The 139846-nt window shown below is 44.4% G+C and overlaps 6 protein-coding genes, 1 long non-coding RNA gene and 2 other non-coding genes across 28 annotated transcripts in view; 7 read left to right on the forward strand and 2 right to left on the reverse strand.

Moving 5' to 3' along the window:
* Positions 1–10112, forward strand: part of LOC104663382 (butyrophilin subfamily 3 member A3) — a 12199-nt gene extending 2087 nt beyond the window's left edge. The window contains 14 exon segments of the mRNA XM_030928483.1: positions 1–702; positions 2111–2278; positions 2281–2391; positions 4659–4832; positions 4835–4858; positions 5151–5177; positions 6108–6134; positions 6554–6580; positions 8380–8514; positions 8517–8618; positions 8621–8725; positions 8728–9047; positions 9049–9081; positions 9083–10112. The exon segment at positions 1–702 is cut by the window's left edge and continues 2087 nt beyond it. Coding sequence (XP_030784343.1) covers positions 339–702; positions 2111–2278; positions 2281–2391; positions 4659–4832; positions 4835–4858; positions 5151–5177; positions 6108–6134; positions 6554–6580; positions 8380–8514; positions 8517–8618; positions 8621–8725; positions 8728–9047; positions 9049–9081; positions 9083–9115 — 1650 coding nt within the window. The 5' untranslated portion in view covers positions 1–338 and the 3' untranslated portion in view covers positions 9116–10112.
* A 4972-nt stretch (positions 10113–15084) lies between these two features.
* Positions 15085–27020, forward strand: BTN2A2 (butyrophilin subfamily 2 member A2). 6 transcript variants are annotated; one of them, XR_004056748.1, is made up of 10 exons: positions 15086–15480; positions 15950–16061; positions 17186–17533; positions 20167–20448; positions 22152–22358; positions 22830–22847; positions 22943–22969; positions 23555–23651; positions 24500–24564; positions 24825–24871. XR_004056748.1 is itself a non-coding variant. In XM_030928465.1 (9 exons), exons 2-9 carry the CDS (start codon positions 15980–15982, stop codon positions 24876–24878), a joined length of 1083 nt encoding a protein of 360 aa, XP_030784325.1. In that variant the 5' UTR covers positions 15085–15480; positions 15950–15979; the 3' UTR covers positions 24879–25021. The 6 variants fall into 6 exon arrangements, 5 of the variants coding, with proteins under 5 accessions (XP_030784325.1, XP_030784326.1, XP_030784327.1 ...); XM_030928465.1 differs by lacking the exon at positions 23555–23651 and having other exon boundaries at positions 15085–15480; positions 24825–25021; XM_030928466.1 differs by lacking the exon at positions 24825–24871 and having other exon boundaries at positions 24500–24626.
* A 7345-nt stretch (positions 27021–34365) lies between these two features.
* BTN3A1 (butyrophilin subfamily 3 member A1) lies at positions 34366–58370 on the forward strand. Of its 6 annotated transcripts, XR_004056747.1 has the most exons (13): positions 34366–34515; positions 38643–38703; positions 38776–38920; positions 39490–39837; positions 41251–41532; positions 43165–43365; positions 43528–43548; positions 43639–43665; positions 44683–44709; positions 45128–45154; positions 55342–55429; positions 58122–58181; positions 58292–58370. XR_004056747.1 is itself a non-coding variant. In XM_030928460.1 (12 exons), exons 3-12 carry the CDS (start codon positions 38836–38838, stop codon positions 49145–49147), a joined length of 1374 nt encoding a protein of 457 aa, XP_030784320.1. In that variant the 5' UTR covers positions 34366–34515; positions 38643–38703; positions 38776–38835; the 3' UTR covers positions 49148–49285. The 6 variants fall into 6 exon arrangements, 5 of the variants coding, with proteins under 5 accessions (XP_030784320.1, XP_030784321.1, XP_030784319.1 ...); XM_030928460.1 differs by lacking the exons at positions 55342–55429; positions 58122–58181; positions 58292–58370 and adding exons at positions 46724–46905; positions 48974–49285; XM_030928461.1 differs by lacking the exons at positions 55342–55429; positions 58122–58181; positions 58292–58370 and adding an exon at positions 48974–49829.
* Positions 52978–57413, reverse strand: LOC115896859. Its single transcript, XR_004056764.1, has 4 exons — positions 57340–57413; positions 56849–56986; positions 53801–53940; positions 52978–53009 (listed from the first exon to the last, which is right to left on the reverse strand). It is a non-coding gene; the product is annotated as an uncharacterized LOC115896859 (long non-coding RNA).
* On the forward strand, positions 58287–68422 carry BTN3A3 (butyrophilin subfamily 3 member A3). 6 transcript variants are annotated; one of them, XM_030928451.1, is made up of 10 exons: positions 58287–58398; positions 58657–59004; positions 60110–60193; positions 60412–60693; positions 62959–63159; positions 63337–63357; positions 63452–63478; positions 64377–64403; positions 64802–64828; positions 66684–68422. In XM_030928451.1, the coding sequence occupies exons 1-10, from the start codon at positions 58314–58316 to the stop codon at positions 67388–67390; spliced, it is 1809 nt and encodes a 602-aa protein (XP_030784311.1). In that variant the 5' UTR covers positions 58287–58313; the 3' UTR covers positions 67391–68422. The 6 variants fall into 6 exon arrangements, with proteins under 6 accessions (XP_030784311.1, XP_030784315.1, XP_030784312.1 ...); XM_030928455.1 differs by having other exon boundaries at positions 60568–60693; XM_030928452.1 differs by lacking the exon at positions 63337–63357.
* Positions 68423–72854: 4432 nt separating this feature from the next.
* On the forward strand, positions 72855–88622 carry BTN2A1 (butyrophilin subfamily 2 member A1). 4 transcript variants are annotated; one of them, XM_030928458.1, is made up of 8 exons: positions 72855–73145; positions 73609–73723; positions 74483–74830; positions 78241–78522; positions 80183–80404; positions 80949–80969; positions 81065–81091; positions 86831–88622. In XM_030928458.1, the coding sequence occupies exons 2-8, from the start codon at positions 73624–73626 to the stop codon at positions 86869–86871; spliced, it is 1041 nt and encodes a 346-aa protein (XP_030784318.1). In that variant the 5' UTR covers positions 72855–73145; positions 73609–73623; the 3' UTR covers positions 86872–88622. The 4 variants fall into 4 exon arrangements, with proteins under 4 accessions (XP_030784318.1, XP_010362776.1, XP_010362772.1 ...); XM_010364474.2 differs by lacking the exon at positions 86831–88622 and adding an exon at positions 82719–83080 and having other exon boundaries at positions 72859–73145; XM_010364464.2 differs by lacking the exon at positions 86831–88622 and adding an exon at positions 82938–84664 and having other exon boundaries at positions 72891–73145.
* Positions 88623–113793: 25171 nt separating this feature from the next.
* Positions 113794–124007, forward strand: BTN1A1 (butyrophilin subfamily 1 member A1). Of its 2 annotated transcripts, XM_010364456.2 has the most exons (8): positions 113794–113898; positions 114763–114897; positions 115124–115471; positions 118508–118789; positions 120254–120403; positions 121517–121537; positions 121627–121653; positions 122082–124007. In XM_010364456.2, exons 2-8 carry the CDS (start codon positions 114819–114821, stop codon positions 122753–122755), a joined length of 1581 nt encoding a protein of 526 aa, XP_010362758.1. In that variant the 5' UTR covers positions 113794–113898; positions 114763–114818; the 3' UTR covers positions 122756–124007. The 2 variants fall into 2 exon arrangements, with proteins under 2 accessions (XP_010362758.1, XP_030785387.1); XM_030929527.1 differs by lacking the exon at positions 120254–120403.
* Positions 124008–132877: 8870 nt separating this feature from the next.
* Positions 132878–132985, reverse strand: LOC115897079. Its single transcript, XR_004057026.1, has one exon. It is a non-coding gene; the product is annotated as a U6 spliceosomal RNA (small nuclear RNA).
* A 1708-nt stretch (positions 132986–134693) lies between these two features.
* Positions 134694–134776, forward strand: TRNAL-CAG. The gene has a single exon. It is a non-coding gene; the product is annotated as a tRNA-Leu (tRNA).
* Positions 134777–139846: the final 5070 nt, after the last annotated feature.

The following is a 139846-nucleotide window of genomic DNA, read 5'->3' on the forward strand; positions in this document are numbered from 1 at the left end:
CTCCTGATATGCAGCACGGATGAAAATGGCAAGTTCCCTGGCCTTTCTTCTGCTCAACTTTCATGTCTACCTCCTCTTGGTCCAGCTGCTCACTCCTTGCTCAGGTAGGGAATGATTCCATGATTGTTTCTGAAGCAGCCAAGTATATATTAATGTCCTCACAGAACTTTTGACTCCTTCCCAAACCTGAAAGTCCATCCCAACTGGAAGGATCACATGTCACTAAGAGACAAAGAGTGTTTCTGTTAGCATTGGGTTCCCCTCTAGGTTCTCTGTATCTCTTCTTCCCTGTCTGAGAAGCATACTTCCTCTCATGATCCCAACTCCAACACCCTCTGATGGAGCCTACTCCTTGTGACGACAGCTCAGTTTGCTGTGCTTGGACCCCATGGGCCCATCCTGGTGAAGACTCTGATCTGCACTGTCACCTGTTCCTGACAGTGAGTGCAGAGACCATGGAGCTGAGGTGGATAAGTTCCAGCCTAAGGAGGGTGATGAACATGTATGTAGATTGCAAGGAAGTGGAAGACAGGCAGAGTGCAGAGTATCGAGGTAGAACTTCGATTCTTCAGGATGGCATCACTGCAGGGAATGCTGCTCTCCGAATATACAATGTTACAGCCTCTGATAATGGAAAGTACTTGTGTTATTTCCAAGATGGTGACTTCTATGAAAAAGCCCTGGTGGAGCTGAAGGTTGCAGGTGAGCCTCCAGGTTTTGTTCTGAGAACATTTCTCTGTAGGATCTAGAGCAGATGCAGAGTTCCTCTTCCAAAAGCACTGCAGACACTCCTGGCTGCTCACTAGCAATTGTCTGCACTGCCTTCCAGCTTAGCTTCTCTGAGGCCCTTAAGAAAGACACAGGGTTTCCTTTAGGAAGAATCCCTGCTATACCTTACATGCTCAAGTAAACAACTCCCTCCCACTGGCGACCAGAGATATAAGGGAAGTGAAGGGTGAGGGATAGGAAGCATAAGAAACCATCTCTTCAGTGACTGGTACACAGTCATTTTGGTTTAGTTGTGTAACAGACAGCTTCTGTTGTGTCTCCAAGCGCACACTACCATGGACCCTGGAAGGTGAAAGAGTGATTGTATCTGCTGCCAATATTTTCCAGTCAGTGGCTCCCAGAGACATTTTTGTAGTAGAATGAGGCATGTTTCTTACTTGTTGCAGTGAGGAAGAACACACATCATGGGGAGCTGTGGCAGTATCTCAGTAAGAAGGTGTTAGAGCAGACTTAGTATACAATTTGGGCTTGTGTTAGGGGATTTCAGGGAGGGTTTATAGACTTAGCCCTCTGCTCTGGATGAGATACTGTCAGGAAGGTGTGGGGAGATGAATTCTGTGAGTGGAACCTTAATCAAGCTTATCCAGGAGGAAGGAGACTAGGGCGAGACTAAAACTGTAACTGATGAAGAGGCAGCAATTCCTAAATGCCGATGGGGGATGTTCGGTTATTGTTGTGGTTTGTACAATGTTCATGTTTTTCTCTGCACTCACACATGGTGTGGGGTGGTCTTGTTTTTCCCATGATCTCTCATAGTGACAAAGTACTATTTTCTGTGTTCTGTGAAATTGCTCATGTTCAACAGGAGGATACCAAGACCTGGTGTCAGGTTCCAAATGTCTGGGATGTCTTTTTTCTTTCTCAGTGCAATCCCTTGCCTCATGGCTTCTGGTTGGGTTTGGTTTAAGAGGAGCTATAGCAGACAACTGGTAGAAGGAAGAGAAATGGGAGAGGTCTGGTGCTTATTCCCTGGCTTCCTTCCTGCAAGTTACCCTCAGGCTGGCTGCATTGCCTTGCAGAAGATCATAGCTCAACTCAGGAATGTCTTCAATCCATAAATCTCTTCTTTTATGTCTCCAAAACAGCTCCCTCTCCTCCTCCCTCTGGTAATTGGGGTGGGTGGGAATAGCCCCACTGTTACTGACCCTCGGATACTGCACTAGCCCATTTAGTTTTCTCCTCATCATGACCACATTTGCGTAAATAGCTCCTGAATGAAATCTTCCTTGAATTATCAAATGTGAGTCTGCTATTGATTCCCATTGAGACCCTCCCTGATACAGGAGCTCTCAAGAATTTAGGCCAATTTATCCTTCCACAGCATTGGGTTCTGATATTCACATTGAAGTGAAGGGTTATGAGGATGGAGGAATCCATCTGGGGTGCAGGTCCACTGGCCGGTACCCACAACCCCCAATACAGTGGAGCAACACCAAGGGAGAGAACATCCCGGCTGTGGAAGCACCTATGGTTGCAGATGGAGTGGGTCTGTAGCAATAGCAGCATCCGTGATCATGAGAGGCAGCTCTGGGGAGGGTGTGTCCTGCATCATCAGAAATTTCCTCCTGGGCCTGGAAAAGACAGCCAGCATTTCCATCGAAGGTCAGTACCTGCTTGGCCTCAGCTTTACTGAGTTGAGCTGTGACAGGTGATGAAGGGTTATGTGTGAGTTTCTACTGTGTGAGTCTATGCGGTCAACATGGGTGTCTTCACCACACGTAAGCTTCAAAGCGGGGACCTGGAGGTTCCTCCCTGCTCCAGGGAAGCTTTCCCCACTCTACAAAGCTGTTCATGCCACAAACATTCACTGAACATTTCCTGTCCGACAGAAAGTGTGACAGGCAACGTGAATTGGAGAAAAACGGTAAGAGAAGCTCCTTATGTAAAGTCAAATGACAAAATGGGAAAACATATATATATTTACAAACTCATAGAAAAAGAGCTAATCTCCTTGAAACAGAAGATTTTGAAAACTGAGTAAAAAATTTTAACAAAGATCATGAATTGTTAATTCACAGGAAAGGAAATAACCCACAAAAGGTTGCTCATTCTCACTCATTAGGGAAACATATAGGAAATCATTTTTCACTTATGATATTGGCAAAAATCAAAACCACACTGCCTTGCTTGATAGCACATGGCTATGGCAGGAATGTAGGAAGGCAGTGACTCTCAGTCATTTGCTCATGTCACTTGGATTTTTGGTGTGCGTTAGCACAACCTCTATTAGGGCATCTATCCAAACTACATATTTGTTTATCAAAAATTCCAGTTCTGGGAGTTTATCTGATAGATTAGCTTGCATTTGTATGAGATGATCCATATAAAATGTTTCTAGAGTGTTCATTTGTTTTGTTTTTGAGAGGGAGTCTCACTCACTCTGTTGCCTAGGCTGGAGTACAGTGGTGCAGTCTCAGCTCACTGCAACCTCCTTCTCCTGGGTTCAAGAGATCCTCCTGCCTCAGCCTCCCCAGTAACTGGGATTACAAGCATGCACCACCACACCTGGCTGATTTCATATTTTTACTAGAGATGTGGTTTCACCATGTTGGCCAGACTAGTTTCAAACTCCAGACCCCAATTCATCTGCCTGTCTCAGCCTCCCAACGTGCTGGGATTACAAGTGTGAGTCACCATGCCCAGCCTGTAAAAAGTTTCTTATAGCATTGATTATGATTGTACAAGGTTAGAAGCTACACAGAAGCTCACCGATGATGAACTTCCATAAAGGAAATACTGCCCAGTTGTGAAAGAAAAAAGAGATAATTCTTTCTATACTAATATGGAAAGATCTCCAAAACACAATTTATCCAGAAACAGCAAGATGCAGTGATGTGTATAGAATGTCATTTTTAGTTTAAACAAGAGGAAAAATAAGAATATATTTTAATTAACTTTTTTTAGTTCTCGGTTGTGTTATTTAATTTACATTTTTAAAATTTAACAAGCAATCTTGTAACACTCACTGTACATCAGGCACTTTATTTATTTATTTAGTGACAGAGTCTCACTCTGTCAACCAGGCTGGAGTGCAGTGGCACAATCTTGGCTCACTGCAAGCTCCACTTCCCAGGTTGAAACAATTCTCCAGCCTCAGCCTGCCAAGTAGCTGGGATTACAGGCACACGCCACTACACTCAGCTAATTTTCGTACTTTTAGTAAACATGGGTTTTCACCATGTTGGCCAGGCTGGTCTCGAACTCCTGACCTCAAGTGATCTACTCACCTTGGCCTCCCAAAGTGCTGGGATTACAGGCATGAGCCACTGCACCCAGTCCATCAGTCACTTTATAAGTATCAATTTAATTCTTCTAACCTCAGGAGATGGGTATTATCATTACCCTCATTTTATAGATTAGGCCACTACAAACAGAGAGGTTATGTATGTAGTCCAACATCACATTGCTGGTAACAAGGGCGAGCCAGCATTTAAACCCAGGCCCTCTGACTCCACAGTTTATGTCCCTAAGCATCATATTAAGTGGACTAAGGAGAAGTTAATAGAGGGAGGGAGGGAGTACTGGGTAGATGGGAGAGTTGCATGACTTCATGTATTTGTAGTTTTTGAACCATGTAAATGTGTTACCTATTGAAAAAATATTTAGAAAAAAAGGAGTGTGATTCTGCTCAAGTTAATTTCCATATGAGAGGCAGACATCTCAAGATAAGTAATAGTAGTAGCTTGTAGTGAGGGTTTACCAAAGTCTTCTCTATAGTCCTCTGAGACTTTAGGGAGAGAATCCTTATTTAACCTCATGAGATAGATTCACTGCCCCTGACCTGGGCTAAACAGCTAAAGCTTGGGGTGCTGCAAGCTGGGGAGGCTGAGTGCACCAGTACCCACGACCCACAGTTCTCCCCTTCACAGACCCCTTCTTCAGGATCGCCAAGCCCTGGATCACAGCCCTGGCAGGGACCCTGCCTATCTCGCTGCTGCTTCTCACAGGAGCCAGTTACTTCTTGCAGCAAGAGCGGAAGGAAAAAACTGCTCTGTCCAGGGAGACAGAAAGAGAGCGAGAGATGAAAGAAATGGGATATGCCACAAAAAGCAGGAAATAAGCCTAAGAGGTATCCAAAGCGAACAGAGAATCTAAGCCCCAGGCTTGCATGCCCAGCCTGAAAATTCCACCCCCATCCCCACCCTGACACTGCATCATGTTTAAGGTTTATTTTCCCGAAACCCCCCTCACCCATAACTGGTCCTTTTTTTTTTTTTTTTTTTTTCTTTTTTTGTTTGTTTTCCAGAGAAGCTCCAGGAAGAACTCAGTAATTTCCCATTCCCCAGGAGACCCAAGCATGTCTTCCTATCCCCGCTTTGAGGGCCTTGATAACTCTTCCTTCTCTGTTCATTCCATTTTAGAGAGGAGTAAAATCCAGCACATGGCTCGTGAGTGGCTCTGACATTTTCTCTGAATTTGAATCTATGACTCTCTCTCCTTGGATATTTTCCAGCCCACAAGTCTTTGTCCAGGTTTGAAAAGTGGTCCTGGATGTCTTTACTCAGGAAAAGAAAACAACTGTGGCTCTTTGGAGAAACCACCCAGAAGGAGTCTCTCTCTCTCTCTCTCTCTTCTATCTCTCTCTCTCTGAAAAAAAAAAAAAAAAAAAAAAAAAAAGTCTTCAATCTCTTTGTACAGGGGGGCTACAGACTTTTATGCCCTAAAAAGCCCTGAGGAATATCCAGGGGTGCACTTCAAAAGGAAGAGGGAAGAGAAGGATGAGGTGCATTTTCTATGGCAGGAAACTTACTTGCTGTTTTCCATAATCTAGAGGATGTTGAAAGGAAAACAAGAATGGAAGATTTAAGAGATAAGAAAATTAGAAAAGAGAGAGGGAGAAAAGTGTGTCTAATAACGTGGAATAACTACAGTGGCTCAGTTGGTACAGATTTATTATAACTGCTTTCAAAAATTAGTCCCTGAAGTTGTTCATTAAATTTCCCAAATTCTTCTTAGAGCAAGGTAGTAGGAAATGATACAGATTGAGAAGGATGGATCTTGTACTCCTAGACATACACATATAGACATGGTGACACCTATGCCCAGGCACAGGAGTATAGACAGATTCAAAATCGATTGGCAGGACTCCATTGGGAAGGAACTCTCACAGTGACTACCTTGCCACTAGCATTCAACCAGTGTTCCCAGACTGGATATTACGAAGAAGAGGTGAAGAGAGAATTGAGCATGCAGAGTGAGACCGTAGGGAAGGGTGAAATAGTCAAAAAGAAATACTAAATGGATGCAAAAGGAAGCAGAAAGGGCCAACACAGAAAAGACAGAGTTCAGGTGACATCTCTACCTTTCTGTTATTGTAGGAGGAGAGATGTCTTCAGCCTATCATGGTGAGTGAGCCTGATGCTCTCTGAGTTTGCTGGGTTACAGGCCATGAATATTTCAACCTTTTCTCTGCTGTGACCCATTAACGTTCTCAGTTGGATTAATCAGATCTAACCCGAAGACTCTATTTTGTGTGTTGAGGGGGTGACTTCTGCTTTTCTGGAGCCTCTGAGAGACTGCTGACCCCGCACATGCCCAGGCAAAGCCTGGCCATGCAGCCTGCACCCCTCATGACACAGGGAGCCAAGCCTGACATTGTTTAGAAGGTGCCACCTCTTATCCATCAGAGCTGTAGAGGAGGGAAGCTGAACCCTGGAAGAGACTCTGAAGAAAAAGCAGAGAAAACGTGTAGTGAAAGGAGAATGGAGTGTGGAAAAGAACAAAAATACTGACCTTTTTCTTATCTGTGTCTCCCTCCTTTCAGAATGGAAAATGGCCCTTTTCAAGCCTGGTGAGTAAATCACTGTATGTTCCCTGGACCAAACAACCTGAGGGACCATATACCTTTTTCCTCCTCCAACTCTTGTGATTTGGGGGAGAAAAGTTGCCTTGACTTCCTTCATGGATAGGAAGACTCATAAAGGGTGGAGCTGAGGGGAAGGAGACACACACTGAGTGATACTGCAGGGAGAGTAAGGATGGAAATGCCAAGGAGAGGAGGCGATGCCTGCCCAAAGAACTTTGTCCTTCCCAGGCTTCCCATGTCTCCTACTGACTGTGTCTCCTCAAAGGTTTTAATGCTTCTGAGTTTTGGATTCCACATTTTTAAATGATGTTTGCAAACTGTGTTTTGTGGAAGTTGATGTGAAGACTGAAGCAATAATAAATATGCATTGGTCAAAAACCTAGTAAGAAAGAGATGATGAGTTCAAATAGCGTGGTTGAAGAAGGTTTGCGGAAAGGAGGGTTAAGGGAAAGCAACGAGGAAAAGTTCAGTGCCCCCATGGTTCCCAACAGTGGGGAGCGGTATCCACCCCTAGCCTGCGAGGGCTAGGAAAGGGAGGCAGTTACTGGAACCCAGAGAAAGAGGTAGCTCAAAGACAGGGCTTCCTGAGAAGAATCATCAGGCCTTGTTAGAACAGCACCAGCTGCTGCTGGCAGGGAGGAAGCAGGAAAATAAACAGTGTGTGTCTCCTTTCTTTCTCCTTCCAATCTCCTATCAGGGCCTCCCTTTGGCCAAACCCAATGGCAAACCAAAGGACAAGGGAGCCCAGTGGCACTGTTCTTAAAGGACAGATTCCTGGGGCCCAGAAGAGGGTGGAGAAAGCTGAAAGGTGGAGAGTGAATCTGGGGCATATAAGTCCCCACATATAGCCCGGCACAGAGACAGCCTTGCAGCTATTAGAACATCAGGAGCTTCCTTCATGCCCTGCTGTGGGCTGAGTAAATAACATGATTGCCTTATACAGCGCTAGAGATTCGTATGTTTATCCCCATTTTTCAGGTGAAGAAATGCTTCAGATGAGGCTCCACCTTGTTAAATAAATTGGATGTGTGGAAAAATAGACTGCAGAAAAGGGGAACACATTTAACTCATGAGTGGTCGAGTGAAGATTGAAAATCAACCTCTGAGGGCCGGGCGTGGTAGCTCAAGCCTATAATCCCAGCACTTTGCAAGGTCAGGAGATCGAGACCATCCTGGCTAACATGGTGAAACCCCATCTGTACTAAAAATACAAAAAAATAAAAAGCCGGGCATGGTGGTGGGCACCTGTAGTACCAGCTACTTGGGAGGCTGAGGCAGGAGAATGGCGTGAACCCAGGAGGCGGAGCTTGCAGTGAGCTGAGATTGCACCACTGCACTCCAACTTGGGCAACAGAGCAAGACTCTGTCTCAAAAAAAAAAAAAAGAAAGAAAAGAAAATTAACCTTTGAGTATAAAGCATCAGTGGGCAGAATCAATGTGGGGAGGGAAACAACAAAAATGTAGAAAAAGGATCCTTGTTGCTTCTTGAGGCCACATCAGGGTATTAGGTTAGCCAGATACTGACCTTACTTTCATTTCCCCTCTGGTTACAAGACCCCTGGGGCTTTCACCAATGACACTGATGAGAGAATCACATTCAGGGCAGACTAGGGACGCCAGGTTCTGGAAGGACCTCCTCAGCATGGCCCAGGCCTTGCATGCTCAGGCTCTGAAATCCAGGAAAAATGACTGACCCCATGGACACCTCCTCAAACTCTCTGCAGTGTATTTGATTCTGTATCCAGACATGGCAAACGCCAGACACCTCCTCAAACTCTCTGCAGTGTATGTGATTCTGTATCCAGACATGGCAAACGCCATCGTTCTTGTTTCTGAGGACCAGAGGAGTGTGCAGCCTGCTGAGGAGCCCCATGACCTACCAGACGACCCTGAGAGATTTGAATGGCGTTACTGTGTGCTTGGTGTGAAAACTTCACATCAGGGAGTCATTACTGGGAGGTGGAAGTGGGGGACAGAAAAGAGTGGCATATTGGGGTGTGTAGTAAGAACATGGAGAGGAAAAAGTTTGGGTCAAAATGACACCAGAGAATGGATACTGGACCATGGGGCTGACTGACGAGAATAAATATCAGGCTCTCACTGAGCCCAGAACCAACCTGAAACTTCCTGAGCCCCTAGGAAAGTGGGGATCTTCCTGGATTATGAGACTGGAGAGATCTCATTCTACAATGCCACGGATGGATCTCATATCTACACCTTTCCGCACACCTCTTTCTCTGAGCCTCTGTATCCTGTATTCAGAATTTTGACCTTGGAGCCCACTGCCCTGACCATTTGCCCAACATCAAAAGAAGCAGAGAGTTCCCCCGATCCTGACCTAGTGCCTGATCATTCCCTAGAAACATCAGTGACTCCGGGCTTAGCTAATGAAAGTGGGGAGCGTCAGGCTGATGTAACATCTCTGCTTCTCCCTGCCCAGCCTGGAGCTGAGGGTCTCCCCCTCCACAACAACCAATCAGAACCATAAAGCTACAGGCACACCCTCAAGCACTTTACTGATATTCATTCGATTATTCCATAGGACCGTTGTTTGAGTTTGGTGCCACCTTATTGTCCCCTTTATACAAATAAGGAGACTGGGGTGTAGAAAAGTGTATTGACTTTACAAAGTAGACATGACTAGTGAACGACAGAGCTGGGATCTGAACAACAATAGCTAACATTAATGGAGAACTTAAAATGTTCTGAATGCTGTGTTATGGGCTTTGGTGAGTGTCAGTCCTTTAATCCTCACAACACCCCGTTGGGTAGTCTCATTTTGCAACTATGAAAGCTGAGACAGGGCAACATTAAGTAACTTACATAACTCATATGGTAATTTATGCAGTTGGGAGATGGTCAGCCTCAGTCCCTGGCTAATTGCCCATTCTTTTCCAGCCTGATTTTTCCCCCATGGGAAGAACCCCCATGTAGCCCTGAGGTCCCCTTCCCAAGGCAGCTCCAGGATAGAGATCACTGTGGGTGGTTGTGGAATTGACACCCCTATTGACTCCTTCCCAGCTGATTGTCAGAGCTTTAGGCCCAGCACTCCTTGGAATGGCTCTGCAGAGTGTCTTTGTTGAGAGAATAACATCATAGTTCCCACATGGCCTGTGACTTGGAAAGAGACTAGAGGCCACACTCAATGGGGCACAGATGTGTGCCCACCCAACAAATGTGATAAGTGATCATGCAGCCAGAGCAAGGCTTCCTACAGTCAAGATTTCTAGGCAGAGCAAATACCCTAAATATCCTCTGTGATAAAGGTAATTTGGATGAAGGAAGCTAGAAGAATTACAGGGATGATTTTAATCCCACTATGGACTCAGTCTCCTGGAAAAGGATCTGTTCACTCCTGATCATTGGTGGATGTTAAACCCATATTTCTTTCAACTGATGCCTACTAGGGAAAACTGCTCCTCATTATTATCACTATCACTGCTCACCACTCTATCCCCTCTACTTGGCAAGTGCTTGTTAAGCTCTAGTTGTTCAATAAATGTGTTAATAATGCTGACTCCTCAACTTGGCTTTTTCTAGACTGTGGTGTCTACTCAGTACAGTAGAGTATTCTGCTCACCCACTGTACTCACCACAGTCTCAGTTTACCTCACTGCAGCATTTTCACAAAACCCTTATCGGATGCATCCTCTATTGCTGCCATCTGAATTACTAGAAATTCATAGACCTAAAGCAACACAAATGTATTATCTCACTGTTCTGTAGGTGAGAAGTCCCACAGGGATCTCTCCAGGCTAGAATCAAGGTGTCTACAGGTTGGATTCCTTTCTGGAGTCTCTAAGGAAGAATCTGTTTCCTTGCTTATTCAGATTGTTGGCAGAATCAGTTCCTTTCATTTATAGGACTGAGGTACCTGTTGTTTCCTGGTTTATAGCTAAGGGCTGTACCCACTTCTAGAGGCTGCCACACTCTGCCCCCTAGCTCCCTTCCTCCATCTTCAAAGTAGCAACACCACATTGAGGCTTGTCTCCTGGTTCTTTTTCTCCATTATATTGCTCTGATTCTTTTAACTTCTCCTTTTTTTCCTTCATTTTATTTATTTATTTATTTTTGATAGGGATTCATTCTGTCACTCAGGATGAAGTGCAGTGGCGTGATCTCGGCTCACCACAAACTGTCCCCTGGGCTCAAGCAATCCACCTACCTCAGCTTCCCGAGTAACTGGGACCACAGCCCACATCACCATGCCTGGGTATTTTTTTTGTAGAGACAGGGTCTTGCCATGTTGCCTTGGCTAGTCTCAAACTCCTGAGCTCAAGCAATCTGTCCACCTCGGTCTCCCAAAGTGCTGGGATTATAGGCGTGAGCCACCGTGCTCAGTATGCCTTTTACTTTTAAAGACTCCTGTGATTTGACTGAGTCCACCCAGATAGTTTAGAATAATCTCTCTATTTTAAGGTCCATAATTTGAATTCTGTGTAAGATCCATTTTGCCATGTTATACATGCTATTTGTAAGTTTCTTAGTGGATATAGCTCAAAGGGGAGGGTGGGGGAGCACTATTCAGCTCACCACAATGATTTGGGAAGTGATCCCAGGAAACAAAAGCAGAAATAAATTGAGAAATGAGAGAAAGCCAATTACATGAGAAATGGGATAAAGGGTTCACTCATGAGTCAGTTACCATGTGGATAACTTGGCTCAATCCCTTTTAGGACTCTCTAAGAAACCACATGAAATGTGTGATACAGCTCAGAATCTTCCTAAGGACTATGGGACCTGGGACTTTATCTCCACTTCCCATCCTCCTTTGCTTGAATTGGTTGAAGGTTGGCCTGGGAGTGTTAATTCTAATGCACTTTAAGATTGAGCTATGTAACTGCAGAAAAGCAGCTATCACGGGTGTGGTAATGCTCACAGGCAAAGGAGAAGGGAGATACTCACTGGAGGTGGGAAGTTTGTCATCCTTCCAGGAAACTGTGCCTCAGCTATCGGCAAGCTGTGATAGGCCAAGAGAATATGGGACGGGGCATCAACAGCGCCTGTTCTAAGGGCTCTGCCTCTGAGAATATAGTGAATGCCTTTCAAGGTCTCTCTGCCCTCCCTGCACCACATTTTTTTAGCATTAGTGACCTCTTGTCTTCCAATACATGTCCATATCACATGGCCCTGCAGCTTCACCACATGGACTGGGTCTGGGATGGACACCTGACCCAAGCTAGGCCAGAGGACCAAGTAACATGTGGCCAGTTACTCCTGTAGCAGATGGGCATGGGAACTGTGGGAAGAAATGTTCCATTCATGGTGTGGACTAAAGGATGGTGGATTGCAGAGAAGACCAAAGTAGATGAGTAGAGAGAAGGCTCCAAATGGAGAGTTTAGGCAATTTTATCATGTTTGTTTCTTCTAGAAGCCCAATATCATTTCTTCTCTTTGAAAAAATTTGTTCTGTTGAGACAAGGTAAATGTACTAGCTAGTATTGCGACAGTTGTAAAATTTGGAAGCTTCATAAGCATTATAATATGCTCATTGATTCTGTGAGTCAGGAAACTAGAATTTGAACAGGACAATGTAGAAATGGATTTTCTGTGCCAAGATGCCTGCAGATCCCCTTGGAATACTCCATAGCTGGAGATGACACACCCATATTACTTTCAAAGATTGGAGTTTATTGCAAACCAACAGTGAATCAGTGCTCACTCTGGGTCCTGGTTCTTCCAGGATTGGCTGGTCCACCATGTCCATAAAGAATCTTTCTGAAGTGACCCTTTCTGTCTCTTTTTCCCTCCCAGGACAGAGCATGATTGAGTTAGGTCATTACTATCTAACCTGGCACACCCCAGTAGAACCTGCTTTCTTCCTAAGCTACCCCATGGCTAACTGATCCTCTTCCTTCTCAGAACACATGTGTTTCCCTCCTGCTCAGATCAACTTTGGCAGAGGTTGAGGCCTGGCTTAGCTGGAGGCTTCTGGCACAAGCTACTTCAAAGCCCTGGGCCTTATTTCTTCAGATAAAAATATGAAGCCTGGTCTCATCCTGGCTGGCCATGCTCTTAGACCCTTGCATCCTTCTCTTCTGTCCTTTCCCAACAGCTGCCCAGTCCCAGTTGGAATGTTCTAATACTGATGTATTTACCCTCATGAGTCACTCAACCCAGAATCCAATTTTAATTATAATCCAGAAACATCAGGTAATGAGTGAGGCTGCATGAGAATGAGATAGTTCAAGTGTCAGTTCAATAGAAAAAACAGTTCTTAGGGCTTTCTTTATCTTATTCTCATCAAATAGCTTTCTCTGCGGAAGGGACCTACTGATTCCTCCTTCCTGGTCCTTGAACTTCTGACCTAGAGTGGATTAATCGTGCTGCCATCTCTCTCTCGCACTCTGGTGCCAAATGATTCCAGGAACTGGGCCATGCTGTGGTGGAAATGACCTTACCCAGAGCATGTCACTCATGCATTGAACAACAGCTGAGAGCACAGCTTAGAGCTGGGCCCTGTAAGGAGAGAGGAATCACATCCTGCAGAAGTCTGTCCTGAGGAGCAGGTACTCCAGTCACAGCAAAACACAGTTGATACCTGTATAACAATAATACAAGACAGGACATGGGAACAGAAAAAGATTTGGGTGTCAGAAGAGGCTGAGAACGTTTCAGGCAGGAACATCCAGAGTTGTTTTTGGAGGAAGTAGGCATGAAGGCTGGGCAGGATTTCAAGGCATAGAGATGAAGCAAACAATTCAAGTGAAAGGCATGGCATGGGAAAGGGAGCGCTGGCCACAGAGAGTGAATGTTGTGATGCAAGGCCACTGTGGAGCCATTGCTGGTGTATTAGCTACTAAGTTTAGAATTGAATCAGAAGGGAATTGGAGGCCTCTGGACTACGCATTTATTTATGTATATTGTATTATTTATTTATTTAGAGGCAGAGTCTCACTTCGTCACCCAGGTTGGAGTGCAGTGCATCATCTCGATTCATTCTAACCTCTGCCTCCCAGGTTCAAGTCATTCTCCTGCCTCAGCCTCTGAGTAGCTGGGATTACAGGCATGTCCCACCACACCCAGCTAATTTTTTTTTTTTTTTTTTGGTAGACATGGGGTTTCATCATGTTGGCTATGCTGGTCTTGAACTCCTGACTTCAAGTGATCTGCCTGCCTCCCTCTCCCAAAGTGCTGGGATTATAGGTGTGAGCCACTGCACCAGTTCCAGACTAGGTATTTAGACATTTGAGGGGTTATTGACAAATGGGCCACGGGAAGATATCTATACAATGACAAGATTGGATTCTGTGGGGGAGGGATTATGTTCGTGGGGAGGAGGGTATGTGTGCTGGTGTGTGTGTGTGGTCCCTGGACCTAACCCCAGCACCTACTGGCAGAAAGTTAAGACCAACTAGAAAGTCTTTGCCCACTTCCATCTTCTGCCCTCACCAGAATGCCACCTCCCAGTGGGAAAGGGTTTTTAATCCTCACTCAATAGTCTCAGCACCTCTTTTTTTTTTTTTTTTTTTTTTTTTTTTTTTTTGAGACAGAGTCTCACTCTGTCGCCCGGGCTGGAGAGCAGTGACCGGATCTCAGCCGGGTTCACGCCATTCTCCTGCCTCAGCCTCCCGAGTAGCTGGGATTACAGGTGCCCGCCACCTCGCCCGGCTAGTTTTTTGTATTTTTTAGTAGAGACGGGATTTCACCATGTTAGCCAGGATGGTCTCGATCTCCTGACCTCCTGATCCGCCCGTCTCGGCCTCCCAAAGTGCTGGGATTACAGGCTTCAGCCACTGCGCCCGGCCTCTCAGCACCTCTTATCCAATATCTTTGGAATGAGCAACCAGACCTTCATAACAGCCACTGCAACTGCTGTCTCCTTTCCTTTGCTACCTCTCCCACTCCAGTCATGCCTGCTTCCCCTCCCGCGCACCAGACCCAACCTCCAAAGCCAGCAACTTGAACAAGAGTCCTCTGGCTTTGGAAAGAGGGCAGCTTATGTTTTCCTCCTCATGTTTCCTCCCCAACAAAATCACCCTCTACATAGGGAGCCCTCTCCTTGTGGATACCAGCAAAGCCACTGACACCTTGGGGAATCTCAAGGCTTTGTAAAAGAATGAAAGGAGAGAGAGAGAGAGAGAGAGAGAGAGAGGGAAGGAAGGAAAGAAAGAGAAAGAAAGAAAGAAAAAGAAAGAAGAAAGGAAGGAAGGAAAAGGAAGAAAGGAAGAGAAGAGAGAGAAAGGAAGAGAAGAGAGAAAGGAAGAGAGAGGAAAGAAGGAAGGAAGGAAGAAAAAAGAAAGAAAGAAGAAAACGAGAGAAAGAGACAGAATAAAGCGCAAGGGAGACATGAAAGAAAGACAAAGAAGGGAGGAAGGAAGGACGGAAGGAAGGAAGGAAGGAAGGAAGGAAGGAAGGAAGGAAGGAAGGAAGGAAGAGAGAGAGAGAGAGAGAGAGAGAGAGGAGAGAGAGAGAAAGAAAGAAAGAAAGAAAGAAAGAAAGAAAGAAAGAAGAAAGAAAGAAAGAAAAAGAAAGAAAGAAAAGTCTTGCTTCCAAACAAAGAAAAAGGAAACAGAAATACCTAATAACCCCAAGAGGTTATTTGCTGCTTGAGATTTTGGGGGGCTTTTTGTGTGTATTCTACCTAGTAACTGCTGAGAAATAAGGCTCGAGACACCATTGGCTAGTTCTGCCGCACTCGGCCAATCCTGGGCTCTAAACTGTTCAGTGGCAATCTTGGAACTTTTTGGACACCCAGGCAACAGGTCCCAGATCCCGGGTCCCGCAACTCCAAACATCGCGATTAATGGGAGGTGAACAAAACTTTTGTCTTCTCTTTGGGATGCTTTGTTGTCTGATGGTGACTGTGCCCATGGGTGAGTTGTATCGGAAAATCGTCATGTGAGGATCACAGGGGAAAAGAAAACAGAGGTTAATTCTAGAAGGTAGGAAAGGGAGGGGAAGCGCTACAGCTCCGGGGTGGGGGCGGTAGGTGCGGGGAGCGGGATCTGCCCTGGACAGGAGAGGGGGTCCTGGGAGAGAGGAAGCCCACTGGTGGGGAGGCGCTGCCTCTCCTGGCTTTACCTCGAGTGTCCCGACCTGGGTCTCGGGGACGGGGAAGTGGAGGGAGGAGGGTGTGAAAGAATCTAGGGACAACTAAAGAAACCGGACTCTGGCCAGAGAAGTGAGCTGAGGAAGGTGGAAAACGGCCCCCTTGATCTTTGCATTGATGGTTTACTTCATGGAATGTTTAAGGAGTCCCTCTCTTGGGAGATACCTGAGCCCTGAGATATGCAAGCGACTCCCAGAAGCTGGGGCACCGATGAGACTTACTTGAGTGACAGGAGAGGCTGGACTCGATCAGCACCGAGGTACCAAAACTCCTAGGCTGATTTTCCTCCTCTGTAACCCTAGGCCTGTGGTCCCTCCCTGCCCTGGGTGCTCATGGAACCAGCTGCTGCCCTGCACTTCTCCCTGCCAGCCTCCCTCCTCCTCCTCCTTCTCAGCCTGTGTGCACTGGTCTCAGGTAGGGATGTGTGCCACTTACTGCTGTCATCTCTCAGAAAGGAACATCAACCCTGTAGTCTGCAAAGGGAAAGAAGGAAGGACTGTGGGGTTGCTGACTTATCCTTTCATTCTGATCATGTTCACTGAATTTATACCAGCACTGTCCAAAAGAAATACAGTGAGACACAAAGGTCAAGTGCATATACAAGTGCAAATTTTCAAAAATTTTTTTAACTTTTTATTTATTTGTTTATTTATTTAAGAGACAGTGTATTGCTCTGTCGCCAGGCTGGAATGAAGCAGATGGCAAATGAGATCATAACTCACTGTAACCTGGAACTCCTGGGCTCAAGGGATCCTCCCAATCTCAGCCTCCCAAGTAGCAGAGAGTACAAGCAAGGGCCACCACACTCAACTTCAAGTTTTATTTTTTGTAAAGACAGGGTCTCACTATTTGCCCAGGCAGGTCTCAAACTCCTAGCTGTTAAGGATCCTCCCATTTTGGCCTCCCAAATACCTGCAATTACAGGCACAAGACCCTGTGCCTAGTCTACTTTTTATTTTAAAAGGTAAAAACATGCTTGAAATACATTTTAATAATATATTTTGTTTCATATAATCAAATATCAATATTTAAATGCTTTGTTAATAGAAACTATTGCCAATGAGATATTTGACATTTTGAAATTTTAAATCTTTATAATCTGTATGTGTTTTACACTTAAGAGTTCATTTCAATTGGAACTTAAACATCTAGTGGATAGTTAACACTAATTGTTAACACTAAGTGTTAACTAACTGTTAACACTGCCCTAATGGACAGTTCAAGTTTACGCTACACTCAGGCACAGTGCTAGATTGCAGAATGGAGGAAAATCTCAGTGGCACAGGGTGCCCAGGGCGGGCTCCCCAATATTTCCTTCATGAAGCAGGAGCAGCCTCAATAGTTACTGCTCCCAGGGGTGGATGCTGCCGACCGGCCACAGCTACTGGTCCCCAGAAGGGTTCTCAGCCCAAGAACCCCTGTGGCCTTGGAATATCTGCTTCCTTTTGTCCCTGGAATTTTTTTTTTTTTTTTTTTTTTTTTGCCTTAAAGATGTGATAACTGGTGTCCTTGTCTGATTCTGCCCCTTTGTTGAACAGCCCAGTTTACTGTCGTGGGGCCAGCTAGTCCCATCCTGGCCATGGTGGGAGAAAACACTACGTTACGCTGCCATCTGTCACCCGAGAAAAATGCTGAGGACATGGAGGTGCGGTGGTTCCGGTCTCAGTTCTCCGCCGCAGTGTTTGTGTATAAAGGTGGAAGAGAGAGAACAGAGGAGCAGATGGAGGAGTACCGAGGAAGAACCACCTTTGTGAGCAAAGACATGAGCAGGGGCAACATGGCCCTGGTCATACACAACGTCACAGCCCAGGAGAACGGCATCTACCACTGTTACTTCCAAGAAGGCAGATCCTACGATGAGGCCATCCTGCGCCTCGTGGTGGCAGGTGCATCTCTTCATTTTGCTTTGTTACTTTGGCACAGTGTACCTTTTGGGGAAAGTATGTCTCCTAACTTCTGGCCCATTGCAGACCAACGGATTTCTATCTGGAGTCCCCTTTCACAGAGAGTCGCTTTTCCTGCACAAAGGCCACATGAGTGGGTTTGCTCTGCTAAGCTATGGGTTTCACTTCTTTTTTTTTTTCAAGACAGAGTCTTGCTATGTTGCCCAGGCTGGAGTACAGTAGTGCGATCTCAGCTCACTGCAACCTCCACCTCCTGGGTTCAAGCGATTCTCCTGCCTCAGCCTCCTGAGTAGCTGAGATTACAGGCATGCGCTACCATGCCCGGCTAATTTTTGCATTTTTTTAGTAGAGATGGGGTTTCACCATGCTGGCCAGGCTGGTCTCAAACTCCTGACCTTGTGATCCACCTGCCTCGGTCTCCCAAAGTGCTAGGATTACTGGCGTGCGCCACCACGCCCGGCCTGGGCTTCACTTCTTCAGAAGCACACTCATTCCTCAGCTGAGGCCATGAGCGGGGGAAAATAGTTAATCTCGGAAAAGAAAGTCTTATGCCTGCCTTGGCATTGAACTGTGCACTTCTGAGAGTGAAAGGAGACACTGTCAAAAATTGTCCTGGGGCAATCAGAATCAATAAGAACTGCCCAGAGAACTACGACATATGAAATCTTATTTTTCCATAAATATTAGTCTTGACATTTTCTTCTTTCCTGAAATACTGATTGCAGAGAGAGTGACTTACATTAAATAGGTGATTTTATTAAAGTGCAACTAAATACAGAAGCAAAATTATGTGTAATTCCTGCTAACTCCACAGAGAAAGACTAAGAATTTAGCTGGGAAAAAAACTGGCAAGGCTTCAGCATAGAAATGCACTTAAACTGGGATTTCTGGGAGTTTGTTAAAGTGACACTGAGTGATTACTTCAGTCTTGGGGTTAGTGTATTTTGCTTTAAAAGGTATATTTCAGGACTGAAAAAGACTTTAAGGTGCAGTATAATTCATGGTGGCGTTTCAGTCCATCAGACCTGTGGAGGCAAGGACTAGGAAATTGGATTCTTCCCAGAAGGCCCCAAATCATAACAGGTAGGAGACCCCATCTTTGCTACTCGCAAAGGCAACCTTACATCTGATTAAAACAGAACATTGTGGAAGGAGGGCTTCTTGACCCATTGTCATGACTGTGTTCACAGCAGCACTGCAGTGTTGCCCAGTAATGAATGGTTTCTATGTGGCAGGGACCCACTGCTCTTTCTCTGTAAAACCAACCCTGTCCTGACCTTCCCCAGTCTGAATTGGGTTGCTGTAGGACTTTTTGTTTGCTTGCTTATTGTATTCTGCTTGTTGGATTGGTTGGTGGCTGATCTTTCCCTTAAATCTATTGTGTCATGTTACCCATATTGAAACCATGGAATGTTTTGTAGGAGTTTGTTTTCCAATTTGCTGAGGTATTTTAATTTCTTTTCTAATTCAAGATTTCTGTGTGAGCCTTCAAATGCACAACTAGTTTTTTTCTCCTGACAAAAATTAAACAGAGCAGAAAGCACTAGGCTTAAGTGATTGCTTTAATTTTCTTTCTTTAATATAATTTGTTGGGAGACTTTACAAAGGAATTATTCAGGAGAAGTTTGGATGGTCACACACGGCTGAAGGATCTCCCAGGACCATGCTTTTGCAGCTCTCTCACTCCGGGTATTCTCTTTCATTGAAGATTCTAGTAAAGATAGAATATATTTAGGATGAGCCTGAATTATTAGGATTTTTGGTGATGATCTCTGACATTAAGGAGGCAATATGGTTATCTTAAGATCCCAGGGGCATCCAGATATTTCTAATACATTGATGTTCTCAAAGAACTATAGGAAAATTCTCTATTGGGTGGAACCTCTGGGAGGTAAACAACTGTGAATTAGAATAAGAGTTGGCTTTGCCAGCTGGCTCAGTCCATTCTCCTAAAAACCATCACCACCTATGGAGGTAGATAGCCATGATGATGTGAGGCCCTGAACTAGACAGAAGTGTCTGTGACTTTGGTTCAAAAAGTTTCTTAAGATTTAGCCAAGGCTGAGCATGATGGCTCATGCCTGTAATCCCAGCACTTCGAGAGGTCAAGTCAGGTGAATTGCCTTAGCTCAAGAGTTTGAGACCAGCCTGGGCAACATGGCAAAACTCCATCTCTACAAAAAAAAAAAAAAAAAAAGAAAAAGAAAGGATTCTGCCAACCTGGTAGGTTTCTGTCATCAGTGTATTATTTTAGAGCTTCAGGAAATTGAGGTCTGCAGAGAAGTCATCCCAGGACAGAAAGTGAAATTCTCAACCTGCCTGTTGAGAATTTGGACACACCCTCCTGGGAGTGAGAAAATTAGTCTGCCAGAATAAATCGCACAGCAAGCATTTATAGCAGACAGATAGATGCTTGGTGCTGTGATGGGGCCTTCAGGTGGAGCATAAAGAAAAGTGTGCAATGTGATCCTTTCTCTTAGAGATCTCACAATTTATTTTGCATATTGGTTTCCTGATGTTCTCCAAAACCAAGGGTCTTTCTAGCATCCATCCTTCAAGGTGCAGTAGGGGCTAAGACACCACTGCCTTTTGACTGAGCCCTTTTCCCTCTCCAGGCCTTGGCTCTAAGCCCCTCATTGAAATCAAGGCCCAAGAGGATGGGAGCATTTGGCTGGAGTGCATATCTAGAGGGTGGTACCCAGAGCCCCTCACAGTGTGGAGGGACCCCTACAGTGAGATTGTGCCCACCCTAAAGGAGGTTTCCATCACTGATGCAGACGGCCTCTTCATGGTCACCTCAGCTGTGATCATCAGAGACAAGTCTGTGAGGAATGTATCCTGCTCTGTCAACAACACCCTGCTCGGCCAGGAGAAGGAAACTGTCATTTTTATTCCAGGTTAGTTCTCTGCCCTCTGAGACCTATCAAGTGTATGCAGGATCCTCAGCACACAGAAAGAGCCCAGAGAGGGGATGGGGGCAGTAGTGTGGGTGGAATGGTCCTGGGTTCTGAGGAGCTGGAGGTTGCAGCTGAGTTGAGGCCTCTCCCCTTCTCACAAAGGGAGATTCAAAGAATCCCAAAACACAAGAGTAGGAACCTCTTCTCTGAGGGTAAACCTGGTCTTTTTTCTCTTGATTAGGTCTTTATGCTGCAACAATTGTAAAATGTTAAGGACAACCATCAAACACGGAGAGTAGTGGGGATGGGTGACTGTCTACACTTGGCATTCCTGTATGCTGCCGTCCCTTCCTGTCTATGGGACTTCCCAAAGGACAGAGCTTGGGAAATTCCCCATCAACAGACATTCATAAATGTATTCAACAAATGTTCAACAAGCATTTCTTATGTTTAAGACTGTACTGGAAACCAAGGGTCAATAATTGAACAAAATATATCAAAATTTCTATCCTCAAGGAGGTCATATTCTAGAGAGAGACAGCAGCCGGGCACGATGGCTCATGTCTGCAATCCCAGCACTTTGGGAGGCCAAGGCGGGTGGATCACAAGTTCAGGAGTTCAAGACCAGCCTGGCCAAGATGGTGAAACACCATCTCTACCAAAACTACAAAAATTAGCCGAGTGCAGTAGCAGGCGCCTGTAATCCCCGCTGCTTGGGAGGATGAGCAGGAGAATCGCTTGAACCTGGGTGGCAGAGCTTGAGCCGAGATCGCGCCACTGCACTCCAGCCTGGGCGACAGAGTGAGACTCTGTCTTAAAAAAGAAAAAGCTAAAAAGCGGGGGAGAGAGAGAGCAAGATATGAAATAATTGAAACAACTGATTAAATAAATAATTATCTATATATTCTATCACATGGTGATGATCATGTAGGAAAAATTAAGCAAAGAGAAAATAGAGAGTTCCAGGAGTGTGAGGCATCATAATTATTAACAAGGTGGTCAGGGAAGACTTCACTGTAAAGATGGAAATTGAACAATCAAGGCAAGGAACCATCAGATGCTTAAGGACTGAGCAACCAAGGTACAGGAAGAGCATATGCAAAGGGCATGAGGAAAGAGCGTGTCTGGCAGTTTCTAGGACTCCCAGGAGGTGATGCTGGTGTGGCTGAAATGGACTGAGTTCAGAAGTTGGGAGAGATGAATTCACAGAGGTGATGCAACTACGTTATATATGGCAGCACAGGCCACAAACAGGCCTTGGCTTTTAGAGTGAGTAACATGGGAAGCGTTGGAAGGTTTTGAGCAAATAATTAACATGATCTCACTTGGGCTGCTCTGCTGAGAACAGATTACAGAATAGGGCAGAACAAGAAGGAGGACACTCTAGTATTCCAGGCATGAGTGATGGTGGCTTGAGGCAGGGTGGTGGCTGTGCTGACTCAGCATGGCTGGTTAGCTTTATGCACCCTGGTCCTTTCCATGGTGACTCCAGATGTTTCTGCTTTGCCCCCTTCTCGGCCCGGCTCTGGCAGTCACTGAGGTGTTAGCCAGTGTTAAGCCAGCATCGCTTTCTCCATCTGAGGTTTCTGAGGGAGAAGCCAACAGAGCAGGTGGCTGAGGAGCTCATCAGATGTGCCCTTAGGGGCACTCTCATCTGGATGTTCTATTTCGAACTAAGTGGACTTTTCTGGCTGCCTTTTCAGAATCCTTTATGCCCAGCACATCTCCGTGGATGGTGGCCCTGGCTGTCATCCTGACCACATCTCCCTGGATGGTGTCCCTGGCTGTCATCCTGGCTCTTTTCATCATCTTCATGGCTGTGAGCATCTGTTGCATCAAGAAACTTCAAAGGGAAAAAAAGATTCTGTCAGGGGAAAAGGAAGTTGAACAAGAGGAAAAAGAAATTGCACGTAAGGAATTTGGAAAGAAAGTATGGAAAAATAGAAAGAAATTTTAAAAAAGTTAAATAAGTAGGAGGACAATTGACTGTCATAGAAAGGCCACAGCTCTCACAGGTACCAGTCTTGGGGAAGAGAGAGGAAATGCACAGCAGCAGCAACAAGGGCTTGGAACTCTCATGTCATAAGAAGTAATCATTCAGAGCTTTCTTTCTTCCATGCTGCACACATTGCATTCATTCACCTGGCTATATGCAGCACTACATGGCTGAACAAAAGTTCAGACAAAAATCTAACAATGTACTGATACTCCCCAGCCATCTGATCATACATCATTGCTGATTTCTGACTGTTCCCTAGGCATAAGGGAAGGGTGATGTTAGTGTTCATAGAAAGGACGGTTCCTACTTTGTTTAATACAAGCTCAATTTCTCTTCGTTCTTCTGTTGAAGACATGATTTTGTTTCTGTATTTTGTTTTCAGAGCAACTTCAAGAATTGCGTAAGTTTAGCCTTTCCTGAACTACTCCATGTACAATTTGTGTTCTGCTTATTTAGCAGCATCTTGTGACATTCGCCTCTGTCTGTCCCTTGCAGGATGGAGAAGAACATTCTTACATGCTGGTGAGTACCCCTGATGTTCCATCAGATCTCAGCTTTCTCCCCACCAGCTAGCTAACGGGACTCATTAGACAAGATGAGCAAGTGACCCAGGGCGAGGTGGGGACAATAGGGAAGTGGGGTCAATTCATCAACAGTGTCCCAGCAATGATGCATCGTGGCTCTTCTGTCAGGGAATCCCAGCAGCTCTTAATGAACCCTGCAGTTTACGTCCCAGGACCCTTTCTCTTTTGGAATAACTTAATGCACGATTACCAAAGGTTTCCCATGCATAGTAGCCTCCCCAAGAGTTACATTTCGGAAGTTATTGCTCTTTGATTCTGGATCAATTTGAAAGAAGATAATGCTGTCTTAGCAATTTATATCCTGGGGATGGTATAGACTGTGCACAGTTGAAGACCCATGTGAGGAAGAGACCATAAGGCTCTCCAATAAGCCTGATGCAATGGTGTGCAAATAGGCGGTCAGAAATACCTTTCTGCTTCTAAGAGAGCACTGACATTCTGCATGTAGTCTGCCAGGGGAGGGGATTTAGGTGAGTGGGAGGGTGAGTGGGAGAGCACAGAGAAACCAATCGCCCACTTTCAGTGAGTTCTTCTCATCTTGTGATTCGGCACCTCTGTCTGTCAGCACCAAAGAATCCAAGCTTTACCAGATACCAGGGCCCATGGACCTTTCCTCTTTGGTGAGTTTCAAAATTGCCACTGTCATTTTGGGACACAATCACAACTTGTCACAATCAGACATATCAACTTGTGGAAAGGAGAAAATCATTGTAATGCAGTAGAAAGGTAGACTGAATAAGTAAGAATACATGCAGATGGTAGAGGTTTGCAGAATGCTCAGCTCCTGCATTTCCTGTATGGGAGAAGTCATCCTGGTAGACGTCAGACGCATGTTGTTAAAGCAAAACTGGATTGAAGTATTTCTTCCCTAACTTTGCCCACACGCCCCTTATGCACCAGGTTTTCTTTTGTACACATTTATTCTCTTTATCCTTTGAAGGGTGCCCTTGTCAGTCACTTAAATCAGTTGTCGCCTATCAAAACAACCTGAAGGAGGTCCTTCACCACCTAGGACAGTGTGTAATGAGAGACCCACTTAACTGATCATTGAGAGGAGTGTGGGGGAACAACAGGAGATAAAGTTTCTGTGATGGTTTAAGCAAAGTTGGAAAGTTTCTAACTAAAGAAAGTCCCAGAGATCACATGTCCTGAATAGAAAAGGGATCAGAGCTTAGAATGCTGAGAAAAACTGGGAACCACTAATTTTGATTCATTTCCTAAACTCTCTGGAATTCATAGAGCCACAATTCTTCTCAACCTGGGGGTGCTGCTTCTGTCTCTGGAGAGATAGAAGTGCAGCTTCAATATTTCTCAGGGTATGAGCTGCCTGGGATCAGGGGACCTTCATGGAAACAGCCACTACATGGGGAACCCCCTGCAGCTTTCTGAAACCTCTCTGGGGACCAGGAACCACACAATCCCCAGGGTTCCTGAGACCCCAGGCCTAAACCTGAGACTTCCTCTGCAGCTGATGTGGTCCTGGATCCAGACACCGCTCATCCCGAGCTCTTCCTGTCAGAGGACCGGAGAAGTGTGAGACGGGGCCCCTACAGGCAGAGAGTGCCTGACAATGCAGAGAGATTCGACAGTCAGCCTTGTGTCCTGGGATGGGAGAGCTTCGCCTCAGGGAAACATTACTGGGAGGTGGAGGTGGAAAACGTGATGGTGTGGACTGTGGGGGTCTGTAGAGACAGTGTTGAGAGGAAAGGGGAGGTCCTGCTGATTCCTCAGAATGGCTTCTGGACCCTGGAGATGTTTGGAAACCAATACTGGGCCCTGTCCTCCCCTGATAGGATTCTCCCTTTGAAGGAGTCCCTTTGCCGGGTGGCCATCTTCCTGGACTATGAAGCTGGAGATGTCTCCTTCTACAACATGAGGGACAGATCACACATCTACACGTGTCCCCGTTCAGCATTTTCCATGCCTGTGAGGCCCTTCTTCAGGATAGGGTCTGATGACAGTCCCATCTTCATCTGCCCTGCCCTCACAGGAGCAAATGGGGTCACAGTGCCTGAAGAGGGCCTGACACTTCACAGAGTGGGGATGCAGCAGAGCCTATAGAATGAATTCCCTGGACTCACAGCCATGCAGATAAGCCCTGGCCGTCTCAGCAGCCACTGCACAATGTTGTTGGTGGAAGACACGCCCTCCTGCCCTCTGGTCACATAACAGAACATCTTCCAGCTGCCTTTTTCACACCCACTGCAGCCCTCAGCCCCAGCTTTCTCCTCCTCACTAGGCTGTGGCTTTAGCAGTTCCTTTGCTTGTAATTATGGGATGAGATCCAGGCATAGGGAACTAGTTGTTTCTTAGCTCCCAGCCAAGAAGAAACTGTGAGAAGCTGTTGGGCAGCGAATCTGCTGCTGAACATCAGGATGACCACATTGAACCCAATATGCCAGTTGGCACCAGATGCTGTGGACTTGGAATGAGGCCAACAGGATTCACCAGGATGAGAGAGGAGAGAGGAATCCACAGGACCACCAGGGGGTAGAGGGAACCAGATATGCAGGTCAGAGATAGAGGAAGTGGAACCAGAGAGCTGGGAGGCACCAAAGTTGTAAGGATGGCTAAGTCCCACCATAACAGCTAAAGGGTCCTGGGAGATGATGGCTCATTTCCACCCAACCCCAGGATTTCCACAGCATACACCCACAGGCCTGGACCTGGGACAAAGATGAATGAAGAACATGGACTCATGTGGATGTGGTTTGGGTCACGTGTCCCTGCAATAAACAAGGACTAAGTACTTAGTCCCTGAGTGTGGTTGAGGTTTGAGGTCCTGGTCGAGCAGGGAAGTACTGGACCTGGTCTAGATCAGCATTCAGATTCAATGGGGACACTAGTGGCTTCAAACTTCCTGATCTAATTATGTCTTTAGACACTTAGAAATTATTGAGGACCTTAGAGAGCTTTTGTTTATTTGGGTTAATATTTGTTAATATTTATGGCATTTGACATTGAAACAAAAATTTAAAATGTTATCTTTTAATTCATATTAAAATAGCATGAATAAATCAATTATAATTAATATAAACAGGATGTTTTGTGAAAAAGCAATCTATTGTGTCCAAATAAAAGAACAAGAAGTGTGACACTGGCTCACTTTTTCCAAATCTAATGTCTGGCTTAATAGAAGATGTTTGTATTCTCATATCTGCCTTTGTATTAAACCTATTGGTATATAATAGGTCATATTGGCTCAAAAAAACTTTACTGCACCCTACTGAAATAATGAGATGAAAAACGATCAATGTTTCATTATTATTATTGTGAAAATAGTACTAACATTGGGGACTCCTTAAGAGTACGTCAGAGTTCTCCCTAGGAATCCCAAGACCACATTTGGAAACTAGAAGAGTGGATCCTGGAAGTTAATCCATGTGCTGGTTAATTTTAGATGTCACCTTGACTAGATTAAGGAATACCTAAACAACTGGTACAACATTATTTCTGGGTGTGTCTGTGAGTGTGTTTCCAGAAGAGACTGGCATGTGAGTCAGTAGGAAATTCTCCCCTCCAATTGGCTGGGGGCCCAATAAAACCAAAAGGCAGAGGAAAGGCAAATTCTTCTCTCCTCTGGAGCTGAGACATTCTTCTTCTTCTGCCCTTGGACATCAGAACTCCTGGCTCTCTGGCCTTTGAACTTTGGGACTTGTACCAGGAGTCCCTGGGTTCTCAGGCCTTTGGCTTTGGACTGAGAGTTACACAATCATCTTCCCTGGCTGTGAGACTTTCTGACTTAAAGTGAGCCGTGCTACCAGCATCCCAGGGTCTCCAGCCTATAGACGGGCTGTTGTGTGATTTCTTAGCCTCTGTATTCACATGAGCCAATTTCCTTAATAAATGCCTGCTCATAAATCTGTATCTATATCTATATCTGTATGTGTATCTATATCTATATCTGTATGTGTATCTATATCTATATCTATATCGTATTGGTTTTGTCTCTCTAGAGAACCCTGACTAATACAATCAGGCATCTAAAATTGTGGCTTGAATGGTAGTATTTTAGGTTTTAGACAATTCAGTAATCCAGTTGGACTGAAAATTTTTAAATAATCAAAAATTTTATTACTGTAGTTACAAATAGACACAATATTGAAAGAATCAGGAGTGATTTTTTTCAATACCTATTTGTAAAGATGGAAAGCAAGATTGTTTATGTTTATGTGTATGTCTTAGTCTATGTGGGCAGCTATAACAAAAATACCACCAAGACTGAATAGTTTGTAAACAACAGAAATTTATTTCCTACAATTCTGCAGGCTGGGAAATCTAAATCAACACCCCAGCATATTGGTGTGTGGTGAGGGCCCATAGACTTGTTCACATGGCGAAGGATAAAGATGGATCTCTAGGGTCTCTTTTGGAGGGGCACTAATGACATTCATTAGGGCTCCCTCAACCTCAGAGAGAAAATAGAAGGAGGAGATTCCAAATTTCCTGTTGCTGCCCTGACCTGCTCCTGCCCCTCCTCATCTATTTTCTCTGATTTAAGAAGCAGGTATCCTTTCCCCTGTGTCAGGCTAATTCTCCATCCACACCCTGGACCCTCACTCTCCAGTTTCCCTTAGGACTTCTGTGTTTAGTTCATTCATTCATTCAACAAAAATCAATGAGTACTAACTACATACCAATCAGTGTTCCTGGTACTGGGGGCAGAGAAGTGCACAAAGCATAAAGTCCCATTCCTTATGGTTGTAGAAGACAGACAGAAAACAAAATAAGTAGTAACATATATGGTATGTTGGATGATGATAACTGATCAGGAGATAAATAAATTGGGGAAGGAATATAGGAAATCACAACTTCTAAAAGGGTGGTAATGAGCAATAGGAGTGAGGCACGGAATACCTCGGAGAAAAACATTCTGAGTTGAGAGAACAGCAGTGCCAGGGCACAGAGTCAGAAGCACTGTGGTTTGTGTGAAGAACAGTAATGAGGCTGGGGTGGCAGAGCACACAGGGTAACCAGGAGAATAGGAGGTAACAAGGCCGGAAGGGGTTGAGGGCCAGATCACGTATGGCTTTGAAAGTCATCATGCTGACCTGGGCTTTACCTCTGAGAGGGGAGCCACAGGAAGGTTGAGCAGAAAAAGGACTGGACTTACTTATGTTTTAAGAAGTTACTTCACATGCTAGACTGATATGGGCTGTGGATAGGGCTGGTGGATGGAGGCCTGAAGACCCAGCTGGGAGCTACTGCAGTGATCCAGGGGAAAATGCAGATGACTTGTACCAGGGAGGAGCCATGAAAATGTTACGATGCTGGATTTATTTTCAAGACAGAGTAAAAAGGCTTTGCTGATAAACTTATGGGTGGGGTGTGAAAAAGGAGGCCATCAAGGGTGACCACAGGTTTTGGTCCAAAGAAACTGCACAGATGGAGTTGCCACTTACTGAGATGAGGAAATTGAAGGAGAAGCAGGTTTTGGAGGCCAGGGGAGGAGCCAGCATAGAATCCAAAGGTCAGTTTTGGATATGTTCAGGTGGAGGAGCTTACTAGAGACTCCTGTGGAGATGTAGAGTAGGCCAGTCAATAATAAATATGTAGTCCAGGCAGCAGGTCAGGGCTGTAAACACAAGTTATTCTCTTTATCTTCTTTATCTTCATGTTTGCTGCCACTGCCTGTTTCACTTTAATGCATTAGTGATCTATTGCTGCATAACAAATTACCACAAACTTAGTGGTTTAAAACAGCACACATTTATCATTTTAGTTTCTATGGGTCAGAAGTCCACGCAGAACTTAGTGAGTTTCTCTGCTCAGAACTTCACAGAGCAAAAGTCAAGGTGTTGGCCAGGCCGTAGCCTCATCTAGAGCCTCGACTGTGGGAGAGTCCTCTTTTCAGATCACTCAGGTTGTTAACAGAGTTCATTTCTTTACAGTTGTAGGACTGAAAGCCCCAACTCCCTGCAGGCTGAAGCTGGAGGCTGCTCTCAGCTCCTACAGGCCTCCTCAGCTCCCTGCTGTGTAGATTTCCCATGATGACTACTTTCCTCTTCATAGCCAGCTAGGAAGATAGAGCCTCTAGAGTGGGTCAGCTAGCAAGACAGAGTCTTACACTACATAATGTAGTCATCGAAGGGACATCCCATCAGTTTTGCCATATTTTATTGGTTAGCAGCAAGCCACAGGTTCAGCTCAAACTCAGGGAAAGTACAGGCTGCAAACTGCAAAGAAAGTAATCATAAGGGGTCCACTCCAGACTCTGTCGGCTACACCATATAAGAAGCTCAAGGTTCTCCCTGCCCTGCTTCCCCTTTCCCTGGGCAATACAACCGTGCTAGCCTCTCTCTAGGTCTCTACTTCCATACAAGCAAAGTCTCAGAAAGAGAACACATACATGGCCATCAGACACTGTCTGCCATGATGATGGCCACTGCTGTACCACACCAAAAACACTGTTTTTGTGTGTTGTCCGGGCTGGAGTGCAGCAGCCTGATCTTGGTTCACTGCAACTTCTGCCTCCTAGGTTCAAGCAATTCCCCTGACTCAGCCTCCTGAGTAGCTGGGATTACAGGCCTGTGCTACCATGCCCAGCTAATTTTTGTGCTTTTAGTAGAGCAGGGTTTTGCCATGTTGGCCTGGCTGGTCTCGAACTCCTGACCTTAGGTGACCTGCCCGCCTCAGTCTCCTAAAGTGCTACATTACAGGAGAGATCCACTACTCTCGGCCCATAAGCATTGTTTCTATCAGTTTCTAATGGTTTCCCAACCATTAAATCCGTTATACATTTCTATTTTCCCCTGCCACCCCTGTGCTTTCCTTTTTAGAGAGACAGGATCTTGCTCCATCACCCAGGCTAGAGTTCAGTGGTGTGATCATAGCTGAGTGCTGCCTTGATCTCCTGGGCTCAAGCGATCCTCCTGCCTTAGCCTCCCACAGTGCTGGGATTATAGTTGTGAGACACTGCGCCTTGCTTGTCATTGTACACTTCTGCCCTTTCTTTATGGACAACCCTGAGTTCTTCATAGACCTGCCTGAGTAGGTGTTCCTGCCTATGTGGTATCTGCCTCATCAATCCCCAGGGCTCTCTTCTTGGTCTTTCCCTACTCCTAGGGAGATCCTTCTCAGAGTTCTTGCTCCACTTGCTCCAGAACTGCTGAAATTCCTTAGGCTTTGGTCCTAGCTTCTCTTTTCACACCACATATGCTCTTGCAAGGTCTAATTCGTTTTCAAAGCTCTACCCCATAACCAGACCCCACCGGTACTTGCATTTCTGTCTCCAGCCCCACACATTCCCTGAACTCAGTGCCCACTAGCATCTCACAATGAGTGTGTCCAAAACTAAATTCCCATCAGCCCTGCCTACCCATTATTATCTGAATGAGCGACACCACCTAAGAGTCATTTTAGGCTTCTCTTGCTCTCTTTTACCCACCTCATCTGACTGATAGCCAAGTCCTGCTATTTGTACTTCCTTTCAGTAGTCCAGCTCAGTGGTTTGAGCACAGACTCTGGAGTGAGACAGCCTGAACTCAAAGCCCAGCTTAGAAAGAAATTACTCATGTGACCTTGGGGAGTTATTTAACCTCTCTGGACCTCAGATTTTATATCTATTAAATGTGGTTTCTACCTCTTAGGGTTGTTGTGAGTCTTATTAATACGTGTAAATCTCTAAGCACAATACCAGCATCGTAGCAGATTCTATGTAAGTATTTCCTAGTATTAATGTTAGTAATCAATAAAGTCTCCTATCCCCCATCTCCAAGCAGTCATCATTTCTTGCCTAGAGTGTCACAGTAGCTTCCTTCCTGGTCTCTCTATCTCCTAACATCTGGCCCACCAATGAGGACAGGATATATTGTGCAACCCCAGCAGGCATCATCCCATAGAATACAATGTAAATGGCACCCCCTACCTCCCATTTTCCCCGCACCTACCTCACTTATATTTCAAACGTACACATTTTCTCATGTCAAACTTTTTGGAGATTTTCCCTTCATCTTCACACTAAAAGTCCAACTCCACAGCAGACATCTGTTGATGTTATCTCCAGGGGAAGTGGATTTAGGAGTCATCAGTGCAGGGATCAGAATTGAACCTTTCAGAAAGGAAGGCAATGAAATTCATCGAGGGTTACTACTTGCAGGGCCTGTGCTAACTGTTCCTTAAATAACTTATGGAACAGATCTCATTTCCACCCTACAGACAAATGAACAGAGACCTTGAGTAATTAGTTAACTGGCTTTGGATTCCAGGGCTAATGAGTTGTGAATGAGAACAGATAAAGATAGAAAACAAAACAAAACAAAACCTAGCGACAGTACATAGTAAGGCAGTGTGCCTTGGACGTGCTGACAGGTATCTAGATACAGCATAAAGAAAATGTGTATTCATGAGAGTTCTTAATGGCAACAAGAGGTGGCATAATAACCATGAGAAATGGACGTTTGTTGATGAGACTAACTAAATAAAGGAGACAGATTTCTTGGCATTTTGCCACACCTATTGCATGCAGGACACTGCACTAGGTCTTGTAAAAGACAAAGAGAAGATAGCATCAAGGGCCTAGGTCTTGAAGGAGAGCTGAGTACAATTTTACTAAGCATACATTCTTGTGACTTATTGTTTTTGATACACTGTTGTTACCAAACTGTATGCATTATCTCATTCCATCCTCACAACAGCAACCCTAAAAGTCAGGTACTGTTACTGTCCTTATTTTACAGATAGGGAAACTGGGGCACAGAGAAGTTAGGTAACTGGCTCAAGGTCATGCAGGCCACCTGGCTTGAGAATTAGTGCTCTTATCCACTCCATTATGTAACCTCTACTCACTAATTTTGAACTTCAGTGCCTGAGACCTACTAGATGATAGATTCTCAGTAAAACTTTGTTGAGTCACTGAATTCATTTCTGCCCCATTTCACATCCATTTGTTTCCCAAGACTTCTTTCCCAGAGTTCTGTGTGAAGAACTATATGAGAAATGGAGCAAGGAGCCTGATACTTTGGAAATTACAAACTTGAGAGATATGAATTATTGGGCCCAGAAACTCCTAATCTGAAGTTTAGCACCTCAGCTGCTTCTTTGTGTCAAAGTGATTTGGATCCTTCAGGCAAGGGTGGGTGATCGTTCTCACTGACATAATTTCAAGCAACACAGCTTCTGATAGACTATGAATTTAAAAATAAGTAAATGAGGTGCAGTAGCTCACACCTGAAAACCCAGCACTTTGGGAGGCAGAGGCAGGCAGATCACCCGAGGTCAGGAGTTCGAGACCAGCCTGGCCAATATGGCAAAACCCCGTCTACTAAAAATACAAAAATTAGCTGAGTATGGTGGCAGGTGCCTGTGATCCCAGCTACTCAGGAGGCTGAGGTAGGAGAATCGCTTGAAACTGTGAGGCAGACATTACAGTGAGCCAACAGCATGCCACTGCATGCTAGCCTGGGAAACACAGCAAGACTCTATCTCAAAAAAAAAAAAAAAAAGAAGCAAATGAACAAATAAATAAGGATAATGGATGGATAGGGAATTAATAGTGATATGGAATATTATAATAAAGTAAGAACGTTTAGTAAAATATTAGCTCTATCAATATAATTTATATGGTAGGTAATTGGTATTCACTGAAAATTCTTTCACCTTTGCTATATGTTTTAGAAGTTTTATGATAAACCGTTGAGGAGGAAAAAGGGAGAGGAAAAAAATTTGTACTTCTGCTCCTGATAACAGAGACCAGAAATACCACTGGCCTAAACAAAACAAGAGTTTCCTTGTTTTTTTTGCTTTTTGTTTTCATGTAAAATGAATTCAGGTGGTGGCAGTCCAGGGCTGATCTGGCACCTCAGAGATGTCATTCATGCCCCAGACTGCTTCTGACTTCATTCTCTGCTGTCTCTACATGTGGCTTCCAACTTCAAGGTTGCCTCATGGTCCCAGGAGGGCTGCTGCACCTCCAGGATCAAAAGTCTACATTGTAGGCAAGAGGAAGAGGAAGTATGGAGAGTGTACCCTCACACTCCCAGCTATTTTGGTCCAACCTTTGAAGGCTTTCTGGGAGAAGCACAAGACCACAACTGTCACCTACAAACCACTGGTTCCAACTTAGTCCCTTGGCCTCTGCTATCTATGAGATGAAACAGCACGTTGCTGTACCTAAGAAAATTAGGTCTTATCACCAAGAAGAAACAGGAAATGCATGATCCAGAAGCGACCAGCCTTCTCAACCAGATGCCACACAGTCTAAATTCAAACTGTTGCAATATAATTAAATTCCACTAGCTGCAGTCACATCTTAGCCTTAGGAACTTTGATCATTGACTTGCAATCCCAGAAAGTGTGTTTTGAGGTCCTAGACCACAAGAAGAACCAATTTGCTTCACAGACATCTTACAGAGACAGCATTCACAGTTTGTCTAGAGTCCGGCCTCAGAGAATATGTACTCCACTGGCAGCATGAGAAACAAATACACAGGAAAATACAATGTAGCACAAACCAGGAGCTGAGGGTGAATGGAGATGCTCAGAAACACCTGCACTAAAAATTTGCTGAAAAAGATAAAACATGTCAAGCAGCACTGCCTCTGGAAACCAGAAAAATTATATTATTTATTAACAGATCCTATGCCTGGATGCTGGAAGTACTTAAAAATGTGCACTGTTGGCCGAGTGCGGTGGCTCAAGCCTGTAATCCTAGCCCTTTGGGATCTGAGGCAGGAGGATCACTTGAGCTCAGGAGTTCAAGACCAGCCTGGCCAACATGGCAAAACCCCATCTCTACTAAAAATACAAAAAGTAACTGGGCATGGTGGCGAGCACCTGTAATCCCAGTTATTAGGGAGCTGAGGCAGGAGAATTGCTTGAACCCAGGAGGCAGAGGTTGCAGTGAGCCGGGATCCTGCCACTGCACTCCAACCTGGGTGACAGAGTGATAGTCCCTTTCAAAAAAAAAAAAAAAAAGTGCATTGTGTCTCGTTTTCTTTCCATTTATATGTTTATTTGACTCTAGTAAAATCTCCTTTTCCTGCATGTACCCATATTCATGCAAGCAAATGTTAGCAAACTGCCCCAATAGCATTTTAATTAGTGCACATCTTTCTCTCTTCGCCACATTAAAATCTTTTCCCATTTTGTTCTGCTAATATTTCTATTATGAAAAAAGACATAAGATAAGTAAATATATAGAAATACTTATATACATGTACACGCAAGAATGAAAGAGAGAAACATAAACACTAAGGGAGATAGGGCTGGAATTTTTCTTCAATGTGTACAATTCAATATACTTTCAGTTTTAATTTCAACCTTCCTCAGTAGTTTCTGCCCAGCAACTGATGAGAAACATCACCTCTAAGCCAATCAAAAAACTAATTCTTCCAAAAAGCGATGATTAGTCGTCACAATGACCAGACAGCCTCTGCTTTCCTTTTGTTTTCTTCCAAATGGAGATTCAACCATAATAGAAAGAATGGAGAACTATTAACCGCCTTTCTTCTGTGGGTTGTGATTTTCAGAGGGGAATGCTGAGAGGTAAGCGGGGAAAGTTGATTAGAGCCTGGGCTACAATGCCTGGGAGGACACGGGCTGAATCGCCGAGAGTGGGCATGCAGGGAGAGTACTTGCCCAAAGAAAGGGGTATGTGGCTGAGGGGGTGTGCACACACACATGTGGACACATGGAAAGGGGAGAAGTAGTGTAAAGAATAAAAACCTGCAGAGGTTGGGGTTTCGTGAAGAAATAGTCTAATTGCATGTTCTTAAGAACGTATTGTGGTCAGAAAAGGGCAAACAATCTTTAAAACCTGTTCTGGCCAACTCAAGGCATCTATTCTAAGAGATTCTAAAAAGAGATGTCCCTTATAGATTCATATGTAAATTTGTTCATCACAGAAATATTAAAAATATAGAAAAATCTGAACCAGCATACATATACAACAGGCAGGGGATAAACAGACAATGCATGGTTCAATCATAAAAGAGATTTCCATGCAGCCTTTAGGAATCGTGTTTTTAATGAAGGGCAATTATTGATAATTTTAACAATGTTAGATCCATACATTACACCTTGTTTTGTATCTTTTAGAAACAGTATGTGTTTTGTGTTTTTCCTTTTACTCATCATTTTCCCAAAACCTAAAGAATGCTATCCAATCCAATGGATACAATCTATTTCATTGTATGAATATGCATTTTGTTTGTTTTGAGATGGAGTCTTGCTCTGTGACCCAGGCTGGAGTGCAGTGGCGCATTCTCAGCTCATTGCAGCCTGTTCCCCAGGTTCCAGCGATTCTCCTGCCACAGTCTCCTGGGTAGCTGAGGGGGTGCGCACGCACACATGTGGGCACACGGAAAGGGGAGAAGTAGTACAAAGAATAAAGACCTGCAGAGTTTGGGATTTGGTCAAGAAATATTCTAATTGCATGTTCTTAAGAATGTGTTGTGGTCACAAAAAGGCAAAAAATCTTTAAAATCTGTTCTGGCCAACTCAAGGCATCTATTCTAAGAATTTCTAAAAAGAGATGTCCCTTTTAGATTCATATGTAAATTTGTTCATTTCAGAAATATTAAAAATATAGAAAAGTCTGAACCAGCATACATATACAACAAGTGGGGGATAGACAAAAAATGCATGTTTCAGTCATAAAAGAGATTTCCAAAAAGCCTTTAGGAGTTGTGTTTGTAATGAAGGGCAATTATTTATAATTTTAACCATGTTAGAGCCACACATTATACCTTGTTTTGTATCTTTTAGGAACAGTATGTGTTTTTCCTTTTATTCATCATTTCCCCAAAAGCTATGGATACAATCTATTTCATTGTATGAATATACAATTTTTTTTTTTTTGAGATAGAGTCTTGCTCTGTTGCCCAGGCTGGAGTGCAGTGGTGCATTCTTAGTTCACTGTAGCCTGTTTCCCAGGTTCCAGCGATTCTCCTGTCTCAGCCTCCTGGGTAGCTGGGATTACAGGTGCATGCCACCATGCCCAGCTACTTTTTGTATTTTTAGTAGAGACAGAATTTTGCCATGTTGTCTAGGCTGGTCTCAAACTCCTGACCTCAGGTGATCTGCCTGCATCAGCCTCCCAAAGTGCTGGGATTACAGGCGTGAGCCACCACACCCGGCCTTTACAATTATTTTTTAACATTTCCCTAGTTTGGGGTATTTCTCTTTTCTGCATTTGGCTATTGTAGATTTTACTGTATTGAACAGCCTAAAACATACATTTTTGTCTTAGTTCCTGATTTTTTTTCTTCAATACTAATTCCTAAAAGTGGAACTTTTGGGTCAAAGCATGCAACTTTTTCGTTTTCTTTAATAGCCATTCCTTAGTAAAGCATATAACTTTTTTTAAGGCCCTTGATATATACATGGTCAAAATACTTCCAGAAATACTTACGTTTTCACTACCAAAGTATATGACTACTACTATAGATATTTTATTGATTGATTGATTTGTAGAGATGGGGTTTCATTGTGTTGACCAGGCTGTTCTTGAATTCCTGGGCTCCAGGGTTCCTCCCACCTCGACCTCCCAAATTGCAAGGATTACAGGCATGCACCACTGCTTAAACTTGTATTCCTTTATGCTTTTTTTCATTTGCAATATTGACTATAATCAGGAAAAAAAATTAATATCCTTTAAGAAGAAGAAAAATGGGCCGGGCGCAGTGGCTCAAACCTGTAATCCCAGCACTTTGGGAGGCCGAGATGGGCGGATCACGAGGTCAGGAGATCAAGACCATCCTGGCTAACACTGTGAAACCTCGTCTCTACTAAGAAAGACAAAAAAAAAAAAAACTAGCCGGGCGAGCTGGCGGGCACCTGTAGTCCCAGCTACTCGGGAGGCTGAGGCAGGAGAATGGCGTAAACCCGGGAGGCGGAGCTTGCAGTGAGCTGAGATCCGGCCACTGCACTCCAGTCTGGGCAACAGAGAGAGACTCTGTCTCAAAGCAGAAGCAGGAGGAGGAGGAGGAGGAGGAGGAGGAGGAGGAGGAGGAGGAGAGGAGAAGGAGAAGGAGAGGAAGAGGAAGAGGAAGAGGAAGAGGAAGAGGAAGAGGAAGAGGAAGAAGAAGAAGAAGAAGAAGAAGAAGAAGAAGAAGAAGAAGAAGAAGAAGAAGAAGAAGAAGGGGGAGGCGGAGGAGGAGGAGAAGGAGAAGGAGGAGGGGGGAGGAGGAGGAGGAGGAGGAGGGAGACGAAGAAGAAGAAGAAAAATGTATATCTCACTCTAAGGACAGCAGAGAATGTGTTAACTCAGAGTAAATGATAGTAAAAATGATACCTCCTCTATAGCAACATAAAGAGCGGTTTCCAGAAGCAAAAGATGTGGTGAAATGCAATGTTTACTCTGAGTGGTTGCAAGATCCAGGCAGGGGTGGAGCATGGCCAGCTGCTCAGATCTGTTTCCTTGTTTCCTTTACATCCCTGCCCACCTCCCTCTGCAGATCTTGTTCACAGAGGCCACTCCCTGCAGGCCTCATGCTCCTTTGTTTTGGAAGAAACTGTTGAGGAGTTAGTACTTACTGAGCAGCTAATATATAGTGTTCCTGTCACTATCGTAACTCATAATAATTATCATTAAGTAATACATGAAAAGTTTTACATTTAAAGCATTCCAATATTTTAAAAGTAAAGGGAGCAAAAGGCCAAGAGTCCTTTCACTCACTAGCCTCTGATCTTCAGATTAGCATGCATCTTTTGAGAGTTTTTCAGGCATTTGCATAAACAGTTATGCAGAAATGTATAGCTTTGCTTTTGTTTTTCAATTGAATCTTTAGTATAGTTCTGCAACATGCTTTTTGATCACTTAGGGTGTCTCCATTATCTAAGTTCATGACAATAAATCAACTCTTTTTACCTACTGCATTGAATTCCTTCTGAGGGATGAGCCATCATTCCTCTAAGCAGTCTCCTGTTGGGTGGCTGGTTCAGTTGGTTATCACTTTTATACTTTAAAAATAGTGCTGCAGTGTCATTCTTACAGAGGCTTCTCTCTGTACCCAAGCAAGTACTTTGCTGGACTAGACATCAGGAAGTGGAATTACTGGGCCAATTGTGCACATTCTAAGTTTCACACTTCATGATATTGTATGAGTAAATAAAGTTCCAATGGATTTGTCCCATGTCTAGACCAAATAGCTTGTGAATCTTAGAGCCTTTACTTATTGCTTATCCTCTTTGTGTTCCTAACCCTTATATTGTGGGCCTGGCCCCTTGTGGGTGCTCAGTAAATATTTGTTGAATGACTTTATGAAGAGAAGAAAGAAAAGATAAGTAAGGCCTGGTCTTATTTGCAGCTGTCTGATCACTAGCCTTGGATTAAATGTGGTGGGTTCAGCCCCTGACAGACTTCAGGTCCCTCACCAGGCAGTCTTCCTGAATCCAACCAGGAGTCCACTGGTCCATGACTTGACCATGGTGATGGCCAAGAGTTGGGGCTTTGAGGAGTCCACAGTGTTGGACACCCACAGTGGTGGACCCTGGTAGAACCAGGGAGTCCAGCGAAGGGAGTCCTGCATGAATCAGAGGGGATTGTGGTGGGTTGGACTTAGCAGGGGAAGTTTGGGGAAGTCATAGGATTCTGAATATTGTCAAACAGTAGAGTGAGGATTTTCTGATCGAATAACTGATGTGCATTTCACATAGACATGTTTTTGCAGGTGGTTTTCAGTGCTGGTACTCAAACGTAAAGACACTAAAGGACAGAAATCTTTGGCAGAGGTAAGATCTTCTTCGGTCACCATGCTTGAGTTAACTGTAGGGAAGTGGAGGTTTCCATCTGGAATTCTATAGCTTCTTCCAGGTCATAGAGTCTACCCCCCACCTTCTGGTGTCTCCTGATATGCAGCATGAATGAAAATGGGAAATTTCCTGGCCTTCCTACTTCTCAACTTTCATGTCTGCGTCCTTTTGCTTCAGCTGCTCATGCCTCACTCAGGTAGGGAATGATTCCACGCTTGTTTCTGAAGCAGACAATTACCTGATTATGTCCTCATAGGACTTTTGACTCCTTCCCATACCTGAAGTCCATCCTGACCTGAGGGTTCATGTGTCACTAAGAGACAAATGGTGCTTCTGTTAAGATTGGTTTCCCCCTCTAGATTCTTTTTTTTTTTTTTTTTTTTTTTGAGATAGAGTCTCACTCTGTCGCCCTGTCTGGAGTGCAGTGGCGCGATCTCAGCTCACTGCAAGCTCCGCCTCTCGGGTTCGCGCCATTCTCCTGCCTCAGCCTTCTGAGTAGCAGGGACTGCAGGCGTCAGCCAACGCGCCCGGCTAATTCTTTTTTTTATTTTTTAGTGGAGGTGGGGTTTCACCATGGTCTCGATCTCCTGACCTCATGATCAGCCCGCCTCGGCCTCCCAAAGTGCTGGGATTATAGGCATGAGCCACTGCGCCCAGCCTCCCCCTAGATTCTTGGTATCTTGCCTTCCCTGTCTGAGAAGCACCCTTCCTCTCCTCACCCCAACTCCAACACCCTCTGACAGATTCTCCCCCTTGTGCCAACAGCTCAGTTTGCTGTGGTTGGACCGCCTGGGCCCATCCTGGCCATGGTAGGTGAAGATGCTGATCTGCCCTGTCACCTGTTCCCAACCATGAGTGCAGAGACCATGGAGCTGAGGTGGGTGAGTTCCAACCTAAGGCAGGTGGTGAACGTGTATGCAGATGGAAAGGAAGTGGAAGACAGGCAGAGTGCAGCGTATCGAGGGAGAACTTCGATTCTACGGGATGACATCACTGCAGGGAAGGCTGCTCTCCGAATACACAACATCACAGCCTCTGACAGTGGAAAGTATTTGTGTTATTTCCAAGATGGTGACTTCTATGAAAAAGCCCTGGTGGAGCTGAAGGTTGCAGGTGAGCCTCCAGGTTTTGTTCTGAGAACATTTCTCTGTAGGATCTAGAGCAGATGCAGAGTCCCTCTTGCAAAAGCACTGCAGACACTCCTGGCTGCTCCCTAGCAATTGCCTGCACTGCCTTCCAACTTAGCTTCTCTGAGCCCTTTAAGAAAGACACAGGTTTTCCTTTAGGAAGAATTCCTGCTGAGCCCTACATGCTCAAGTAATGAAATCCCTTCTGCTGGTCACCAGAGAAATAAGCGAAGTGAGGGGGGAGGGATAGGAAGCATAAGACATCATCTCTTCAGTGAGAGGTACACAGTCATTCGTGTTTAGTTGTGTACCAGGTGGCTTCTGTGGCCCCACTAGGTACATGCTATTGTGGGCCCTAGAAGACTGGGCTTTCGGGACTGTGTCTGCTGCCAATGTTCTCGAGCCAATGACCCTAGAATACACCTGTAGTCATGGGAGCTGTGTTTCTTACTTGTTGCATTGAGGAAGAACACACATCATGGGGAGCTGTGGCGGAGTCTCAGTGAGAAGCTGTTAGAGCCGACTTAGTATGTAATTTGGGCTTGTGTTAGGGGATTTGGGAGGAGGGTTTATAGACTTCAGCCTCTGCTCTGGATGAGATGTTGTGAGGAAGGTGTGCACAGGTTGATTCTATGAGTGAGAACCTTAATCAATCTTATGTAGGAAGAAGGAGACTAGGGTGAGACTGAAGCTGTAATTGATGAAGGGCGGCAATCTCTGATTGTCGATGGGGGATGTTTGGTCATTGCTGTGGTTTGCACAGTGTTCATGTTTTTCTCTATGCTCACACAGGATGTGGGGTGGTCTTGTTTTTCCCATGATCCATCACAGTCACAAAGTGCCATCATCTGATGCTGGTGTTCTGTGAAATCCCTTTTGTTCAACAGGAGGACACTGAATCCTGTTGTTGCTTCCAGATGAGGGGGCTGCTGTTTTCTTTCTCAGTGCAATCTTTTTCCCTGTGGCTTCTGTTTAAGGGTTTGGTCAGTAGGGATCTGTAGCAGATGCAGAAGGGAGGGAGAGAAAATAGAGGTCTGGGTGCTTATTCCCTGGCTTCCTTCCTGCAAGGTACCCTCGGCCTGACTGCATTGCCTTGCTGAAGGTCACTGTCCCTCTCAAGAAAGTCCTCAATGCATAAATATCTTCTTTTATGTCTTCAAAACAGCTCCCTCTCCTCCTCTCTCTGGTAACTGGAGTGGGTGGGAATAGCCCCACTGTCACTGACCCTGGGATACTGCACTCATTCATGTAGCTTTCTCCTCACCAGGACCACACTTTTGTAAGCAGCTCTGAAATGAAATTCTTCTTGAATTATGGAATGTGAGCGTGCCTGATTCCTTTTGAGACCCTCTTTGATACAGGAGCTCTCAAGAATTTAGGCTGATTCATCCTTCCACAGCACTGGGTTCTGATCTTCACATTGACGTGAAGGGTTATGAGGATGGAGGGATCCATCTGGAGTGCAGGTCCACTGGCTGGTACCCCCAACCCCAAATACAGTGGAGCAACGACAAGGGAAAGAACATCCCGGCTGTGGAAGCACCTGTGTTTGCAGATGGAGTGGGCCTATATGCAGTAGCAGCAGCTGTGATCTTGAGAGGCAGCTCTGGGGAGGGTGTTTCTTGTACCATCAGAAGTTCCCTACTCGGCCTGGAAAAGACCGCCAGCATTTCCATCGCAGGTCAGTACCTGCTTGCCTCAGATTTTCTGAACTGAGCTGTGGCAGTTGAATGAAGGGGGAGGTGTTAGTGTCTGCAGTCAATCTGGGTCTCTGCACTGAATATAAGGCCCAAAACACGGACTTGGAGACTCCTTCTTGCACCAGGGGAGCTTCTCTCCTCCATAAAGCTGTTCATGACACAAACATTTACTGAACATTTTCTGTCTGCCAGAAAATATGACAGGCAATGGGAATTGGGGAATAATTGTTAAGATAAGCTGCTTATGTAAAGTCAAATGACAGAAAGGGAAAACATGTATGTATGTGTGTGTGTGTATATATATATGTGTGTGTGTGTGTGTGTGTATATATTTACAAACCCATATCATAGAGAAAGAGCTAATCTCCTTGAGATAGAAGATTTTAAAAACTGAGTAAAACATTTTAACAAAGGTCATACATTGTTTAATTCACAGAAAAGGAAATAACCCACAAACGAGTGCTCATTCTCATTCATTAGAGAAACATACTGAATCATTTTTCACTTATGGTATTGGCAAAAATCAAAACAAACATCTGTTGGTTGATAACACATGGTTATGGCAGGAATGTAGGAAGACTGTGACTCCTAGGCATATGCAGGGATGACTTGTATATTTGGTGTGCATTAGCACAACCTCTATTGGGGACTATATAACAATATCCAAACTACATCTTTAGTGATCCAAAATTCTGCTTCTGGGAATTGATTTGGTAGATAAGCTTGCATTTGTGTGAGATGATCCAGGTAAAAAGTTATTTTTTATAGCACTGATTATGACTGCACAAGGTTGGAAACTATGCAGATGTTCACTGCTGGGGAACTTTCATGCAATGGATACCACTCAAGTGTGAAAGAAAAAAGAGAGAATTCTCTCTATACTCTATACTGAACGGAAAAACCTCCAAGATTAACTTTGCACAGAAAGAGCAAAATGCAGAGTGGTGTGTACGGAATGCTATCTTTAGTGCAAATGAGAGGAAAAACAAGCATATATTTTTATTTACATTTTTAAGTTAACAAGCAGTGTCCTAACATCCACTAGGTGTCAGGCACTTTATAAGTTTTAATTTAATCCTTCTCACTTCAGGAGAAGGGCAGTAGGAACAGAGAGGTTAAGTAATTAGTCTGAAGTCACACTGCAAGTCACCTAAAGGAGCCAGCATTGACACCCAAGGCCTCCAGCTCCAAAGTTCCTGTTCTTAAGCATCATATTAAGTAGACTAATTTGAAGTCAAAAAAGGGAGGGTGGGAGGGAGGACTGGGTGGATGGGAGACTTGTGTGACTTTTTATACATGTATTTTTGAACCATGTGCATGTGTTACCTATTAAAAAGTTGAAATAGAAAAAAAAGTGTATGATATTCTCTAGTCACTCACTTTCCACATGAGAGGCAGACATCTCAAGAGAAGGAATAGTAGCAGCCTCTAGTGGGGGTTTATCAAAGTCTTACCCACTGTCCTCTGAGATTTTAGGATGAGAAAGATTATTTAACCTTGTGAGATAAATTTCATGCCCTGTGACCTGGGGTGAGCAGCTAACACCTGGGGTGCTGCAGTCTGGGGAGGCTGAGTGCACCGGCCCCCATGGCCCACAGCCCTTCCCTTCACAGGCCCCTTCTTCAGGAGTGCCCAGAGCTGGATCGCTGCCCTGGCAGGGACCCTGCCTGTCTTGCTGCTGCTTCTTGGGGGAGCCGGTTACTTCCTGTGGCGACAGCAGGAGGAAAAAAAGACTCTGTTCAGAAAGAAAAAGAGAGAGCAAGAGTTGAGAGAACTGGCATGGAGCACAGTGAAGCAAGAAAAAAGCACAAGAGGTAGCTGACCCGGGAGTTTACCTGAGCCCCTGGCTTACAGGCCAAAGCCCAAAGACCTCATACCCATCCCCACCCCAGAGCTGGGTTGTTTTTAAGGTTTATTTTTTAGAGAACTCCCTCACCTGTAATAGTTCATTTTTTTTTTTTCTGCTTATTTTCCAGAGAAGCTCCTGGAGGAACTCAGTAAGTTCCCATTCCCCCAGAGACCCAGGCATGTCTTCCTGACCCTGCTTTATGAGCCTTGATGCATCTTCCCTCTTCCTTCCATTGCAGGGTGGAGAAGTATGCAGTACACGGTTTGTAAGTGACTGACATTTTCTCTGAATTTGAATCTTTAATTGTCTGTGCTTGAATAATTTCCACTCTTAACCTTTTCCCCAAGGTTAGGAAGTGGTCTTAGATCTCTTTGACTAAGGAAAGAAAATAAATGTGCCAATTCCTAGTCATTGCGAAAAAAAAAAAAAAAAAAAAAAAGGAAAGAAAGGAAAAAAGAAAAAGAGTGTGACTCATTGGAATAACACCCAGGAGGAGTGTTTCTTTTTCGCTCTCTTTCTCTCTCTCAACTGCTCTCTAAGAAAAGATGCCTTCAATTTATCTCTACCAGGGGCCACAGACTATATAGCCCTGAAAAGCACTGAGGAATATCCAGGGGCACACTTGTAAAGGAAGGGGCAAGAGGTGGATGAAGTGCATTCTCTATGGTAGGAACTTCCCTCGTCATTTTACATAATCTATAGCTCCAGAGAAGACAAAGAAGAACAAAAGATAACAAAGAACAAGAAAATCAGAAAAGAGAGAGGGAGAAAAGTGTGTCTAATAAACAAGAGTGGCTTGAACAGTTTCTCAGTTGGTACCAATTTATTCTAACTGGCTTCAAAAACTAGTTCCTGAAATTGCTCATTAAATTTCCCAAATTCTTTTCAGGGTAAGGTAGGAAATTATAGATTTAAATAGAAGCATCTTGCACACACACACATACACACACATATATATATATGCATATAGACATGGTGACACCTATGCCCAGGTACAGCAGTATAGATAGATACATTCCAAATATATCAGCTGAACACCATCAGGAAGGAACTCTCACAGTGTCTGCCATGTTACTAGCATTCGACTGATGTTCCTGGATTTGGTATTAAGAACGACATGGTAGAAAGAATTGAACCTGCAGAGGAGGAAGATACAGGTGGTTTAAAAAAAAAAAGAAAGAAAAAAGAAAAGAAAAAGATTAGATTAATGTAAAGTCAAGGGAATAGGGCCAAATCAAACATGGCAAGTTAAGGTGACATCTCTACCTTTCTTTCATTGTAGTGGGAGAGAGACCTTCAGCCTATAATGGTGAGTGAGCCTGATGCTCTCTGAGTTGCTGGGACAGGTGCCATGAACATTTCAACCTTTTCTCTGCTGTGACCCACTGATGTTCTCATTTGCATGAATCAGATTTAACCAAAAGACTCAATTTCTCTATGGTGGGGGGTTGATTTCTGCTTTTCTGGAGAATCTGAGAGACTCCTGACCCTACATACCCCCTTGCAAAGCTTGGCCATGCAGCCTGTACCCTTCATGACAGAGGGAACAGAGCCCACCATTTTTTAGAAGGTGCCACCTCTGATCCATCAGAGTTGTAGAGAAGGGAGGCTGGACCCTGGAAGAGATTCACAAGAAAAGGAGAGAAAACATGTAGTGAGGAGAGAATGCAGTGGGGAAAAGTACAAGAATATTGAGCTTTTCCTTATCTGTGTCTCCTTCCTTTCAGAATGGAAAAAGGCCCTCTTCAAACCTGGTGAGTAAATCACTGTATGTTCCCTGGACCAACAACCTGAGGGACTATTTTCCTTTTCCTTTTTACTTCTCCCACTGTTGTGATTTGGGGAAGAAAAGCTCCCATGACTAGGAGAATTTGGGGTAGGCAACAATAAATTCCAATCTAAAAAGTGGGCCCATCTCCAAGACCCTTCCCGCTGAGAGCCCAGGGAACCAGGGTGATTAGATCTCTTGGGCTTCCTCAGACCTTCTTGGGAAGGAAGACACAGAAAGAGTGGAGCTGAGAGGAAGGAGACACACACTGAGTGATACTGCAGGGAGAGTGAGGATGGAAATGCCAAGGAGAGTAGGCGATGGCTGCCCAAAGAACTTTGTCCTTCCCAGGCTTCTCATGCCACCTACTGCCAGTGCTTCCTCAAAAAATGTAATGCTTCTGAGCTTTGGCCTCCATATTTTTAGGTGATGATTTCAGTCTATGTTTGTGGGGGTTGAGGTGAAGACTGAAGGAATAATAAATATCCACTGGTCAAAAACCTAGTAAGAAGGAGATGATGAATTCAAACTAGGTGGCTGAAGAAGGTTTGCGGAAAGGAGGGTTAAGGGAAAGCAACAAGGAAAAGTGCAGTGCCCCCATGGTTCCCAACAGTGGGGAACTGTCTCCACCCCTAGCCTGGGAGGGATAGGGAGGGGAGGCAGTTACTGGAACCCAGAGAAGGAGGTAGCTCAAAGAGAGGGCTTCCTGAGAAGAGTCATCAGGCCTTGTTAGAGCCACACCAGCTGCTGCAGGCAGAGAGGAAGCAGGAAAATAAACGGTGTGTCTCTCCTTTCTTTCTTCTTCCAATCTTCTATCAAGGCCTCATTGGCCAAACCCATCAGCAAACCAAAGGACAAGGGAGCCCAGTGGCACTGTCCTTAGAGGACAGATTCCTGGGGCCCAAAAGAGTGTGGAGAAAGTTAAAGGGTGGAGAGTGAATCTAGGTCATATAAGGCCCCACATAGAGCCCAGCACAGAGACTGCCTTGCAGCTATTAGAACATCAGGAACTTCCTTCATGCCCTGCTGTGGGCTGAATAAATAACATGATTCCCCTATACTATGCTAGAGATTCGTATTTTTATCCCCATTTTTCAGGTGAGGGAATGCTTTAGACGAGGCTCCACCTTGTTAAATAAATTGGATGTATGGGAAAATAGACTGCAGAAAAGGGGAACTCATTTAGCTCATGAGTGGTCAAATGAAGGTTGAAAATTAACCTCTGACCATAAAGCGTTAGCGGGCAGAGTCAATGTGGGGAGGGAAACAAGAAAAACGTAGAAAGAGGATCCTTGCTACTTCCTGAGGCCGCATCAGGGTGTTGGGTTAGGCAGATGCTGAGGCAACTCTCATTTCACCCTCCTCTTCCCCTCTGGACACAAGATACCTGGGGCTTTCTCCCCCGGCATCAGTGACAGAGTCACATTCAGGGAAGGCTAGGGACGCCAGGCTCTGGACGTAGGCCTCCTCAGCATAGCCCAGGTCTTGTATGCTGAGGCTCTGAAATCCAGGAAAAATGGTTAACACCATGGACACTTCCTCAAACTCTCTACAGCGGATGTGATTCTGGATCCCAAAACAGCAAACCCCATCCTCCTTGTTTCTGAGGACCAGAGAAGTGTGCAGCGTGCCAAGGAGCCCCAGGATCTGCCAGACAACCCTGAGAGATTTGATTGGCATTATTGTGTTCTCGGCTGTGAGAGCTTCATGTCAGGAAGACATTACTGGGAGGTGGAGGTAGGGGACAGGAAAGAGTGGCATATAGGGGTGTGTAGTAAGAATGTGCAGAGAAAAGGCTGGGTCAAAATGACACCTGAGAATGGATTCTGGACTATGGGGCTGACTGATGGGAAAAAGTATCGGACTCTAACTGAGCCCAGAGCCAACCTGAAACTTCCTGAATCCCCTAGGAAAGTGGGGGTCTTCCTGGACTATGAGACTGGAGATATCTCATTCTACAATGCTGTGAATGGATCCCATATTCATACTTTCCTGGACATCTCCTTCTCTGAGCCTCTATATCCTGTTTTCAGAATTTTGACCTTGGAGTCCACTGCCCTGACCATTTGTCCAGCGCCTAAAGAAGAAGAGAGCTCCTCCAATTCTGACTGAGTAGTGATCATTAGGTGTCTCCCTAGAGACACCAGTGACCCTGGGCTTAGCTAAGGAAAGTGGGGAGCCTCAGGCTGAAGTAACTTGTCTCTGCTTCTCCCTGCCCAGCTTAGAGCTGAGGGCCTCCCTCTCCACAGCAACCAATCACAACCATAAGCTACAGGCATGCACTGAGCACTTTACTGATACTCATTTAATTATTCATATGCCAGTTGTTTGAGTTAAGTACCACCTTACTGTCCTCTTAGACAGATAAGGAAACTGGGGTGCAGAAAAGTGAATTAACTTTACAAGGTAGACATGACTACTTAATAACAGAGCCGGGATCTAAACAGCAGTAACTAACATTAATGGAGATCTTAAAATGTTCTGAGTGCTGTGTTATGAGCTTTGGTGGATGTCACTCCTTTAATCCTCACAACACCCTATCAGGTAGTCTCATTTTGCAAGTATGGAAGCTGAGGCAGGGCAACATTAGGTAACTTACATAACTCATACAGTAATTTGTGCAGTTGGGAGATGGTCAGCTTCAGTCCCTGGCCATTTGCCCATTCTTTTCCACCCTGATTCTTCCCTGATAGGAAGAACCCACCTATAGCCCTGAGGTTCTTTTCCCAGGACGGCTCCAGGGTAAGGATCATTGTAGGTGGTTATGGAGTTGACACCCCTGTTGACTCCTTCCTGATTATCAGGGCCTTAGACCCAGCACTCCTTGGATTAGCTCTGTAGAGTGTCTTGGTTGAGAGAATAACTTCACCTTACCCACATGACACGTGATTTGGAAAGAGACTAGAGGTCACACTTGATAAATCATGGGGAACAGATGTGTGCCCACCCAACAAATGTGATAAGTGATCGCGCAGCCAGAGCCAGCCTTCCTACAGTCAAGGTTTCCAGGCAGAGAAAATACCTTAAAGCTTCTCTGTGGAAATTTGGATGAAGGGAGCTAGAAGAACTACAGGGATTTTTTTTTTTTTTTTTTTTTAAGACGGAGTCTCACTCTGTTGCCAGGCTGGAGTGCAGTGATGCGATCTCGGCTCCCTGCAACCTCCACCTCCCAGGTTCAAACAATTCTCCTGCCTCAGCCTCCTGAGTAGCTGGGACTACAGGTGCACGCCACCACACCCAACTAATTTTCATACTTTTAGTAGAGATGAGGTTCACTATGTTGGCCAGGATGGTCTCGATCTCTTGACATCATGATCTGCCTGCCTCCCAAAGTGCTGGGATTACAGGCTTGAGCCACAGGGTGCCTGGCCTACAGGGATATTTTTAATCCTCTTATGGACTGTGTCTCCAGGAAAGGGATCTATCCACCTCTGCTCACTGGTGGATGTTAAACCAATATTCCTTTCAACTGCAGCCTGCTAGGGAAAAACTACTTCTCATTTTCATTATTATTATTGCTCACCACTGCATCCCCTCTACCTGGCATGTGCTTGTCGAGTTCTAGTTGTTCAATAAATTTGTTAATAAGGCTTACTCTTCAACTTGGCTTTTTCTAGACTCTAATAAGTCTACTCAGCACAGCAGAATAGTCCACATACCCACTATACTCCCCACAGTTTCAGTTTACCTCATTGCAGTGTTTTCACAAAACCTTTATTGTATGTGTTTTCTACTGCTGCTATGATGAATTAGCACAAATTCTTAGACTTAAAGCAACACAAATTTTTGGTTCTCGGTTCTATAGGTCGAAAGTCCAACAGGGATCTCCCCAGCCAAAATCAATGTGTCTGCATGCTGGATTCTTTTGTGGAGACTCTGGAGAACAATATGTTTTCTTGTTTATTCAAATTGCTGGCAGAATTCAATTCTTTGCAAATTACAAGACAGAGGTCCCAGTTACTTACTGATTTACAGCTGAAGGCTCCTCCCATCTCTAGAGGCTGCTGTTTTTCAGCTCGTAGCTCCCTTCTTCAATCTTCAAAGCAGCAATTATGCATTGAGGACTTGTCAATCTTTGAAGTTTTTCTGATTCTTTTTCCATTGCATCTCTCTGATTCTTCTGCCTTCTACTTTTGAGAACTCCTGTGATTCGATTAAGTCCACCCAGATAATTTAGAATAATCACTAAATTTTAAAGTCCATAACCTTAATTCTCTAAGGTCCATTTTGTCATGTTATATATCATCGTCACATGTTTCACAGTAAACATCACTAGGTGTGTATGGAGGGAGGAGCACTATTGAAGCTACCACTTATTTGGGAAATCATCCCAGGAAACACAAGGGAAGAAATAGTGAATCACAGAAGGGGAAAAGCCAGTTGTGTGAGGAATGGCATAAAGAGTTCATTAATGAGTTACCATATAGACAACTCGGCTTATCCCACCCAGGAACTGTAAGAAACTATACGAAATTGTGGAATATACATCAGAATCTTCCTAAAGCCTGGGGACCCTTGTACATTTATCAACACCTCCCATCCTCTTTTGCTTAAATTGGTTGAAAGTTGCCCCTGGGAATGTTAGTTCTGCTGTACTTCAAGGTTGGGTGGTGCATCTGTAAAAGAAAAAAAAAAAAAAAAACAACAAATACCACTGGTTTTAGAGAAAGCGGAGGAGGACAGACACAAATAACTGAGGTCAGACGTTGTTATCCTTGAAGGAAGCTGTGTTCCTCCACTATTGGCAAATTGTAATAGGCCAACAGAATATGGGATGGGGCATCAACAGCATCTGTTCTAAGGGCTCCACCTCTGAGAATATAGTGAATGCCTTTCACAGTCCCTCTGCCCTCCTTGCACCACATTCATTTAGCATTAGTGACCTCTTGTCTTCCAATACATGTCCGTATAGCATGGCCCTGCAGCCTCACCACATGGACCGGGTCTGGGATGGACACCCAACCCAGGCTAGGCCAGGGGACCTTCAAGTGACATGTGACTAGCTGCACCTGTAGCAGGTGTGCATGGGAGTTGTGAGAAGAACTCTTCTACTCACATTATGGTCCAAAAGAGGAAAAGAAGGTGAACTGCGGAAACAGAAGACCAAAGCGCATGTGCAGAGAGGGAGCTTCAAGATGGGAGGAGTTTGGGCAAATTTCTCATCTTTTTTTCCCTTGGGGTCCCAGTATCATTCTAGTATGTTCTGGGCAATTTGTTCTCTTGAGACAAGGTAAATTTATTGACTAATATTGTTGAAGTATATAAAAATTAGCAACTTGCACAACCATTGCACTATGCTCATTGATTCTGTGAGTCAGGGATCTGGAATTTGAAAGTGGCAAGGTAGGAATGGTTATTCTCTTCACCAAGATGTCTGGGCCTCCCCTGGTTGGAATCCATAGCTGGAGGTAACTCAAAGGAAGAGACTTGCCCACATTGCCATCAAAAATTGAAATTCATTTGCAAATCAAGAAGGGATCAGTGTTCAGTCTGGGTCCTGGTTCTACCACGACTGCCATGTACACCAGATCCACAGAGAACCTTGCTGAAGCGACCCTTCCTCTGTGCTTATCCCTCCATGACATGGTATGATTGTGTTAGGTTGTCACTATCTAATGTGACCCACTTTAGTACAACCTGGTGTATTAGTCTGTTTTCACGCTACTATGAATGACTGCCTGAGACTGAGTAATTTATAAAGAAAAGAGATTTAATTGACTCACAGTTCTGCCTGGCTGGGGAGGCCTTAGAAAACTTATAATAATGGTGAAAGGGGAAGCAAACATGTCCTTCTTCACATGATGGCAGGAAGGGTGAGTGCTGAGCAAAAGAGGGAAAAGCCCCTTATAAAATCATCAGATATTGTGAGAACTCACTATCAAAAGAAGAGCAAGGAGGTAACCACCCCCAAGATTCCCACCCCGTGACACCTCCCTCTAGGTCCCTCCCATGACATGTGGGAATTATGGGAACTACAATTCAAGATGAGATTTGGGTGGGGATACAGCCAAACTATATCATTCCGCCTCGGTCTCTCCCATGTCTTATATCCTCATATTTCAAGACACAATCATGCCTTTCCAACAGTCCCCCAAAATCTTAATTCATTCTAGCATTAACCCAAAGTCCAAGTCCAAAGTCTCATCTGAGGCAAGGTAAGTCCCTTTCCCATATGAACCTGAAAATTCAAAAGCAAGTTAGTTACTTCCTAGATACAATGGGGGTACAGGCATTGGGTAAATACACCCATTTCAAATGGGAGAAACTGGCCAAAACAAAAGGGCTACAGGTTCTATACAAGTTCAAAATCCAATAGGACAGTCATTAAACTTTAAAGGACCAAGATAATCCCTTTTGACTCCATGTCTCACATCCAGGTCACACCAATGCAAGATAGGCTCCCATGGCCTTGGGCAACTCCACCCCTGTGGCTTTGCAGGATATAGCCCCCTTCCTGGCTGCTTTCACAGGCTGGCATTGAGTGCTGCTTTTCCAGGTGCAAAGTACAAGCTGTCAGTGAATCACCATCCTGGAGTCTGGAGGATGATGGCCCTCTTCTCATACCTCCACTAGGCAGTGCCCCAGTGAGGCCTCTGTGTAGGGGTTCCACCCCCACATTTCTGTTCCAAACTGCCCTCACAGAGGTTCTCCATGAGTGTTCTGCCCCTGCAGCAAAATTCTGCCAAGACAGCCAGGAGTTTCCATACATCCTCTGTAATCCAAGCAGAGGTGCTCAAACCTCAATTCTTTACTTCTGTGCACCTGCAGCCCCAACACTACGTGCAAGTCACCAAGGCTTGTGGCTTGCATCCTCAGAAGCAATAGTCTGAGCTGCATGTTGGCCTCTCTTAGCCACAGCCAGAGCTGAATCCGCTGGAAGGCAGGGCACAAAATCCGTAGGCTGCATACAGCACAGGGGGGCCTGGGACCAACCTAGGAAACCATTTTTTTCTCCCAGGCCTCTGGATCTGTGATGGAAGGGTCTAGCAGGAAAACCTCTGACATTCTCTGGGGGCATTTTCCCCACAGTCTTGGTGATTAATATTTGGTTCCTTATTATGCAAATTTCTGCAGCCAGCTTGCCTTTCTCCTCAGAAAATGGATTTTTCTTTGTTATCTAATCATCCAGCCGCAAATTTTTCAAATTTTATGCTCTGCTTCCTCCACCACTGTGAAGCCATTGTTAGTGTATTACTTGCAAAGTTTTGAACTGAAATGAAAGGGAATTGGAGGCTTCCAGGCTAAGCATTTAGATATTTGAGAGGAATATTAACAATATTTGCCACTTAAAAATTTCTTCCGTCAAATACTCTAAATCATCACTCTGAAGTTCAAAGCTTCACAGGTCTCTAGGGCAGGGACAAAATGTCACCAGTCTTTTTGCATAGCAAGGGTGACCTTTACTCCAGTTCCCAACAAGTTCTCATCTCTATCTGAGACTACCTCAGCCTAGACTTCATTGTCCATATCACTATCAACATGTTGGTTAAAGCCGTTCAACAAGTCTCCAGGAAGTTCCAAACTTTCTCACATTTTCCTATCTTCCTCTGAACCCTCCAAACTGTTCCAACCTCTGCCTGTTGCCTAGTTCCAAATTTGCTTCCAACTTTTTCGGTTATCCTTATAGATTTTCGGGTATCCTTATAGCAGCACCCCACTCTACTGGTACCAATATATCATATTAGTCCATTCTCATGCTATTGTGAAGGACTGGGTAATTTGTAAAGGAAAGAGATGTAATTGACTCACAGTACCATGGCTGGTGAGGCCTCAGGAAACTTACAATCATGGCAGAAGTGGGAGCAAACACGTCCTTCTTCGTGTGATGGCAGGAAGAAGTGCTGAATAAAAGAGGGAAAAGTCCCTTATAAAACCATCAGATATCTTAAGATCTCACTATTATGAGAATAGCATAGAGGTAACTGCCCCCATGATTCAATTACCTCCCACCAGGTCCCTTCTACAACACGTGGGGATTATCGGAACTACAATTCAAGATGAGATTTGGCTGGTGACACAGCCAAATCATATCAGCTGGTTTCTTGCTAAGCTATCTGATGAGCAATCAACCCTCTTCTTGCCTAGAACACACACGTTTCCCTTTGGCTCAGATCAACTTTGGCAGAGGGTGAAACCTGGCTCTGCTGGATACTTTTGGCACAAGCTGTGTCAGAAGACCTGGACATTATTTCTTCAGATAAAAAATCTGAAGCCAGATCTTATCCTGACCGGCCAAGTTCTTGTATCCTTACAGCCACCTCTTCTGTTTGTTCCAAAGAACTGCCCAGGCTTGGCTGGAATGATCCAATACTTACTATGATTTTATCCTCATTAGCCACTCAACCTAGAATCTAATTTTAATTATACTCCGGAAGCACCAAGTGATAGATGAGGCTGCTGTTTCAGAAAAAGACAGTTTAAGGGTTAGTCCAAAAGAAAAAGCAGTTCTCAGGATTTGCTTTAGCTTATTCTCATCAAAGAGCTTTCTCTATAGAAGAATCCTACTGGGTCCTCCTTCCTGGTCCTTGAACTTCTAACCTAGAGTGGCTTAATCCTGCTGCCATCTCTCTCTCACACTCTGGTGCCAAATGATTCCAGGAACTGGGCCATACTGTGGTGGGAATGACTTTACCTTGAGCATGTCACTGATGCATTGAATATCAGCTGAGTGCAGAGCTAAGGCTGAGTCCTATAAGGAGAGAAGAATCACATCCTGCAGAAATCTGTCCAGAGAAGCAGGTATTGTAGCCACAGCAAAGGCACAGTGGATACCTGAATAACAATAATATAAGATAGGACATGGGAACAGCAAAAGATTTGGGTGTCACAAGAGGCTGAGAACACTTTAAGCAGAAACATTCAGAGTCGTCCTTGGAGGAAGTAGGCGCGAAGGCTGGGGAGAATTTTAAGGGGCAGAGATGAAGCAAACAATTCAAGTGAAACGCATGGCATGGGAAAGGGAGCGCTGGCCACAGGGAGTGCAATGTTGTGATGCAAGGCCACTGTGTAGGCATTATTGGCGTATTAACTGCAAAGTTTGAATTGAATCAGAAGGGAATTGGAGGCCTCCAGACTAAGCATTCTCTGGGAGAAGCACAAGCCCACAACTTTCACCTACAAACTATTGATTCCAACTTAGTCCCTTGCTTTCTGGTATCTATGAGACAGCAGAGCCTATTGTAGTACCCAAGAAAATTAGGCCTTATCACCAAGAAGAAAGGGGGACTGCATGATGCAGAGGCAACCAGCCATCTCAACCATATACTGCACAGCCTAAATTCAAACTGTTACAATATAATCAAATTTCACCAACCCCAGTCACATCTTAATCTTAGGAGTTTTGATCACTGACTTGCAAATCCCAAAAGTGTGTTTTGAGGTCCTAGGCCACAGGAAGAACCAGCTTGTCCCACAGACCTCTTACAGAGATAGTATTCACAGTCTAGAGTCCAGCTTCAGATAATATGTACTCCACTGGCAGCACGAGAAATAAATACACAGGAAAATACAATATAGCACAAACCAGCAGCTGAGGGTGAATGAAGATGCTCAGAAACACCCTCACTAAAAATTTGCTGAAAAAGGTAAAACATGACAAGGAGCACTGCCTCTGGAAACCAGAAAAATTATATTATTTGATAACAGATCCTAAGCCTGGATGCTGGAGGTGCTTAAAAATGTGCACTGTGTCTGGCTTTCTTTCCATGTATACATTTATTTGACTCTATAGTAAAATCTTCTCCTCCTTCATGTCCCATATTCATGCAAGCAAATGTTAACAAACTGCCACAGTAGCATTTTAATTAGTGCACATCTTTCTGTCTTCACCACATTATAATCTTTTCTCATTTTGTTCTGCTGATATTTCTACTATGATAAAAGACTTAAGTAAATACGTAGAAATACTTATATACATGTACATGCAAGAATGATTCAAATAGATAAACACAGAAACAGAAATACTAAGGGAGGTAGGGCTGGAATTTTTCTTCAACGTGTACGATTCAGTGTACTTTCAGTTTTCATTTCAACCTTCCTCAGTGGTTTCTGCCCAGCAACTGATGAGAAACACCACCTCTGAGCCAATCAAAAAAACTAATTCTTCCAAAGAGAGATTGTTATTATTCCTCAGGATGACCAGACAGCTTCTGCTTTCTTTTTCCTTTCTTCCAGATGGAGATTCAACCATAATAGAAAGAATGGAGAACTATTAACCGCCTTTCTTCAGTGGGCTGTGATTTTCAGAGGGGAATACTAAGAAGTAAGTGGGGGATATTGATTAGAGCCTGGGTTACAATGCCTGGGAGGACAGGGGCTGAATCATTGAGAGTGGTGAGTGGGCATGCAGGAAGAGTACTCACCCTGAGAAAGGGTGAAGTGCCTGTGTGTGTGTGTGTGTGTGCGTGCGCACGCACATGGGCAACCACGCACACATGTGGGCACATGGGGAAGAGGCAAGTAGTGCAAAGAATAAAGACCTGCAGATGTTGGGATTTGGTGGAAGGAAAGGGAGACAACATAAATGAAGAAATATTCCAACTGCATGTTCTTAAGAGCGTATTGTGGTCAGAAGAGAGCAAAAAATCTTTAAAATCTGTTTTGGCCAACTCAAGCTGTCTATTCTAAGAGATTCTAGAAAGAGATGTGCCTTATAGATTCATATGTAAATGTGTTCATTACAGAAATATTTAAAATATAGAAAAAATCTGAACCAGCATACACATACAACAGGCGGGGGATAGACAAACAATACATGGTTCAATCATAAAAAAGATTCCCATGCAGCCTTTAGGAATCATGTTTTTAATGAAGGGCAATTATTTATCATTTTAACATCATTAGATCCATACATTAAACCCTGTTTTGTATGATTTAGGTACAGTATCTGTTTTTTCTACCATTAAACATTTCCTCATAACCCAATATATGTGTTTCAATGGACACAATCTATTTCATTGTATGAATATATAATTATTTTTTAAAACTTTCTTAATTTTGGCTATTTCAATTATCTACATCTGGCTACTGTAGATTTTATTATATTTAACAGCCTCAGACATAAATTTTTGTCTTAATTTCTGACTTTTTTTTTCCTTCAACAATAATTCCTGTAAGTGGAACTTTTGGGTAAAGCATACAACTTCTTTTTTTTTAATAGCGTTTCCTTGGTAGAGCATGTAACTTTTTAAAGAAGCTTGCTGTATATATGACCAAAATGCTTCAAGAAGTATTTATGCTTCTACTACCAAAGTATATGATTACAACTACAGATTTTTAATTTTATTGATTAATTTGTAGAAATGGGGGTCTCATTATGTTACCCAGGCTGGTCTTAAACTCCTGGGCTCAAGGAATCCTCCCACCTTGACCATCCAAATTGCAAAGATTACAGGCATGAGCCACTACTTAAACTTTTATTCCTTTATGCTTTTCTTCATTTGCAATATTGACCATAATCAGGAAGAAAAATATAAACATCCTTTAAAAAGAATGAAAACATATGTCTCACTTTAAGCAGAGCGGAGAAATTGTTAACTTTGAAACCAACGATAATAAAAATGATACCTCTTCTGCAGCAACATAAAGAGCAGTTTTGAGGAACAGAAGATATGAAACGCAATGTTTAGTTTGGGTGGGTGCAAGATGCAGGTAGGGGTGGAGGATGGCCAGCTGCACAGACCTCTGTTCCAGTGCTTCCTCTTCATCCCTCCCCACGTCTGTCTGCAGACCTTGTTTTCAGAGGCCATTCCCAGACTCAGGTGGCCACAGCAGCGGGTGTTATGGCTGCAGACCTCATGCTCTTTTGCTTTGGAAGAAGCTGTTGAGAAGTTAGTATTTACTGAGCAGCTAATATGTTCCAGTCACTGTTATCACTCATAATAATTACTGTTAAGTAATACACGAAAAATTTTAAATTTAAAGCATTTCAACATTTTAAAAGTAAAGGGAGCAAAAGGCCAAAGTGATCTTTCGCTCACTTAACCTCCGATCTTCAGTTTAGCATGCATCTTTTTAGACTTTTGCAGGCGTTTACATCTATAAATATGCAGAAATGTATAGCTTAGCTTTTGTTTTTCAATCGAATCATTAGTATAGTTCTGCAATGTGCTTTTTGACCGCTTAGTGTATCACCATTACCTAGGTTCATGACAATAAATCAACTCTTTTTACCTGCTACATTGAATTCCCTCTGAGGGATGAGCTGTCATTCCTCTAAGCAGTCTCCTGTTGAGTGGATGGTTCAATTAGTTACCACTTTTATGCTTTAAAAATAGTTCTGCAACGTCATTCTCACAGAGGCTTCTCTCTGCACCCATGCAAGTACTTTGCTGGACTAGACATCAGAAAGTGGAATTGCTGGACCAATTGTGCACTTTCTAAATTTCATACTTCATTATTCATTGTATGAATAAATAAAGTTCCAGTGGTTTTGTCCCATGAACAAGATCACGCAGCTTGTGAATCTTAGAGCCTTTACCTATTGCTTACCTTCTTTATGTCCTTAACACTAATATAGTAGGCCTCACCCATTGTGGGTGCTCAGTAAATATTTGTTGAATGACTTTATGAAGAGAAGAAAGAAAAGATGAGTAAGTCCTGGTCTTAATTTGCAGCTCTCTGATCACTAGCCTTGGATTAAATGTGGTGGGTTCAACCCCGACTGATTCCAGAGCCCCCACCAGGAGTCCACTGGGCCATGACTTGACCATGGTGATGGCCAAGAGTTGGGGCTTTGAGGAGTCCACAGTGGCGGACACCCACAGTGGTGAATCCCAGTGGAACCAGGGAGCCCAGTAAAGAGGGTCCTGCATGAAACAGAGCAGGATGGCGGAGGGTTGGAAATGGTAGGGGAAGTTTGGGGAAGTGATAGGATTCTGAATATTTTCAAGCAGTACAGTCAAGGATTTCTTGATTGAATAACATGTGCCTTATACATAGACATGGTTTTACAGGTAATTTTCCATGTTGGAACTCAAAGGTAAAGACACTGAGGACAGACCTTTTTGGCAGAGGTAAGATCTTCGTTGGTCACCATACTTGAGTTGCCCCTGGGGAAGTGGACGTTTCCATGTGGAATCCTAAAGCTTCTTCTGGGCCATTGTGTCTGCCCCTCACCTTCTAGTGTCTCCTGATATGCAGCACGGATGAAAATGGCAAGTTCCCTGGCCTTTCTTCTGCTCAACTTTCGTGTTTGCCTCCTCTTGGTCCAGCTGCTAACTCCTTGCTCAGGTAGGGAATGACTCAATGCCTGTTTCTGAAGCAGACAATTACCTGTGAATGTCCTCGTAGAACTTTTTACTCCTTCCCATACCTGAAGTCCATTCCAACCTGAAGGATCACCTGTCACAAAGAGACAAAGGGTGTTTCTGTTAGGATTGGTTTCCTCTCAAGGTTCTCTGCATCTCGCCTTCCCTGTCTGAGAAGCACCCTTCCTCTCATGACCCCAACTCCAACACCCTCTGGCAGAACCTCCCTCTGTGCCAACAGCTCAGTTTGCTGTGCTTGGACCCCATGGGCCCATCCTGGCCATGGTAGGTGAAGACGTTGATCTGCCCTGTCACCTGTTCCCGACCATGAGTGCAGAGACCATGGAGCTGAGGTGGGTGAGTTCCAACCTAAGGCAGGTGGTGAACGTGTATGCAGATGGAAAGGAAGTGGAAGACAGGCAGAGTGCAGCGTATCGAGGGAGAACTTCGATTCTACGGGATGACATCACTGCAGGGAAGGCTGCTCTCCGAATACACAACATCACAGCCTCTGACAGTGGAAAGTACTTGTGTTATTTCCAAGATGGTGACTTCTATGAAAAAGCCCTGGTGGAGCTGAAGGTTGCAGGTGAGCCTCCAGGTTTGGTTCTGAGAACATTTCTCTGTAGGATCTTGAGCAGATGCAGAATCCCTCTTCCAAAAGCACTGCAGACACTCCTGGCTGCTCACTAGCAATTGCCTGCACTGCCTTCCAACTTAGCTTCTCTGAGGCCCTTAAGAAAGACACACTCCTTCTTTAGAAAAAATTCCTGCTATACCATACATGCTCGAGTAAACAACTCCCTCCCCCTGGAGAACAGAGATATAAGGGAAATGAAGGACGAAGGATAGGAAGCATTAGAAATCATCTCTTCAGTGGCTGGTACACAGTCATTTTGGTTTAGTTGTGTAACAGACGGCTTCTGTTGTGTCTCCAAGTGCACACTACCATGGGCCCTGGGAGGTGGAATAGTGATTGTATCTGCTGCCAGTGTTTTCCAATCAGTGACTCCCAGAAACGTTTTTGTAGTAGAATGAGGCATGTTTCTTACTTGTTGCAGTGAGGAAGAACACACATCATGGGGAGCTGTGGCAGTATCTCAGTAAGAAGGTGTTAGAGCAGACTAAGTATACAATTTGGGCTTGTGTTAGGGGATTTGGGGGATGGTTTATAGACTTAGCACTCTGCTCTGGATGACATACTGTCGGAAAGGTGTCGGGGGACGAATTCTAAGAGTGGGAGCCTTAATCAAGCTTATCCAGGAGGAAGGAGACTAGGGTGAAACTAAAGCTGTAATTGATGAAGAGGCAGCAATTCCTCATTGCCGATGGGGGATGTTTGGTCATTGTTGTGGTACAATGTTCATGTTTTTCTCTGCACTCACACATGATGTGGGGTGGTCTTGTATTTCCCATGATCTGTCACAGTGATAAAGTACTATTGTTTGTGTTCTGTGAAATTGTTCATGTTCAGCAGGAGGATACCAAGACCTGGTGTCAGGTTCCAAATGTCTGGGATGCCTTTTTTCTTTCTCAGTGCAATCCCTTGCCTCATGGCTTCCGGTTGGGTTTGGTTTAAGGGGAGCTATAGAAGACAATGGTAGGAAGAAGAGAAAAGGGAAAGGTCTGGGTGCTTATTCCCTGGCTTCCTGACTGCAAGATACCCTCAGGATGACTGCATTGCCTTGCTGAAGGTCACAGGTCAACTCAGGAATGTCCTCAATGCATCAATCTCTTCTTCTATGTCTCCAGAACAGATCCCTCTCCTCCTCCCTCTGGTAATTGGGGGGGGGGGGGGGGAATAGCCCCACCTTACTGACCCTGGGATACTGCACTAGCCCATTTAGTTTTCTTCTCATCATGACCACACTTGTGTAAATAACTTCTGAATGAAATCTTTCTAGAATTATCAAATGTGAGTCTGCCATTGATTCCTATTGAGACCCCCCCCGATACAGGAGTTCTCAAGAATTTAGGTCAATTTAACCTTCCACAGCATTGGGTTCTGATCTTCACATTGAAGTGAAGGGTTATGAGGATGGAGGGATCCATCTGGAGTGCAGGTCCACTGGCTGGTACCCACAACCCCAAATACAGTGGAGCAACACCAAGGGAGAGGACATCCCGGCTGTGAAAGCACCTGTGGTTGCAGATGGAGTGGGCCTATATGCAATAGCAGCATCCGTGATCATGAGAGGCAGCTCTGGGAAGGGCATATCCTGCATCATCAGAAATTCCCTCCTCGGCCTGGAAAAGACAGCCAGCATTTCCATCACAGGTCAGTACCCTGCTTGGCCTCAGCTTTACTGAGCTGAGCTGTGGCAGTTGATGAAGGGGAATGTGTGAGTCTCTACTGTGTGAGTCTCTGCGGTCAACCTGGGTCTCTGCACTGCATGTAAGGCTCAAAGCAGGGACCTAGAGGCTACTCACTGCTCCAGGGGAGCTTCCCCACTCCACAGAGCTGTTCATGCCACAAACATTTACTGATCACTTCCTGTCTGACAGAAACAGAAAGTGTGACAGGCAGTGGGAATTGGGGAGAAACGTTAAGATAAGCTCCTTATGTAAAGTCAAATGACAAAATGGGAAAACATATATATATTTACAAACTTATAGAGAAAGAGCTAATCTTTTTGAAACAGAAGATTTTGAAAACTGAGTAAAAAATGTTAACAAAGGTCCAGAATTGTTAATTCACAGGAAAGGAAATAACCCACAAAAGGTTGCTCATTCTCACTCATTAGGGAAACATATAGGAAATCATTTTTCACTTATGATATTGGCAAAAGTCAAAACCACACTGCCTTGCTTGATAACACATGACTATAGCAGGAATGTAGGAAGGCAGTGATTCTCAGTCATTTGGTCGTGTCACTTGTATTTTTGGTGTGCATTAGCACAAGCTCTATTGGGGGATCTATCCAAACTATATATTTATTGATCCAAAATTCCAGTTCTGAGATACGCTTGCATTTGTATGAGATGATCCATGTAAAAGGTTTCTGGGGTTTTTTTGTTTGTTTGTTGATTGCTTGTTTGTTTGTTTTTTTGTTTGTTTTTGGAGAGGGAGTCTCACTCTTCTGCCCAGGCTGGAGTGCAATGGTGCAGTCTCAGCTTACTGCAACCTCCTCCTCTTCAGTTCAAGAGATCCTCCTATCTCAGCCTCCCCAGTAGCTGGGATTACAAGCACGCACCACCACAACTGGCCAATTTTTATATTTTTGCTAGAGGTGTGGTTTCACCATGTTGGCCAAGGTGTTTTCAAACTCCCGACCCCAATTGATCTGCCTGTCTCAGCCTCCCAAGGTGCTGGGATTATAAGTGCGAGTCACCAGCCTAGCCTGTAAGAAGTTTCTTGATTATGATTGTATAACGTTAGAAGCTATACAGATCCTAACTGATGGTGAACTTCCATACAAGGGAATACTGCCCCGTTGTGAAAGAAAAGAGATAATTTTCTCTATACTAATGTGGAAAGATCTCCAAGACACACTTTACACAGAAGAGTGAGATGCAGTGATGTATATAGAATGTTATTTTTAGTTTAAACAAGAGGGAAAATAGGAACATATTTTAATGGACTTTTCTAGTTCTTGATTGTGTTATTTAATTTACATTTTTATAATTTAATAAGTGATTTTGTAACTCTCACTGTACATCAGGCATTTTATTTACTTATTTAGGGATAGAGTCTCACTCTGCCACCTAGGCTGGAATGCTGTGGACAATCTTGACTCATCACAAGTTCCACTTCCCAGGCTGAAGCAATTCTACAGCCTCAGCCTCCCTAGTAGTTGGGATTATAGAGACATGCCACTACATCCAGCTAATTTTTGTAATTTTAGTAAACATGGGTTTTCACCACGTTGGCCAAGCTGGTCTCGAACTCCTGACCTCAAGTGGTCTGCCTGCCTTGGCCTCACAAAGTGCTGGGATTACAGGCATGAGCCACTGTGCCAAGCCCTTTATAAGTATTAATTTAATTCTTCTAACCTCAGGAGATGGGTATTATCATTACCCTCATTTTATAGAATAGGCCACTACAAACAGAGAGGTTATATAAGTAGTGCAACATCACACTGCTAGTCACATAGGGGAGCCAGCATTTAAACCCATGCCCTCTGACTCCACAGTTTATGTCCCTAAGCATAATATTAAGTGGACCAAGGAGAAGTTAATAGATGGAGGGAGGGAGTACTAGGTAGATGGGAGAGTTGCATGACTCTATGTGTACGTCATTTTTGAACCATGTAAATGTGTTACTGGTTGAAAAAATATTTAGAAAAAAAGGAGTATGACTCTGCCCAAGTTAATTTCCATATGAGAGGCATACATCTCAAGATAGTAACAGTAGTAGCTTGTAGTGAGGGTTTACCAAAGTGTTCTCTACAGTCCTCTGAGACTTTAGGGAGAGGGCACTTATTTAACCTAATGAGATAGATTCCATGACCCCAACCTGGGCTGAGCAGCTAAAGCTTGGGGCGCTAAGGTTGGGGAGGTTGAGTGCACCAGCGCCCATGACTCACAGCTCTCCCCTTCACAGACCCCTTCTTCAGGAACGCCCAGCCCTGGATCGCAGCCCTGGCAGGGACCCTGCCTATCTCGCTGCTGCTTCTCGCAGGAGCCAGTTACTTCTTGTGGAGACAACAGAAGGAAAAAATTGCTCTGTCCAGGGAGACAGAAAGAGAGCGAGAGATGAAAGAAATGGCATATGCTGCAACAAAGCAGGAAATAAGCCTAAGAGGTATCCAAAGCGAACAGAGAATCTAAGCCCCAGGCTTGCATGCCCAGCCTGAAGATCTCACCCCCATACCCGTCCTGGCACTGCATCATGTTTAAGGTTTATTTTCCCAAAATTCCCCTCACCCATAACTGTTCTTTTTTCTTCCTCTCTCTCTCTCTTTTTTTGCTTATTTTCCAGAGAAGCTCCAGGAGGAACTCAGTAAGTTCCCATTCCCCCAGAGACCCAGGCATGTCTTCTTATCCCCACTTTGAGTGCCTTGATAACTCTTCCTTCCCTGTTCATTCCATTGCAGAGTGGAGAAAAATCCAGCACATGGCTCGTGAGTGACTCTGACATTTTCTCTGAATTTGAATCTATGACTCTCTTCTGCTTGGAAATTTTCCAGCCCATAAGTCTTTGCCCAGGGTTGAAAACTGGTTAGATCCCCTTACTCAGGAAAAGAAAATAAGTGTAGCTCTTTGGAGAAACCACCCAGAAGGAGTCTCTCTCTTCTCTCTCTCTCTCTAAGAAAAGAAAAAGAGGGCTTCAATCTCTTTGTACTAGGGGCCACAGACATTTATGCCCTAAAAAGCACTGAGGAATATCCAGGGGTGCACTTCAAAAGGAAGAGGGAAGAGAAGGATGAGGTGCATTTTCTATGGCAGGAACCTTACATATTGTTTTCCATAATCTAGAGGAGGTTGAAAGGAAAACAAGAAAGGAAGATTTAAGAGATAAGAAAATCAGAAAAGAGAACGAGAGTAAAGTGTGTCTAATAAAGAGGAGTAGCTACAGTGGCTTAGTTCATACAGATTTATCATAACTGCTTTCAAAACTAGTCCCTGAAATTGTGCATTAAATTTCCCAAATTCTTTTTAGAGCAAGGTAGGAAATGATACAGATTGAGAAGGATGGATCTTGTACTCCTAGACATTCACATATAGACATGGTGACACCTATGCCCAGGCACAGGAGTATAGACAGATTCAAAATAGATTAGGTGGGCTCCATTGGGAAGGAACTCTTATAATGACTGCCTTGCCACTAGTATTCAACCAGTGTTCCCAGACTGGATATTAAGAAGAAGAGGTGAAGAGAGAATTCAGCATGCAGAGTGAGACCATAGGGAAGGGTGGAATGATCAAAAAGAAAGACTAGATGGACGCGAAAGGAAGGGGAAGGGGCCAACAGAGCAAAGGCAGTGTTCATGTGATATCTCTGTCTTTCTTTCATTGTAGGGGGAGAGAAGTCTTTGGCCTATCATGGTGAGTGAGCCTGATGCTCTCTGGGTTTGCCGGGTCATATACCATGAACATTTCAACTTTTTCTCTGCTGTGACTCATTGACGTTCTCAGTTGGATTAACCAGTTCTAACCCATAGACTCAATCTTGCATGGTAGGGGGTTGACTTCTGCTTTTCTGGAGCCTCTGAGAGACTCCTGACCCTGCACATGCCCAGGCAAAGCATAGCCGTGCAGCCTGCACCCCTCATGACATTGTTTAGAAGGTGCCACCTCTGATCCATCAGACCTGTACAGGAGGGAGGCTGAACCCTGGAAGAGACTCTGAAGAAAAGGAGAGAAAACGTGTAGTGAAAGGAGAATGGAGTGGAGAAAAAACAAAACTACTGACCTTTTTCTTATCTGTGTCTCCTTCCTTTCAGAATGGAAAATGGCCCTCTTCAAGCCTGGTGAGTAAATCACTGTATGTTCCCTGGACCAACAACCTGAGGGACCGTATTCCTTTGTCCTCCTCCAACTCTTGTGATTTGGGGAAGAAAACTTCCCTTGACTAAGAGAGTTTGGGATAGACAGCATTAAATCCCAATCTGAAAAGTGGGCCCATCTCCAAGACCCTTCCTGCTGAGAGCCCAGGGAACCAGAGAGAATTGCTCTCTTGGGCTTCCTCAGACCTTCCTGGGAAGGAAGACACATAAAGGGTGGAGCTGAGGGGAAGGAGACACACACTGAGTAATACTGCAGGGAGAGTGAGGGTGGAAATGCCAAGGAGAGGAGGCGATACCTGCCCAAAGAACTTTGCCCTTCCTAGGCTTCTCATGCCACCTACCGGATGTGTCGCCTCAAAGGATTTAATGCTTCTGAGCTTTGGCCTCCACATTTTTAAACGAAAATTGCAATCTGTGTTTTGTTGGGGTTGAGGTGAAGACTGAAGGAATAATAAATATCCATTGGTTAAAAACCTAGTTAGAAAGAGATGACGAGTTCACACTGCGTGGTTGAAGAAGGTTTGCAGAAAGGAGGGTTAAGGGAAAGCAACAAGGAAAAGTGCAGTGCCCCCATGGTTCCCAACGGTGGGGAGTTGTCTCCACTCCTAGGGAGGGGAGGCAGTTACTGGAACCCAGAGAAAAGTAGCACAAAGAGAGGGCTTCCTGAGAAGAGTCATCAGGCCTTGTTAGAGCAGCATCAGCTGCTGCTGGCAGGGAGGAAGCAGGAAAATAAACGGTGTGTCTCTCCTTTCTTTCTCCTTCCAATCTTCTATCAGGGCCCCATTGGCCAAACTCAACAGCAAACCAGAGGACAAGGGAGCCCAGTGGCACTGTCCTTAGAGTACAGATTCCTGGGGCCCAGAGGAGGGTGGAGAAAGCTAAAGGTTGGAGAGTGAATCTGGAGCCCCCCACAGAGCCCCCAGCACAGAGACTGCCTTGCAGCTATTAGAACATCAGGAGCTTCCATCATACCCTGCTGTGAGCTGAATAAATGATTCCTCTATACTACGCTAGAGATTCTTTTTTTTTTTCCTGCCTGCAGATACCTGTTTTTTTTTTTTTTTGAGACGGAGTCTCGCTCTGTCGCCCGGGCTGGAGTACAATGGCCGGATCTCAGCTCACTGCAAGCTCCGCCTCCCGGGTTTTACGCCATTCTCCTGCCTCAGCCTCCGAGTAGCTGGGACTACAGGCGCCCGCCACCTCGTCCGGCTAGTTTTTTGTATTTTTTAGTAGAGACGGGGTTTCACCGTGTTAACCAGGATGGTCTCGATCTCCTGACCTTGTGATCCGCCCGTCTCGGCCTCCCAAAGTGCTGGGATTACAGGCTTGAGCCACCGCGCCCGGCCGAGATTCATATTTTTATCCCCATTTTTCAGGTGAGGAAATGCTTCAGATGAGGCTCCACCTTATTAAATAAATTGGATGTACGGAAAAATAGACTTCAGAAAAGGGGAACTCATTTAGTTCATGAGTGGTCGAGTGAAGATTGAAAATTAACCTCTGATTATAAAGCATTAGGGGGCAGAGTCAATGTGGGGAGGGAAACAAGAAAAACGTAGAAAGAGGATCCTTGTTGCTTCCTGGGGCAGCATCAGGGTACTGGATTAGGCAGATACTGACCTTACTTTCATTTCCCCTCTGGACACAAGACCCCTTGAGCTTTCTCCCACGACACTGATGAGACATTCAAATTCAGGGCAGGCTAGGGATGCCAGGTTCTGTAAGGATCTCCTCAGCATGGTCCAGGCCTTGCATGCTGAGGCTCTGAAATCCAGGAAAAATGGCTGACCCCATGGACACCTCCTCAAACTCTCTGCAGCGGATGTGATTCTGGATCCAGACACGGCAAATGCCATCCTCCTTGTTTCTGAGGACCAGAGGAGTGTGCAGCGTGCCGAAGAGCCACGGGATCTTCCAGACAACCCTGAGAGATTTGAATGGCGTTACTGTGTGCTTGGCCGTGAAAACTTCACATCAGGGAGACATTTCTGGGAAGTGGAAGTGGGGGACAGAAGAGAGTGGCATATTGGGGTGTGTAGTAAAAACGTGGAGAGGAAAAAAGGTTGGGTCAAAATGACACCAGAGAATGGATACTGGACCATGGGGCTGACTGATGGGAATAAGTATCGGGCTCTCACTGATCCCAGAACCAACCTGAAACTTCCTGAGCCCCCTAGGAAAGTGGGGATCTTCCTGGATTATGAGACTGGAGAGATCTCATTCTACAATGCCACGGATGGATCTCATATCTACACCTTTCCGCACACCTCTTTCTCTGAGCCTCTGTATCCTGTATTCAGAATTTTGACCTTGGAGCCCACTGCCCTGACCATTTGCCCAACACCAAAACAAGTAGAGAGTTCCCCCGATCCTGACCTAGTGCCTGATCATTCCCTGGAAACACCAGTAGCCCAGGGTTTAGCTAATGAAAGCGGGGAGCCTCAGGCTGAAGCAACATCTCCGCTTCTCCCTGCCCACCCTGGAGTTGACGGCCTCCCCCTCCACAACAACCAATCAGAACCATAAAGCTACAGGCACGCACTGAAGCACTTTACTGATATTCATTCAATTATTCCATATGACAGTTGTTTGAGTTTGGTACCACCTATTGTCCCTTTATACAAATAAGGAAACTGGGGTGCAGAAAGTTGAATTAACTTTACAAAGTAGACATGACTAGTGAACAACAGAGCTGGGATTTAAACAGCAATAGCTAACATTAACAGATAATTTAAACTGTTCTGAGTGCTGTGTTGTACACTTTGGTGGATGTCACTCCTTTGAACGTCACAACACCCCATCGGGTAGTCTCATTTTGCAAGTATGAAAGCTGAGGCAGGGCAACCTTAAGTAACTTACATAACTCATATGGTAATTTGTGTAGTTAGGAGATGTTCAGCCTCAGTCCCTGGCTAATTGCCCATTCTTTTCCAGCCTGATTTTTTTCCATGGGAAGAGCCCACGTGTAGCCCTGAGGTTTCCTTCCCAGAACAGCTCCAGGGTAGAGATAATTGTAAGTGGTTGTAGAGTTGACACCCCTATTGACTCCTTCCCAGCTGATTATCAGAGCCTTAGACACAACACTCCTTAGATTAGCTCTGCAGAGTGTCTTGGTTGAGAGAATAACCTCCTAGTACCCACATGACATGTGACTTGGAAAGAGACTACAGGCCACACTTGATAAATCAAGTGGAAGAGATGTGTGCCCACCCAACAAATGTGATAAGTGATCACGCAGCCAGAGCCAGCCTTCCTACAGTCAAGATTTCCAGACAGAACAAATACTCTAAAGATTCTCTGTGATATAGGAAATTTGGATCAAGGAAGCTAGAAGAATTACAGGGATGTTTTTAATCCTGCTATGGACTCAGTCTTCTGGAAATAGGTCTGTCCACCCCTGATCATTGGTGGATGTTAAACCCATATTCCTTTCAACTGATGCCTGCTAGGGAAAACTGCTCCTCATTGTCATCACTGTTAATGCTCAGCACTGTATCCCCTCTACTTGGCAAGTGGTTGTCAAGTTCTAGTTGTTTAATAAAGTGTTAATAATGCTTACTCCTCAACTTGGCTTTTTCTAGACTGTAGTGTCTACTCAGCACAGTAAAGTAAAGTAGTCTGCACACTCACTGTACTCACCACAGTCTCAGTTTACCTCACTGCAGCATTTTCACAAAACCCTTATTGGATGTATTTTCTTTGTTCTACTCCCAGTCTGGAGTACAGTGGCACAATCTCAGCTCACTGCAACCTCTGCCTCCCAGGTTCAAGTGATTCTCCTGCCTCAGTCTCCCAAGTAGCTGGGACTACAGGTGCGTGCAACCCACACCCAGCTAATTTTCTGTATTTTTAGTACAGACAGGAGTTCCCCATGTTGTCCAGGATGGTCTCGATCTCCTGACCTCGTGATCCACCCACCTCAGCCTCCCAAAGTGCTAGGATTACAGGCATGAGCCACCGCGCCTGGCCTCAGAAATTCATAAACTTAAAGCAAAACAAATGTATTATCTCACTGTTCTGTAGGTGAGAAGTCCCACAGGGATCTCACCAGGCTAGAATCAAGGTGTCTGCAGGCTGGATTCCTTTCTGCAGTCTCTAAGGAAGAATCTGTTTCCTTGCTTATTCAGACTGTTGTCCGAATCAGATCCTTTCATTTATAGGACTGAGGTCCCAGTTGTTTCCTGGTTTTTACCCATTTCTAGGGCTGCCACATTCTGGCTCCTAGCTCCCTTCCTCCATCTTCAAAGCAGCAACAGTGCATTGAGGCTCATCTCCTAGGTCTTTTTCTCCATTATATCTCTCTGATTCTTTTTACCTCCACCTTCTTTTTTTACTTCATTTTTTTTTTTCTTCTTTGACAAGGACTCGCTCTGTCACCCAGACTGAAGTGCAGTGGCGTGATCTCGGCTCACCACATACTTTGTCCCCTGGGCTCAAGCAATTCACCCACCTTAGCTTCCCAAGTAGCTGGGACCACAGGCCCACATCACTGTGCCTGGGTGTTTTTGTGTAGAGACAGGGTCTCGCCGTGTTGCCCAGGCTGGTCTCAAATTCCTGAGCTCAAGCAATCTACCCACCTTGGTCTCCCAAAGTGCTGGGATTATAGGCATGAGCCACTGTGCTTAGTCTGCCTTTTACTTTTAAAGACTCCTATGATTAAACTGAGATCACCCAGACAATTTAGAATAATCTATTTTAAGGTCCATAACCTTAATTCTGTGTAAAATTCATTTTACCGTGTTATACATTCTTTTCATAACTTTTGTAGTGGATATAGCTCCAAGGGTGGGTGGGGGGAGCACTATTCAGCTCATCACACTGATTTGGGAAGTGATCCCAGGAAACACAAGTGCAGAAATAAATTGAGAAATGAAAGAAAGCCACTTACATGAGAAATGGGATAAACGGTTCACTCATGAGTCAGTTACCATGTGGATAACTTGGCTCAATCCCTTTTAGGACTCTGTAAGAAACCATATGAAATGTGTGATACAGCTCAGAATCTTCCTAAGGACTACAGGGCCTGAGACTTTATCTCCACTTCCCATCCTCCTTTGCTTGAATTGGTTGAAGGTTGGCCTGGGAGTGTTAATTCTAATGCACTTTAAGATTGAGCCATGTAACTGCAGAAAAGCGACTATCACGGGTGTGATAAAGCTCACAGGCAAAGGAGAAGGGAGATACTCACTGGAGGTGGGGAGGTTGTCATCCTTGCAGAAAACTGTGCCTCAGCTATTGGCAAACTGTGATAGGCCAAGAGAATATGGGATGGGACATCAACAGCGCCTGTTCTAAGGGCTCTGCCTCTGAGAATATAGTGAATGCCTTTCAAGGTCCCTCTGCCCTCCCTGTACCACATTTAGCATTAGTGACCTCTTCTCTTCCAATACATGTCCATATCACATGGCCCTGCAGCCTCACCACATGGACTGGGTCTGGGATGAACACATGACCCAGGCTAGGCCAGAGGACCAAGTGACATATGACCAGTTACACCTGTAACAGATGTGCATGGGAGCTGTGGGAAGAACTGTTCCATTCATGGTGTGGACTAAATGATGGTGGATTGCAGAGAGAACACCAAAGCCGATGAGCAGAGAGAAGGCTACAAGATGGAAAGCATTTAGGCAAATTTCTTGTGTTTGGTTCTTTTAGAAGCTCAGTATCATTTCTTCTCTTTGAAAAAAATTGTTCTTTTGAGGCAAGGTAAATGTGCTCATTAATATTGCTATAGTCCTGATATTCAGAAGCTTACGCAACTATTATAATATGTTCAGTGATTCTGTGGGTCAGGAATCTAGAATTTGAACAGGGCAGAGTAGGAATGGATTTTTTGTGTGCCAAGATGTCTAGGCCTCCCCTGGGAGTACTCCATAGCTGGAGATGACACACCCATATTACCTTCAAAGATGGTAGTTTATTGCAAAGCAAAAGGGAATCAGTGCTCACCCTGTGTCCTGGTTCTTCCAGGGTTGGCAGGTCCATAAAGAACCTTGCTGAAGTAACCCTTCCTGTCTCTATCCCTCCCACTACAGAGCATTATTAGGTTAGGTTGTTACTATCTAACTGGGCACACCCCACTAGAACTTGATTTCTTTCTGAGCTACCACATCTTCAACTGATCCTCTTTCCTCTCAGAACACACGTTTCCCTCTGGCTCAGATCAACTTTGGCAGAGGCTGAGGCCTGGCTTAGCTGGATGCTTCTGGCAAAAGGGCTGCTTCAAAGCCCTGGGCCTTATTTCTTCAGGTAAAAAAATATAAAGTCAGATCTCATCCTGGCTGACCATGCTCTTAGACCCCTGCATCATTCTCTTCTGCCTCTTCTCAACAGCTGCCCAGTCCTGTTTGGAATGTTCTAATACTGATGTATTTACCCTCATGAGCCACTCAACCCAGAATCTTATTTGAATGATAATCCAGAAACATCAGGTGATGTGTGAGACTACTGTATGAGAAAGAGAAAATTTAAGGGTCAGTTCAATGGAAAAAACAGTTCTCCAAGCTTTCTTTAGCTTATTCTCATCAAAGAGCTTTCTCTGCAGAAGGAACCTACTGGTTCCTCCTTCCCAGTCCTAGAAATCCTGACCTAGAGTGGCTTAATCCTACTAGCACCTCTCTCGCGCACTCTGGTGCCAAATGACTCCAGGAACTGGGCCATAATGTGGTGGGAATGACCTTACACTGAGCATGTCACACATGCATTGAACAACAGCTGAAAGCAGAGCTTAGAGCTTAGAGCTGGGCCCTGTAAGATGAGAGGAATCACATCCTGCAGAAGTCTGTCCTGAGAAGCAGGTACTTCCGTCACAGCAAAGACATAGTGCATACCTGAGTAACAATAATACAAGACAGGACATGGGAACAGCAAAAGATTTAGGTGTCAGAAGAGGCTGAGAACACTTCAGACAGGAACATTCAGAGTTATTTTTGGAGAAAGTAGTCACGAAGCCTGGGCAGGATTTCAAGGGGCAGAGATGGAGCAAACAATTCAAGTGAAAGGCATGGCGTGGGAAAAGGAGTGCTGGCCACAGGGAGGGCAATGTTGTGATGTAAGGCCACTGTGGAGCCATTGCTAGCGTATTAACTGCACAGTTTTGAATTGAATCAGAAGGGAATTGGAGGCCTCCAGACTAAGCATTTAGACACTTGAGGGGAATACTGACAACTGGGCCTCGGGAAGATTATTCTGGAAGATATCTTTACAATTACAAATTGGAGCCTTTGGGAGAGGGATGATGTTGACGGGAGGATGGTATGTGTGCTGGTGTGTGTGTTTGTGTGTGGCTCTTGGACCCAACCTGACCACTTACTATCTAGAAGGTGAAGGACAACTAGAAAGTTTTGCTCAATTCCATCTTCTGCCGCCACCAGAATGCCACTTCCCTGAAGGAAAGGGTTTTTGATCCTCACTCAGGATTCTCAGCACCTCTTATCCAATAGCTTTGGAACGAATGACAAGGCCTTCATAACAGCCACTGCAACCGCTGTCTCCTTTCCTTTGCTACCCCTCCCCCTCCAGCCATGCCTGCTTCCCCCAAGCCCTCCCCTGCTCCAGGCCCAGCCTCCAAAGCCAGCGACTTGAACAAGAGTCCTCTGGCTTTGGAAAGAGGGTGGCTTATGTTTTCCTCCTCATGTTTCCTCCCCAGCAAAATTGCCCTCTGCATAGAGAGGCCTCCCCTCGCGGACACCAGCAAAGCCACCGACCTCGGTGACAAACCCAAGGGAATCTCCCCAAGGAATCTTGAGGGGGGGGGGGAGAGAGAGAGAGAGAGAGAGAGAGAGAGAGAGAGAGAGAGAGAGAGAGAGAGAGAGAGAGAGAGAGAGAGAGAGAGAGAGAGAGAGAGAGAGAGAGAGAGAGAGAGAGAGAGAGAGAGTGTGTGTCTTGCTTTCGAACAAAGAAAAAGGAAATAAAAAGGCCCGATAATCTCGAAAGGTTATTTGCTGCTTGAAATTTTTGATTCCGTGTATTCTACCTAGTAACTGCTGAGAAATAAGGCTCAACAGCATTGGCTGGTTCACTCACACCCGGCCAATCCTGGACTCTAAACTCTTTAGGGAAATCTTGAGGCTGTGGAAGCCCAGTGGTCCAGATCTCGGTTCCTGCATCTCCAGACATGGCGACCTAGGGGAAGGGGAAGAACAATTTTTTCTCCTCTTTTGGGACGGTTTGTGTCAGGTAGTGCCTGTGCCCCTGGGCAGCTTGGAGAGAAGAGGGGCGACTGGAAAATCGTCATTTGAGAACCAGAGGAGAAAAGAAAACGCAACGTTAATTCTAGAAGGTATGAAAGGGAAGGAAGGCGCTACAGCTCCGGGGTGGGCACAGTAGGTGTGGGAAGTGGAATCTGCTGTGGACACGAGACGGGATTCTGGGAGAGGGGAAGGCCACCGGTGGGGGGTCGCGGCCTCGCCTGGCTTTACCTCAGGCTGCCCGGCCTGGGTCTCGGGGAGGGGGAAGTGAAGGGAGGAGGGTGTGATAGAATCCAGCGACAACTGAAGAAACCGGGCTCTGGCCAGAGAAGTGAGCCGAGAAGGGCGAAAAAGGGCCCATTTGTCTTTGCATTGATGGCTTACTTCATGGAATGTTTAAGGAATCCCTCTCTCGGGAGATACCTGAGCCTTCGGATGCAGGAGACTCCATGAAGTTGGGGCACTGATGAGACCTACTTGAGTAACGGGAGAGGTTGGGCCCGACCAGCACTGAGGTGCCAAGACTCCTAGGCTGATTCTGCTCTGTAACCCTAGGCCTCCCGTCCCTGCATGCCCTGGGTGCTCATGGAACCAGCTGCTGCCCTGCACTTCTCCCTGCCAGCCTCCCTCATCCTCCTCCTCCTTCTCCGACTGTGTGCACTGGTCTCAGGTAGCGATGTGTCCCACTTGCTGCTGTCACCTATCAGAAAGGAACATCAACCCTGTAGTCTGCAAAGGGAAAGAAAGAAAGGATTGTGGAGTTGCTGGCTTATCCTTTCATTCTGATCATGTTCACTGAATTTATACCAGCACTGTCCAAAAGAAATACAGCGAGGCACAAAGGCCAAGTGCATGTACAGTTGAAAATTTTCAAAAAAGAATTAAATTTTACTTTTTATTTTAAAAAGTAAAAAGAAACATGAAATAAATCTGTATACTATGTTGTGTTTCGTCCCAAATAATCAAATATGAATATTTAAATACTTAATACACCATATTACCAATAAGATAGTCAATATTTTGAAATTTTAAATCTTCACAATCCTGTGTATATTTTATACTTAGAGCTCATATCAGTTGGAAATAGCTAGTGGGTAGGTGCTCTATTGCACGGCTCAAGTTTACACTACACTCAGGCACAGCGCTAGATTGGGGAATGGAGGAAAAACCCCTCAAGGGCACAGGGTGGACAGAGGGTGCTCAGGGCGGGCTCCCCAGGGTTTCCTTCATGAATCAGAAGCACGTTTTATAGTTACTGCTCCCAGGGGTGCTGTTGACACCCACAACTACTGGTCCCCAGATTTCTCAGCCCAAAGAGACCATATGGCCATGGAAAAAATATGTTTGTCCCTGGAATATCTGCTTCCTTTCTTGCCTTAGAGATGTGATGGCTGGTGTCTTTGTCTGACTCTACCTCTTTGTTGAACAGCCCAGTTTATTGTGGTAGGGCCCACTGATCCCATCCTGACCACGGTTGGAGAAAACACTACGTTACGCTGCCATCTGTCACCCGAGAAAAATGCTGAGGACATGGAGGTGCGGTGGTTCCGGTCTCAGTTCTTCCCTGCAGTGTTTGTGTATAAGGGTGGGAGAGAGAGAACAGAGGAGCAGATGGAGGAGTACCGAGGAAGAACCACCTTTGTGAGCAAAGACATCAGCAGGGGCAGCGTGGCCCTGGTCATACACAACATCACAGCCCAGGAGAACGGCACCTACCGCTGTTACTTCCAAGAAGGCAGGTCCTACGATGAGGCCATCCTGCACCTCGTGGTGGCAGGTGCGTTGCTTCATTTTGCTTTGTTGCTTTGGCACAGTGTGACTCTGGGGAAAGTATGTCTCCTAACCTCAGGCCCATTGCAGACCAGCAAATTTTTGTCTGGAATCCCCTTTCCACAGGGAGATACCACAGGGAAACTCTTCCTGTGGAAACGGAATTCCAGGGAAAACTCCTTCCTCCTGCATAAGGGCTGCACGAGTGGGTTTGCCCTGCTAAGGCAATGGCTTCACTTCTTGAGAAGCACACATAGAATTCAGCTGAGGCTGTGAGCAGGGGAAAATGGTCAGTCTCGGAAGAGAAGTCTTATGCCTGTCTTAGCATTGAGCTGTGTACTTCTTTTTTTTTTTTTTTTTTTTCTTTTTTGAAACAGAGTCTTGCTCTATTGCACCCTTGCTGGCACGATCTCATCTCACTGCAACCTCTGCCTCCCAGGTTGCACTTCTGAGAGTGAGAGGAGACACTGTCAATAATTGTTCCAAGACAACTGGAATAAACAACGATTACCCAGAGAACTGCAACATATCAAATCTTATTTCTTGATAAATATTAACCTTGAATTCTTCTTTCCCAAAATGCTGATTGCAGAGAGATTGACTGATTGTAAATAGATGGTTTCATTAAAGCAAGACAAAATACAGAAGCAAAATTATATATAGTTCCTGCTAACTCCATAGAGAAAGACTACAAAGTTCACTGGGAGGTAATAGGGAAGCCTTCAACATAAAAATGCATTCAAACTGAGATTTCTAGGAGTTTGTTAAAATGACATTAAGTGATTAGTTCAGTTTGGGGTTAGTGTATTATGCTTTAAAATGTATATTTGGGCTGGGCCCTGTAGCTCACACCTGTAATAAGAGCACTTTGGGAGGCAGAGGCAGGTGGATTTCTTGAGGCCAGGATTTCGAGACCAGCCTGGCCAACATGGTGCAACCCCATGTCTACTAAAAATACAAAGACATTAGCCAGGCTTTGTGGAGTGTGCCTGTAATCTCAACTTCTTGGGAGCCTGAGGCATGAGAATTGCTTGAACCCAGGAGGCAGAGGTTGCAGGGAGACGAGATCTTACCACATCACTCCAGCCTGGGCGACAGAGCAAGACTCTGTATCAAAAATTAAACAACAACAACAAACAGATATGTTTGAGGACTGAAAAAGCCTTTTGGGTGCAGGATAATCTGTGGTGGCATTTCATTCCATCAGACCAGAGGATGTGAGGACTAAGGAATTGGGTCCTTCCCTGGGGGCCTCAAATCGTAACAGGTAGGAGACCCCATCTTTGCTACACACAAAGGCAACCTTGCATCTGATTAAAACAGAATATCATGGAGGGAGGGTTTCTTGACATTGCATCCTCACTGTGTTCATAACACCACTCCAGGGTTGACCAGTTATGGTTTCTGTGTGGCAGGAATCTGCCATTCTTTGCCTGTAAAACTGACACTGGCTTGGCCTTCCCTACTCTGAATTGGGTTGCGTAGGACTTTTTGTTGGTTTGTTTACTGTATTCTCTTTGTTAGGTTGGTTGGTGGCTGATTTTGCCCTTAGATCTATTTTGTCATGCTTCCTATATTGAACCTCATGGAATGTTTTGAAGAACTTTGTTTTCCAATTTGCTGAGTTATTTTAATTCTTATTCTACTGAGCCTTTAAATGTACAAGTAGTTTTTTCTCTTGATAAAAATTAAAGTGATCCTGGGCCCGGTGCAGTGACTCATGCCTGGAACCCTAGCACTTTGGGAGGCCAAGGCGGGTGGGTCACCTGAGGTCAGGAGCTCGAGACCAGCCTGGCCAACATGGTGAAACCTCTTCTCTACTAAAACTACAAAAATTATCCAGCCGTGCTGGCACATGTCTGTAGTCCCAGCTACTTGGGAGGCTGAGGCTAGAGAATCACTTGAACTCCAGTGGCCTAGGTTGCAGTGAGCCAGGGTCCTACCATTTCACTGTAGCCTGGGCTACAGAGCAAGACTTTGTCTAAAAAAAAAATTAAAGTAAGCCTGGGCAACATGGCAAAAATCCAGTCTCTACAAAAAGATACCAAAAAAATAGCTGGGCATAGTGACACATACCTTTAGTCTCAGCTACTTGGGAGGCTGAGGTGGGAGGATCACCTGAGCCTCAGAAGTTGAGGATGCAGTGAGCTATGATCATGCCTCTGCACTGCAGCCGAGGTGATAGAGTCAGACCGTGTCAAAAACAATTTTTTTATTATTAAATTGAGCCAACACACCAGACTTAAGTTATTGGTTTCATTTCTTGTCTTTGGTAAAATTCTTTGGCAGACTTTACAAAAGAATTACTCAGAAGAAGTTTAGATGGTCACACATGGCTGAAAGGTCTCCCAGGACCACGCTTTTGCAGCTCTTTCATACCCAGTCTTCACTCTTATGGAAGATTCATTTAAAGATGGATTGTAGTTAGGGTGAGTCTAGTTTCTTAGAATTTTTGGTGATGATCTCTGATATTGAAAAGGTAGTATGGTTATCTTAGTCCCTGAATCATCCAGATCTTTGTAATAAGTTGATGTTCTCAAAGTACTATAAGAAAACCACCCAGCCTGGGCAACATGTTAGCCAAGAATGGTGGAACATGCCTGTAATCCTAGCTACTTGGGAGACTGAAGCGGGAGGATCTCTTGAGCCCAGGAGTACAAGGCACAGCGAGCTATGATTTTGCCACTGTGCTCCAACCTGGACAACAGAGCTCAAACCCTGTCTCTAAAAAAGAAAAGCAATACTGCCTAATGGATGGAGCCTCTGGGAGGTAAACAGTGTGAATTAGGATTAGAGTTGGCTTTGCGGGCTAGATCTGTCAAGTCTCCTAAAAACCATCACCTCCTATGGGTGGTAGAGAGCAGTGGTTATGTGAAGTTCTGAATTAGACAGAAGGGTCAGTGTCTTTGATTCAAAAGGTTTCTTAGGATTCTGCCCGCCTGGCAGACTTTTGTCCTTCTCGTTATTATTCTAGAGCTTCTGGAAGCTAAGGTCTACTGAGAAGTCGTCCCAGAAGCAGAAAGTGAAATCCAAAACCTGCCTGTTTGAAGTTGGAGTCGACACACCCACCTTGAAGTGAGAAAATTAGTCTGGCAGGATAAATTGAACAAGCATTTATAGCAGACAGATAGATGTTTGGTGCTGTGATGGGGTCTGTACATGGACCACAAAGAAAAGGGTACAATAGGATCCTTTCCTCTTAGAGAGCTCACAGTTTATGTGGCCCATTGGTCTCCTGGTGTTCTCTAACATCAACGTTCTTTCTTCCTTATCCTCCTCCTTTTTTTCCTCCTTCCTATTTCTTGCTTCCTACCTCTTTTTCACCTTTACTTTCTAGATTCACAGAAGAGATGCAATAGGCACAGAAGAGATGCAAAAGGCACTGACTTTTGTCTGAACTCTGGTATCTCTCCACAGGACTGGGCTCTAAGCCCCTCATTGAAATGAGGGGCCACGAGGACGGAGGCATCCGGCTGGAGTGCATATCTAGAGGGTGGTACCCAAAGCCCCTCACAGTGTGGAGGGACCCCTACGGTAGGGTTGTGCCTGCCCTGAAGGAGGTCTTCACCCCTGACGCAGATGGCCTCTTCATGGTCACCACAGCTGCGATCATCAGAGATAAGTCGATGAGGAACATGTCCTGCTCTATCAATGACACCCTGCTCGGCCAGAAGAAAGAAAGTGTCATTTTTATTCCAGGTTAGTTCTCTACTCTCTGAGACTCGTCGGGTGCATGGGGATCCTCAGCACACAGATGGAACCCAGAGTAGGGATGGGGGCAGCAGTGTGGGTGGAATGGTCCTGGGCCCTGAGGACCAGGAGTCTGCAGCTGAGCTGAGGCCTCTCTGCTTCTCAAAAGGAGAATCAAAGAGTCCCAAAACTCAGGAGTAGGAGCCTCTTCTCTGAGGCTGAACCTGGTTTGTTGTTGTTGCTGTTGTTGTATTTCCCCCTGATAAGGTCCTCACGCTGCAGCAACTTTTTTTTTTTTTTGAAGACCAGTCCTCACTCTGTCACACAGGCTAGTGTGCAGTGGCACAGTCTTGGCTCACTGCAACCTCTGCCTCCCGGGTTCAAGAATTCTCATACCTCAGCCTCCTGAAGGCTAGGAGTATAGGCACGCGCCACCACACCTGACTAATTTTTGTATTTTTAGTAGAGATGGGGATTTCGCCTTGTTGACCAGGCTGGTCTCGAACTCCTGACCTCAAGTGATCCACCCTCCTCAGCCTTCCAAAGTGCTGGGATTACAGGCGTGAGCCACCATACCCGGCCAGCAATTTTTAGACATTGAAAACAACCATAACACATGGAGGGTTTGTGGATAAGTGACTCTCTACACTTGGTGTTGCTGTATGCTGCAGCCATCCCTTCCTGCGCAGGGGATTTTCCACAGGACAGAGCTGCAGAAATTCCCTATTGACACACACTCATAATTCATTCAACAGATGGTCAAGAAGCATATCATATGTTTAAGACACTGTTCTAGAAACCAAGGGTAAATCATTAAACAAATTACATCAAGAACTCTTCCCTCAAAAAGTGATTAAATAATTAGTTGACCATATATTCTATCAGGCGGTGATGAACATCTATAGGAAACATTAAGCAAGGAAGGAATAAAGAGGCAGTGTGAGACATTGCAATTCTTAACAGAATGGTCAGGGAAGACTTCGCTGTAGAGTTGGAAATTGAGCCATCCCGTCTGATGGCAAGGAATCATCAGATGCTTAAGGACTGAGCAACCAGCTACAGGAAAAGCATATGCAAAGGACCTGGGAAAGGAGCATCCCTGGCAGTTTCCAGGACCCCCAGAAGGCGATGCTGGTGTGGCAGAAATGGAGTGAGTGCAGGAAGTGAGAGGAGATGAATTCACAGAGACAATGAAAACACATTCTACATGGCATCATAAGCCACAAACAGTCTTTGGTTTTTAGGACGAGTGACGTGGAAAGCACTGGAAGGTTTTGAGCTAAGAATTAACATTGTCACACTTGGGCTGGTCTGTTGAGAGTAGACTACAGAAGGTAAGGGCAGAATAAGAAGGAGGGCACTGCAGTATTCCAGGCGTGAGTGATGGTAGCTTGAGGCAGGATTGTGGCTGTGCTGACTCAGCATGGCGGGTTAGCTTTATTCACCCTGACCCTTCCCATGGTGACTGGTATGCTACCTCTGGGCCTTGAGGCCTAGCCACTGAGGTGTCAGCCAGGTCTGAGCCAGCATCACTTTCTCCATCTGAGTTTTCTGAGGGAGAAAGCAACAGAGCAGGTGGCTGAGGAGCCCTTCAGCTGTGCTCCTAAGGGCACTCTTACCCCAGATGTTCTGTTTCAAACTAAGTGGACATTTATGGCTGCCTTTTCAGAATCCTTTATGCCCAGCGTGTCTCCCTGTGTGGTGGCCCTGCCTATCATTGTGGTTTTTCTGATGATAATCATTGCCGTATGCATCTACTGGATCAACAGACTCCAAAAGGAAAAAAAGATTCTGTCAGGGGAAAAGGAGTTTGAACTGGAAACAAGAGAAACTGCTGTAAAGGAACTGGAGAAGGAACGTGTGCAAAAAGAGAAAGAACTTCAAGTAAAAGGTAAAAAAGGCTGAGTATGGTGGCTAATGGCTTGAATCCCAGCATTGTAGGAGGCTGAGGCAGGCAGATCACTTGAGCCCTGGATTTTGAGACCAGCCTGGGCAATAAAGTGAGACCCCATTTAATTCAAAAAAAAAAAAAAGGTAGAAGAGTAGGAGGACAGTTCAGCACCATAGAAAAGACACAACTCTCCCAGGTACCAGCATATGGAAGAGAGAGGAAATGCACAGCAGCAGCAAGGACTTGGAACTCTGATGTCCTTGGAATGAATCTCTCAGAGCTTTTGTTCTTTCACTCTGCCCACCTTGCATCCATTCATCTGGCTACATGAAGTACTAAATGGTTGAGCAAAAGCAAGTATAACAATGTACCGACACTACCCAGCCACCTGATCACATATCATTTCTGGTTTCTGACAGTGCCCTAGGCATGAGGCAAGGGAGATGTTGCTGTTCATAGAAAGGACGGTTCCTGCATTGTTTACTATAAACCCAACTTCTTTTAGTTCTTCTGTCGAAGACATGATTTTCTGTTTGTTTTTCAGAGCAACTTCAAGAAGAATTGCGTAAGTTTAGCCTTTCCTGAACTACTCCATATACAATTTGAGTTCTGCTTAGTTAGCAACATCTCATGACATTCGCCTCTGTCTGTCCCTTGCAGGATGGAGAAGAACAGTCTTACATGCTGGTGAGTGCCTCTGATGTTCCCTTAGATCTCAAATTTCTCCCACTAGCCAGCTAACAGGACTCCTTAGAGGAGATGAGCAAGGGGACCAGGGCTAGGCAGGGACAGCAGGGAGCTGGGGTCAGTTCATCAACAGTGTCCCAGCAATGATGCTTCATGGCTCTTCTGTCAGGGAATCCCGGCAGCTCTCAATCCACCCTATGGTTTACATCCCAGGATCCTTTCTCTTTTGGAATAATTTAATGCGTGATTACCAGAGGTGTCCGATATATAGTAGCCTTCCTAAGAGTTACATTTCAGGAGTTGTTGCTCTTTGATCCTGGATAAATTTGAAAATAGACAATGCTGTCCTAGCAGCTTATATCCTGGGGATGGTGTAGACTGTGCTAAGTTGAAGACCCATGTGGGGAAGAGGCCATGAGGGTCCCTAGTAAGCCTGACCTAAGGGTGTACCAATACGTGGCCAGAAATGCCTTTCTGCTCCTAAGAGAACACTGATACTTCGTGTACAGACTGCCGGGGGAGGGGGTTCGGGTGAGTGGAAGAGCACAGAACCCAATTGCCCACTCCCAGTGAGCACTTTTCATCTTGTGATTCATCCCCTCTGCCTGTAAGCACCACAGAATCCAGGCTTTACCAGATACTATAGCACATGGACCTTTCCTCTTTAGGTGAATTTCAGAATTGCCACTGTCAGTGTGGAACAAAATAGCAAATTGTCACAGCCAGACTTATTAACTTGGGGAATGGAGGAAATCATTTTAACACAATAGAAAGGTAGACTGAATAAAATTAAATACAGATGGGAGAGGCCTGCAGAATGCCCAGTGTCCGGAGCATTTCTTATACCTACGGAAGTGATACCTGAAGACATCAGACCCACACTGTTGAAGCAAAACTGGATGGGAATAGTTCCTCCCCACATTGGCCTACAGACCCCTCAGGCAGCAGGTTTTCTTTTGGGGACATTTATTCTCCTTTATTTTTTGAAGGGTGCCCTTGTCAGTCATTTAAGTCAGTTGTGATCTGGTAAAAGGAACACATAGGACCAATGAAGAGACCCTTTACCCTCCGGGATAGTGTGAAGGGAAACATTCACCTTACCTGATCCACTGGGGAGAGGAGGAGCAGGACATAAAGCCTCTGTGCTGGTTTGAGCCAAGTTGGAAAGTTTCTAACTAAAGAAAATCCAGAGATCATAGGTCTTTGTTTTGAGTTTTTTTGTTTGTTTGTTTGTTTTTCTTTTGAGATGGTGTCTCGCTCTGTCACCCAGGTTGGAGTGCCAAGGCACAATCTGGACTCACTGCAACCTCTGCCTCCTGGGTTCAAGCAATTCTCGTGCCTCAGCCTCCTGAGTAGCTGGGATTACAGGCGTGCACCACCATGCCTGGCTAATTTTTGTATTTTTAGTAGAGATGGGGTTTCACCATGTTGTCCAGGCTGGTCCTGAACTGACATCAGGTGATCCACCTGCCTCGGCCTCCCAAAGTTCTGGGATTACAGGCGTGAGTCACCGTGCCCAGCCAGAGATCCTATGTCTTGAATAGAAAAGGGAACACATCTTAGAATGCTGAGAGAAAGTAAGAATGATTAATTTTGCCTCATTTGCTAAACTGTCTGGATTTCTTAGAGCTCCAATTCTTCTCAAACTGAGGGAACTGCTGGAGAGATAGAAGGGCAGCTTCAGTAATTCTCAGTGTGTGAGCTGCCTAGGATCAGAGAGCCTTCATGGAAGTGGCCACTAGATGGGGATCCCCCACAGACATCTGAGACCTCTCTGGGAATAAGGAACCACACAATCCCCAGGGTTTGTGAGACCCCAGGCCTAAACTTGAGACTTCCTCTGCAGTCGATGTGGTCCTGGATCCAGACACCGCTCATCCTGATCTCTTGCTGTCAGAGGACCGGAGAAGTGTGAAAAGGTGCCCCCTCAGGCACCTAGGGGAGAGCGTGCCTGACAACCCAGAGAGATTCGACAGTGAGCCTTGTGTTCTGGGCCGGGAGAGCTTTGCTTCAGGGAAACATTACTGGGAGGTGGAGGTGGAAAACGTAATTGAGTGGACTGTGGGGGTCTGCAGAGACAGTGTTGAGAGGAAAGGGGAGGTCCTGCTGCTTCCTCAGAATGGCTTCTGGACCTTGGACATGCATAAAGGGCAATACCGGGCCCTGTCCTCCCCTAAGAGGATTCTCCCTTTGAAGGAGTCCCTTTGCCGTGTGGGCGTCTTCCTGGACTATGAAGCTGGAGATGTCTCCTTCTACAATATGAGGGACAGATCGCACATCTACACATGTCCCCGTTCAGCCTTTTCCGTGCCTATGAGGCCCTTCTTCAGGATAGGGTCTGATGACAGCCCCATCTTCATCTGTCCCGCACTCATAGGAGCCAGTGGGGTCACAGTGCCTGAAGAGGGCCTGACACTTCTCAGAGTGGGGACCAATCAGAGCCTGTAGAATCAATTCCCTGGTCTCACAGCCATGCAGATAAGCCCTGGTCATCTCAGCAGCCACTGCACAATGTTGTTGGTGGAAGACACGCCCTCCTCCCCTCTGGTCACGTCCCCAGTGGAAGACACGCCCTTCTCCCCTCTGGTCACGTAAGAGAACAGCTTCCAGCTGCCTCTTTCACACCCACTCCAGCCCTCAGCCCCAGTTTTCTCCTCCTCACTAGGCTGTGGCTTTAGTAGTTCCTTTGGTTGTAACTATGGGACGGGATCCAGGCATAGGGAACTAGTTGTTTCATAGCTCCCAGCCAAGAAAAAAGTGTGAGAAGTTGATGGGCAGCAAACCTGCTGTTTAACATCAGGGTGACCACATTGAGTCCAGTATGCCAGTTGGCACCAGATGATATGGACTTGGAATGAGGCCAACAGGGTTCATCAGGATGTAAGAGGAGAGAGGAATCCACAGGACCACCAGAGAGGAGAGGGAACCAGATCTGCAGGTCAGAGATAGAGGAAGTGGAACCAGAGAGCTGGGAGGGATCAAGGTTGTAAGGGTGGCTAAGTCCCACCATAACATCTAAGGGAACCTAGGAAATGATGGCTCATTTCCACCCAACCCCAGGATTTCCACAGCACACAGCCACAGGCCTGGACCTGGGACAAAGATGAATGAAGAACATGGATGCATGTGGATGTGGTTTGGCTCAGGTGTCTCTGCAGTTGGCAAGTAGTCACTACTCAGTCCCTGAGTGTGGTTGAAGTTTGAGGTCCTGGCTGAGCCGAGGATTAATGGACCAGGTCTACCTCAGCATTCAGGTTCAATGGGGACACCAGTGGCTTCAAACTTCCTGGTCTCGTGATGTCTTTAGACACCTTACAAATGATGGAGGATTCCAAAGAGTTTTTGTTTATTTGAGTTAATATTTGTTGGTATTTAAGGCATTAGAGAATGAAACTAAGAAATGTTGTAATTTATTACCTTTACAACAGTTATTTATATTATATACATTTACAACATTTATTAATTTATATTAAAGTAGCATGAATAAGCACACTATAGGTTAATATATGTAGAATGTTTGTGAAAAAATAAGTATGGTATCCAAAGCAAAATAAATTTTATTGAGAAGTGTGGCATTGATTAACTTTTTCCAAATCTAATATGTGGCTTAAAAGAATATGACTGGATTCTCATATCTGCCTTTATACTCACTCTGTTGAGATATCATAGACTATATAGGCTCAAAAAAACTTTATCCTAGTGACAGAATGAGATTAAAAACCACAAACTGTGTTTTATTATTAATATGAAAATAAGATTATTAACCTTGCAGGCCCCTTAAAACAGTTTTGGCCAACTAAGTGAGACCTTGTCTCTACCAAAAACAAACAAACAAAAAATTAGGTGTGGTAGCGCACACCTGTAGTCCTTGCTTCAGGAGACTAAAATGGAGGATTGCTTGAGCCAGGAGTTGGAGTTTGCAGTGAGCTGTGATCCTGCCATTGCACTCCAGCCTCAGCAACAGAGGGAGACTCTGTCTCAAAAAAAAACAAAAAACGCGTCAGGCACAGTGGCTCACGCCTGTAATCCCAGCACTTTGGGAAGCCGAGGCAGGTAGATCACCTGAGGTCAGGAGTTCAAGACCAGCCTGGTCAACATGGCAAAACCCCGTCTCACTAAAAATACAAAAATTAGCCAGGCGTGGTGGTGGTCGCCTATAATCCCAGCTACTTGGGAGGCTGAGACAGAATCCTCGAACCCCAGTGGGGTGGAGGTTGCAGTGAGCCAAGATTGCGCTACTTCACTCCAGCCTGGGTGAAAGAGTGAAACTCACGTCTCAAACAAAGGTGGGGGGACAAAAACGTATGTCAGAGACCCCTCACCCCACCCCAGGAATCCTCAAACCATATTTGAGAGTTGGGATAGAGGATTTGGGAAATAAATCAATGTGATGGTTAATTTTAGGTGTCACCTTGACTGGGTTAAGGAATACCTAGACAACTGATGGAGCATTATTTCTGGACGTATCTCTGAGGGTGTTTCTAGGGGAGACTGGTATGTGAGTCAGTGAACTGAGTGGAAAAGATCTGCCATTAATATCTTTGGGCACATTCCAATCAGCTGTGGGCCCAACAGAGCAAAAGGCAGAGGAAAGGTGATCTCTCTCTCTCTCTCTCTCTCTCTCTCTCTCTCTCTCTCTCTGGAACACTCTTCTCTTGCTCTTCAATATCACAACTCCAGAGTCTCCAGCCTCTGGTCTTTGAGACTTACACCAGTGGCCCTGAGGTGGCAGAGTGAGAATCTGTCAAAAAAGAAAAGAGGGTAGGAAGGAAGGTAGGAGGGAGGGAGGGAGGGAGGAAGGAAGAAAAGTAACTGGAAAGATGGAGTTGTGAATTTCTGAGACGGGGAAATGGAGAGACAAGGAGCAAGATGGGGGTGGTGCAGAACCAAAGGTTCAGTTGTGGATACATTAAGGTTGAGGAGCCTATTAGAGATGCACATGGAGATGCAGAGTAGTCCATTGAATAACCAAGAGTCCAGGTGAGACCTCAAGCCTGGAGATAGAAATTCCATACTCAACTTTCCTGTATGTTTGAAGAGTTTCATGATAAACTGTAGTGGGTAGAGGGAAGAATTGCATTTTGTTACTAATAACAGAGTCCTGAATACCATTGGCTTTGACAAAATGAGGACCGCTTTTTGTGTCAATAAATATGGATGGTGGCCATCAAGGGCTGATCTGAGAGCTTGAAATGTCATACATGCCCCAGCTTAGTTCTGTCTTTATTTTCTTCTGTCTTAGCATGTGGCTTGCATCTTCAGTGTTGCCTCATGGTCACAAAAGGGCTGCCCAGCTCCAAAGTCCATATTCTACATAAGAGGAAGTAGAACATAGGGGTAGTGTAAGGGTCTACCAGCTGTTTTAGCCTCCCCTTAGATAATCTCTCTGATAAACAAAACGTCCACCCTCAAGTAATTGGCTCAAACCTAGTCCCTTGGCCTCCCATCTACAAATGAGATGGACACCTTGCAATAAGAAAATGGGATCTTATTACTGAGAAAAGTGGATCTGGTATTGAGCAAGCAGCCAGCCAACTCTACCAAGAGCCTCAATTCAAACTGTTGTAGTATCATTTTCTATCAGTCAAGATTTCAGCTAAGTCCTAGGGGTTTTAATTACTTTAAGTGTCTGTTTTATGTCATAAACAAATGATAGGCCTTTATATTTTATTTGTGACCCAACTAAAGTTGCAAGTGCTAGTGATGTAGGATTTTTCTTCTTTATCACTTTGCAAGCAGGGGACCTCTGGCCAGCAACACCCCACCCAAACCTTGCTTGATTACACTGGCATGCCCCAGCTCACCTGTGTTATAGCGTGTACCCACGTTCGGCAGTTCCTGAGCTCTTGTGCCATACCCAAGAAGAATGAGGATACACTAGACATTGAAGGGTGAGGAGCGATGAGAAGAATTTTATCAAGCGACTGAATAGCACTCAGCAGAGAGGGGATGCTGGCACCCCTACCCGAAGGCGGGAAAGTTCCCCCTGTGTGGCTGGGTCCAGACCTGTTTTATGGACTCATAATGGGAAGTGTGTGCTGATTGGTTTGTGAGTATGCAAAAAAGGTTAAAGTGAAGACACCACTCAAAGGTGGCCACAACGGTGTAAAAAACCAATTAGGAAAGGGTGGGTATATGGAAAGTAGTTGAAGGGTGGGGACCAATCAGAGGAAAGTGCACCAAACATGAAGACAAGTTCTCAACAAGTTCTCAATCTGGGCTGAGGATTTACCTTGTAGTTTGGCTTTCAGGCTTTAAACTGTCTTCAGCTGGGAGGTGGGGTTTCACCAGGGACCCATTGCTACCTGCCTTTGCATCTGACTGCCTCCTGTCTGCTATCACTAGGTCCCAAGGTTTGTAGCAAGGACCCCTTACAAAGACATCCCCCACAGTCTACCCAAAGGTTAACCTCAGAACGTATTTCATTGTCAGAGTGAGAAACAAATACACGTGAAAATGCAGTATGGCACAAATAAGGAGCAAGAGGTGAAGAAAGGCTCAGTCACACCCATTTTGTGAAAAATATAAAATATGCAGTTACTGACAGCACTAACTCTGGATACCAGAAAATTCTATAATTCAGTAATGGATCTGAGACCTGAATTTTGGAGGTACTAAAATAGATGTAATAGATCTAGTTTTCATTCTGTTCATACTTTCATTTTTGGCTCTGTGATAAAAGATGATAATATAAAAAAAAAAAAAGGATGATAATATCCTCTATGTAACAATTACATGCAAGGGGATGTCTGCAAACTGCCACAGTATCATTCTTAAAATCATTTCATGTTTCCACTCAGTTCTCCTGATATTTCTGTTACGATATAAAAGACAGCTGAATGTGAAGAAGCACTGATTTTACACATAACACACACATTAATGATTCAAATAGGTAAACACAGAGAGCTGCACACACTTTGAGAGGTAGGGCTGAAATTTTTCATCAATGTGTACAATTCAATATAGTTTCAGTTTTCATTCTAACCTTCCCCAGTGGCTTCTGCCCAGCAACTGATGAGAAATGGTAACTCTGAGCCAATCAAAACACAAATTCCTACAAAGAGGATTGTCTTACTGTTTCTCAGATCGAGTGTACAGCACATGCTTTCTTTTCCTTTATTCTGGATCAGAGAATCTTAACTAAAGCAGAAATAATTGTGTTAAATTAAACTAAATTTGGTATGAGATATACCTACATTTAGCCTGAGGGATGGCGCCTTACTTGAGCCCTTAAATAATGAACTGCAACCTAACTTAGTATGTAAACTAACTGAAAGCTTAAGGCACAGGAGTATACTTTTGTAACAAATAGCTGAGTCTCAGCCAATCCTAGTAGCCGAACTTCAGTCGGCTCCAGTCAACCCTGCAGCCAGTGATCAGACTATGTTCAAATAAGGCCAACTCTGAGCTGTAACCAATTAAGCTGTTTCTGTATGTCACTTCCCTTGTGGAATGGAGCTCACTGAACCTCTCTGATGGCTTCCTGATCATTCTGATGGTTTGCAAATTGTTCTTTGTTCAAATTAAACTGCTAAATTTAATTTGTCTAAAGTTTTTATTAACAACAGAGAACTATTGATTACCTTTTTTCTGTGGGCTATGATTTTCAGATAGGAATATTAAGGAGTAAGTGGGGAAAATTGCTTAGAGCCAGGGCTACAAGGCCTGGAAGAAGAGGGACTAAAAAGCTGAGAGGGGAACTGGCACAGAGAAGGGGGTGAGGATGGAGAGGGTAGAATGCATAGGGTAAGGAACTGAAGAGGCTGAGATTTGGCTGAAGAGGGACAACCTGAATGGAGAAACCTTCCAACTGCATGTTCTTAGGAACTAATTATGATCAGAAAGGAGCAAAGACTCTTTTTTTTTTTTTTTCGTCAGACAGAGTCTCACTGTCGCCCAGGCTGGAGTGCAGTGGCACAATCTCGGCTCACTTCAATGTCCACCTCCTCAGCCAAGCAATTATCTTGCCTCTACCTCCGGAGTAGCTGGGATTACAGGCATACGCCACCACACCTGGCTAATTTGCTGTATTTTTAATAGAGACGGGGTTTCACCATGTTGGCCAGGCTGGTCCTGAACTCCTGACCTCAAGTGATCCGCCCACCTTGGCCTCCCAAAGTGCTGTGATTACAGGTATGAGCCACTGCCCCCAGCCAGGAGAGGAAAAGACTCCTAAAATATCTCCTGGTTATGTTTAGGAATGTATTCCAAAAGGTTCTAAAAAGAGATGTGCCTTAAAGATTGATATGTATATTGTAAATTTTCAACTCCCCCAACATCCCCCCAACAGCCTGTCAGCGCCCTGCCCAGGTAACCAAGTACATCAGTGCAACAGGGCCAGTTGCTGCCTTCTTTCCCTTGCCTAACTGTGACTTCCCATCTTTTGATCTTTCTTCCTCTAGTTCACTTCCTTTGTCACTAACTCTGCCACCCACACCCACTTGCCTTAATCACCTTAACAGTAAATGCTGAATTATTATAAACAAAAGGAGTCTGTCTTTTTAGTGCATGGGTCCCCAAGTATGTATATATGAATATGCAACGAACTCCATGATACTAAGCTTCACTTAAGGATTTCTCCTACAAGGACTCAGTTGTCATATTTGGGGCATTTCGTTTTCGTTTTGTGAATGTTTAACCAAACTAATGGAGAAACTGTTGGTACAATGAGCTCGAAAAATGTACAGGATCAGCGGGGCGTAGTGGCTCACGCCTGTAATTTCAGCACTTTGAGAGGCTGAGGTGGGAGGATCACTTGAGCCCAAAAGTTCTAGACCAGCCTGGGAAACATAGTGAGACTTCATCTCTGAAAAATCCTACAGCAGTGCTCTGTTTCTTAGAAGCAAAATAGTCCTGTAACCACTAACACTCACCAATGGTCAGACTTTTTGTTTCTGTCTTTCTCTCCAGTTGAAGTGACTCTCGACCCAAACACAGCCCACCCTCACCTCTTTCTTTATTAGGATTCAAATCTGTTTGACTGGAAGATTCATGTCAGAAACTGCCTGAAAAACAAGAGAGATGTGACTCCTGGCCCTGTGTGCTAGGCCTGGAAGCCTTCACCTCAGAGAGACATTACTAGGAGGTGGAGGTGGGAGATAGGATATAATGGTTGGCTGGAGTCTGTAGGAAGAATGTGATGAAGAAAATTCTCCTTGCTCCTAAGAATGGAATCTGGGCTGTGGAGTCATCTGTAAATGGGTACTGGGCCCTCTCTCCACTCAGGACCCTTCTATTCTTGTCAGAGCCCAGCTCCCAGGTTGAGATTTTCCTGGACTGTGAAGCAGGAGGCATCTCCTTCTACAATATGAATGACAGAACCCCTTATCTATGCTTTCCCCAAAGGCTCTTTCTCTGGCCCCCTTCTGCCTTTATTCTTCTTGTGGTCATGTGATAAAAAGCCCCTGACCACCCACCCAATTGTTGATGGACTTTCAGGAGGTCAGTCTTGTGAAGCCTGGGGCCTAAGGAGATTGTGTTATCCAGAATTTAGAAAATTCTGCCTCCAGAAATACAAATATGCTCTTTTCTAAACAAGTGACAACACAACGTAGCCACGGGCTCCCTTAAGCAGCCACCTCATGTCAACTGATAGTCTTTGCTCTGTAACCTCTCTGCTCCGAAGTCCATTTCCTCTCTTGAGGCTTCAGCTGTTACTGTCAGACCCTCAGTTACTTCTGATGAGCAGGGATTAGGCTTGAGAAAATGGAGATACATCTAGATTGGCATATTATGGGGGACTTCTTAATGTGCTTTTATTGCTGCTGTATCTCTGAAAACAGGTTTTGGCAGTTTGGAAATAAGTCTGAGGACATATAAAGGATTGAGACTGAGTGACTTAGGAGTGTGAGAGGAATATCTTGGTGTTGAGAACAGGGTTGATGTGGAGGAGTATTCTCTGTGTTATGCACGTAAAAAGAAAAAAAGGAAAAAAAAAATCATTACGGGGAAAGGAAGCATTCCAAACTGAAGTCCAAGAAAGGTACACAGAGGAAACACAGAAACAGTTGTGTTAGCAGAAGATGACATGAAACCCAGCTGACAGTGAAATTAGGAAGTCACCTTGGAATTTCAAGAACTTGCATTCTCAAGTTTTTGGTTCTATGTCCAACAGAGCAGCAAAATCCAGGACTTCTTTTGAGTCTCCATATCTGACTAACAGAAAGACAAGGGGTTGGGAGATGCAGGGATGAGAAGGAGCTCAGGAGTAACAGTGTTGAAGAGATTCTGAGCAAAACTCCACAGTGATCTGTGTAATTTATGTCCAACCCTGATCCCTCCATCTTCTGCCTGTCCAACCCTTGCTCAGATCTCAATCTAACCTCACTTCATTGTATCCAAGAAGTTCTCTGGTCTTCTCTTCCCCTGTGAATTTAGCAACCCTCCATTTTAGAGGCATTTTCAGGAATTTTTTGCAATGCATCATCACTATGAGAGCTCAGTTTCCTGCGCCCTAGGCCAATTTAGCCTAACATCCCTGTGCTACACCACTCCGACAGACATGCTATCAAATTAGTCACCATCTTTCACACAACCCATCCCCAACCCACCCTTCACATATACAAAACCTCTTCTACCTACAGATTGTGTTTCTGTAATAGGAATTAGCTCATGTGCTTTTTGTTAATCCTGGAGTTATGACAGCATTATAATGTCAGTGTTCCTTTTACTCATACTCAATTTTCTCCCAAATTAATGTTTTATGCCATTGAGGAAGAGTTATTTGAGTACAAAATACACCAATAGCTGAGCTCAGCAAACCTCAGAGAAATGCGCTAGCATATCTAATGCCTTTTAGCCCCATGGTTTTCCTTTTGGCTTAAAAGAAACACAAGACCATAGCTTTGTAGATCACATTTTGTACAAAGATGACAACTTCTCCACCTTTAGCCTGTTGTCACAATGTTACTCAGCCCTTACTCCTGTTGATGTCCTAGAGCCAGCCAGCTTGCACCAGTTTAGGAGAGCTGATTGTTAAATTTTCAGGAAAGTAGTGAGCAAAAATCACTCATAGTAGGAGTATTTACACCACAGAAATTGCCAAACAATACAAAACAAGGCATGTCTTCCTGCATACGATTTATCAGCCCACCACTGCTTTGTTCCCAAATTTGGCAAACTCATCTTTTTGGTATACTTTTTTTTTTGAGATGGAGTTTTGCTCTTGTTGCCCAGGCTAGAGTGCAATGGCGTGATCTCGACTCACCACAATCTCCGCCTCCTGGGTTCAAGCGATTCTTCTGCCTCAGCCTCCCGAGTAACTAGGATTGCAGGTGTGCGCCATCATGCCTAGCTAATTTTGTATTTTTAGTAGAGACGGGGTTTCCACATGTTGGTCAGGCTGGTCTTGAACTCCCAACCTCAAGTGATCTGCCCGCCTCAGCCTCCCAAAGTGCTGGGATTACAGGTGTGAGCCACCACACCCGGCCAGTATACTTTCTATTAAGCTACATTCACCTACCTTCAGGTAAAGCCCTACATTTACTATTAAACACCTTTAGTTATTGGGAGTTTGGATAACTATGCTAAAATTATTACTATCATTAATGTTTTTATTAGTGTTCTTTTTTTCTCTTTTTAAGGGTTTTTATGGACAATTTGGTGGGCATTAGGGAATGGGTGCTGCCTGATTGGTTGGCTTTATTAGTGTTTTGAAAACAAACCTGCATGGGTTTAGTTGTCTAAGCCCAACTCTATTTTTTTATAAGCCCCGGTGTTTTTGGTGCATGATTTTGAAGAATTCAGAGTGTTTGGTGGTTTTTTTTTCCAGGAAAATAAAATAACATATTGGGTTATTGTGGAAACACATACTTTATTTTCTCTAAAATCCCACAAATGCTTGGATAAATGCTTGGTTCCAGAATTTCAAGCATCTTTTTTTCTTTTTTTTTTTTTTTTTTAGAGGGGAAGTTGAGGCCAAGAAAAGTTAAAGTATTTAGTTAAAAACACATAGTAAGTGACTGAGCTCTAAGTAAACCAGTCTCCCAGCTATTCATGCAGTAAAATGACTGAACTACAAATGGGAATAAGAACAGATTAAACTAATCTGGAGCCAGAGTTGTCAGAAAGTTCTCTAGGGAAATCCACGAGAATGTCCCCTTTGGTTCAAGGAATTCTTATGCAGAGGAAGAGAAATAATGTGATTTCTCTCACATGAACTCAGGGGCCAACTTTGGATAGAACTGCAAGCTGGCTGGGAGCGGTGGCTCAAGCCTGTAATCCCAGCACTTTGGGAGGCCGAGACGGGCGGATCACGAGGTCAGGAGATCGAGACCATCCTGCCTAACACGGTGAAACCCCGTCTCTACTAAAAAAAAAATACAAAAAACTAGCCGGGCGAGGTGGCGGGCGCCTGTAGTCCCAGCTACTTGGGAGGCTGAGGCAGGAGAATGGCGTGAACCCGGGGAGGCGGAGCTTGCAGTGAGCTGAGATCCGGCCACTGCACTCCAGCCCAGGCGACAGAGTGAGACTCCGTCTTAAAAAAAAAAAAAAAAAAAAAAAAGAACTGCAAGCTGTACCTGAGAAACAGAGAAATACTCCTTCCTCCTTCGTTTTATACTATTTCCAGCACCAAAACCTTTTCTTCTCTCTGCCTGTCCCCTTCCACACAAACTGTGCAGCTCCATTCTCATTTCCCCACTGAGGTGGATGCTGTGGAAGCACTGCCCTGATCACTCCATGTTGGACTGAGACACACAATCAACCAGCTGCAGAGAGTGTTGGTGGCTCAGGGCCCTCAGCTGACTCCATACCATGGAATTGTTAAAGAGCCAAAGAGAGCCCTGTTGCCCAATGTTATTCCACCTCTCAGTGAGTGGACCACATCCAATGACTGGACAACGTAGGTGTAAAGGGCCTGGACCCCTTGCACAAGGTGCACAGCTCTGAAGGGTCACCCCAGTTCCAGAGTTCATTGTGAGACTGCATTATATTTCAACTTCTTCTGTCTATCCTCTTTCCTTAACTTCCCCAGGGTATTGATGCTGAGGAGCTCCCCAATGAACGTCCTATAGTCTATTTCTCTGGAACCACCTAAGATAGGGATTCTCAAAAGTGTGGTCTGACCCTAAGATCCTCTCAGGGGATCCATGAAGTGAAGACTCTTTTTTTTTTTTTTTTTTTTGAGACAGAGTCTCACTCTGTTGCCCAGGCTGGAGGGCAGTGGCATGATCGTAGCTCACTGTAACCTCTGCCTCCTGGGTTCAAGCTATTCTCCTGTCTCAGCTTCCCAAGTAGCTGGAATTACAGGTGTACACCACCACTCTAGCTAATTTTTGTATTTTTAGTAGAGATGGAGTTTCACCACATGGGTCAGGCTGGTCTCAAACTCCTGACCTCAGGTGATCCACTCACCTCTCCCTCCCAAAGTGGTGAGATTACAGGTGTGAGCCACTGCACCTGGCCAAGACAATTTTTATAATGATACTTAAATGTTATTTGTGGCTGAGTACGGTGGCTCATGCCTATAATCCCAACACTTTGGGAGACCGAGGTGGGCAGATCACTTGATACTAGAAGTTCGAGACCAGCGTGGGCACATGGTGAAACCCCCATCTCTACAAAAAATACATAAAATTAGCTGGGTGTGGTGGTGAGTGCCTGTAGTCCCAGCTACTCAGGAGGCTGATGTGGGAGGATCTCCTGAGCCTCGGAAGTCAAGAATGCAGTGAGCCGTGATCACGCCTCTAGACTCCAGCTTGGGTGACAGAGTGAGAACTCTTTTTCAAAAAAAAAAAAAAGAAGCAGGAGGATCACTTGAGCCCAGGAATTCAAAATCAGCCTGGGCAAGATAGTGAGACCCCCCATCTCTATTTTTAAAAATAAATAATTTTTTAAAAGTTATTTGCCTCTTTTACTCACATACTCCCACATGTATGCACTGGAGTTTTCCAGATGTTAAAGACATGATGACATCATCCCTCTGACACCTATTGGAATGTATGTCACAATGTGTATTATTGTGTTTAAAATGCTGTGTTTTAAGGGCCGGGCATGGTGGCTCATGCCTGTAATCCCAGCACTTAGGGAGACTGAGGCACGTCGATCACTTGAGCCCAGGAGTCTGAGACCTGGCCAACATGGTGAAACCCTGTCTCTATGAAAAATACAAAAATTAGCCAGACATGGTGGTGCGTGCCTGTAATCCTAGCTACTAGGAAACGGAGACAGGAGAATCACTTGAATTTGGGAGGCAGAGGTTGCAGTGAGCCGAGATTGTACCACTACACTCCAGCCTGGGCAACAGAGCGAGACTCTGTCTCATTTAAAAAAAAAAAAAAAAAAAAAGATTGTTTTATTTATTTATTTGAGACAGGGTCTCAATCAGTTGCCCAGGCTGGAGAGTAGTGGCGCCATCTAGGCTGACTGCAACCTTCACCTCCCAGGCTCAAGCGATCTTCCTGCCTCAGCCTCCAGCGATCTTCCTGCCTCAGCCTCCCACGTAGCTGCAATTACAGGTGCATGCCACCACACATAGCTAATTTTTGCATTTTTTGTAGAGACAAGGTCTCACCATGTTGCCCAGGCTTGTCTCAAACTCCTGAGCTCAAGCGATCCACCCACCTTGGCCTCCCAAAGTGCTGGAATTACAGATGTGCACCACCATACCCAGCCCAGTTTTAATTTTTAAATGCTAAGTGTTGATAGATATAACTCACATAAATAAAAACTCTCTGGGGTTCTCAGTTACTTTCAAGAGTATAAGAAGGTCATGAGACCAAAGCATCTGAGAATTGTTGCTCTAAGATAACCAAATCTACCCTGGGAGGAAAAGGCTTAGGTTTTAAAGCACAAGTTATTTTCAAATTATACTTTTAGACATTAAACACACATGTGTGCACACACACACGTAGAGAAGTCAGTGAGACCGGTAGAGTGAGGACTTCTGAAAATCCCTCTCTCCATATAAACAATAAACACTGGCAAAAATTGCCAGAAAAGACCAGGTGCACTGGCTCACGCCTGTAATCTCAGCAGTCTGGGAGGCCAAGGTGGGTGGATCACCTGAGGCTGGGAGTTCAAGACCAGCCTGACCAACATGGAGAAACCCCATCTCTACTAAAAATACAAAATTAACCAGGCATGGTGGTGCACGCCTGTAATCTCAGCTACTCGGGAGGCTGAGGCAGGAGAAGCACTTGAACCCAGGATGGGGAGGTTGTGGTGAGCCAAGATCATGCCATTGCACTCTAGCCTGGGCAACAAGAGCGAAACTCCATCTCAAAAAAAAAAAAAAAAAAAAAAAATTGCCAGACTTAACTTTCTCAGAACTCTGTAAATTAACCTAAGGCTGGCAGCAATCAGAGTGAATTTTATTCAAGAAAAATGGCTGGACCTCAGTAAGAACAGTAAGTTTTACAGGCATTTTAACATGTCCTATTACACCACCACCACCCCACTACAGCTCTACAGTAGCCTAGAAACCACCCCACAATTACAATGAAAAACAGCTCCTGACAGTCACTGGAAGGAATAGAAAAAGGTTGGGGCTCCTTCAAAACCCCATTCCTAGAGAATTGTTACTAGACCTGCCTGGTCATTCCTTGTGTAGGGGAGGGAAAAATCTGCCTCTCTCTGCCCCTCTAGGTTATTTGGCTAGGCTGAATTAAATTGATCTAAAACAGATTAACAGAAGAAAAATCATTTTAATTATATGTGTATGTACAGGAGTCCCTCAAATCTCAAAATGTGAGACTCAAAGAAGGGCCAGATGATTGAAGCTAATGTAGCATCCTGAGCTACAGAAAGGAGGGGTCACGGCTTCTGGGAAATGATGGAGACAAATTATGGGATGGTGAGAGGAGAAAATGTATGGTGAGTAAAGGTTACCTTGTTACAGATAAAAGTCCCTCAAGTGATAAAACTTGTCTCAGGGCAGTTCTCTTCCTGGTGTAAATACCTCTACTAGTAAAAATTTCTTTTATAGATGTAAATTTTTCTCTACAAAAGGGGTGTTTTATACTTCATTTTAGACAATTGAGGGGAAGGCAAAGAGCTTTTTCTAAGTTGGCTGGTCTTCAATTTCTTTTAGCTCAAAAAGATCAATATGCCAGGGTGGCATATTTTGAGATGGCATATTCTGGTCTCCTGCACTCCTGCACTCATATTTTTGGATGGTGTGTCCTGAAACTCAGCACCCAGAAGACGTCACTTGCAAACTTTGTCCTTATTTGATCTGACTCAAAGCTCACCAAGTGTGAACAGGGTTTTCTCTGGGAGCATTTGTTGACAATAATCAGTGACAATTGCTTAACATCACAGCTGTCTGAGATGGTGGATAATCACTGGAGCAAACAATAACTAAAAAGCTTAATAAGAAAGGCTGAGGAGTGAAATATATACAGAGGGCTTTGAAAATCTGTGACATATTTCTGGGATTCTAGAAGTCCACACATATATATAGGGTTGTGCCCATGCCCAGGGCCATGTGTGTGCTCTGGAGAGAGCTGAGAAGGCCCTATGTTCTCACTCTAGCTGATCTTGATGCTCTGTGTGCCCTCATCCTTCACAGGATGGGGACCCGCTGCCACCACTACCAAATTCCTGGTCTCAGAGTAATGTAGAGAGGGCCTGGCCATCTTGACTACCACAGCACAGCACACTCTACCCCATGCCTGGTGGTAAATGAGCTCTTCCCTCTGGTCACATAAAAGGACCTCTTCCAGTTGCCCCCATTGACACCCATTTTAGGCCCGAAACCCACCTCTCTTCCCGATTAAACTGTTGCGTTAGTAGCTCATTAGCTTATAACCATAGGGCGGAATCCTATGGGCTGTCTCAGGGAAACTCTTGCTGCCACAGGGTTGTCAACCAAGGAGAAAAGCATGAGAAAATGACATGTTATAAACTACTTGCTTTAACATCAGGGTGGCACATTCAACCTAGTGCTTGATGGACACTGTATGCTTGGACTTAGAGTGGAGAAAATAGGACATATGAAGATATATATATAGAGAGAGAGAGAACTATGGAGCCTCCTAAGGAGAAGAGGAAACCACAAAGGAAGGTCAGAGACAGAAGTGGACAGAGAGCTGGGAAGGGGGAAACAGCTGTGAGCCTGATTAAATCCCATCGTGACAGCTATGAGGCCCAGGAGCTGACAGCCCATTTCCACCCAACTTCAAAGATTTCCATTCCACACTGGAAATCTTCAGGCCTAGAACTGGGATGAAGAAATATTGTACTCTAAGTTTCTATGAGAACAAACTCATGATAAGCTGACTTGGTTCAGGTGCTCCTAGAATAACTAAGGCTGTAGGCATGGTTACCCATGACCTGAGTTTGAGTTTATTGGCAAGCAAGTAAGTAGTGAACCCGGGCTATCATTAGGTGAATCCTCAGTAGCCGGAGGGGACTGAAAGTGAGCCAGGCATCTAAAATGATGACTTCAAGGGTAGTGTTTGGATTCAAGCCAATTCAATAATCCATTTTTGTAATAATGACCAGGAAAAAAATGTTTTAAAAAAGTACATTTATCAATGTTGGTCAAAACTGTCATTAATTCAGATAGTCAGATCTGGAAATATTTAATAGGAAAGTATAAAAATAGATCTTTTATGGCTGCAGCTCTAGAGGAGTTGTATGCTTTTTACATTTATTTCTGGTATTGCTGATACTCTTTGAACAGTTTTGTTTAAAGAAAAGGTACAACACTAAGTTTCAGGAAGAGAGAAATTCAGCCCTGGTCTCACTGGTTGTATTTTTTTAAAGTCATTGTATTAGACCATTTTCACATTGCTGTAAAGAACTATTTGAGACTGTGTAATTTATAAATAAAAGAGATTTAATTGACTCATAGTTCTGCATGGCTGTGAACCCTCAGGAAACTTACAATTGTGGCAAAAGGTGAAGGAAAAGCAAGCACCTTCTTCATAAGGCAGCAGGAGAGAAAGAGGTAGGGGTGAGAAGGAAAGTGTCACACTTTTAAACCATCAGATCTCTTAAGAACTCATGTACTATCATGAGAAAAGCATGGTGGAAACTGCCCCCATGATTCAATCACCTCCCATCTGGTCCTTTCTTCAACACATGGGGATTAAAATTAAAGATGAGATTTGGGTGGGGACACAGAGCCAAACAATATCAGTCATATCTTCATGGTGCCTCTGTTTCTTCATCTGTACAAAGAGTGAGTTAAACCTGAGGACTTTTTAAAATGAATTTGTGTGTGCGTATGTGTTTAAGTTATAAAATGTTTCTATCACTCTGTTAGAGTTCTCATGACAACCCTGTGAGACAGAGTTTATTTATTTTATTTTACTTTATTTTTCTTTGAGACAGATTCTCGGTCTTGCCCAGGCTTGAGTGCCGTGGTACAATCACGGTTCATTGTGGCCCCAACTTCCTAGGCTCAAGCAATCCTCCCACCTCAGCCTCCTGAGTAGTTGGGACTGGAAGTGCATGCCACCACACCTAGCTAATTTTTTATTTTTTTGTAGAAACAGGGTCTCACTATGTTGCCCAGGCTGAGATAGAGATTATTAAGTCCATATTGTGGTTGATAAAACTGAGGTCTAGAAAATTTAAGTCTTTTTCCTTTCTGAATATTTCCAGATCAAATAAAAAAAAAAAAAACTTTTGTTTTTTCTTTTCTAAATCCTACTCATCTATATCAATTAGCTATTGTTGCTTAGTAAACTATTCAAAAACTCAGTGGCTTTAAAAAGCAAGCATATTTATTGCTTACATTTCTACAAGATGACTTGGGTTAGCTAATCTAAGTGGAGTTCAGATAGGGTGCTCTACTTCTCACCTGCCAGTTTATGCGTCAACTGGAATGCCTCTGCTCTATGAATCTACCAACCTCCTGGGACCAGTAAGCAAGCCAAGGTATCTACTTCTCATGCTGCTGGCAGAGACAGAAGAGGATGAGAAGTGACAGTCATGAGGCTTTTAAGTCTTATGATTAGAACTGGTACACTATCATTCTCACCCACATGTTACTGGCCAAAAAAGTCATATGGGCAAGCATAGAGTCAAGAGGTAGGACATACATTTCACCCATGAAGAAGCATGGCAAAGGTTTCAGGGATGGCCAATAAGTCCTTCAACCACAACGTATCTCCAGGCTATAATTATTCATGTCTCTCACACATACAAAAATATCAATACATTCAATCCCAATCACAGGACCTTCAAAAAGTCTTACCCATCCTGTCATCATTTTTTTTTTTTTTTTTTTTTTTTTTTTTTTTTTTTTTCTGAGGCAGAGTCTCTCTCTGTCGCCCAGGCTGGAGTGCAGTGGCTGGATCTCAGCTCACTGCAAGCTCTGCCTCCCGGGTTTACGCCATTCTCCTGCCTCAGCCTCCCGAGTAGCTGGGACTACAGGTGCCCACCACCTCGCCCGGCTAGTTTTTTGTATTTTTTAGTAGAGACGGGGTTTCACCGTGTTAGCCAGGATGGTCTTGATCTCCTGACCTCGTGATCCGCCTGTCTCAGCCTCCCAAAGTGCTGGGATTACAGGCTTGAGCCACCGCGTCCGGCCCTGTCATCATTCTTAAGGTCCAGCACCTCATGTTCTACCTGAGGCTTGATCCAGCTTCTCTTGATCTGGAGACCAATGAACAAAAAAAGGATAAGTCCACCCACCATCAGCTTGGATCCCTGCATTACACACACACACACAATGTACAATGGTGGAATAGAGGCAGAATTACCACATTAACTTACATTTGAGAGAGAATTGTTGGAGAACCATAGCTGTCACCGCTCCACAGTGATTATGAAATGAAATCCCACTGGGCAAATGTTGCCATTCTTCCTTACTTTGTGATAGAGCCTGTTCCTTGATTAGGCTGTGGTTCTGTTCACTGGGAACGGCTCTGGTGTCCTCCACAGCTCTTGGTTCCACCCTTTGGGAGGGTCTTCATTTTCCATCATCCTTAGCCCCTTCTGAAGAGAACTTTGGAGAATAAACCATTTTGGGCTGCCGAGTAACTTTCTCTGCCAGCTTCATGGCATTCAAATTGGGGGTCCAAACAATCTCAGTCTCTTCTAATGTAGGCTGACTGTCAATACAGTTTTCTCAAAGCTTTGTGAGTTTTCTTTGTATTTGATTTTAGTTCATTCGCATGTCAAAAGCAACACCCAAATTATTTTAGAGAAATACCTCTTTCTCTGAATCCTATTTGTGGTGTTTTGGGTACAGCAAGCTGTTATGGGTCCACACCCTTTAAGCTGTCCAGAAACCCTCTTGTACATTACCTTATTCCTTTCAAGGGATTTGAAAAGTATTTTGGTCTAGACTGGGCTGTAATAATAACAACAATAATAATAATGAAGTATGTTACAGTCACACCCATCATTTGATCTTAAGCCAGAAGCCATGCCTTACATGGCAGTCCGTGGATTTCATCTTTGCTCCCATAGTATGTCAACTGCTGGCTAGAGATCTACTGTCTCATCTACACTCATAGATAAAAAACAGTTTTATTTTTCAACCCAGAAGCTCAAAGCGCTTCATCTTCTAAATTCTACTTACAAACTTGCCTGGGTCATGCCCGGTGACTCACACCTGTAATCCTAGCACCTTGGGAGGCCGAGGAGGGTGGATTGCTTGAGGCCAAGAGTTCAAGACCAGCCTGGGTAACATGGCAAAACTCTGTCTCTACTAAAAATACAAAAATTAGCTGGGCATGGTGGTTCATCCCTATAGTCCCAGCTACTTGGGAGCCTGAGGCACAAGAATCACTTGAGCCTGGGAGGCAGAGGTTGCAGTGAGCAGAGATCTATATTGCACCACTGAGCTCCAGCCTGGGCGTCAGGGCAAGACCCTGTCCCAAAAAAAAAACAAAAAAAAAAAAACAAAGAAAACTTGCCCATTCTTTCCTGAGCCCATCTCTTTCCTGCAGTATCTTATATGCAACTAAAAGCAATTAACTCACATGTCCAACATTTTGCCTGGAAATTTCTTTGCCTAAATCCAGAAGTTCATTAGGTAACATTTTATATCTCTCAAGTTCTACAGGCAACCGTTTGAATAAATATTTGGTAAATACATAACACAGGCCGCCATTTCTTCTAGCCTTCTCTGGGGGAAAAAAAGCAGTTTTTCTCTCCCTCTACTCACACATTCAAACACAGAACACTTTTGTAATCAGACCTATGGAGTTGGCCTCTGCTAACCACAAGGTAATTATCCAGTGGACACCAATTTGGTATCTTATAATTAAATTCTGACACCATCTACCTGGAGATAGTGTCAGATCTCACAAGTTGGGGGCTGGGTCCAGTAAGACTGCCCCCACTTCAGATGCCATTCTAAAGTCTGGGCCACCCATACTTCTGACCCAACAGCTACAAACCAGGGTTTCCACGACCTCTTTTTTCGGGGGAGGTTCATAAATTTGCTAGGATGACTCACAAAACTCAGAGAAATGGTTACTTAACATTTACTTGTTTATTCACTTGTTTATAGACCAAATATACTTGTTTATAGACCAGAATAATTTTCAAATCCCTTGAAAGGAATAAGGTAATGTACAAGAGGGCTTCTGGGTAGCTTAAAGGGTGTGGACCCATAACAGCTTGCTGTGCCCAAAATACCACAAATAAGATTTAGAGAAAGAGGTATTTCTCTAAATTTTTTTTTTTTTTTTTTTTTGCTAAACATCTCCTTGTAGACATTTACTGGGTTATTATAAAGAATATTACAAAGGATAAGCTCCACAGCCAGATGAAGAGATGGACAGGACAAGGTATGTGTGTGGATGGGAGGGTGACACAGAGTGTCCATGCCCTTTCTGGGCATACCACTCTCTAAGCACCTCCATGTGCTAAACAATCTGGAAGCTCACAGAGAGCTGTAGTTGTATAGTTATTGTCAGGCCTCTGAGCCCAAGCTAAGCCATCATATCCCCTGTGACCTGCATGTATACATCCAGATGACCTGAAGCAACTGAAGAGCCACAAAAGAGGTGAAAATAGCCTTAACTGATGACATTCCACCCTTGTGATTTGTTCCTGCCCCACCCTAACTGATACAATATAGTCTCCCCAGCCCTTAAGAAGGTACTTTGTAATATTCTCCCCCACCCTTAAGAATGTACTTTGTATGCCTATCCCAAACCTATAAGAACTAATGATTGCTGACTCCTTTTCGGACTCAGCCCGCCTTCTCCCAGGTAAAATAAATAGCCTTGTTGCTCACACAAAGCCTGTTTGGTGGTCTCTTCACATGGAGGACAGGCATGACAGTTATATAGTTGTATAGTTTGTATAGAGCTTTGTCTGCAAACCCCATACCATTTCCTGGAGGTTGGCCAGTGGGACTAAAAGTTCTAACCCTCTAATCCTCTGATCACTTAGTCCTTCTGGTGATTGGCCCTGTCCTGAGGCTATCTAGGGGCCCTACCCTAACTTACCGCATTTAATAGCTCAGGTGTTATCTAATTGGCTCGCTATGAATAACAAAAGACACTCATATGAATTTTCACTCAGGACATTTCAAGGGTTTTTTACTCAGTACAAAGACCAAATATATTTCGTATTATACCACACCTTCCATAACAGTTTCCAGCCATTTTCAGCTTCCCATTAAGAATTTTTTAGCTCCCACCTATCCAAAATCAATGCCACATATTTTTGGTTTTCAATATTGTAACACCTCACTTTCAAGTATCAATTTCTGTATTGCATAGCTATCGCTGAGTAAAAAATCACTCCAAACTCACTGACTTACAACAACAATTCTTATTATTATTCATCTTCTGGGTCTCAGCTGAGTGTGACTGATCTAGTCTGATGATGAGTTCTTATGCCTTCAGGGTCCCCCCTTCCAACACCTGCCTAAATTAAAAAACAAAACAAAACCAACACCTTCTTAGCGGTGACCACACGGCCAGAGTTAGCCACTTATTCCAGAGTTTTTAAAGAGATGAAACTTGCTCCAAAAATCTCCACTTAAAGAAACTGAAAATTAAGAAACAAAACAAAACAAAAAACACAGATTGGGTGCAGTGGCTCAGGCCTGTAATCACAGCACTTTAGGAGGCTAAGGCGGGAGGATCACTTCAACTCAGGAGTTCAAGACCAGTCTGGGCAACAGAGCGAGACCTCGTCTCTACTAAAAATTTTAAAAACAGGCCGGGCGCGGTGGCTCAAGCCTGTAATCCCAGCACTTTGGGAGGCCGAGACGGGCGGATCACGAGGTCAGGAGATCGAGACCATCCTGGCTAACACGGTGAAACCCCGTCTCTACTAAAAATACAAAAACTAGCCGGGCGAGGTGGCGGGCGCCTGTAGTCCCAGCTACTCGGGAGGCTGAGGCAGGAGAATGGCGTAAACCCGGGAGGCGGAGCTTGCAGTGAGCTGAGATCTGGCCATTGCACTCCAGTCCGGGCGACAGAGCGAGACTCCGCCTCAAAAAAAAAAAAAAAAAAAAAAAAAAAAAAAAAAAAAAAAAAAAAAATTTTAAAAACACAGCCTGGCTAACATGGTGAAACCCTGTCTCTACAAAAATACAAATATCAGCTGGCAGTGGTGGCACATGCCTGTAGTCCCAGCTACACCTGTGGCTGAGGCAGGAGAATTGCTTGAACCCAGAAGGCAGAGGTTGCAGTGAGCTGAGATAGCACCACTGTGTTGTAACCGAGCGAATTATAGAGAAATGCCACACTTTGAGACTAATTCAGGAGTCCTTTATTGCTGGTGACTGAGAGACGGCTAGTGCTCAAAATTCTCTCAGCCCCAAAGAAGGGGCTAGATTTTCCTTTATACTTTGGTTTATAAAGGGGAGCGGGAGCCTAGCTGAAGCAATCCTACAGAAGTAAAACAGACAAAAAAAGTTAAAAAGACAAATGGTTACGGAAAAACAAACAGTTCCAGGTGCAGGGGCTTTAAATCCATTACAAGGTGATAGACGCAGGGGCTTTGGGTACCATCAACCGGACACAAATGCGGGGGCTTAAGGTACTATCAACTGGGTGAATTCCTGGGAACTGCAGATATAGCTTGCCACAGTATCTTATCAGTTAATTGCATTCTTGGATGTGCTGGGAGTCAGCCTGCACAAGTTAAGTCCTTGAGGAAGGGGTCTGGGTAAGGGGCGGCAAGGGAAGGAGCCAAAATGGAGTTTGTCTGGCTCTCTCAGCTAAGGGAGAGTCAATTCGGGTTAGAACAAGGTAGGGTATCACAACTGTACTCCAGCCTGGGTGACAGAGTGAGATTCCATTTTAAAAAAACAAACAAAAAAATAGCCGGGTGTGTTGGTGCACACCTGTAGTCCCAGCTACTCGGGAGGCTGAGGTGGGAGGATCACTTAAGCCTAGAGGTTGAAGCTGCAGTAACCAAGCCTGGACAACAAAGCAGGATGCTGTCTCAATAAATAAATAACCAATACCTGAAGGAAAGTAACATCTCAATAGTGCCTGTTTAAAAAGCAGAGAGGGGCTCCTCAGGAAGCTAACTTATTCCTGATTCTATGTGACTCTTGAAAAGGTAGAGAAAGGGAAGACAGAAGAATCTCCAAAGGCGAGACCCCTTCCCACTTCATGTCACATTTTCCCCATTCCTACACACCTCCCCTTATTCTCACTTTCCTGATTCTCCTCATTTCCCATGCTATATTTATTAGTTTGGAGGGATTTAAACATCAACTCCAATGGTTTAATTTTTTGTTTCTTTTTTTTCACAAGTCCTTTCTCATAATATCTCTTATCTCCCTCCTTCTGTCTCTCAGAAAGATTCAAAACTTTTTTGAGATGATCAGGTTGGACTTGGAGCCACTGTTTCTTGCTGTAGGAGGGAAGAATGGATTGGAGCACAGATGCAGCAGGCACAGAAGGCCCTGAGTCGCCCCCGACCTCCACACCACCATGCAATGAGGGGGAAAATGCTTCCTCAGAGTTTCTCATCAACTTTTCTGGGGCATTTTGTTTTAGCTCCCTTACTCTAAGAGTGATTCTCTGCTCACTGGCTGTAACATGCCTTAGACTTCCCATTTAGACAATGATTTTTCTTTCAGAAATGAAATGGGGGGGAAACAGAGAAACAATGAATTTACTTCCTGATCCATTTCACCATACCAGGCTATTTGTCAGGAATGTTCCATCCTGGTGGGGATTTAAACCTTAAGCATGTGCTTGGATTCATACCCTTTATGATGATTTCCAATCAAAAGTCATCTAAATGTTACATCTAGAATCTAGAAAATGATTCTAAGTTTTTCAAAATTGGAAGGGACAATAAAAGTTATAAAAGCCAAATATGGCCGGGCTCAATGGCACACACCTGTAATCCCAGCACTTTGGGAGGCCGATGTGGGCAGATCACCTGAGATCAAGAATGTGAGACCAGCCTGGCCAACATGGTGAAACCCCATTTCTACTAAAAATACAAAAATTAGTCAGGCGTGGTGGCGGGCGCCTATAATCCCACCTACTCAGGAGGCTGAGGCAGGAGAATCGCTTGAGCCCAGGAGGCGGAGGTTGCAGTGAGCAGAAATCGAGCCACTGCACTCCAGCCTGCAGTACAGAGTGGGACTGTCTAAAAAAAAAGAAGAAGAAGAAAGAAGAAAGAAGAGGAAGAGGAGAGGAGGAGGAGGAGGAGGAGGAGGAGGAGGAGGAGGAAGAAGAAGAAGAAGAAGAAGAAGAAGAAGAAGAAGAAGAAGAAGAAGAAGAAGAAGAAGAAGAAGAAGAAGAAGAAGAAGAAGAAGAAGAAGAAGAAGAAGAAGAAGAAAGAAAAAAAAAAAAAAGAAAGCCAAAACCTTTTAGACCTGAAAGAGAATGAGGGCTCTGACTGAGAAACAAACAAAGCAGGCCTGACAGCTATCAGCTGAGAACAGGTCAGGCACTCCCAGCTAGGCTGTGTGTTTCCTACTGAAAATAAGAAACTTCACAGAGCACTAAATACCAAACAAGGGTATTCTGTGACTGTGATTGAGTGAGATAAAAACAAGACCACTTCATAACCATGCCAGAGCACAGACAAAATGACCATACATCCCCCTCTCCTGGCTAACCAGAGTAACTGCTGCTTCTTTACCAACTACAACTTGAGCCTTCTCTGTTCTCCCACCTCCTAATAAAAAGCACTGGAATAGGGCCGGGCGCGGTGGCTCACACCTATAATCCCAGCACTTTGGGAGGTGGAGACAGGAGGATCGCTTGAGCCCAGGAGTTGGAGACCAGCATAGTGAGACCCTATCTCTACCAAAAATACAAAAATTAGCTGGGTTTGATGGTACGCGCCTGTAATCCCAGTTACTGAGGAGGTTGAGGAGGGAGGATCGCTTGAGCCCGAAAGGTAGAAGTTGCAGTGACCTGAGATGGCGCCACTGCACTCCATCCTGGGTGACAAAGTGACACCTTGTCTCAAAAACAAAAATACACAAAAAATTGTCTACTGCTTCATGACATTCATCCAGATAAATCCATTGCTTCCTTGAACATCCCCCAAATCACTTACAACAAATTCCTCCCATATTTTCTCGTGGGTGATGTGTTGCACCTTCCAATTCCCCATGGTGTGTACTATCTGCCCACAGTGTGTGGAATCCAGGCTGCTGTAACAAGTATCCATAAACGCACTTGGTTGGGTTCCAGGGGGCTCTGGCTGATGAAGTTCAGCATGGCCACAGGTCAGCGCCCACTATAATCCTCCCAGTGCCACTCTACCCACCCAAACTTGGCCCTAAGACTTTTCGTTCTCAGGTACAGCAAAATTTCCTAGCATCTAAAGCCAAAAGGAACTTCCCACAGATTTCTAAGAACAAAAACTGAAACAAAAAGCATGTTCATGGTTTACTGATAATGTTTCAGTAATCAGGTATTCACAGAAGGGAACAGTTGTTTCATTGTATGTTTCATGCACACATTCCATCTCCCTTCCCACGTCTTTAACTCAAATGATAATTGTATTTTTTTCATTTTCTAAATACACTCATCAAAGGGCTTGAAAAATTCTGAGTTTTCCCCCTATTGTTCTACAAACAACAAACCTTTTACAAACCCCTCTGTTACTGCAAAATGGAAAAGAGCACAATTGTGTCCAGGTCAGAGGCTCTTCACTTCTCCAGGATTCTGAGCTCCTTCCTCCCAAGGGCTCAAGGCCTCAGGATATATGAAAATGGAGAATATTTGAGACCCTGTCTCTACCAAAAAAAGGAAAGTAGGGTGAAGTCAGGACAACAATGAATTCATAGGCTGCTCCTAAGATGTCTAAGTCTTGCATTTTCACATTTATCATAGCTTGTCCTCCCGCAGGAGAATGTACACCTGCTTTGGAAGGCTCTAACCCACCAGGTAACAGGAAGAAAGACTAAGATGAACAGATATGAAAGACAGCTCAGAGGCTGCAATGGGATAAATTCTGGCAGAACTCAAACAGTGGTCCACAAACCTTGATCCCTTCCCTGAACTCTTTCTCTCTTGCTCAATCCAACCTCAATTTATTGGCTCCCGTAAGTTCCCTGTCTACCTCTCTTGTTCTAGGAACTCTCCATTTCAAAAGTACTTCCAAGAATATAATTCAGGGATGTCCACACTCCACCAGATCTCAGCCTTTTGCTTCCCCAGGGCAAACCCCTGCTAACCCCTCTTCCACACAGAAGTCCACCATCTTCATCTCCACACCATCTGCGCTTCACTTCCCCTCCACCTTCACATACGCAAGCTGTTGTGCATAAATTATACAAATTATAATTGTAACATTATACAAACTCTGTATGTATAATTTTAACATGGGCTTGATAAATAGTGGAATTATGTCACTATAATAATGTTGAAGTGCCATTAGGTCATATCTGATTATTACTACCATATCAATAGTGTGTGCCCCCAAGAAAGAGCAGCTGACCACAAAGCTCACTAGCAAGCCACAGAAGAATACAGTATTTACATGATGCCCATTCACCCCAGTCCTTTGTCTTGGCTCAATATGGCCACATGTAAAACAAGCCAAAGACCTTGAGCCAGAATCATCCTTCAGAGGCATCTCTGTAATTCATGCAAAGCTGGTAGCTGCCTCTTCACAGAAAGCTTCTGAATAAGGAGCAAGATAAAGAGCTATAGCTGGGTGGGTGCAGTGGCACGTGCCTGTATTCCTAGCTACTGGAGAGGCTGAAGTGGGAAGTCCCTTGAGCCCAGGAGTTTGAGTCCAGTCTGGGCAACATAACAAGACCACCCCCCAACCTCGCACCCTACACTCCCCCACCCCATCTCAAGAAAGAAAAAAAAAGAGCTGTAGGCTGTAGATCTTGCCCTGTGGACCTGTGGACCAGAGCAACCAGCAGTGAGAATCCTGGTCCTATTCCAGACCTACTAAATCAGAATCTCTTTTTAAGTAAGACCGAAGTGCTGCTCTGGGAAGAATGAAGAGAGGGGATTGATAAATTATCTGACATGCTTGACTATGGAAACTGTGCTTAGAGTCAATTAGAGGAGTGGGAAAAACCTGTGAGGGGAATAACGAAAACTAAACAAAGGAACAAAATGATTCATTTCACCCCCTCCCTACTCCTAAAAAAATAAGAGGTTGTACATGAAAATAAATGTAATCATATATGATACTTGGTCCCGTAAAACTATAGTTACATAGCCACGGTATTGGAAATATGGAACAGAAGTTGTGATGTATACTACTGGTGGTATAACAGAGCTAAATCATAATTGATCATAATAGGGTATAGAAAAGTAATATCTAGAAATGTATATAGAGAGAAATAGCAGCATAAATATGGTATTGTCTCTAGAAACATGCAGATAAGTACCAGATAAAACAACTGAGCACTTAAAGAAGCTGTTTCTGGGGATTCAGGAGTAATAGGTTGGAAGTGGGAAGTGGGACTGACATTTCTTAAAAGCTCTTTGTCCTTTAAAAAAAAAAAAAAAACCTGTTTGTATGTATTACTTTGACAGAATATGATACTGTCTTGAGAAATATGTAGATAAGTACCACATAACACAACTGATCTACATAAACTGTTAAAAAGCACATTTAAAAAGAAAAGACATTGACCTGGCATGGTGGCTCACACCTGTATTCCCAGCAGTTTGGGAGGCCAAGGAGGGCAGATCACATGAATTCAGGAGTTCAAGACCAGCCTGGCCAAAAAGGTGAAACCCCATCTCTACTAAAAGTACAAAAATGAGCTGGGCACGGTGGCACATGTCTATAATCCCAGCTACTTGGGAGGCTGAGGCATGAGGATCGCTTGAACCCAGGGGGTTGCAGTAAGCCGAGATTGTGCCACTGTACTTCAGCCTGGGTGACAGAGTAAGACTCTGTCTCTAAATAAATAAATAAACACAAATGGTTGCCTCAGTGATGAAAGTCAAGTAAGATGAGAATGAGAGTAACCATTGAATTTGACAAGAGGATAACACTGAGAAATTTCAACAGATTATAGTGAAAAGCAGGGGGGAGAAACAAATGCTGACATTTTATCATTAGGTTCCATATGAAGCATATTATATTCCTCAGCCCAAATGATTTCATGTCTAAAAGGAAGAGGTTTTTGTTTCCATCTCCCAGTGGGCCTGGGAAGAGCAGGAACTTCCTAAGAGCAGCCCCACCTCACAAGGCCTCTCCCAGTCAGGAACCATGACAGACAGGGGCATTCTAGGGGCATCCTAGAGATTCTGTTCTCTAAACCTTGGGAAATTCAGAGATCTTGTCTTTCTTTGTGTAAGACTGATGACTTGGTTTCTGTCAAAATGACCCAGATGTTATCCAATCAAAATAGTGTCTGTTACGCAATAGCTTGAGCTCTAAGTACTTTCTTCTTCTTTCCCCCAGACCCTTTCTTTTCAGTATGGCTCCCTAAGTTGCAAGTAAAAGCTCTTTTGTCCCCCTGAAAACAATCTCTTATGAGAATATAAAGCATGAGACAAAAGTCTCATTGAAAGGGGCCGATAAGAGAAGTGAGATGAGGAAGGGGAAATAGATTATAGATGATATGATCAGCAAGTTAAGCATGAAGAGGAAAATGAGACAGGAGCCTTTCAAACTAGGAAGGCTAAGGAATGAGGGTTTGAATAAAGCCACAAATTATATTTCAGTCTATATGCTGATGAGAAGACAGGGAGTAAGAACTAGAAAAGCTCAGTTTAAGAGGGGAAGATAAGCTTGGAAACAAGAGATGACAATAAACACATCTGCTTCTGAAACTAGGGCTCAGATCAGGTGTCTGCCATGAGAAAGGGACCAAGTGTCACAGGATACACCTGGCCCATCTTCCAGGAAAGTCTACTTCTCTTGGAGGGGACAAAGGCTAATCAGGAGAAGCCCTAGAAGTGAGGTTGCATCTGCTTGATGCAATGTCTGAAAGACATTGCAGAAGGTACAGCGTTTACATGAGCTTTTGAGGGAAGAAAAGGAGTTCATCATAAAGATAAGAGGGAACAGGCCAGTCGCAGTGGCTCACACCTGTAATCCCAGCACTTTGGGAGACCAAGGCGGGTGTATCACTTGAGGTCAGGAGTTCAAAACCAGCCTGGCCAACATTAGGAAACCCCACCTCTATCAAAAATACAAACAAAGCCAGGTGTGGTGGGGCACGCCTGTAGTCCCAGCTACTCTGGAGGCTGAGGCAGGAGAAATGCTTGAACCTGGGAGTCAGAAGCTGCAGTGAGTCGAAATTGTGCCACTGCCCTCCAGCCTGGGCAACAAAAAGAGACTCCATCTCAAACAAACAAACAAACAAACAAAAGTTAAGAGGGGGCAGAATATTCTGGAAGAGGGAAGGCAAGCACTGCTATCTGGAGGCCTGAGAGGCATTGTGGGTTGAGGTAACCACACCCACTTCAAATTCAACCTGTGGGTGGACAGGCAGGGAAGGAGAAGGGGAATGGAGAAAAGGCCCTCAGGAAAGAAGCAGGGAGACTGCCAGAGTATTTTCTTGACCAGATCAAGCGAGACCTACAGCATTTTCCTAACCGGATTAAGGTACATAAACTTGATGCTGAAGTCACTAGGGAGACGTGGAAGGATTTTTAAGCAAAAAGCAATATGATTAGATTTGCATTTGGGAAAGATCATTCTCCTGGCAGTCTGGTGGGTGAAATGGAGTAACTGTCTTTTGTCTTAATCACAATTCCAACTCAAAGATAAATAACAAAACTGGGAAGAATGCTTGTTACTATAATTCAGGATTGATATTTTTAAGTTATTAAAAGTTCACACATATTGCTAAGAACTAGCACCAGGACCAGTCTTGAAAACAATGGGCAACTGGCCTGTAAAGCTTATTTCTAGAATGTATTAAATGTCTAATTAACACATAAAAACTCCAGCCTCGCTATCATATAAAGGCACAATAAATAACAATTTAATTAACTTGACCCACCCCAATAGTAAGGATGTGAAATAATAACTTCTCAGTGCTAGCAGGGATTAGGTGATGGCACTTACATTGAGGGTGTGATGGGTTCAACATTTCAGCAAGGGACTGTAGAAATATGCTGATACCAGGTCAGGCATGGTGGCTCATGCCTGTAATCCCAGCACTTTGGGAGGCCAAGGCAAGTGGATCACTGGAGGTCAGGAGTTCAAGACCAGCCTGGCCAACATGGTGAAAGGCCGTCTCCACTAAAATACAAAAATTAGCTGGGCATGGTGGCACGGCCTGTAATCTCAGTTACTTGGAAGGCTGAGGCAAGAGGAGAATCCCTTGAACCCTGGAGGCGGAGGTTGCAGTGAGCCAAGATTACACCACTGCACTCCAGCATAGGCGATAGAGCGAGATTCTGTCTCTAAAAAAAAAGAAAAGAGAAACGAAATATTCTTATACCATTTGATCTGATGACTCTATTTCTGGAAATTTATCAAACAGCTTATCAGGACATTATCCAATTTGTAAATACTTATATATAAAGTGTATTATTTATAATAGGACAAAAATCCCAAATGTCCCACAACCATGGCAATTTTACAACTATTAACAATATTTTTAGTTATACAAAAAGTCTAATTGATTGTTTTTATGATATACATAAGCATAAAATAAATCTTGGAAGGAAATATGCCAAAATGTGAATTGAGGCTATCATTAGTTGGTAGATTAAGTGTGACTTCCATTTCATAAAAATATTTTTCTGTACTTTTAATTTTTTTCATAACAATGAGAGGTAGGTTTAGTATAAATCCAGGAATTGTAGGTCTCATGATGAGTTGCTTCAAGAGAAATAATTGTCAGGGATGCAACTTTGGGGCCCTGTAAACAGAATTACACTTCATGAGCTGGCCTACCCTTAAGACTGGCCTTTAATGGAGTTGTGCCAACAGACACAGCACCTTCAGTGGACACTCCAATAATGAAGACGGCTGTAGCCAGAGGCTACTGCTACCTTGGCCTCTGGGCTTTCATTGTTCAACCCACATAAATAATAATAGAATAACAATTTATCCTCTGCTGAGTTCCTACTATGTGCTAAGCAGTTTACCTGCTTAATCTCATTTAATCCTCCCAACACGTCTTCAAGAAAGGTATGTTCAATATTATTACCACTTTAGAGATCAAAGAACTGAGGCTTGGAAAGAGGAAATAACTGGCTGACACCCTCACATCTCATTTGTGTGTTTCCTTGCCTCTCTTCTTTTTTTCTCTTTTCGCCTTTTCATTTGGTCCAGCTCATCAATGCATATCTTGATTTCTGAGCTGAAGACCACAAATCCAGTTTTCCGTCTCTCTGAAAAACTTTTCATATCCTTTTTTTTTTTCTCAAAGTGAATATACCAGGCTACCTGGAGGCAGGCTTTCCTGAGAGCACCTCCCCCTTCCTTTTCCTGTTGACTTTTAACTTTTGCCCTCGGGGCCACTTTCTCACTTGGTAGCAGTGGCCTCTTGTGCCTTTTTCTCCAAGATCACCCAGGTCAGTATGTGCCTTTACTCTCAGTTCCCTGAAGGAGTGAGAAGCCAGGAGGGCATAGCATAGTTCTCTCTCTCCAGCTCTTTTCTCCTTGGTCCTAGGCCCTCTACTCTTCAAGCCCTTTTGCTTGCCTCAGCTCCTGCTTCCTGCGCCATCTCTTCCCATCTTTTCTCTCTTCTCCTCCAATTCATTTCCTTGAACTCCATTTCTGCCTTTATACCCTTATCTTTATTATCATTGCCAAAAGCAAATACCAAATTCTTGTATTTGAAAAAAGTCTGGCTGGGCGCTGTGACTCACACCTGTAATCCCAGCACTTTGGAAGACCAATGCGGGCGGATCACGAGGTCAGGAGTTCGAGGCCAGCCTGGCCAAGATGGTGAAACTCCGTCTCTACTAAAAATACAAAAAATAGCCGGGCATGGTGGTGTGCGCCTGTAGTCCCAGCTACTTGGGAGGCTGAGGTAGAAGAATTGCTTGAACCCAAGAGGCGGAGGTTGCATTGAGCCAAGATCATGCCACTGCACTCCAACCTGGGCAACACAGCAAGACTCCGTCTGAAAAAATAAAAAACAAAAAAGGAGACTTTTTTAGTGCAGTGATTCCAAGATTTGTTCATCGATGTGCAACCAACTAATGAGTGTTATGCCTCACAGTTCCCTTCTCCTAAGTTTTAGAGTTAGGGTGGTGGGTGGGAAGGTGATGATCACAGTGTAAACTAAAAATCCATACTGGGGATGGAGGTTGAGAGGAGGTTTCAGGGGCAAATGACCAGAACACTTCCTGCTGGAAAGAACTGTAGAGAGGATTTTGATAAACGGAGGGTTGACAGAGCCGGTAGCTGTTTCCTGTCCATTCATCTCCTAGGCTGAAGCTCCTGAGGGACTCGCGTCAGTTATCTTGCTGCTCCAGAAAGGTGGGAGATGGCAGTTTTCCCAAACTCTGGCCTCCCCAGATGTCTGCTCACCCTCATTCTCCTCCAGCTGCCCAAACTGGATTCAGGTAGGTCTCTTTCTCTCTCTCTGGCCTGCATAGATGAAATATCTCAATAAATGTGAAATAAACAATCCCACTTGGCTCTCCCTGGAGACCTCCACTAGATCCAGATAAACTCAGCTGTCAAAGGAGTAAGAGAGCTCGGGGCACTGGGCTTTGGCGGGAATCTGGTCCGTGTCTGTCCGCAGTTCCCATATCCACATCCCATCTCATCCCACTCGTTTTTCCGCAGCTCCCTTTGACGTCATTGGACCCCCGGAGCCCATCCTGGCCGTCGTGGGTGAGGACGCCGAGCTGCCCTGTCGCCTGTCCCCGAACGCAAGCGCCGAGCACCTGGAGCTGCGCTGGTTCCGAAAGAAGGTTTCGCCGGCGGTGCTGGTGCACAGGGACGGGCGAGAGCAAGAAGCCGAGCAGATGCCCGAGTACCGCGGGCGGGCGACGCTTGTCCAGGACGGCATCGTCGAGGGGCGCGTGGCCTTGAGGATCCGCGGCGTCAGAGTCTCTGACGACGGGGAGTACACGTGCTTTTTCAGGGAGGATGGAAGTTACGAAGAAGCCCTGGTGCATCTGAAGGTGGCTGGTGAGTAGACGGGTTTTGACTTTCTCTGACGACTCCCCTGCTGTATATACTTTCGTATGGATCAGCTACTTTGTAAACCATCAGATTCATTCTCAAAATCTCCTTTAGGTTGATGTCGCCGGGGAGGGACGACGATCTGGGCCGGAGGCGCGGTGGGGACGGGGTGGGGGGCAGATAAAAGAATTTACCGAGACAATTGTAAAGGCAGATTTACTTTTAAAAGTATAAAAACACTTTGCGAGGAGGCAAAGGGCAGGATCAGCAAAAGAGAAACTGACTGCCAGGAAACAAAGGCTTGCTGGAGAATTTATAGAATAGTTTTTATGCTGTCTGTTGAAGAGAGCTTTGTGCAGTATCTACAAGGCAAAGGTTGCGGTGAGCTAACTTGCAGGTGTTTGGTGATAGTTGGACACAGGAAGGACGACTGTGAGTTATTTGCACAGGAGGGCTGTGTACTGGACCTTGAAGAAAGGCAGACTTGTAGCTTATCTGCCTTATCTCTTTGCTTTCCCCTGATGAGGACTCCACAGCTAGAAGGTACTGAAGGTCCTACAGTAGATCAGTGAGAAAGGGTTTTGAGTTGAACACGGAGAGAGCAGTGCAATGTCTTTATTGTAGAACTTTATTACAATTATCTCTAGCCCTTTTCAATAATAGGGTAAGCATTTCTTCATGAAATAATTAAATACGTGTAAGAGTTATGTAACAGTCTTTTATACAAGTACACCATAATTTACTTCGAGTCCCTGAATTGTACATTTAAATTGTATTTTTCACCATTACACACCTTATGGCTGTGGTGAGCATACCACACACTTTAAGGCTGGCTTATGGATTAGTTTCTAAAGACTGACATCCTAAGATTAGAGAGCATGGCCATTTGTCACATTCCTGATTCATATAGAAAAGATTCTCTTCTTGTTTCCTTTTTTGTTTCAAGCCAGAACTCAAAGGGAAACAATAAAGAAAATAATAAGCTTTGGGGAGGAAAGTACGCATTGAGGTCTGACTTTTTCAATTCCTAGTGAATGACATCAAGCAAATCTCTTTCTGATTTTTACTGTAAAACTGAGGATGCTTTTATCTAAGATTATTTTTCAAGAATAAAATAGTCTGGGAGCAGTGGCCAACTCCTATAATCCCAGCTCTTTAGGAAGGAGAGGCAGGAGGATCTCGTGAGCCAAGAAGTTCAAGGTTACAGTGAGCTGATGGTTGCCAATGCATTCCTGCCTGGACAATAGAGTGAAATGGTGTCAAAAAAAAAAAAGAAAAAAAAAAAAAAAAAAAAAAGGTGGGGTGGGGTGTGGTGTCTCACACCTGTAATCCCAGCATTTTGGGAGGCCAAGGCAGGTGGATCACTTTTGATCAGGATATTCAAGACCAGCCTGGCCAACTTGGCGAAACCCCATCTCTACGAAAAAAAAAAAAAAATTAGCTGGGACATACCTGTAATCCCAGCTACTCAAGGAAAATCGCTTGAACCTGGGAGGCAGAGGTTGCAGTAAGCTGAGATTGCACCACTGCACTCCAGCCTGGGTAACAGAGTGAGACTCATCTCAAAAAAAATAAAAAAGAATAAAATAAAATTAGATAATATATGAGAAATGACCTCGCCAATTCTAAAAACATTATAGATGTATTAGATGCTACACTGTGCCTTAAACTGATCTAAAACATATAATACACAAACATTGCCTTTCACACATATATCATATATGCATGTATTATCTATATCTATATGCATATTATATATCTATATACATAGATGTATATTCAAGTAAACGTAAAGTTTGAAAAATACTTGGGTGAAATGTGGGTCCCTGCTTCACAACAGGGTCCCCCAGTTGCAGCATCATGTATAATTTTAATATTGACATTTTGCTTTTAGGGAAGAAGTATCTTAAAGGTTGATTATAGAAACCTAGAGATCTGATGGTATAAAACGTGTTACCTTTTATGAGTGGCAGACACTATTGAGAATCTGCTGAAAGTGGCAGCTCCTTCCATGAAAAGAATATACATTCTTGTATATGCACACATTCTTGGAACGTGGATTTTAACCAGTGGTTGTGGGAATGTGTTGAAGAGCTCTTTTACGCAACTCAGTTTTTCTGTGCCATGTGGAATTAGAGAAAAAAATAGGTTGAACACACAAGAAGAGCAGCTTTATGTTTATATATAGCAGGCCACAATTATGTGAGGGAAGATGAAGTTGAGACCATTTAAGAAAATTTCTAAATCAACATCATAGATAAAGAAAGCTTAAATTGTCAACTGTAATCTCAGGTCAAAGAATCTCCAATCCTCTACTCAAGGATATTCCTCTGTTCATCCCAGTCCTAGTTCTCCTCCTCCCCACCAAAGCCTTCTCATAATGCTCTCAACCATAGAGCTATCAGCCAGCTCTGAGGCTTTCAACCTAGACCACTAACCCACCTCTGAGTTACTGGTCTTAGTGTTTCCTGCTGGCTGGACAATCACCCCCAAGTCTGTCCACCAAACTGCTGCAAACATTTCAAAGGCTTGATCCCAACAAGGCATCCCTCTCTGATAAGGTATATGAAATTCATTTTATTGGTACTTCAATTTCCTTTAAAAAAAAAAAAAAAAAAAAACTTTTTTAGAAACCGCATTTCACTCTGTCACCAGGGCTGGAGTGCAGTGGTGCCATCACAGCTCACTGCAGCCTTGAACTCCTAAACTGAAGCAATCCTCCAACCTCAGCCTCCCAAGTAGCTAGGAATACAGGCAAAAACCACCATGCCCAAAGAGATGGAGTCTCATTATGTTGCCAAGGCTGTCTTGATCTCCTGGACTCAAGCAATCCTGCCTCAGCCTCCCAAAGTGCTGATATTACAGACAGAAACCACTGTGCCTGGCCCTCAGTTTCCTTGTGTATTGAAATATGGAGATGAGTTCTTCCCACTACTAGTACACTTGTGCCTTTCTCTCTCTCTCTCTTTCTCAAACTATGTACCTCCATGGTTATAAGGCTCTCAAAAGGGGTCCACTAAAACATTAATTCTCTCTCCATAGCTCTGGGCTCTGACCCTCACATCAGTATGCAAGTTCAAGAAAATGGAGAAATCCGGCTCGAGTGCACCTCAGTGGGATGGTACCCAGAGCCCCAGGTGCAGTGGAGAACTTCCAAGGGAGAGAAGTTTCCATCTACATCAGAGTCCAGGAATCCCGATGAAGAAGGTTTGTTCACTGTGGCTGCTTCAGTGATCATCAGAGACACTTTCGTGAAAAATGTGTCCTGCTACATCCAGAATCTCCTTCTTGGCCAGGAGAAGGAAGTAGAAATATTCATACCAGGTTAGTGGAATCAATGCTGCTGGATTCCTATGTTGACACAGCTTCAGAGACATACCACCTGGGACATCTGCCCAGATGTGACCTCATGGCAGAGTTGTCTACTTTCCCCACCTAAGCTCCTGTCCACTGACTTAAAGGAACCCCGTCAACTTTATTAGAAGAGTTAAGATACTGAAGACATAAATCTAACTTGATCTCATATAAATTTCAGATTATTTATCTACTTAATTTTTGAGACAGTGTCTCACTCTGTTGCCTAGACTGAAGGGCAGCAGCAGAATGATCTCAGCTCACTGCAAGTTCCGCTTCCTAGGTTCAAGCGATTCTCCTGCCTCAGCTCCAGAAGAGCTGGGATGACAAGTGCACATCACCATGCCCAACTAATTTTTTGTATTTTTAGCAAAGGCAGGGTTTCACCATGTTCCCCAGGTTGGTCTTGAACTTCTGGCCTCAAGCAATCCACCTGCCTTGGCCTACCAAAGTGCTGGGATTATAGGTGTGAGTCATTGCACCCAGCGAAACTCCAGATTTTCCATTTTAGGAGATCTAAGTGAGATAGAGAAGCTTTTTCCCTGGAGACCTTCCTGATCCAGAGCCTTCTCGCCTCAAGTAAACAAAAAGACTAAGTTGACTGGGCGCGGTGGTTCATGCCTGTAATCCCAGCACTTTGGGAGGCCGATACGGGGGGAGACCACGAGGTCAAGAGATCGAGACCATCCTGACTAACACGGTGAAACCCCGCTTCTACTAAGAATACAAAAAAATTAGCCGGGCATGGTGGCAGGTGCCTGTAGTCCCAGCTACTCGGGAGGCTGAGGCAGGAGAATGGCGTGAACCTGAGAGGCAGAGCTTGCAGTGAGCTGAGATCGCGCCACTGCACTCCAGCCTGGGCGACAGAACGAGACTCTGTCTCAAAAAAAAAGACTAAGTTTTTTTCTACTTTTGCCATTTCCACCCATACCCACTTCTCCCTCCCATCCTGTGCTAGAGCTCTGTCTAGGTTTCCAGGGTCCTCAGGGAAGCAAATCCTCTCATTATTCCCCAGATACTGTCTCTGGTTCAGGCAGGAACTTTCCTTATTCTTTGGTCAATGAGTCCCATTCTGTTACATATAGAGGCACATTTCCCTTTCCTTATTTACCTCCTTCATCCTCTTGGCTCCCATTGTGCACTGATAGTTAAGGAGGAATTTCCATAATGACATGAATTTGTCCATTATATTTATTATTTCACAGGTCCTGTCCTCAAATTACTCTTCATTTCTCTCTTTCTCTGCTGACTCCTGCTTGAAGTCAGTTTTTTTCTGAAAATTTTAGAGTGGCATTGGACTGACTATTTTTTTGCTATATGAGGGAGGAGAGTGGTCCAGGCCATCAACTCTTCCACCCTTCTTTGGAATCTGGAGAAAAGCCAGACTTGCTCAGCGTTTCTCAACTAATGTCCCTCTTGGGGATTTTGTTTTAGCTTCCTCCCTCCCAAGGCTGACTCCTTGGATAGTGGCTGTGGCTGTCATCCTGATGGTTCTAGGACTTCTCACCATTGGGTCCATATTTTTCACTTGGAGACTATACAACGAAAGATCCAGAGAGAGGAGGAATGAATTCAGCTCTAAAGGTACATCATAGAATCCACAAGGGCTACGTGTCAGGAGTGCTTCAGAGGCAGGCTGGATCCAAGTGCTTTAGAATGACTTCCTTTAGGATGACAGGAAGATATTTGGGGCTGGGCATGGTGGCTCACACCTATAATCCCAGCAGTTTTGGAGGCCGAGGCAGGTGGATCACCTGAGGTCAGGAGTTCGAGATCAGCCTGGCCAACATGGCAAAACTCCATCTCGACTAAAAATACAAAAATTAGCCAGGCTTGGTGGTGGGTGCCTGTAATCCCAGCTACTTGGGAGGCTGAGGCAGGAGAATTGCTTGAACCTGGGAGGCGGAGGTTGCAGTAAGCCAAGACCATGCCATTGCACTCTAGCCTGAGCAACAGAGTAAGACTCCATCTCAAAAAAAGAAGAAGATACTTGATTCTAGAATTCTGAAAATTGGAAGGAATCATAAGGCTCCTGAAGTCACAGATGCCAATATGAAGAAGCACAGAAGCTTGGGGCATAGGCAGAGTCTAATCAAGATATCAGGCCTGATGTTTACTCACTACCCACCCTCAGACCCTACTCCCACTTTTAACTCAATTACCCAGTACCAATCTTATTATCAAAGATCTGAGGCCAGGTGCAGTGGCTCATGCTTATAATCTTAGCACTTCGGGAGGCCAAGGTGGGTGGATCACATGAGGTCAGGAGTTCAAGACCAGACAACATGGTGAAACCCCGTCTCTACTAAAAATACAAAATTTAGCCAGGATGGTGGCGCACACCTGTAGTCCCATCTACTCAGGAGGCTGAGGCGGCAGAATTGCTTGACCCTGGGAGATGGAGGTTACAGTGAGCTGAGATTGCACCACTGCACTCTAGACTGGGTGACAGAATGAGATTCTATCTAAAAAGAAAAAAAAAAAATCTGAGCCCAAGTGAGTTCCAATATGTAGGAACTTCCTGCATCTTTCTTCAAAAACAAAGCAAAACAAAATCCTTGTTCTTGATTTATTGGCAGTGCTTCAATATTCAAGTAGTCATGAATTAAACAGTTCCTCCTTTGTGTGTTTCCTACACGAGTTTTGTCCCCTCCTTTACATCCACTATACATTGAGGTATTTTTGTTTCTTTTCCAGAGAGACTCCTGGAAGAACTCAGTAAGTTCTGTCTTCTTGTTATTTCACCCACAGAGTTTTCTCTCTCTATTATATAACCTGTCAATGACTATCTTTCTCTTTTGTTGCAGAATGGAGAAAGGCTACATTGCATGCAGGTCAGTGGCTCTGAACTTCTCTAGGGCTCTGAGGCTCTATCCCCTGGGAATTCAAAGTGCTATGATACTTGGAAATGAAAACACTAACACACTTTAGTGATGAGGACAGGAAGGAAACCAGTGATGACAAATGGCCTCAACAGTTTCTGTGAGGCACACAGAGAACCCTCGGAAGATGGCCAGGAGACAAGCCCCTTCCAGCAGAGTCCCATTAGGCCCTAGGCACAATCAGCTCTTACATCACCCTCTGGCTGCTGGTAAGGGGGGATCCTGTGGTGAATGGAGGCCCATGAGCAGGCCAAACATCTCCCCACCTCCAGGAGACCTGTCAACTCCTACAACAGTGCTCTGTTTCTTAGGAGAAGGAAAGACAGTTCTGCAACCTGTAATATTCACTGATGTCAGATCTGCTGTTTCTTTCTCTCCAGTTGATGTGACTCTGGACCCAGACACAGCTCATCCCCACCTCTTTCTTTATGAGGATTCAAAATCTGTTCGACTGGAAGATTCACGTCAGAAACTGCCTGAGAAACCAGAGAGATTTGACTCCTGGCCCTGTGTGTTGGGCCGTGAGACCTTCACCTCAGGAAGGCATTACTGGGAGGTGGAGGTGGGAGACAGGACTGACTGGGCAATCGGTGTGTGCAGGGAGAATGTGATGAAGAAAGGATTCGACCCCATGACTCCTGAGAATGGGTTCTGGGCTGTAGAGTTGTATGGAAATGGATACTGGGCCCTCACTCCTCTCCGGACCCCTCTCCCATTGGCAGGACCCCCACGCCGGGTTGGGATTTTCCTAGACTATGAATCAGGAGACATCTCCTTCTACAACATGAATGATGGATCTCATATCTACACTTTCTCCAACGTCTCTTTCTCTGGCCCCCTCCGGCCCTTCTTTTGCCTATGGTCCTGTGGTAAAAAGCCCCTGACCATCTGCCCAATTGGTGATGGGCCTGAGGGGGTCACAGTCATTGCTAATGCCCAGGACCTTTCTAAGGAGATCCCATTGTCCCCCATAGGGGAGGACTCTGCCTCTGTAGATGCAGACACACTCCATTCTAAGCTAATCCCTACCCAACCCAGCCAAGGGGCACCTTAAGGAATATCCCAGCTCATCTGTTTTCCTTTCCTCTAACCCCTCTCCTCCATAGCCTTCTGAGGCTTCACCAGCCAGCTTCACCCAGCCTGTTTCTTCCTGTTGGGTGGCAATTAATCAATCCTGTGAAGGTTGCATTACTACTGCTAGAGAGGGTGGGGATCGCACCTTCCGAATCTGTTTCTGTACCAATATTTGGGGGATGGAGGGGTGACTCAAACTGCTTCTTGTGTTCTCCTAATCCCTTAAGACTAGAACCTATAGGAAACTACTTGGAGCAAACTCAAAAGGACAGATTAGGGATCGAGATCGGGTCAGGTTAGCAAGGGGTTGTGGTTGAAATGTCTTGGTATCCAGGATAAGGGTATGTGGAAAAACAGGCTTTAGGCAAGTGGAAAATTCAAAATGTGCTGCGAAAGGACAATCTCAGGCTGAAATCCCATAAAGGAACTTGGAGGGAACATTATGATGGAGGGAAGTGAGGTGAACCCAGGCACATGATGAACACCTGGCTCACCCATAGAGTTTTCACAGCCTATATCTCAAATTTTCTAAGCCATGTCCTATAGGATAGAGGAGACTGGCCCCACTTCTATGGGTGCTGAGCTCTGGAAAAGGGGGAGCAGAGAAGAACTGAGATGAGCAGGGATGAAGAGTCAGGCAGAAAGTGTGATAGAGGAGAGAATTTTTGACAAAACTCGAAAGTTGTTTGCACCACTGTCCTTTGTGCCGTATTCTTTTCTCTGCGCCCTCCTGTTTCTCCCTTGCCTGGAGGTCATTCCACCCTCAGTATGTTGACTCCACAAGTTTCCAGTTGTCCTCTTCTTTTTGTTATAGCATCTCTCCATTTCAAAGACATTCCTAGAAATCATCCTTCAGTGATATCATTACTTGATCAGCCACCATCTCAACCTTATGTCACCTCAGCCCTCATCTCAATGCCCAAACCCCTTACGCACACCTTCGGTTACTTTAACTGCCTCCATTTCCACACTGTGCACCTTTCACTGTTTCCCTACCCAGCTTTCCTACATGCTGCCTCTCCTCAGGGTCCCCTGAATGCCGCATTATTGTGTTCAGCACAGCTGGACTGACTGCACCTATGTATTTGCCCCTGAGCACTTTCCTGTATACATGTGGCTTGTCTTGCCAATGAACTCCGGCTTACACCTTCCATTTCCATTGTATTCTCCATTTTCCAGGATAGATGTTGCTCATTGTCTTTACCTAATAAATAAATTTGTCTGATTGCTGAGAGCAGCCTCTTAACCTTTCTTTATGTTAACTGAAACAAAATAAAACATAGGGAAAGAAACTTGCATGGGAATGCAGCTGTCCAAAGCTTTGTCATTGTATGTGGTCTAAGACTCATCTCTAGGCCTGATGGCAGTGGGCTCGCCAGGGCAGGTGCACATAGGGGCTGATGCCTCATGAGGGAACAACTACTTACCAACAGTCTTCAAGTAGGAATACAGAATCTCAACTCAGGAACAATTTTGTGTTAGTCCATTCTCATATTTCTGTAAAGAAATACCTGAAACTGGGTAATTTATAAAGATAAGAAGTTTAGGCTGGGCACGGTGGCTCACGCCTGTAATCCCAGCACTTTGGGAGGCCGAGACGGGTGGATCACGAGGTCAGGAGTTTGAGACTAGCCTGACAAACATGGTGAAACCCCGCCTCTACTAAAAATACAAAAATCAGCCAGGTGTGGTGGCAGGCACCCGTAATCTAAGCTACTCAGAAGGCTGAGGCAGGAGAATCACTTGAACCTGGGACACGGAGGTTGCAATGAGCTGAGATCGTACCATTGCACTACAGCCTGGGTGACACAGCAAGACTCCGTCTCAGAAAAAAAAAAAAAAGATAAGAAGTTTAATTGGTTCATAGTTCTGTAGGCATGACAGCTTCTGCTCAGCTTCTGGGGCGGCCTCAGGAAATTTACAATCATGGCAGAAGGCAAAGGGGAAGCAGGCAAGTCTTAATGGCCGTGGCAGAAGGAAGACAGCAGCAGGGATAGGGGAGGAGGTTGGGGGAGCAGGGGATGTGTTACACACTTTTAAACAATCAGATCTCATAATTAGTCACTCATTCACTATCACAAAAATAGCACTGGCCGGGCATGGTGGCTCACGCCTATAATCCCAGCACTTTAGGAGGCCGAGGTGGGTAGATCACCTGAGGTCAGGAGCTCAAGACCAGCCTGGCTAACATGGTGAAACCCTGTCTCTACTAAAAATACCAAAAAAATTAGGTAGTCATGGTGGCATATGTCTGCAGTCCCACCTACTCGGGAGACTGAGGCAGAAGAACTGGTTGAACCTGGGAGGCAGAGGTTGCAGTGAGCCGAGATCATGCCACTCACTTCACTCCAGCCTGGGAGACAGATAGAGACTCTATCTCCAAAAAGAAAAGAAAGAAAAAAAGAAAAATAAAAAAATATAGCACTGAGAGGATGGTGCTAAACCACTCATGAGAAACTGCCCCCATTATCTAATTACCTCCCAATGGGCCACACCTCCAACATTAGGGATTACAGTTGAACATGGAATTTGGGTGGGGACACAGATCCAAACTATATCAAATAATTTCCAAAGATCACCCACCCCATTTTTCTTCCTTTAATTCCAAGGCCTTAACATTAAAGATTTCCCAAACATTTCCTCCTCTTGGAAAGTACTGTTAATTTAAAGAGCTGGCTTCACTTATCTATACCATCGATCAGGTTACCTTTACAGTAGTAGAAATGGAGTCACCACCCAAACAGGGGCAGTGGGTAGGTAGCCACTGGCATTGTGGCCCTTTGGATAGCTGAATACCTGGAGGTTCCTGGAGGGCGGTGTGTGCACAGAGAAGGCTTGGGAGCTGCATGCCCCTCCCCACACACCTTGCCCTATACATATTTTCCATCTAGCTGTTCATCTGTATACTTTGTAATATCCTTTATAATAAATCAGTAAACATGTATTTGCAGGATAGGTTGGATAAAATCAAGAGTAAACTCTATTGAAGGAAGGAGGAGGATTAGTAGCATCAGTTCCTGGATTTAAAAGGGATGTTTGAATGAAACTGGGATTCCAAGAAGAGGAAAGAGAAGACTAAAAAAGGAACTAAAAGAAATTGCTCGATCTATTTATAATACATTATGATGCATCATGAAAGTAAATACCACTCTAATACTTTCAGGATACATTATAATCCTCCCTGCACTTACTTGCTTAAATCCAACACCTATTTCTGCAATATTAAAATCCTCCAAAGCATTCTATTTGTTTTAGGGGCAAGTAGGCAGTGGAGAAGCTGTGAGCCTGCATTGCATTCTAGTGTGGGCCACAGAGAAGAGGACTCTCAAGTTGAAGAATGGATGGTACCAGCCAGAAAGAGGAAAATGGGCTTGTTTCTGGAGCTGAGGGGAGAGAAAAGGGGGTCAAATGGGAATTCACTTGGGGTTATGCATTACATTCAAGTGTGTATTTGGATACAAGCCTTTACCTCAACACCTTCCTTATCCCCATTCTGAATAGATTTCACGCCAAAGTAAAAACAAAACCAATTCATAATCATTCTATTAAAAATAGTAAATATTTAAGAACCACAGGCAGTAGCTTTACTGATTTAATGTGTAATGTATATCTTGAAATGTATCTCTAAACCTCACCCAGAATAGATGGACTGCCACAGAAATCCCCCTCTGAGAGTAGGGAAAAAGAACAGTCACAGATTATAATCAGCTCTATGACTTCTCTTTCCTTTTTCCCCATGACCTTCCAGGAAAATGGTCACTGGGCACAGTACTGAGCTTGTGGTAGATTCTTAGGAGATACCATGTCCTCCTTCCTTTTTCCCTCCAGCTCCAGCCAGACACACCCCTTAGAAAGAATTTATGTGGGCCAGGCGCAGTGGCTCACAACTGTAATCCCAGCACTTTGGGGAGGCCAAGGTGGGTGGATCGCTTGAGGCCAGGAGTTCTGAGGCCAGCCTGGTCAACATGGCAAAACCCTGTCTATACTAAAAATATAAAAATTAGCCAGGCATGGTGACACACGCCTGTAGTCCCATCTATTCGGGAGGCTGAGGTTGGGGGATGGCTTGAGCCTGGGAAGCAGAGGTCACAGTGAGCCAACATCATTCCACTGCACTCCAGCCTGGGGGACAGAGCCAGACATTGCCTCAAAAATAAATAAATAAATAAATAAATAAATAAATAAATAAAATAATTTATGCTCTAGAGCTAAGAACCTGCCTTTGGCTCCCTGTCCTGGTGGCACCAGCTATAAGAAGTGTGCCCCAGAGATAAGGAAATTATCAGTCTCAGTATGTCTGGCCTTATTTCCAAATCTTCTAAAAGACAAGAAATGTTGCATCGCCAATGCTTTACCAAAGCCTGTGTTAGTCACCCAGGCAAAGTAGGTGACACTATGATTTCAAAAGCACTGAAACTAACTGAAGTATTTGCTAATGTCTGATTTTTTTAAAATCTAGAAACAAACACCTTTCTACCCTACAACTAAAAATCATACTAAAAATGCACATACTCCTAAAATAATAACAGCTGACTTTATTTCACACTGCCAAATGCCAGCTCTGGTAGTCACATGTTTCTGGAAGCCTGCCTCTATTTAACAGAGACTACGAGGTAACTAAACCCAGACATTCAGATTGTGAGAAAAATAACTGAACTACTTCCCTATTCCCTAATCAATAGCAGCTCTTCCATGCCATTCCTCCACACATCTTGAGTCATGTCTCTTCTGCCTACAGACAGCACTCATATTTCCTCAAATACCCCTCTTGCAATAGTCTTTGACAGTCTACTCCCAACTACATACACATTTACTCTTGCTCTCATCGTATTATTTTAAAATGGAAATAACTCATTTTCCTGAAAATACATGAAAATGTATTTTACAAAGTAAAAATGGTCCAAAATCTCATCACTCAAATATGACCAATGCCAATATTTGGGTTTATCCTTTCATTTAAAACATATATATATACACACAGACACATACACACACACACATATATAATATATACACACATATATTACATATTGTATATAATATATATTATATATTATAATCTATTATATATTTTATATATATTATATATATATGTGGTGCCAAGAGCTTCCAAGGAAAGGTCAGATGAGCAACAATCATCCATCATAGAAGACTGGCTGACCATGGAGGAGAGAGCTGCATAGGGATTCCATGCATACTTTAAAGCATTGCTACTCATGTTGATTCTGGACTGGCTTGTTAGAACCACAAAACCTTAGGTCTCACTGAGACCTCCTGAATCAGAAACTGCATTTAACAACATGGTGATTCATGTGCACTTTATTGTTTGAGAACAGACTACATGTGTGCTTCAAAATATTATGCATCTACTCGGTATTGAAGATCTTAGTTGAAGTAACAAGAGTCTTTCTAGAGGAATATCTCACTGGGTGCAGTGGCTCATGCCTGTAATCCCAGCACTTTGGGAGGCTGAGACAGTGGATCACCTGAGGTTAGGAGTTTGAGACCAGCCTGGCCAACATGGCGAAATCCCATCTCTACTAAAATTACAAAAATTAACCCAGCGTGGTGGCCCACGCCTGTGGCGCCAGCTACTCGGGAGGCTAAGGCAGGAGAATCGCTTGAACCTAGGAGGCAGCGGTAGCAGTGAGCCAAGATTGCACCATTACACTCCAGCTTGGGTGACAGAGCGAGACTCTGTCTCAAGAAAAAAAAAAAAGAAAGAAAGAAAGAGAAATATCTCCAAATTTTGATAATTGTGCAAAATGCATTTATGTAGTGACTGAATATGCATACTCATAGTATTAACAGTAACAAAGTACTTATTATGCATCAGGTCCTGTATTTTGCATGTTGTAATTCCTGCCATTTTTCAGACCCCTAGGAGGTAGGTAGGTATCAGTGCAGTCTCCATTTTACAAATAAAGAGTCTGGGGAGCAGAGAGATAAAATGGCTTCTATCACCTGCTGGAGAGTAAGCAGAGATGAGATTTGACTCCAGGCCATCTGACTCCAGGGTCCATGCTGTTGGTTGGGTACAAAGTACACTGTCCAGAAAATGACTTTCAAGCAATCCTATAAGCTGAGCAAATCTTGTGTTAGTTTACAAAGCAGTATACAACTTAGAACCAGTAGGAGGTAAGAAAGTTAACATAACATCAAGCCACTGCCACAGAAAGACTTTCTGCTGGACTATACAAGAATTTGGCCTCATGTTCTTCTAAGAGAGAGAGGTGAAGGCAGCCACCAGTTCCATTCAAACAGCAAAACAGCAGTGGTAGATAATCAAGTGTCAGGACAGTGGCTTTAGATTGTAATAACCACAGTGAGACACTGTTACATTGTTGTAGTTGTTGAATTGTAATTCTGACGAGTTTATTGTTGTTTAAAGCCTTTTAATCCTTTCAAGAGCCGCTGAAGACTGAATTTTTCTCTAGGTCTGCAGCATTAACTCTCACCTATTGGCTTACTACTCCTGCATCGATGACTCTGGCCCCAACATGGTTTCCCAATGGCCTTACTTATTCTACTGCCTCTTGAACATCTTCTCTGTGATAAAAAATAGGTACCTCAAATTTAAGGGAACCAAAGTACAACTCTAGATTCCCTCTGACCAATTTACACCTTACTTAATCTTTTCCACTCCATTAATGACTCTAATTGTCATCCATTTTCTCGAGCCAAAAATATAGGTATAAGCACTAATTCCTCTTTTTATCTCATTTTCCACCTCCAAATGCCTAGTAAGTCCTGTCAGCTCTGCCTTCAAAACATATCCTGGACATGAGCACTTCTTTCCTTCTTTACCACTAGCTCCCTAAGCCATCATCACTTCTTACCTGGATTTTTTATATAGCACCTGCTTCAACCCTTGCCTCTATGGTCAGTTACCCACAAAGACGAGAGTATTGTTTGGTTTGGTTTGGTTTGGTTTTGAAATAGAGACTCACAGCCAGGTGTGGTGGCTCACACCTGAAATCCCAGCACTTTGGAAGGCCAAGGCAGGCGGATCATGAGGTCAAGAGATCGAGACCATCCTGCTCAATATGGTGAAACCCCATCTCTATAAAAAATACAAAAATTAGCTGGGTGTGGTGGCGTGCGCCTGTAGTCCCAGCTACTCTGAAGGCTGAGGCAGGAGAATTGCTTGAACCAGGGAGCCAGAGGTTGGAGTGAGCCGAGATCGTGCCACTGCACTCCAGCCTGATGACAGAGCAAGACTCCATCTCAAAAAAATAAAAGGAAAAGAAAAGACAAAGAAATAGAGTCTCACTCTGTGGCCCAGGCTGGGTATTTTTTGTTTGTTTGTTTGTTTGTTTGTTTTAGAGACAGGATCTCCCTTTGTTGCCCAGGATGGTCTTCAACTCCTAAGCTCAAGCCATCTGTCCTCCTCCGCCTTCCAAAGTGCTGGGATTACAGGCATGAGCCACTGTGCCACGCCCAGAGTATTGTTTTCAAAGACAAATCAGATTATGTTATTAAAATTCTCCAATGGCTTCCCAATGCAGCCTCAGGATTAAATTCAGGCCCTACTAACACCATCTGGTCCTTGGCTATATCTGTAGTTTCATCTCTTTCATTTACTTATTCCTCTTCTCCAGACACAGAAGCCTTTTGTTGCTCCTTCATTCTCTCCCCATGCTCTTTGCCCTTGCTGTGCCCTCTGTGTGTCCCCTGGATATGTGTGATATGTGTTTGTCTTGCCCCCCATTTCATTCAGGTTTCTGTTCAAATGATGTCTCTAACCACCCTCTGTAAAATAGCACCCGCTTCCCACTTTTCTACTTTCTGACCCGTCACCCTGCACTACTTTTCTTTTGGGAAAACTCCTGCACAATTACTAATTTTCTTAAAAGTACTTATTAATACTTGAAACTTTTTTAATAGTCTTTCTTCATCACAGAGGCAAGAATCCACAAAAGCAGGGATTTCATTTTGTTTGTAAATCAAGTACCTGGCACATATTAGTTGTTTAATAAATATCAACCGACAGATTAAGTCATGATTATGCTCAAAGTTCAAGGAAGTTTGAAACTGACCTGGAGGTCAGGGATAGTATGGTTAAACTACCCGAGAGAGATGGCTGCTGGATGTTTTCAAACACACGTGGGGACAGACCAAACCCTGCCTACCAAGTAGACTTTTATTGACTTAGCCTCTTTGGGATTTAGCAAATAATGTATTTTAATGTTGGACATACTTAAACTAAAAAGTCATTCATGGTTTATCTGAAATTCTAATTTAACTATGTATCCTGTATTTCATCTAGTAATCTTGAGAGCCCTGAGCCCTTATACCCTCTGGCTGAGTAAATCCCATGCTTCACCAGAAAACAGCTTACCTCAAGAAATTTGTATGAACACTCACTCTCTATCCTCTTCTTATCTTTCACCTAATTTTCAATTTTGTGTCTTACGATTTAGTTTTTCAATTGTTAATTTTGTTTCTTCTCACTATTCTTTAAGATTACTGTAGTAGATGGTTGTACAAATACACCTGGGCCCTACCCTTGTAGTACCCTCTGCCTACACTGCCTTTGGTTTGTGCCCTGTGACTTGCTTTGGGTAATGTGAGGCAAGCAGAAGTTCGATAAGAACGTGCACACTGGGGCATGACCTCTGGGAACTGCTTTCCCATCACATCTAGCCTCCTTGGGAATGAAAGACTTTATGAAAAGAGAGGCTTGGCATCTTGGCTGAATGGCGGGCATAAATGAGCCTAGGCAAAGCCAGCCAGAGCTGGGGGTGGGGGGTGGGGGGATGGGGGTGGGGGGGTGGGAGGAAGTTTCGTTCTTGTTGTCAAGGCTGGGGTGCAATGGCAGTCTCGGCTCACTGCAACCTCTGCCTTCCAGGTTGAAGCGATTCTCCTGCCTCAGGCCTCCCAAGTAGCTGGGATTACAGGTATGGGTCACCTCGCTTAGCTATTTTTGTATTTTTAATAGAGACGGGGTTGAAACCCCCACTTGTTGGCCAGGTTAGTCTTGAACTCCTGACCTCAGGTGATCCGCCCGCCTTGGCCTCCCAAAGTGCTGCGATTACAGGCGTGAAGCCACCACGTCCGGCCTTAGTTTTGCTTTCTATATTTTTAACCATTTATTTATTTGAGATAGAATTTTACTCTTGTTGCCCAGGCTGGAATGCAATGGCACGATCTCGGCTCACTGCAACCTCTGCCTCCCAGGTTCAAGCGATTCTCCTACCTCAACCTCCCAAGTAGCTGGGATTACAAGCATGTGCCACCACGCCTGGCTAATATTTTTGTTGTTGTTGTTCCTGTATTTTTAGTTGAGATGGGTTTTCACCATGCTGGCTACACTTGTCTCGAAGTCCTGACTTCACGTGATCCACCCGCCTCGGCCTCCCAAAATGGTGGGATTACAGGTGTGAGCCACTGTGCCTGGACATTTTCAACCTTTTATAAAACTATCTAGCCAGGGCAACATAATAACAAAAAAACAAAAAACAGCCAGGCCAGCTGATGTGTGCCTGTAGTCCTAGCTACTGTAATCCTTGCTCCTGTACTCCTCCTTAGGGAGTTCGAGGCTACAGTGAGCCAGGATCATGCCGCTGCTCTCTAGCATGGGCAACAGAGCCAGATCCCATCTCAAAAAATACATATATTGTTTCTAAATTGGACTTTTCCTCTCCCACTTCTCTTTCTTTAGAGGGCGATTCTAATTTTCATTGAGGAACTAAGCTGGGATTTCTCATGAGGCCTAGAGACTGCAGTTAAAATAACTACTTTATTAGAGGACTCAGCTTCTCTATTTTATTATTTTTTTAATTTTTTATTCTTTTTGTAAAAAATGGAATGCTTTAGTTGGGCACGGTGGCTCACGCCTGTCATCCCAGCCCTTTGGGAGACTTGAGGAGAATGGATTGCCTGAGGTCAGGAGTTCAAGACCAACCTGGCCAACATGGTGAAACCCCGTCTCTACTAAAAATACAAAAATTAGCCGGGTATGGTGGCGGGCGCCTTTAATCTCAGCTCCTCGGGAGGCTGAGGCAGGAGAGTCGCTTGAACCCGGGAGGCGGAGGTTGCAGTGAGCCAAGATCGCGCCACTGCACTCCAGCCTGGGCGACAAGAGCGAGACTTTGTCTCAAAAAGAAAAGAATGCTTCATAAATTTGCCTGTCATCCTTGTGCAAAGGCCATGCTAATCTTCTCTGCATTGTTCCAATTTTAGTATAAGTGCTTGCCGAAGGGAGCACAGCTCTGTCCATTTTATTTCATGTTTCTTGGGCTCACTGCCCCATTATAGTGTAAGCCCTTCGATGGTGGAGCTTCTTCTGTCTGTTTACTGTTGGATCACCAGCACCTAGAACTCTGCCTGGCACATAGTGGGTACCCAATAAATATTTCCTGTATGTTGGATGAATGAATTGCCTCTCTCCTCTCTTGTCTCCAAAGTTGGTATCCACCAGTATACTACCCTGTGAAAAGAGCAGAGGTGACTGCATTTTAGAGGCCTTGCAGAGGACTTATTAAACACTTACTGTGGGATTCTATCCCCATAACTTCTTAATTTGCTTATTTATATTTTTAAAATCAACAAATAAAGATATATGTATATTTATGATGTACAAAATGATGTTTTGTTCTATGTGTACATTGTGGGAAGGCTAAATCAAGCTAATTAACATATCAATTACATCACATACTTATCTTTTTCTTTTTGTGGCGAGAACATTTAAAATCCACTCTCAGCAATTTTCAAGTATTCAATAACGTTGTTATTAACTGTAGTCACCATGTTGGACATAGCACAACTTCTGAATTGGTAGGCCTGGGAAGAACAGAATTTGCCTCTAATTGATTCCCTGGAGATGGGAATTTAATGCTTAATTTAAGGGATTAAGCATTGTATTCTATCAATTGAACTCACGATGAAACCATTATAGGTGTCTAAGAAAGCTGTTTCTAATGTCCACAGAAGCAAAATGACTTATCTAAGATTCTCCAGGTAGTTAGTGACCAGTTCTAGTGCTGTCTGAAATTCGTATTCAGGTCCCCTGACTTCCAGTCAGTGATATTCCGACCCATGGCATCCTGACTGCTAACCCTTGCTAACAACATTTAAAGTAGTTCACCTCTGACCTTTATGTTTAGAAAAGTTGTTGTGCTAGAGGCCTTCCATCAAGTACCCGCTGTGCCGGGTTTAGTAAAATACATAAGCTACTCCCCTTTTTTGTTGCTGTTGTTTTTGCTTTTGCGTTTTAAAGTTTTTATTACAGTATAACATCCACACCGAAAAGTACACAAATCCTCCATAAACTCCGACCGAGAGGCAAGACAAGCCAGCCTACCCACTCTCCCCGCCCCCTCCACCCGCCTCGCCAACAGTAACCACGTGCTGGGAGATTTGCAGCAGAACGCAAAGGAGAGGGATCAGCGAGCACCTTGTTCCAGCAAAAAACTGGAGTAAGCCTAAAACTTCCTGGGAGTTAAGCGTAAATTTAAGCCAGGTAGTCTAGCAATGTCGAGTTCAACAGGACTGCCATTATTTTAACTAGAATTCAGTTGAGAGTAGGGCGCGATCGCGCGATCGCCGTCTTCCGCTGTAGTCACTCGGCCCTGAGCTTGCTCACGCCCGCCCCTCGCTCCGCCCCGCCCAGCTGCTCCCCGCCCCGCCCGCCGCCGCCCTCCCCGCGCAGCCTACGAGCGACTCGGCGTTCTCTCGGGAGGCGCCGCTCTGTGGCCCCGACAACCTGTCCTATGCAGTGCTTCAGCTCCGGGTCGCCGTCCGAGGCAGTTCGTGGAGTGGCAGCTTACCTTTTAACCCAGCAATGCCCATATCTTGAGAAAAAGAGAAACAAGGGGGTGGGCGGGGGTGGGGACTGAGGGGGCCGGTGGAGGGGGGAACGAATAGCTTTTAGATAGAGACAGAAGTGAGTTCTGAGCAGTTAAAACAGTAAGCTAGTCAGGATGGCCGAGCGGTCTAAGGCGCTGCGTTCAGGTCGCAGTCTCCCCTGGAGGCGTGGGTTCGAATCCCACTCCTGACAGCTGCTGCTTTTAGTATTTACACACAAATCGACTTTAAGTTTACGCCATGTTTTCTCGAGTATAAGTTTACGCTACGTTTTCCTACCTGCTCTTTTAAAAAATAATTTTTCCGAGTTCCGGAATAAAAGCACTCTGTTTTTATTAGCCACTCCAAGGACAGCAAAAAGTATTCTGTACTCAGAAAATAATTTCAGAACCTACTGGTGTTTTGAAATCTCACTTCCTTTCCCTGTTTCTCCTCTGTCTCTAGTTGTCTTGCCCTCTCCCTCCTTCACATGCAGAGTTGAATGAATGTGGATCACCATTCATTCTAATGAGCCTCTTCATGGTTCATTATCATTACTGTAGGGCTCTTATTTATTTAGTTATAGATTTCTTTTTAATTCCCTTTCCTCAGTCTCATTCCCCACCTCATCCTGACTCACTGCAAGAAGAGTTCCGGCCCCGCTCCTCCTGGGCCCCCCAGGCCCTCCGGCCCTGGGTCGGCGGGTGAGCTTGGGGACCCCGGGACAGGCCGCGCCCTCTGCCCTGCAGATACGGGAGGCCTCTACTGTGACTGGGTCCAGGCCTTGAAGCGGCGTCGAACCTCTCTTCTCCACCCTACCTCGGTGACTGATGGCGGCGTTGGCCTCTCCCAGCCCGGACCCCGCCGGCCGTCGAGTCTCCCGGCCCAAGCCTGCCGGGCCTGGTGGCGGGAGTGGCGGGCTGGGAAGCATGGCGGCCGCTCGAACGCCGCGCGGCGGAGGCCGTTAAGGCGTGGAGGGCCCGGGAAGGCGGCCTAGGAACGCAGGCAGGCTCGGCCGCCTCTTCAGGCCATGGAACCGCCAGATCTGGGTCCCGGGTGACCTGTCTGTCGCCATTGGGCAAGACCTACCTAGTCCTGACGACAACGGACAAAGGCCTTAACGGGCCTGCGAGGTGAGCGAAGTCCCGAACGACGACGGGTGGAACGGTTAGCGGACATCGGGCGGTTGGTCTTCGTACTACCAGACCTTGCTGTCGGAAGAGAGAAATGGTAGAATGACAGGCCACGTTTGGCCCATCAGAAATGCCCACCACCCTCTGGGAAGATTTACTGGCGGTTATGGAAGGCCTGTGTATATAATATGGAAAAGCTGCTCTCAGCTCCACCCTAACCTTTTAATAGAAAACATTTGTCAAAATCTAGCCCTTCTAGATGGAAAGAGGTTGCCGACGTATGATAGTTAGAAAGTCACACATCTTGTAAATTCTCATATATTTAAAAGAAATCGTAGAAAATACATGTCTTCTGGAAATGACTTTTGGAAATGGAGTTGTTAAGACGGCCTCTGGAAGCTATATGTCCACGTTTGTTCAGTGGGTTAGATGACATGGAGCTGGAAGACCCGAAAAGGAAGAAAAGAAGGTTCTATGCCAGACTGGTCATATTTAGAAGATATTTTCATATTCTATCCAGTATTTTGTGTGCATTTTATTCCTCACTACTGTGTATATAGTTGACAATGCTAAGCTTTTTTGAAATGTCTATTCTTTTTAGATATTCTGAAGTGTCTGATATATGTTAGAATTAGAGGTAGTAAAATCACATTTTGTAAATATCTTTTTGTTACAATTCATAGACATGTTAATTTTTGGGGGAAATGACCAAATCACCTGTTGAGTAATACTCATTGTGTTTGTGCAGTGGTTCAGGGGAAGAGAGAGGAGGGGAGGTGCAGAGAGCTGTATGCCATTCCTACTTACAGTGAGGCAAGATGAATCGCTATGTCTGTGCATTTTGTTTTACTTATCTGTGTGTATAGTATACATAAAGGACAAACGAGTCCTAATTTACAACATCTAGTCTTTCTGGATGTTAAAGAGGTTGCCAGTGTATGACAAAAGTAGAGTTTGTAAATTAATATATTTTGTACATTTTGTTTTACAAGTCCTAGGAAAGATTGTCTTATGAAAATTTGAGCATTCTTGCCTACTGGATTGATGGAGGTGGGAAGGGTTCTAGGCCAGAATGTTCACATTTGGAAGACTCTTTCATATTATAACTGTTGTTACATGTTTGCAGTTTATTCAAGACTGCTGTGTACATAGTGGACAAATTAACTCCTTACTTGAAACATCTAGTCTATCTAGATGTTTAGAAGTGCCCGGTGTATGTTAAATGTAGAGGCAGTAAAATACCACTTTGTAAATATGTTTTTGCTAAAATTCACAGGAAATGCTTTTGGAAATTGAATTGCGAAGCCACCTTTGTAAGCAGTATAGTACTGTCTATACTTGTTCAATGGTTTAGAGGAGGTGGGAGGGAAGAAATTACAAAAGATAATATGCTGGTGTGTTCATACTTGGACATTTTCAGACACCATTTTTCTGTATGTTTTGTGTGTTTTGTTTTGCTCTGTATATAGTGTATATAATGGACAAATAGTCCTAATGTTTCAACATCTAGTCTCTTGATGTTAAAGAGGTTGCCAGTGTATGACAAAGTAGTAAAATTGGCATATTTTGTATACTTTGTGTTGAAATTCATAGGGAAACTTGTCTTCTGTAATTGACTTTTGCATAGGAATTTGTTCAACAGTCTCTAAGCATTACACGTGCCTGTACTTGTCCACTGGATCGAAGGCAGAGAAGGAAGAGTAGAGGGAATGATTCAAGGCCAAAATGGTCACATTTAGAAGATAGCTCAGATGATAACCATTGTTATGTGTGTGCAGTTTTATTTAACAGTGCTGTGTACGTGGTAGACAAGTTATGAAATGTCTAGTCTTGAGATATTTGGAAGTACTTGATGTATTTTAAAGTAGTATTAGAATAACACTTTTTGTAAATAACTTTTAAAAACTGATGGGAAATGCTGTTTGGAAGTGGAATTGTTGAACCACGTGGGAGGTGGGAGGGAAGAAATTGCAAAAGGTTTTGCCATTGTTTATTAGAACATTTCAGCTTAATCCATTGCCTATATGTTACATGCATTTCATTTAACTTTGCTATACTGTATATATTGTGTATATACTGGACAAATGAGTCCTGATTTTATAATATCTAGTCTGTAGCTATTAAATAGGTTGCCAATGTATGACAAAAGTAGAATTAGTAAACTAATGCATTTTGTACATTTTGTTAAAATTCATAGAGAGGCTGTCTTCTGAAAAGGACTTTTGGAAGTGAAATAACGTCAGCTTGAAGTGACACATGTGCCTATATCCACCAGTTTGGTGGTGGAGAGGAGTTGGAAGGAATGAAGGGTTCTAGACCAGAATGTTCCTATTTAGGAAACACTTTCAGATATAACCATTGTTACATGTGTGTAGTTTATTCCACAGTGCTATGTATATAGTGGATAAACTTAAGTCCTTATTTGAAACATCTCGTCTTTCTAGATGTTTAGAAGTGCACAAAGTATGTTAAAAGTAGACGTAGTAAATAACACGTTTTGTAGTTATCCTTTTGATATGAAATATTGTCTTGGAAATTGATCAATTCTCTGAGAAGTACACATTATGATATTTGTGCTGGTTCAGGGTAAAGGAGGAGCACAAAGTACAAAGGGCTTTCTACCAGTGTCCAGTGTGTTTATGATGAGGCACATTGACCATTGTCCCTTAGGTCTGCATTTTCATTTACTGTGCTGTGTATATAGTGTATATAAGCAGACATAGGAGTCCTAATTTACATTTAGTCGGTGTTAAAGATGTTGCCAGTGTATGACAAAAGTAGAGTTAGTACACGAATACATTGAGTACGCTTTGTGTTAAAATTCATAGGGAACATTTCTTAAAAACAGAAATGAAATTGTTAAAATCCCCCCTAAGCATTACAGATGGCTTATAGCTGTCAACAGGGTTGGTAGAGGTCAGAAAGGGAAGGGTTCTAGGCCAGAATGTTCCTATTTAGAAGACACTCAAATTATAGTCTATGTTACGTATATACACCATTTATTCAATGCTACTGTATATGTAATGGAAAACTTCAGTGCAGTTTGAAACATCTAGCCTTTCTAGGTGTTTACAAGTGCACAACAGCCAGGTGCAGTGGCTCACACCTGTAATCCTGGCACTTTGGGAGGCCTAGGCAGGCGGATCACGAAGTCAAGGGATTGAGACCATCCTGGCCAACACGGTGAAACCCCATCTCTACAAAAATTAGCTGATCATGGTAGCGCATGCCTGTAGTCCCAGCTACCTGGGAGGCTGAGGCAGGAGAATCGCTTGAACCCGGGAGGCAGAGGTTGCAGTGGGGGGAGATCATGCTACTGTATCCAGCCTGGCAACAGAGCAAGACTCTGTCTCAAAAAAAAAAAAAAAAAAAAAAAGAAAGAAAAGGTGCACAACATGGGTTAAAAGTAGAGAGCTAAAGTAACATGCCTCTAAGCATTTGTTTTCAGTACTTCTAGGAGTGGTTGCATTTGGAAATGGAATTGTTAAAACTTGATGCTTAGGAGCGTATGCTGACTATTCATTGGGTGGTGGAGTAGAGTGGGGGAGGAGGTATGCAGGGAGAAGGGTTTTGTGCCCCTGAGTTAGATTAGTTCAGATAGTCTAACCATTGTTCTATATGTGCATTTTAGTTAATATTGTGTATTAAAGGATAAACAACTCTTAATGCTCAAAGTATGTTAAAAATAGGTGTAGTGAATCCGTCCCTTTGGGAATGTCCTTTTGTTAGTTTTTAGGAAAGCCTGTCTTCTGGGAGTGACCTTTATTAGTCCACCTCTTGGAGCTAGACGTCCTATACTTAGTTACTGGGGATGGTGGAAAAGGGAGAAGAGGAAGGGTGAAGGGAAGGGCTGTTTGCTAGTATCTCCATATCTAGAAGATGGTTTTAGATGATAACCACAGGTCTATATGAGTATTTTTAGTAAAGTGCCTGTGTTTATTGTGGACAAAGTTTATTATTTTGCAACATCTAACCTTTACGAATGTCTGAGGTGACAACATATGATAAAAACTAGAGCTAGTGGACCGGCTATGGTGGCTCACGCCTGTAATCCCAACACTTTGGGAGGCCGAGACAGGTGGATCACAAGGTCAAGAGATCGAGACCATCCTGGCCAATGTGCAGAAACCCCGTCTCTACTAATACAAAAA

The sequence above is a fragment of the Rhinopithecus roxellana genome, chromosome 4 (assembly GCF_007565055.1).
Source record: "Rhinopithecus roxellana isolate Shanxi Qingling chromosome 4, ASM756505v1, whole genome shotgun sequence".
NCBI lineage: Eukaryota > Metazoa > Chordata > Mammalia > Primates > Cercopithecidae > Rhinopithecus > Rhinopithecus roxellana.

What these genes read in the sequence shown, in the direction of transcription:
- BTN3A3 (XM_030928451.1), top strand. Translation starts at nt 58,314, where the DNA reads ATGAAAATGGCAAGTTCCCTGGCCTTTCTTCTGCTCAACTTTCGTGTT. An exon ending in GCTGCTAACTCCTTGCTCAG is followed by an intron (nt 58,399 to 58,656) that starts GTAGGGAATGAC and finishes CTGTGCCAACAG; the next exon opens with CTCAGTTTGCTGTGCTTGGA. An exon ending in AAAAATCCAGCACATGGCTC is followed by an intron (nt 63,479 to 64,376) that starts GTGAGTGACTCT and finishes CTTTCATTGTAG; the next exon opens with GGGGAGAGAAGTCTTTGGCC.
- BTN2A1 (XM_010364464.2), top strand. Translation starts at nt 73,624, where the DNA reads ATGCCCTGGGTGCTCATGGAACCAGCTGCTGCCCTGCACTTCTCCCTG. An exon ending in CCTGCACCTCGTGGTGGCAG is followed by an intron (nt 74,831 to 78,240) that starts GTGCGTTGCTTC and finishes ATCTCTCCACAG; the next exon opens with GACTGGGCTCTAAGCCCCTC. An exon ending in AAGTGTCATTTTTATTCCAG is followed by an intron (nt 78,523 to 80,182) that starts GTTAGTTCTCTA and finishes CTGCCTTTTCAG; the next exon opens with AATCCTTTATGCCCAGCGTG.
- BTN2A2 (XM_010364485.2), top strand. Translation starts at nt 15,980, where the DNA reads ATGGAACCAGCTGCTGCCCTGCACTTCTCCCTGCCAGCCTCCCTCCTC. An exon ending in CCTGTGTGCACTGGTCTCAG is followed by an intron (nt 16,062 to 17,185) that starts GTAGGGATGTGT and finishes TTTGTTGAACAG; the next exon opens with CCCAGTTTACTGTCGTGGGG. An exon ending in AAGAACATTCTTACATGCTG is followed by an intron (nt 22,970 to 24,499) that starts GTGAGTACCCCT and finishes CTTCCTCTGCAG; the next exon opens with CTGATGTGGTCCTGGATCCA.
- BTN3A1 (XM_030928459.1), top strand. Translation starts at nt 38,836, where the DNA reads ATGAAAATGGGAAATTTCCTGGCCTTCCTACTTCTCAACTTTCATGTC. An exon ending in GGTGGAGCTGAAGGTTGCAG is followed by an intron (nt 39,838 to 41,250) that starts GTGAGCCTCCAG and finishes ATCCTTCCACAG; the next exon opens with CACTGGGTTCTGATCTTCAC. An exon ending in GCAAGAAAAAAGCACAAGAG is followed by an intron (nt 43,366 to 43,527) that starts GTAGCTGACCCG and finishes CTTATTTTCCAG; the next exon opens with AGAAGCTCCTGGAGGAACTC.
- BTN1A1 (XM_010364456.2), top strand. Translation starts at nt 114,819, where the DNA reads ATGGCAGTTTTCCCAAACTCTGGCCTCCCCAGATGTCTGCTCACCCTC. An exon ending in AGTAGAAATATTCATACCAG is followed by an intron (nt 118,790 to 120,253) that starts GTTAGTGGAATC and finishes ATTTTGTTTTAG; the next exon opens with CTTCCTCCCTCCCAAGGCTG. An exon ending in GAGACTCCTGGAAGAACTCA is followed by an intron (nt 121,538 to 121,626) that starts GTAAGTTCTGTC and finishes CTTTTGTTGCAG; the next exon opens with AATGGAGAAAGGCTACATTG.